Below are 144,179 nucleotides of genomic sequence, written 5' to 3' on the forward strand. Positions count from 1 at the left end.
CCTCCGAACTTGAGCCAATCTTTGGCTCGTTTAACGTATGACGCACTAGCTCGAGTCGAATATAAATTTAAGTATTAAATAATAAACGAATTGTGCTTAAGTTGAGCACGAGCTTGAAAAAAGGAATCATGAACCGAGCTTGAGCTTTAAAAAAAGAGCTCGAGCTTGAGCTCTCGTAAGTTTAAACGAATCGAGCTTGAGCTTAGTCAAGCTTGGGCTTGGCTCGTTCATAGTTCACACTCCCAAGGTTGATGTCATAAAATAAGTTGCTGTTTTTGTTAAATGTTTAATGTGTATTTTAAGTCACCTACATAGACATTTACGCAGCGTTGTAAAAATCGCTAGCCAGTTGGCGAGGTGGATTAACGATTAATCGGGATTAATCAATGATTATTGGCGCATAGTTACATCACTGCGTTTAGGGATTAGGGGTGTGTGGTTAAACTGGGGCCACTGTGCTGAACTCAAACTCGAAATTTCTTGAAAATCTTAATTGAAGAGAAGACTAGAGTCCTAGACTAGACTGGTACGTGATGGGCCGGTCTTTAGGGTTGGGTTGGTCTTGGGCTAAGCAAGGACTGTGTATGAATTTTCGATGATAAGATGTTTCATACAATCCCAATATAAAGCAAACATTGTTTGAGTGTTCCATTTTGTAATGCAAAACTGAACTTCAACTCTAGGGGTCTGTATTGTTGACATGAAAACATAACACAAACCTAACATGTAATTCAGTAATTCATGTCTTCGGGTCAGTTTTCATTTGTACCTACAAACACATTCAGCTAAAGGTGCAAGTCCATAAAAGTAATAAATAGATGTGCATCACACGTAGAGATGGGAGAGAAACGCGACGAAACAAAGATGAAAACTAGGGGTCGGGGGCTTGGGGCGGTGTTAGGCTCGTTTTTTGAGTCCTAAACGAGCCCACTATGTATGGCCTAAATTGACAATAAAAAATGTGCTGAGAATTTACCTGTACGTAAAAGCTATTTTGCAAAGGTTAAGTCTTAAATTAATGTATATACAATCATTTGAAATTATTATATGTTTAAATTAATGTGTATACAATCATTTGAAATTATTATATGTCATTATATATTGGGAATTAAAATAGATACTAATGTGTGATAAGGCTGTTTATTTACGAAGTTCCCTTCATTCCAACGGAGAATCATCTGTAAACCATGTTCTTGCATGTTCATGACATATGTTATTTGTGTCAATGTGTGCGTACCAACTTTATTTTATACAATACATTGTTTATTACGGTATCAAAAACTATTGTGTGGATGTGTAGGGGTGATAATTTTCGACGAATACATCAAACAAGACACGAAAATAATTAGGTATTGGGTTGTCATATCTAATTCGTTTAATAAAGGGGTCGTGTTTTGATTGACCTTTTAATTAATATAGTCAAACGAGTTGACCCACTAACCCATTTAGGCCCCTTTAACCCATTTTTTGTGACAAGTCAATCGATTAATTTGTTTACAACTTAATTCGTATAAGTCATATCATAAACATGTTTAGATAAATAAGTTAAATTAATCATTTGTGTTCACGCTACGCGATAAAAAGTGTGTACTTCCTTGGTGATCTCCAATACATATCAATACTTATCATACACATCCTTCACATCTTCTAAACTACGCACATGAACTTTATGTGTTGAAACTCACCTTACATATAAATAAACTTCATATTTTGTCCTACACATATGAAGAACATCATAGTAAACCAGACATGAGCAAAAATCTTTCAATCAATTCATAAGACCTACTAAACATCACATAAATTTTAAAGCATAAGCAAGAAGATAATACACTAGAAAATTATATAAAAGAAAATTTATGATCTTTTCCTGTTATCTCGCTCATCTCTCTTTAATTTAAAAAGAAGAATTTGATAATTTATCTTGTTAATATAACTTATGCATGTGGATGTGATGTGTATATTACATAATCTATACATTTGTAGATCAACTAAATAAATAAATTTAAAAAGACATTTCAACAATATTATATATATATTAAAAACCACTTTTTCACATACTCACTAAATCAACTATTCATCAACTTTGAATATTAACCACATGTTTCTAACTTTTTTTTTTATTTTGCTTCATTTGGTGAATATGAACCACACATTTCTAACTTTGTTTTCTTATTTTGCTAGGTATGTATAGTTTTTTTTGTGCTTTAGAGAGGTTTAATATATAAGCTTGCGTGTGATATTTGTTCCATATATTAAACATGTTGCTAAATACATTATCACAAAGTTTGTACTTTAACATGTAACTCTTCAAAGATCTCTAAGCTTTTCAAAATTTATAAAAAATATAAAATTTTATTACTTTTGATAGTCACTAGATGTGTTTTGTGTCAAAACTTTTATAAATAGTCTATCGTTAATGATATCAAACGACTATAATTGTGTACTTTTGTTATATATTCAAATTATGTGTCATGAACTATAAGACAACGCGTATGTCCACCATTAGACTATGTGTAGTGGAGGGGCTACAAATGGGGGCGAATTATGACACGTGGCGCCCAGTCAGCAAAAGGGGCGAATTTTTTTTTTGGGTGTAATGGTGTATTGGCTACAAATTGGGCCCACAGTATTTTTTTTTATTATTTTCTTTTTATAATTAAACTAATCAAATAAAATTTTTTTTTCAAATAACTAAATAAAAATGCATTAAAATTTAAAAAAAATACAAAAAAAATACATAACTAAAAATATAAAAAAAAACATATAGCTCGGTTGGCGTCATGTTTAGGTTCTGGTCGGGAAATTGAAACGGATAGCTCGGTTGGTTTAGGTCATCGGGTTCCATTGTAAGTTCACGTTCGATTGGTTTTGCGAACCATGGTGTTGACCGAAAGGACGGAATGGGTGGTTCGGTTGGTTCGGATTGTTTCTAGGATTCATTTTGCATATACATATATACACACACACACACAACATATATACATATACATATACATATATATATATCACACACAGCATACATACATATACAACATATATATACAATAGTAATATAATAATAATATATAATATAATAATAATAACCTTCATCTCCTCAAGGCGATAATTAAAACCCGCCCCCGTCCCAAATCGCCCAGATATCGCCCGGGGGGCGGTGTTCACGCCCAAATTCGCCCCTTTTCGCCCCTAACTCACGCCCACTACAGATAGCCTTAGTTAACTCACTAGCATGCCCGCACGCCGCAACGCGCGGGTAAAAAAACTTGTTAGTATCATGATTGTTTTTATTTATACATTATTATACATATTAAAAGTATAAATCGTTGATAAAAGACATAAAGTTTGATTTATTATTTATGTTATCGGAGTAATTTATTATTCTATAAAATTATCAGCCTAAAATATAAAATGGTAAAAGAGTGTTTACAGGAATAAAGTGGTAAAGATGGAATAAAGGGAAATTGTTTCCACTGCAGCGCTCAGTTTTGTTTTTCATTAAGATTTTAATATTTTAATACTTTTTATTTCAAAATGATTTACAGAAGAAATTATTATTCTTCTGATAAAGTTTCAAAAATGATTATAATTTCTCTTTTTTAAAATAATTTTTTTGTTTCATTTATTTGAGCTCGTGTATAACTAACATCCACTTTTTTTAATTTTTTTTTTGTGTTTATTCTATCAAAATTATTGTTACAAAATTTCTCATAGTAAGTTATTAAACAAGTTGAGATAACACAAAATGCATTATATACAATTTCTTAACTTTCTCTTATTTTATTTGAACGACGAAAGCCCCAGTATAACCAAAGCCCGTGCTTTGTAATCTCATCATCTTTTAGATAAAATCTAGAGTTTTCTTCGCCTGGAATCAAACTTAAGACATCCGGAACAGAAACCTAGCATAAGTGAGTAAACCCTTTTCCAGTTTCCACTTCTGATCAATTAGACTCGCCATCATTGGGTCTTAACTTTCTCTTATTACAATGGATTTTAGAGGTTGCTTTTACCCTAGTGAATGAATGATATCATTCCATGTTACCTTTATGATTTAATTTTTTTAAAAATTATTAAGTCAAGAGTGAAAATGTAAAATAGATACAATATTCTATTCACATTATATATGTTACAAACGAGCTTCGATGAAGAGTTTTTTTCTCTTTCTAAACTTCAATTTAACCTATTATCGATGAGCAATATACTTTTTAATATAATTAATTTTCACTAAGATTTTTTAATAACTTTTTTTCTTAATCTTTTAAAGTTATCTAAATATACAGTTATCTTTAATTTTATTTCTCAACATTCTTATATAAGTTTAACTGAAAATGAAGATGCATTCAATATTAAGTATTTTTTTGGTATTATATGCGACTTTCACGTGCTTTGATATGTGATAGAGTAATTCTCCTAAGGTTTTTATGTTTTTAAAACAATTAATGTGATATATTATTCTTCATAATTTTCCACTCTAATTATATTTATAAAATTATGTTTACAAATTCAACCACTCCAAGAGGGTAGTAATAACAAATAAAATCTATTTAAGGGAAAATTACTTTATTCTTTTACATATAAATCATTTGCTTTAGTAAGAGAATATGTTATATCGAGATATAAAGATTTGCCTTTTGTTGCCTTTATTGGAAGAATTTATTCGGTGTCGTAAATCATTATGCCCTGCTAATATGCATGGAATGGAACTAGTCTCACGTTATTTAAAAGGTAAAAAAAAAAATAAGTATCGTCAGACGACTTATTATCGACTGATATTGTCCATCAATAATTAGTATTAGATTATCTGCCCGGTAATCTCTCGTTAGCTACAAAATGGCCTAAATTCCAAGTGAATGTCGTGCCACGTTTTTCCCGTATAGTTTCACTGACTAAACATGTCTTTAAAGGATTTTTAATTTTTTTTTTAACCCAAGACTTTACTTCATAGAAACATCCAAACGATTTACAATGAAGTGGCAAGTAAGCGGGCAACAAGCTGCGACGCAACCCCGTTTTGGATAGCAAAAATTGAAAGTGCAAAATTTGTAGGTTTTATCTGGTTAGTTCAAAGCCAATTACTTAGTTCGGTCAAAACTATACGTAAACAATGATATCAAATATTTTGTTATATTTATACTTTTTTCATTACCTACCGTTTGACATAACTTACACAAGAGTCACCATTTCAAATGGATAGAGTTAGTTTAAGGAGTCAAAACTGTAAATAAATTTTAACGTAAGATGTTTATCTGTCTAAAAATTTTATTTTAAGCTGAAAGTGCTATGTGAAATAAACAACAAGGTTTAAAAAAGCAATTTACTCGTTACAATAATAATAGAATTAATATATCAGTTTTGGTCCTTTGCTTTTACTTAAGTACGACGTGACCTTAATTAATTTATATGGTACAATAGTGGACCTTTGACATTAAAGGAATTCATGTGCTATTTATTCTACTTATGTTACAACTGAACCGTTATTAAAATAAGTTGACGGTTTATCACACCTATATGAATTTAGTGTACTTGTAAGTCGTTTTCGTTTATAGAACTAAACGAACTTTAATCATGAGCTTTGTTGTTTAAAAATCTAAAATAAAAAACAATTTGTTCAATAAACGATTAGTAAATAAGAGGGGAATGATCATGAGAAATTCACTGATATCAAAAAACATCTTCGTTCAATACATTGTTACATACATTATTTAGTACAAGACATTAGGTTTTCTTCGGAATGTTTGATACTTGAAAATTCCAACTACTGAAAGTTTCGTTTAAGAGTAAAAGTCCGGCTCGGGATACATATCATATATATCATAAATGAAGAAAAAATTTCTTATTGATTTATCTAGTATCGGAAATGTTTTATTGATTTATTTAGTATACACACCCAAATACTTCATTTCAAAAATAAAAGATATTGAGTTCAAGTCCCAGAGAAATATATGAGTTTCCGGTTGAGTAAATGATAGGCATAGCCCTCCTGAAGACCCGATTCATGTACCAGATCCATACCCACTCCAAGAGTCAAGTCAAGTGGGACATGGTTGGGTCAGTTTCATTCAGTCAAATACCACCTGATCGTAGGCTCCATGTTTGCTACATACAGTCAACTTTAATTCCCAGTCAATTTTTAATTCCATGTCATATTTATTTGACAGTTTCAAAGCAGTTTGTATTTTCCCTAAATTGTAGCTACGTGGGTGGTTGTATTCCCCTTTGTCTCGTATGTAATGCAAACTTGATGAATGAGAAAGGCAGTTGATGATTTTCATTAAAAATTATCTCTTTGTTTAGAGATTGTTATTTCCATTGCTATCAAATAAATAGCAATGTCTGCGGTTGATGGCTTGGGCCAAAGCATGTCTGCGGTTGAGTATAGGGCCATTCTTAAGTACCGTTTGATGGTCCCAATGTACCCCGAAGACGAAACATGTCCGATCTGCCGTAAGGCCTGCCTGGATAAATTCGGAGAGCATGCGGTCCATTGCAAGGAGATGCCTGGGTTCAAATACCGACATGATTGGGTGCGGGACGTTCTTTGGGACATCTTAAGGCGAGCTGGGATATCAGCTAAAAAGGAAGCCCCCGTAAACTTCCTTACAGACCCCACGGAAGGGAGATCCACTCTACGACCGGCAGATTTGCTCGTCTTTGGTTGGGCCGGGGGAAAACACGCTTGTGTTGACCTCACAGGGGTATCTCCCTTAGCTGGTTTGAGGGATAATGGGTTTGTAGCTGGGCAAGCAATAAAAAGGGCTGAAACGAAGAAGGTGGAGAAACATGCTAAAGCCTGCGAAGAGAACCAACATGTTTTTGTCCCTCTGGCTTTTGATACATTTGGCTCCTTGGCACCGGAAGCTATCCGTTTTCTAACCAGGGTCCAACAGGTTGTGCATAGCAATGTGTCGACTCCAAAGGGGCAGGGGTATGTCTTTAGCAGGTTAGGGTTTGCAATTCAGAAATGGGTGGCGGCGCAGCTTGTTGCCCGCCTACCTGCTATATTGATGTAATATCTATGTTTCATCAGTAGGAACACAAATGCACCTATAAAATAAAAACATTTATACTTGTTTAAAAAACTTGTTATACAAAAAAAAAAAATTGCTATCCTAGTTTTTGTTTAGGTCGGGACTGATGTGAGAGCTTCCTTTGGCCCTTTGAGGACGTGCCAGCCTGACACCCATACGGTCCCATACTACAGAAATAGAGATAACCAAATGAGTTAGTGATCTATCAGTTATTCAAATCACCGTAGTTCGTTAGTTATCCATCCAAATCACCATTTAAAGAAAAAATTGAAATGGTTATTATTTGGATGGTAGCATGGTACTCTTTACAACTAAAGTGTGATATGTGGTTGAACAAAAATCCAAAAAATTAATTTCTTCCAAATTTCACTTCTGCAACAAAATTAAAATTTAATGTCACCATCAATTATCACAATTATTGCTCAAGTATGCACCGTTTGGTGGAATTCGTACACGTATATTAATTCTTAATTTTAGAAGAAATATTGTTTATATTTTGATAATGACAGAGTTACTACTACTATAGAAATTGAGTTGCATTTGTGGATTGAAATTGTAAATCAAAACCGGGTTGAAACACTGCTACATAAAAATTTTACTTTTCAAGACCAACAAGTCATATTTTATTTATTTATTTAGCGTGTTGCTAAACGTGATCCTTTAAACTATTTTTACTGATTACTAATTTTTCATTTAAATTACTGTTTATATAATAATAACAAAAAACACTAAAAAAATATAACTCAATAGTTTTTGTTTGATATTTTGAAAAAACAATGAAAAGAAAAGAAATTGTTAAGTAGCTAATTTGTCAATAAAAAATTAAAGTTTAGAAAGAAGTACGTACGTTAATAATAACTCAAAAGTCAAAAGGTTTATAATATATAACTCAGATCATATTTTCCTTTTAACATAAAAATAGTAGTTTTCAATATTTTTTTCTTAGTATTATGTTATCGTCGAAAATATTATTGTTTTGCATGCAGATATATTAAGAGTCAAAAACAGGTTTGACAGGTACAGACTCAATTGGTCAAACATAAAAACATTATCCTCTTTATCCAAATATATACAATAAAACACTTGGATTTTTGTTTTGTATAAATTTCCTTTTTGAGTAACTTTTATGATCACTTAATTTTAATCCACTGCTAACCATCATATAATAATATGATGCTGATAACTTCAAATAACATTATAGAAGTAGGGTACCAAAAAGACCCAGATACCCTTGAGTAACACCCGCGGGTTAATCAGAAGTCCCTCATAGGGCACCCGCGGGACATACAAATCATCCGCATAACCATGGGCGGAAGAAACACTTCCATAGGGCATGCGGAAGCATCCTGGCTCCTTCAGAAGTTGTCCGCAGGACAGAAAGACCGTCCGCACAAACAACTATGAGGTAATGCCCCGGGACAGCTGTCAGTGTGTAGTAACTAAAAGATTTACCAAGATGCTCTCTTAAGTAATACGTGATGTATCAACCAATTATTGAAGGACACCGGAGGGTGGTTACGGGAAGACCCCCCACCTCATCCTTCCCGTAACGAGCTCACGGTGTTCTGTTTTGAAGGATTCACGTCATTGGACTTTAGGAATTATGTTCATATCGTATTGGCAGTTAACCGTATTCTACCATATAGACTCATCAGATCTAAGACCCATTAGTAAATAGTAGATCCGTGTTTCTTCATACATGTTTTTATTCATGAATGATATATTTTTTTACTCACTTATTTTGTTCAAGTGTGTACAATTTAAAGCATTTTTGGTGAAAAGGTTAAAATAATGAAAGATTGGTCAAAGCTTAAAGTCTAAAACTGTTGGTTAGTACTTCACTCTAGTAACAGCCTGGCAAGCATCCAAAGAACCAACCCCACCCGATACAAGTTATAAGTACACCTCATTAATAATTGGGTCCGCTAATAAGTTAAGTCTTAACAAAACTGATTATTTTTTGTATGAACATTTTATATTTTAAATTCCTAATTAATTTATAAGCCTTATGATGGTGATTTCCGACAAATTATGAAACACATGGGAATAATTAGGTTTTACATTGTCATATCTAACCGGTTTAATAAATAGATTGTGCACGAATTAACAACTTGACTACTATCTACCAACCCATCAACCCATTTGACTTGTTCAAACAAACGGCTCATGTTCGATAATACAATATTAAGTGTGTGCGGAGTAGGGTATATGCAATATGTGACATTATTTATGATGAAAGTCATATTGCATCAATCTTTCATCCGACACGAGTGACACCTCTGCTTATAGCACCACAATACATAGCGTTAGTCAACGACATATGTCATATTGCATTAGTCATTCATGGACAAAAAATCGTGTCTCTGTACACATATGGATATACAAGGCCCCGCCCTCTCCTAATATAACATGTATGATCTTTAACGTAAGTGAAAATATTTCTTCTATTGTAAGAATATCAATAGAAGACTTGCATGATTAATAGTAAATAAATAGAGTTTTATTTAAAGCATATGTCTCTATATCTTATTATCGAAATTCTAATCAAGAGATACTCGATCCAAATATGATATTGGAAAACATGTTTTATTACAAATAATCATTTATGATAAGTTTAAAGTGTAGTTTTATTTTCAATTCGACAAGGGGTTTAAATCAAGGGTGTTTACCGTCCGATTTTTTCCAATTTAACGAAAATCAATTAACCACTAACAAGAGATGTAGGAAACGACTAAACAAAATGCCTTGGTTGGGCGGGCTAATTGGACGAACTGATTTTATAGATTTAACAATTTAATGATTATTTACGTATATACAAACTACACGTTCTGCCCAACTTGCTTCAGTTTAAACGGTTCGGTATATTTTCCAAACACCTAAATTCAAATTCAAGCTTTTAAAAAAAATAAAAAGAAAAAAGAAGAAGCTTAAAAAAGCATAATGGTTGGTTTTAATTGCATATATATTTTTTAAGCATCTTCTTTGCTTTACAATTTATGGGTTCCTTTATTTCCACTCTCAACCCCCCAAACTTTACCTCTAGTGTTTCTCAACCTCATATAATTATTATTATTATTATTATTATTATCACTCAACTACTATATTCATCATGATCTTTCTTTCAGCTGTAAACTCTTGCTTCAATTCTCAATTTCTGTAAGTTTCCATCTTTCTATCATTATTATTAATAATAATTAATAACATTTTAGTTTCTTTAATCAGAAAGTTTATAGGTTTTCAAGAATCAAGCTTTAGTTATTTTCAAGAATTCTGGCTAGTGGGTTGTATTAAGAAAGTATATTAAGAAAATAAACCATTGCAATTTTCTATTTTTTTTGTAAAATTGTAAGAATTCTATTTTATTTATTTATTTATTCATTATTATTATTTTTTGGTTGTAAAATTTTAAGTTTTTTTTTGCTAGCATTGTTATTAACAGAATGTATTTATAAAAATATTTCATTTATATTATTGAGTTTCCTTAGTTATCTTATAAGAAATTGGAGGTTAAATTCCGTTATTTTGCTCAATGATTTAGCCCTGTTCTTGATTTTCTTGAAATTTAATAAAAAGCCTCTTGCTTTATCCTCTTTTTTGCAGGAATTATTTGGGATTTTCAAGAATTCTGTACTTGTTCTCAAGTAGGTTGTATTAAGAAATTGGATTTTTGCAAAATTTCAAGATATTGATTTCATGTAAAATTCAAGAAATTTGTTTGTTTTTTTTTTTTGTAAAATTTCAAGAAATTGGGATTTTATAAAAAAATCAAGATTTTGGGTTTTTTCTAAAATTTTATGAAATTTGGTTTCTTTATAAAGAAGAAATTGGGCTTTTATAAATTTTCAAGATTTTGGAATTTTTGTAAAATTTCATCAAATTTGGTTTCTTTTATAAAATTTTAAGAAATTGGAGGTTAAATTTCTTGAAGCTTTTAATGATTTAGCCCTGTTCTTGATTTTCTTGAAGTTTTATATATATATTAAAAAAAGCTCCTTGCTTTAATCTCTAATTTATAAACCCATGGGACTTTGTCATGGAAAACCCAGTCAAACCCTCGAAAGTCAACTCGAAAACACCGATTTCCCGTCCGAAACCGAACAGACAACACATAGTTCAACTGGGAAATCATCAAACTTCCCGTATTACAGCCCGAGCCCGTTTCACAACAGCTCTGCATTCAAGAACTCACCTGCAAACTCTAGTGTTAGTTCAACGCCTTTACGCATATTTAAACGTTCGTTCGCACCACCATCGCCTGCAAAACATATTAGATCTTTGCTTGCTAGAAGACTCGGGTCCGTTAAGCCTAATGAAGCTTCAATCCCTGAAGGGAGTGAGTTTGTGGTTGGATTGGATAAGAATTTTGGGTATTCTAAACAGTTATTAACTTATTATGAGCTCGGTGAAGAAGTCGGCCGGGGGCATTTTGGGTATACTTGTGTTGCAAAGGGGAAGAAAGGGAGTATGAAGGGTCAAGATGTTGCGGTTAAAGTCATCCCCAAATCAAAGGTTTGATTTTATCTGTTTTTTTGCTAATAAACATTATATGGGCTGTGTACTTGTGTTTGGCATTATGTTTTGAAATTCGTACCTGTTTAGGTTGACTTGATAGTTGAGATTAGGCCTCTAAATGAACCGAACGTTTAGTAAACTGTTCGTGAACCGTCCGGCGGGAAGTTCATTAATTTATCAAACGAACATACATGAACATTTTTTTGTTAAAATAGTTAAACGAACGAATATGAACACATGTCTTATTCGTTCCGTTATCTTCGTGGGCATTCGTTTAGTTCATTCATTTATGTCAGTTTGTTTATTTTTATTTATGGTTGTTAGTTTATGTTTGTTTAAGCTCGTTCAATTGCATATTCATTTAAAATCTTTAGGACCATTAAAGTCTAGTCTAGTTTTATGATTGTCATTACAGTTTATTCCAGTTTTAATAAATTTTTATGCCCGACACATTTATTTTCTTGTTTACTTTTATTTGGCATTCGCTCAGTTATGTTCTTCATCTATGTTTGTTTGTTTACTCTCATGAACCGTTTGGTTATACTATTAACGAACGAATACTCATTTTCTTAACGAACGATCACGAACAAGATTAATTGTTCATGTTTGATCATATTCAATTACAGTTAAAAGAACTAACATGAACATGTTCCGTCCTTGTTCGTTCAATTTGTTTACATGCTTACTGCTTAGTTGAAATAAAGACTTAAACTTGTATTACATTAAACTTAATTAAATCCACTAAAACAATAAACCCTTTGCAGTCTATGTTTTTTTTCTTTTTCTAATAACATTCTTGGTTTTGTTAAGATGACAACAGTAATTGCCATTGAAGACGCACGGAGAGAAGTGAAAATATTAAGGGCTTTAACAGGTCATGACAATCTAGTTCAATTTTATGATGTTTTCGAGGATCAAGATAATGTTTATATAGTTATGGAGTAAGTATAGACCCTTCATAAATTATTACTATTGGAGGCTATTTTAGACCTTCCACATTACATGTTTTACTTTTGTAGGTTATGTAAAGGTGGTGAACTATTAGACCGGATACTTGCAAGGTACGCTGTTAATCATATAGAATGTCAACCATGGTCAACCTTTTCAGTCAGTTTGTAAATACTTGTTTTTTTTAGGGGTGGTAAATACTCTGAAGAAGATGCTAAGGCCATTATGGTTCAAATTTTAAGAGTCACCGCGTATTGTCATCTTCAAGGGGTGGCCCATCGTGATCTCAAGCCAGAGGTAAATAGTTATGTATATATATATATAGGTATTTTTGACCATTATAAATCCCAAATTATTTGCTAATTATTTTGATATGTTGTTCCAGAACTTTTTGTTTATATCGAAGGATGAGCATTCGCTTCTTAAAGCCATTGACTTTGGACTCTCTGACTATGTAAAGCCAGGTCAAAGTCTTACATACTTGAATCTTGCCTTCATTATTATATCTAACCGACTGTAGTTATCTTTGACCATGTTTGACCGATCGTTAACTTTGCGTAGATGAAAGATTGAATGATATTGTTGGAAGTGCATACTATGTAGCTCCCGAGGTTCTACATAGATCATATGGAACCGAAGCTGACATGTGGAGTATCGGTGTTATTGCTTATATTCTTTTATGTGGAAGTCGGCCGTTTTGGGCCCGCACAGAGTCCGGAATCTTCAGGGCCGTGTTGAAGGCGGATCCGAGTTTTGATGAAGCCCCATGGCCTTCTTTGTCAACCGAGGCGGTTGACTTTGTCAAAAGGTTGTTGAACAAAGACTACCGAAAAAGACTAACCGCTTCACAAGCTCTAAGTAAGTTTCAATGCCTTTAAAGGAATCTTGTGAAACCGAATCAATGCTATCAGCCTACTTGTCAAATGTCTAAAACACTCTTTTTATAAAATAAAGGAATCTTGTGAAACCAAATCATAGTGATCAACCTACTCGACAAATGACCGAAATAACCTTTTCTATAGGATAAAGGCATCTTATGAAACCAAATCGTGAATGTCTGAAATACCCTTTTTACAGAACAAAAGAATCTTGTGAAAGCAGGTTGATACCTAGTTTCCGAATGTCCAAAATACACTTTTTCATAGAACGAAAGAATCCCGTGAAAGCAAATTGATGCTATCAACCTACTTGCCAAATGTCTAAAATACCCTTTTTTATAGAATAAAAGAATCTTGAGAAACCGAAATGTCTAAAAGTACCCCTTTTTAAAGTTTAGAAGAATCTTGTGAAACCAAATCGATGCGCTCAACCTACTTGCAAAATGTCTGAAATACCCTTCGATATAGAGTAAAAGAATCTTGTCGAACCAAAATAATTTTCGCGCCTAAATGTCTATAGTACCCTTTAGCACATGTATACCTAGTATTATACTAATGTTTTTACGTTTTCTTGATTAGGTCATCCATGGCTGGCCAATTATCATGATGTGAGAATACCTTTGGATATGATAATTTACAAGACTGTTAAAGCATATATATATTCATCTCCATTAAGAAAAGCCGCTTTAGGGGTATACACACCTTTTAATTAAAATGTTTGGACTCCTTGACTTTCCGGGTCAACCCAAATATTAATATTAAGTCAACTTATAGTTAAACTTATTATCCTACTTGGCAGGCTGTTGCAAAGACTTTGACAGTTACAGATCTAGGTTATCTTCGTGACCAATTCGCGTCATTAGGGCCGAATAAAAACGGATTCATATTCATGCAAAATTTCAAATCGGTACGTCCTTTTTTTTCTAAAAATTTGTGTCACGAATGATAATTTGTTTTCTTGTTAAAAATCTGCAGGCTTTATTGAAGAATTGTACCGAGGCAGTGAAGGATTCACGCGTGCTCGAATTTGTCCATATGGTTATTTACTAAAATACCCTTTTAGTGGTCAAGGTTAATAAGTAACTGAAATAAAGGAAGCTTTATGTGAACATTTTTATTTTATCTGTAGGTGAGTTCTCTTCAATATAAAAAAATGGATTTTGAGGAATTTGGATCAGCAGCCATTAACATTCATCAGTTAGAAGCAATGGAAAATTGGGAGCAAGTTGCGCGTCGTGCGTATGAGCTCTTTGAGAAAGATGGAAATCGCCCTATCATGATTGAAGAACTTGCCTCGGTATGTATCTAACTAGGGATGTAAGCGAGTTGAGTCCGAGCTTGTTTAGACTCAAACTCAGCTCATTTAATTTACAAGAGCTTGATCTCGGTTTGTCAGTAGTTTTTCAAGCTCGAGCTCGGCTCGTTTATATATTGCTTAATTATTTTAATAATAATTTAATATATAATAATTATTATTATAAATATATATTAATAAATAATATATAAACAATAGGCTTGTTCAGGCTCGTTTAAGCTTGGGCTTGTTTATCAAACAAGATTATTTTTAGGCTTGGGCTCGTTTAAGCTTGGCTCAATACAAACTTTTCCCAAAACACTTTTTTCTAGTTACAAATTTTAAAATAATTAAAAGAAATCAATTTGCCTTGTCCAAAACTATGAAACCGCCACTGTTTTTGCACATATCGTTCTTGGATATTACATATCAAATTTATTTTGTTTTTTTTTTCCCTGTAAATGTAGGAACTTGGGCTTAGCCCGTCGATACCGGTTCATGTGGTTCTTCAAGACTGGATTAGACACGCAGATGGGAAGCTCAGTTTCCTAGGGTTCGTTCGGCTTCTGCATGGAGCCTCGTCACGCGCATTCCAAAAAGCTTGAAAGATATATATAAAAAAAGATAATAAAATTATCACTACACCATCTGAACACAGGCTTGTACATAATGTAGGCCTCAGCTTGTTTAGTTTGCTAATTCACAAATTTGTGGTTTTTTTTGGTTATTTTCCGGTTAAGTTTCTTTTGAAGTTATGTAACTTAAACACATTTTATGTTATCTTAATAATGGTCTAAACAACTTGGTTGAGTGAAATTGTGTCTTTTTGAATACAACGAAATTCAGGGATAAACGACGAAAGTGTATGATGAACAGTGCTTTCTGGCGATGCACAATATTAGCAACGTGACGAACAGTTGTTTTTTTTACGTGAACACGCAATGGACAAATGTTTTCGATGAACTGTAAACGTCAACACTACGTATAACAATACTAGGAACATATTGTGAACATAAGCGCGACAATGAATAGGGTTTGTACTAGGAGCGTTAGCTCGGACACTTTGTCACAATATACAAGTAACGGGCTACAATTTAACTGAATTTTCAATCTATAGGATTAGGATCCGATGATAAGTACATTTAATGGAAAAAAAACTTTTTTTAAACGACTAACGAGTAAAGCCTGGCTACCCAGGCTAAACCAATGCAAAAGGCGACCTCATACGCCTGTGGCCGTAGACAACGTTGGATAACTCAAGCACACCATCTCCTGTTCTGGAGAAAACCAGTCGCTTAAAAGCCTACTGCGGTGAATCCCATTTGTGATAGGATTCAAACTTGAGACCTTACGACATCCAGCTTGAATCTTAACTTCCACTTCATTACCAGCTAAGCTAAAACTCATTTGTATTTAATGGAAAAACCAAATTATCTATTTTAATTGGTGACTTAATAATGACTCTGATTTTTTATAAAATGAATGACTCGCAATTAACTTATGTTCTCCTTTTAATAAAAAGAAAACATTTATAACTTTTTTCACAACTTTATTATTATAAAAATCACACCATAAAATAGATAAAAGTGTTATTACATATGTGTAATGAACAATTACATATACGTAATATGAACATGTTGAATTCTTTTCTCGACCGTGAGATCCGACTCTTAAATAGCTTAAATTTTACAAAGAAAGATCACACGAGTTTCAGTATCCGATGCAAAATTCTTAAGAAGCTTATAGCTTGAAATCGGTGAAAGTGTTAATAGCAAGATGCTGTTTGAAGCATAATAAAGATTAAAGATGTTGGTGGGTGTAATGTCACGTAAAGAGACTAGAGTGATTGAAGCATATTATATGTTTGGTGTCGTAAGAAATCCAATTATGGTTAATAATAATAATAATAATAATAATAATAATATATGCTATTGTTTATGGACATACTTTTATTCCTATTCACATTATCCCATTAATAAATAATATTGCTAGGTGCGAAGCATACTAGGATCACATATTCGACACGCATATTATATGCTTGGTACACTCGTGTCCTATCTTACATCAAATGTAAAATAAATCCCAAAACATCGTATTTATTTATACCCTCGTCTATTTATGCTAAACATATATCTTGCAAAACGAGTTAACTTATTATAAGACACTAAATCATCTTTAATATTATTACTATACTAAAGAAACGTACCAAAATAGACATACTAATACAATTTCACTTAGCCCCCTCAACTTTCTCGATGACCTATTTCAAGATTAACTTTCACATTTTATTTCTATCAAAATATTATAAATTGATTTGAAAACAAAATAAAAGAAAGTTATAAACAAATAAAGCTACTTCTTTAACTGATATCGGCTTTAACTAAATGTACCCCTCTCCCTTGCTAACCATAGCCCCCCCCCCCCCCCCCGGAACTTTCATTTCCCCTTAACATTTGTAATTGACATATTAATCCCTCTTATTTTATTTTATAATTCCCTCAAATATCAAATAAAAAACTATTAAGTTTTTATTTTTGTTTTACAGTTTTTTTTATATTTTTGTTATTGATTTTATTATTTTATTTCTTTAAGATCTTATTAAAAGTTTGTTTATTTTTTTGCATGTATTAAAACGTTTTGTATGCTTTCCCTAGCTAGTTTTTTTAATTTATTTTTTATTTTTTTTATAAAATGTATTCAAAACAATTTGATTTTATTGTTAGGTTTAGATACATGAGATTAATGTTACCTTAGAAAAGAGCCAAATTTGTTTATCAAGTTGTATGTTATTTAACCCTTTTATTTATAAAAAAATAATATGATTTTTTATAAAATAATGTAAACTATCTCTTAATTTAAAAAAAAAACGCGCTCCAAAAAATTTAAACAAGTATTGAAAAAAAAACATTTTTTAAAACAAGAAAACAACGTTTTTTAGATAAGAAAAAAAGCGTTTTTCTAAGTAAGAAAAATGTTTTTGTTTTTTTAAAGGCTTTTAAATATACATAAAAAGATAATTAGAAAAAAAAATATTAAATAAAAATAGAAAAAAATGCTTTTATAAAAATAAAAATGATAATAAAAGATAACAAAATGACAAAAGTAACAACAAAAATGTTTAAATCGTATTAATGTAAAACTTGAGGGGGGGTATGTTTAGTTAAAATGGACGGGTATGACCCTTTGTTAACGGTCAATGAGTCGTACAATGATTACTAAAATCTAGTATTCCAATAATTATAGATTTAATAAAGATGTAAAAATAATCAGTAAAATTTTATGTTATAATAAAAATGTAGAATAGCATATGAAGCTACAAATTGGTCGATTCGAAAACTTGGAATAAATAGTTGATTAAAAGTAGGTACATAACAAAAAATCTTCTTAATATACCAATGGTGAATACCAACGTAAACTTGCAATAACACTTATAACGACATCACTTACGTTATAACTTCTTAGAGTATCTATAAATAATCTAGCTTGGTGTGTGCTCAAATTCATTCCATTGAGTGGTTATTCAGGAGTCTTACATAATAATATTCTCTCTTTAGAGTAAAACCGACACATATTTCCCCGTAGATTAAAATCTTTGTCGTCGATAATGGATGTTGGATCAACCCGACCACTACTCAAGTACGAGTGCTTGCTTTTTGGTACGTTTATAAAAATCTTTATGTTTATTTGTATCGTTTTCTGCAGTTTGTGACCTTCCCAACGACCATAATTTCTACTTATAACGTATTAAATTGTGATAGTTTTTTTTTATGTAGTTTGACTTCTTAAGTTGTTGTGACTCATTTTTGTTCGTCTTTCTTAGATATGGACGATACGCTATACCCCATGAGTGTGGGTCTTAATTATGCTTGCCGCAAGAACATTGAAGGTACTCGAGTGAGACCACATTTATTCTATTAATATACCTGACACATCATCCAAATACCACTATCCTGGTAGTATGGTCGTCATATGAGGGCCAAATCAGATAATACGTATGACCATTTTTGGTCAATGATATGGTGCATATGGTGTGACAGTCTATGACGTGTAGACTTGTTTTGATATCATACGAGTATACAACTCGTATGATATGATAGGCATATTAGTAAACACTTTTTAAGGTGGCTTTTGTACATCATCACACTTTTGATATTCCCTAAAGAAAATTGTAAAACGTTTAATTTTTGCCAAATATTTTTTAAAAAGTATAAAAAAAAGTTGTTGTCAGTCTATGTCACTCTCCCTAAAACACTAAAATTACAAAGAAACTGTGATTTTGTGTAGCTTCAAATTTATCTTTTGATCCATGTGATAAATAAATCTAGTTGTAACTTATAATAAGTTACATAACACACTACCTTTTTTGATCCAGAATTCATGTTGACACACTTGAACATAGAAGAATCTCAAGTCCCTGATATGTGCTTGGACTTGTACCGAGAACACGGGACAACAATGGCTGGTCTAAAGGTATATACATTAACATGTTAATTTAATAATTGATGTGTTGGAGAAAAATAAATCTTTGGCTTATCTTTGTATTAAAAATACGCCGCCTTTTAATTCGATGTCTAATGATTGGTGTAATTTCTCATTATAATCGTTTGTTGTTGTTTTGGCCTCTAGTGGCTTGCTTGATAAGCCGTTTTAAGGAAAGTTGTTCGGAAAAAGTTATTATATAATCGACGAATGAGGCTGGTTTTTGTCACTATTGTACATCAATATATATCATCTCTAATGTGAATTCATGGTTTGTTTGTTACAGGCTCTTGGTTATAAGTTTGATAATGATGCATTTCATGCTTTAGTTCATGGAACCTTACCTTACCATGCTCTCAAACCTGATTTGGTGCTAAGAAACCTTTTGTTGTGTATGCCGCAACGAAAATTTGTATGTCAAATAAGCTACAAAGACGTTTAATTGTGTACTATGTCGGTTTCAGATATTCACGAACGCAGATAAAGCACATGCCGCTCGAGTCTTGAGCAGGTTGGGCTTGGAAGACTGTTTTGAAGGTGTTATATGTTTTGAGACGCTTAATGTTCATCCGGTAAAAGGACTCGAAAATAGTAATGTTGGTGGTGTGAACAAATGTAGCGTTGAATCTTATACAAGAATCATATGCAAGCCCGTCCTTGAATCGTTTCAAGCGGCTATGGTCATTGCTAATATGGATCCGAAGAAAACAGTAATTTCAGATCTTATAAGCTAAATTACAATGCTATATATTTTTTTTGATAATATTACATAATACGTGTCAATCATGCTGGGTTGACGGGTTGAATTTTCATTTTTCAACTCATATTCTTATTTTTATATTTCTTGATAATGAATAATATTCATCATTTGTTTCCCCTCAGATCTTCTTTGACGACAGCGTTAGAAACATTGCTACCGCAAAGACAGCCGGATTTCATACTGTCATTGTATGTTCTCAAATACTTATCTTACAAAACATTAAAAGTATCACACACGAAAAAATGTAACACCAAACCTTGAAAAATGCCGCAAATTCTTTGTCTTGAAACCTTTAAGGGGTGGTGCATTGGTAAGCACCGTCATTGTAAGTTCTCAAATATTTTTCTTACTAAACATTAAAAGTGTCGAATATATGCCAACAATCATTTTTTCTTGAAACCTTTAAGGGGTACCGGTGCAGTGGTAAGCACATGATTCCCCTCTAGTAGAGGTCACAGACTTACAGTCTTGCTTCCACTAGTTTCCTACCATAAACTTTTGAAAGTCACATGCTAGTCACGTCATTTACCTATCACAAGCTATGATTTACCTAATCCTATACTTGTATACAGGTGGGAAGGTCGGGTCTTGTACCGGGAGCGGATCATGCTTTAAGCAGTATCCATAATATTAGAGAAGCATTGTCTGAATTATGGGAGGATGAGGGTGAACACTTGGAACAAGTTTTTTTCCAGTCTGCGGTGGAAACCGTTGTCAATGCATAGGATACGATGTATTTAACAAGCCTGCGGTGCTCGTGGGATGGCATAGGGTGTCCTGGCTGACGTTTGTGGAGTCCGCATTGCGGATGGTTTAAATACATATGTATTAATCACATTTCATATGTGATACAAATGATATATGTAAGAATAAAGTTTGATAATATAGGTTCAAGCAAGTTTAAATATCTCAATCATTTCTGATTAGTAGATTGCTCTTTTTATGTGAATTGAGGATGGAGTTTGTTCTCCATAGGATGGTCTTTTTATGGTTTGGAAAACTGGTTCCGGCGATTCGGCCCATGGTTTTCGGCTTAAAACTGACCGTGTAAAACCAGGGGTGCAAACAAGCCGAGCTACTCAAGCTCGGATCGATAAAAAACTCGAAACGAGTCGAGTTTTTTTCGAGTTCGATCCCAAGCCTCAAATAAAGCTCGTTTAGTTATTGAGCTCGAGCCTTGTATGGGAAGCTTGTTGAGGCTCGTCGAGCCTTAACGAGCCTTGTATGTTTTTAAGTTTTACCTCTTTTAGACTTCTATGTAGGGATGACCTCGGGATGGTATCGGTACCGATCCCGAATATTTTGATCCCGAAAATTCGAAATATTTGGTACCGGTACCGAAATATTCAGTTCGGTACCGGTACGGTACCGGTATTTCGTGCAAAATTCAAAAATACCGGTACCGTATCGATACCGAAAACTAAAAACCTGGTACCGATTCGGTATGCTCATCCCTACTTCTATGTATTGGTTTTACATTACCTAGTCGGGCTCAAGCCTTGCCTTATTTAAGGTACTACACGAGCTCGAGCCAAGATTAGGCTCGTTTATAAATTAATTAATAGATTATAAACGGGATCAAGCCCAAGCTTGAGAAACAACTGACGAACGAGCCGAGCCAGATTGGGCTCGAGCTCGGGCTCAAGATCGAAATTAAACAAGCCAAATCAGCTCAGGTCGTTTATTTTAACTAGCTAACATGTTGAGCTTAAGCTCGGCTCGTATAAAGCTTGAGCCAGATAATTTTATATTCAAAAAATTAGCTTTTTTTTTAAAAAAAAATTACGCCTGTTAGTATATTGTAAAAACAAAATAAAATATATTTAGTCATTTTACTTGAAAATTTCTTTATTTGACTTTGTATACGAGTCAATTTCGAGAAAGTTGATAGCTTTTTGAACAGCCTTACTTGAGCGCAACTTTCAACTGTTCGGGCGTTTGACCCGTTGGTCTTTTATCATTTTTTTTATTGACCCGATTGACCTGACCTATCTATAACTAAACAGGTCAAAACTCGAAACACACCTGTCTGTATTCCGTCTCAAACTGACGAAGCTCGGTTCTTTTTCTCAAAATCTGCTGCTCAATATCCTTGAGTTTATGAGTCGAGTCCTCATATGTAGTGGCACAAATAGCCTCGATCGTATAAGATACTGTTTTAAAAAAGTTATCACCTGCAATAAAACAAAAGTTCATATTCTGCATAAAATTAAAATCCCTAAAAAAATAAAAAATAAAATAAAAATGAAAAGATTCTAACCGTAAACCGCAAATATGTGAGTGCCTGACCTCAGTTCCGAGACCTCACACGGTTGAAGACCTTCTAACCGCTTAAAGAAAGCAGCTTCGGGGTCTTTAGCCATAGCTAACTGTAAAATTAACTAAAATACATTAATAACCGAAAATGATTTTTTTTAAAGTGGAAAGCTTTTAAGTTGTTGGTAAATGCTTACGGCTTTGACAGTTGAATCCATTCTGTATACTTGAAAATGCAAGAAATACATCCCGGCTGATGTCACCTTACCTGTCTTCCTGCACGAGATGATGTCATAAATTAGAAATTTGAACTTTCATAGTGCCATTTGTAATCTAGAACATTCACGAAAAGAAAACCCAAAAACAACTAAAAACGTGCTTCGTTAGCTGCCACGTCATAAGAACATCATTCTTCAAGAACAAGAAAATCCCACCAAAAATGCATGGCACTTCATCACCATCTTTCACATTTATTTTTAATTACCGATCTTTTTATTTTAGTTATATATAAACAAATATTTAAATATTTTAAATATTTTTAGTCAGGGAAACTTTAAAATTCGCAAAAACATTCAAATTTTACAAAATTAAAACTTAGTTAATATTATAGATTATAAAATTTAATATTGACAAACTTTTAAATTTATAATATTTAAAATTTATAAGTTTATAAATACAATTATTCATTATTCATTTATAACTATATATGATATTATTTTGATAAAAAAAAGCAAAATAGAATAAAATGAATTACCTGTAATGCGAGACTATAACCGCCACCATTATCTTGCTCAAAATAAAGTAGTTTAAATTTGCTTTGTGCGGTTGAAGTGACTCTAATAACAATTCCTGACTTAGCTTGTTCATCACTTATTGTAACACTAAAGAAATGTGCACATTGTTTCTCAACCTGCAAATTTAGTTATAAATTATTTTTTTATTTCAAATAACAAATTTACTAAAATAAAGATTTTGTAGCACGTAAATATAAAAAAAAATGCACCTTTCCAGTAACTGATGATCCTATCGGAAGGGGTCTAACGGTGACGGTTCCGTTTAATGCTTCTTCGAGAACATTGGCGGAAATAGTCGTCTTAATAGGAACTCCAAGCTTGCTTAAAAATATTAAAATAAAAATGAGGAAATAATGTAATTAATAAAAAAATGTTTTTTTATTAATAATTACCTGAATAGTGCTGCAAACATTGTGTTCACGGTTCCGAGGTTTGATAAGTCGATTTCCATGTCCACGCCTTCCGCGTCAATAGCCTAATTCGATTGATAAAAATGCTTGGATATAAAAATAAAAATTTTAAAAGAAATCGAAATTGCATGTTCGTGTTCGTTTGTTCAACTTCAACCAGATAAACGATCAACATGAACATAAATGAACGAATGAGACGTGTTCATGTTCGTTTATTAAATAAACGAACTTCCCGCCAAAAGATTCACAAACAGTTCACTAAACGTTCGGTTCGTTTACAGGCCTAATAATCATTAAAAAGAAAACGAGTACCTCAAACCCTGAACTGTCATATTGTCTTCTTTTTTCTGGATCGGACAATATGCTGTAAGAATATGCAACCTCTTTAAATAGTTCCGAGGCTTCGGGATTACTAGCATTTTTGTCAGGGTGATACCTGCGTATGAACGATATCTGATATATAAGAGACCGATAACACAAATAATAACCAATTTTAAAGGTTTAACAATTTAGTCGGTTTTTATCATTTATTTTAATTAAAGATTAAAATGTTAGCTACTTCAACCATTTTTTGTATTGTTTTAAGACTATGATATAAACTTTCTCTTATTGACATTTTATATAAACATTTTTTTGGAACGTATCTAGCACTTTTTTCGCTTCTGCTCTGCATTAATATTAACAAATTTAAATAAACTTTTATCATAGAAGGTTATTATTTCTTCAAGAACACATAGCAGAATACATTTAAACAACTTATTTGCTTATTAAGTACTTTAAAAGCAGACAAGAATATTCAATTGTTTGCTTATCTGTGTCCAATGAGCATAGTCTGTTTATGGAAACAGTTTACTTCAAACTCATTATTCTTGGTGAATTCAAAATTACAAGTCTGCCCTTAGGGTGATATAACTTGTTTTTAAAAAGCTGATTATCTGCTTATGCTTAAGTATAAGTGGTAAAAATAAGCAAAAATTATAAACACCTCATAAACCTAACATATAAGAGTTCCAAATTAAACCGAAGAATTCCCTAAAAAAATAAAAACTTTGCAAATTGACAATAATAAATCAATGAATATGAACAATAAGCCAGTAGCATAATGTCAAGTAGAACTTCATCAAGTTGCAAGTGCGGATATCGCTTATCGCACGTCACAAACAATCCAGGATCAAATTTATTAACAATAAATGCAGCCATACACAAAGAACTAAAATTCCAAAAGCTAAACAAAATTGAAACATTCCCAAAAAAAATTGTAAACTTTGCAAATTGAGAATAATAAACTAATGCATATGAGCAATAACCTAATGACAAGCATAAATTCATCAAATTTCCAAGTGTTGGTATCAGTAAGGGGTGTAAACGAGCCGAGCCGAGCTTCAACTTAAGAGAGCTCGACCTCGGCTCGATTCGACTTACGAGAGCTCAAGCTCGGCTTGTTTCGAGCGCTCTTTGTAAAGCTCAGCTCGTGAATCGTTTTTTCACAAGCTCAGCTCGTTTACTATTTATTAATTGATTTATATACGTTTTATTTTTTATTTTTTACATATTTTGAGAAAAACCTTAGAACGAGCCTAAGCTCGGTTCGAGCTCGGCCATGTGAAATTAATATATAGAAGGCCAAAAGAGGTAAAACTTAATAATACACAAGGCTCGTTAAGGCTCAACAAGGCTAAGCAAGCTTTCTATACAAGGCTCAAGCTCAGGCTCGATAACTAAACAAGCTTTATTCGAGGCCCAGGCTCGGCTCGAGCTTTTTATCGAGCTGATCTCAAGTAGCTCGCTAATCCCAATTCACAACTCACACAAGATCAAATCCATCATCAAGAAACAAACTCAAACACAAAGTAAACCTAAAACCAATACAAATTGTGAATCATAAATCAACAAAAACAATTAACAACCTATAACCAGCAAAAAAAGAAGCAAGAGACAAACTTTAGCACAAATTAAAACCTAAAAAACAGCACTTGACAGAAACAATTAATTATCTAAAAACCAACAAAAGTGGAGCAAGAAAGAAACTAATTAATTTATATACGTTTCTATTTTTTTTTTTTTTGATATTTTGAGAAAAACCATAAACGAGCCTATGCTCGGCTCGAGCTCGTGTAGTTCCTTAAACGAGCAAGTGTAAAACTCTTACATAGAAGTCCAAAATAGGTAAAACTTAAAAATACAGCCTCAACGAGCTTCCCATACAAGGCCAGGCTCAGGCTCAGGCTCGATAACTAAACGAGCTTTATTTGAGGCGATCTTAAATAGCTCGCGAGCGCCTCGGGTCATTTGTCAAATTAATTATCAAGAAACAAACTCATACACAAATTAAACAACTTTCTTAAAACCTAAAAACAATTACAACTCACAACCCACCCAAATAAAAATCAAATTTAGTATCAAGAACCAAACTTTAACACAAACTAACACCTAAAACCAATCAATAACAATTAAAAACCTAAAAACCAGCAATTAATAACCCAAAAATTAACAAAGAGATACCAACTTGAGAGCAAGTTTCCTGTAAGCAGACTTAATCCCCTGATCAGAACAGTCTTTCGAAACACTCAGGGTGTGTTTGGGATTCCTTATTTTAGTTGAAAAGGACTTATGAATTTATAATAAGGAGTTTCTAAAAAAGTGTTTGAATTAATAAAAGTCAATAAGTTGTTTTTTAAAAAGTGTTTATTTAACTTATTGATGGAAAATGACCAAAAAGGACACTTTTATATAAGTGAATAAGTTGTTTTTAAAAAGTGTTTGGGTAGAATGAAAGGGTGGAATGGGTATTTTAAACATATAAGGAGATAAGTTACTATATTCCAACTTATTCAAAACCCATTTTTTAGCCTATGAATAAGGAGAAAGGAAAAAGGCCTTAATGATTCCCAAACACTATATAAACATAAAAATAACTTATTTATCCTATATAAGTTATAAGGAGAGAAAAATAAGGAATCCCAAACACACCCTCAGAACCTAATTACGGTATTACCCCCAACAACTTTCTTAAAAACTCCGCAAACTAATAACCATAAACAAGCTTTATTTGAGGCTCATCTCGAGCTCGAAAAAGCTCGTCTTTTTTCGACGATCCGATCTCAACGGGTCATTTAGGTATCACTAATCACAACTCTCAACCCACCCGAAATCAAATTCAGAATCAAGAACAAACTTTAACACAAATTAACACCTAAAAAAAATTAATGACCTAATAATTCCCAACAAATTCATGAAAACTTTGCAAATTGAGAGTAATAAATCAATGTATGCAATAAATAACCTAACTGCAACCAGAATCTAATCGAATTACAAGTCTTGATATCCCTAACTACAACCCACCCGAAAGCAAATTCAGTGTCAAGAAACAAACTTACACCTAAAAACACTTAATAACCATTATAACCAAAATCCCAACAAAAAGAAACAAGAAAGCAACTAACTTTAGAGCAAGTTTTCTGTAAGCAGATTTAATAACCTCACAACAACAACCAAATTATAATTCTTGGTATCACTAATCACAACTCTCAAGAAATCAAATTCAGTATCAAGAACCAAACTTTAACACAAACTAACACCTAAAAACAATCAAAAACAATTAATAACCTAAAAAACAGCAATTAATAAACTAAAAATAACACCCAAAATCAAATTCAGTATCAAGAACCAAACTTTTAACACATAAAAACAATCAAAAACAAAACCTAAAAAACAATCAATTGATAACTAAAAAATTAACAAAAAGATACTAACTTGAGAGCAAGTTTCCTGTAAGCAGATTTAAACTCCTGATCAGAACAATCTTTCAAAACACTTAAAACCAAATTACGAAATTACACCCCCCCCCCCCCTCTCCCGCCCCAACAACTTTCTTAAAACCTACGCAAACTAATAACCATAAACAAGCTTTATTTGAGACTCGGGCTCAGCTGGAGCTTGAAGAAGCTCGTTTTTTTTCAAACTTGTTATCGATTCGATCTCAACGGGTCGTTTAGGTATCACTAATCACGTCCATGGCTTTATAGCCTAGTGGCATCTTGGTGGTGGGATAAGGCTTAGGGACCATAAGGTCCTGGGTTCAAATCTTACAAGGGGGTTTTTCCAAGATTTATTGGGTTTCCTCCTAAATTGGTGGTTAGGCATCATTGCCTAGTAGAGATGGATATGATCGCGTGGTTCTGCTGGTGACACGATGATACTCCAGTGGTCCGTGAGTGATCCTAATTTGCCGTTCAAAAAAAAAAAAAAAAAAAAGGTATCACTAATCACAACTCTCAACCCACCCGAAATCAAATTCAGCATCAAGAACCAAACTTTAACACAAATTAACACCCAAACACAATCAATAACAATTAATAACTTAAAAAACAGCAATCAATAAACTAAAAATTAACACCCGAAATCAAATTCAGTGTCAAGAAACAAACTTTTAACACAAATTAACACCAAAAAACATCAATAACAATAAATAACTTCCAAAACAGCATTTAATAAACTAAAAATTAGCAAATAGATACTAACTTATAGCAAGTTTCCTGTAAGCAGATTTAATAACCTCACAACAACAAGAATTTTAATAACCTCACAACAAGAAAAAGAATTTTACCAAATTATAATTCTTGATATTACTAATCACAACTCTCAAGAAATCAAATTGAGTATCAAGAAACAAACTTTAACACAGAGTAGCACCTAAAAACAATTAATAACCAAAAACCCAACATAAAAAAAAAAAAAAAAAGACTAACTTGAGAGCAAGTTTCCTGTAAGCAGATTTAATCTCTTGATCAGAAGAATCTTTAGAAACACTCAAAACCTCATAAGGGTCTCTTCGATTAGCAATCACAGGCACTGTTGCTGTTGTTGAAGAAGAAGATGTACCTCCTTCAGTTTTTGACCCACCCATCTCAAATCTCAAACCCTAAAACCCAAATGGACACAATTGGCTGTCAATTTTCAAGAATTGAAAACAGGGGTAAAATAAAAGAGGGGTGGATCAGAGGGTAGATTTGAAGAATTGATGATTTGGGTATTTTGAATTGGTAAAGAATCTTGTTGCTTTCACTGTGGATATGGATTTTGTTGTTTTCACCAATGAGGGTGTTTTGGGTTTCTTATTTTGTTTACTTGTAACTTTTTATTAAGTTAATAAGTTATAAAAATGTAACTTATTAAACTTTTCCTCACACAGTGTAAGCAATCCCAAATACCTTATTACTTTTTAAAAAGTTTATAAGTTATAAGTTGATGAAAATATGCAATCCCAAACACCCCATAATTTGGTTTTGATGAAGAATGTTAGCTAAATTACAAAAGCCCGCCGCAAAAAATTGGATAGCTTGTCATATGGGCTAACTAAATAAATAATTTTATTTTAAATGTTTTATAGCATTAAAACAAAAAGAAAATAATAATTATAAAAAAAAATTATTAATTATTATTATTATAATTTTAATGTCATGTTATTAAAAAGTTGCTCACACACAAGTTGGCACCAGGGCTATTATGTGTTGGTAAAACTCATGCATTGTTTCCATAAGTTGGCAGGAATTCGGTTGGTATTGGTTGCGTTTTTTAAGGTACCAAAATTAAACCCAGAATAATTCCTTAAACTAACGTGTTTATAACAAATTAAAAAACGACTAAAAGAATGGACGTTGCGGTGGCGATTCGACATAAATTTAGTAGGTATTGATTAGGTTCATTACGATACGGGCAGGAAAAAATAACAAAATCAATTTGTAGTATGTTTAAAATAACTTTGACGTATGTTTGATTTGTTGATTTATTTTATTATTTACCTAAGATACAGTTGTTATTTAAAATTTATAAACTTTAAATACGAACATAAAAAGTGATTTAGAGTTATTTAGCAATAAAAAGGTAATCTACTCAAATAAGAAAATAACTGGACAAAGCAAAATATAAAATGAAGAAAAACTGTTTTTCGCAAGAATCCTACCAATGAAGAACACTTGAAACGAATTCCTTTACTATCGATCCTTTTCGAAAGGCATGGCAAAAATCAAAATACAAATCCTATATGTGGCCTAACTTTCTTCAGACATATGTGTTAGGTATTAAACAGAGTCGGTACGCAGCAGAAACACCAACACACACGCACAAACGAAAGCAATAAATAAGAGACACGAGATTTTACGTGGTTCGGTCAAGGCGACCTACGTCCGCGGGCTGCAACTAGGGTATTTTTATTAAGCGCGGTACAAAAGATTACAATACATGACAATGGTATATATAGAGAACAATTAGGTTAAATGGCTTAGGGACCAAGAAAACTCCAAACGGGCCATCCTCCATAATTAAACGGGCCGCCCCCTTTATCTTCTAATTGTCAACCATCGAACCCAGGCCAAAGGCCTTCACTAATCCTAACAATCTCCCACTTGAAGGCCTTGCGATAAACTCTAGCTCGCCATTCAAGTACAAAGCAACCCAGTCATCAGTAATATCAGTAATCTTTATTAACAAGTCTTCCAAGCTTCCAGTTCCCATAAACAAGCTGAGACTTACCACCTAGTTGCAGCACCCCCTTCAACATCAAGTACCTGAAGGGCCAGTTGAAGCTCCGCCGAGCCCCAACTCATCAGCCGAAACTGATCTGTCCTCTATCTCAACTGATACGCATGATCCACCATATCCAGAGATAACCCGAGAACCACTACCACTCTCCTCTTTTAGCAAGAGTTCCCCAGGAGAGATTTTATCAATCGGAATAACGGTATTCAAAACCCAACGTTGTTTTGTAACTGCTCCCGGAACACAACCCGTGCTCCCACTGTCACCAAACCCCTGACCTGTTTTAGACCTCCGACCCCGCTCAGCTTGAATCACCTTGGCACCAGGCCCTACTCTTGCAAATTGAACCTTATTTTGCCCCTTCGACTCAGCGAACCCGACTTTGTTTTGAGGGACGGTCATACTTCCCTCAGTAGGCACATGCACCATGTATAATGACTTCCACGAGCAATAACCATATTACCTTTAGTTACCTTCCATTTACCTCCACCAAACTTTACTTCCATGCCTAGTTCGTCCAGTTGACTAACAGAGATAAGCCTCTCTTCAACGATGGAATAACCCTAACATTCTTCAAGTTCCAAACGGTTCCCAATGGAGTTACCAAATTAACATCCCCCATGCCTGTAACATTAAGAACATCACCATTAGCAATACGTACCTTCCCAAAGTTACCAACTTTTAGATTCACCATCGTCTCCCCGCTGTGCGTAGCGTGAAACGAAGAACCGGAATCCATGACCCAAGAGTCCACCATGCTATCCACACTACAAAATAATGCCTCGTCATCACTGACGTCGTCATTAACCTGTTCAGCAGTGTTCACCTCAGCAGCCTTTCCCTGTAATTTGTTTGGACAATCACTCTTAACATGTCCAACTTCATTACACCTCCAACACTTCACATTCTTCCGGGTTCTAGACGAACTCCTCCCCCGAATCCCACTGCTTCTGTTATTTTCCCTTCCCCTGCCAGCATAAAACATACCAGAAGATGATCCTCCACTCGTGCTTTTCTGGCGAACGTCTTCACCCAACACAATGTGTCGGACCCCCTCAAATGTCAAACCATCGGCCCCCGTGGAACTAGTAATGGCCGTTACAGTCCCATACCAACTCTCAGGCAAAGAAGATAACAATATAATAGCTTGAGTCTAATTATCCAACTTCATGCCCACAGAAGCTAACCTTGACATGATCGAGTTGAAATCGTTAATATGACTCGTGACTGAACTTCCCTCGTGCATCCTTGTCATAAACAATTCTCTCATCAAGAACACCTTATTGGTTGCAGACGGTTTTTCATACATATTTGACAGAGCTGCCATCATACCACGAGCCATGGTTTCTTTCATAATATTAAATGCAACGCTCCTCGTCAAAGCCAATGTAATTTTACCTCTAGCCTTCTTGTTCTTTGAGTTCCAAATTACTTCTTCGGCTTTATCCATTCTATCCGGCTTTTCTTCCAATACCATATCCAAATCATGTTCCACAAGTAACGCATCTATTTGCATCTTCCACCATGCAAAATCAGTCCCGTCAAACTTTTCGATTCGAACCTTCCCGTCTTCAGACATCGCAAACGAGAAAACAGAGAAAAAACCAATAAACAAAACTCTAACCCAAAACCTTTCTTGCACCCCGAAACTTCTGTCAACAAATAACCAACCCACACAATCAAAACAAACCCGGATAACAAACCGAATCTTGGCAACCAACCCGAGTCAAACAATCTCAAAAAACAAGCAAACGCTAATCAGACCTGTGATATTCGACAATTTCGGGTCTCGTTTGTATTCGTTTTTGTATTCGTTTATCATGTAAACCGACCCATTTTGTAAACCAAAGCTTATGATATAATCAAAATGATGGATTTTATGTTACAATATTGTTTTACACTTGTTGGGTCTTGAAAACATTCTTTTTGGTCCTTAAAACTCCTTAAAATGACTTAAACCAAACTTTGTGGACTATTATTGCCATTTACCAAAGACTTGTTTGACCATTTCAACCATCACATGCATCTTTACCCTATTTGTATGAACCATACTCTTATCATTATAAAAGCAAGGCTCCATACACCATTTTGGTTGTTCATCTTCTCCAAATCTCTCTCAAATCCAAGTATTCATCTTCAACATTTTGTTATTTTGATTTCTTAAGGTCAACTAACTATAGTCTTTCATTTTAACTTGTTCATCTAATATTACTAACACTTGAATATGGTGGTACAACATATATATAATACACACCCCTTGTTTCCTTTATTTGTTACTTCACCGACTCCGGTTGGTTAAGTTTCGAATGTCATAAGGCAAGGCTTCATGGAGGACTTCGTGTTCTTGATATATATTTACACACACATAACTTATTATTATATCACTTATGACTAACTTCTAACCCTTTTTAGTTTGTTCATCTTATTTACAAGTTCCATGGTGTGGGTTTGTATAAGACTAACCTCGGTTTAACCGAAACTAGTCCAAACCGGAAACCGAACTTTTGTTTACTAGTTTTGTTAAAATAGTTGTTTAAACATGTTTATTGCTAGATTTGAGTTTCAAAAATCATTTTTACAAGTTCTTTGATATTAAGCATATGGAATCCATCTATGAACTCGTTGGGAGATGGAAACCGAACTAAACCGAAACTTTTGCTTAAAAGACTTGTAGTTAACTTTTTAGTTGTAAAATTTAAGTTTTCTTCATTTATAAACCAATATACAAGTTCTATGATATTTGGGCATGTAGAAACCATCTATGAACTATTTGTGAGATGGAGACCGAACCAAACCGAACTATACCGACTTTTACTCGCTTAAGACACACAAGTGTGTTTTTAGCTATCAAGACTTGTATATTTATTTAAAAATAGTTTACAAACTGATTTTAATTATTTTCTTAAGTACTTGGAATTGTTGGATCCAACTTGATCTCATCACATAGTTTGGACCGACAAAACCGAACACTCGCTTAACGTGCGTTGTTAGTTCTAAACAATAGATCTACATACTTGGTTAAGTGTTAGTATATTTTAATGAGTTATCTCATAACAATTAATATGTTGGAAAGTTGACTTTGGGTTTGACCATTTGTCAAGACCCGAATCGACAACCCGAACACTCGTTAAAAACCCATTTTAGTATCTTTGTCCTAAAGGAACTTGCATTTTAGCATTTTTCCCACCTTATTACTTAACATTGGTTAAGTAGATATTAAGGTTAGATAATTTAACCGGGTTTCGAGAAAACTTACATTTTTAAAGGATTGTTATTATAAATTCTTAAATAGTTACATTTTAAACCTTGAACTTTAATTGTTTACTTTTTGCAACAATTATTTTATTTAAAGATCTTCAAGACAACCATTCTAAATCCAAGATTTTATTGTCATTTAGGCCTTGCTCGTTAAACTTCATCCATCCGGTTATTCATCTTTTACCGATCAAGTTTTATACTTGAACGTGAGTAACTTCATACCCCGTTTTCTATCTTTTGTTTTGGGGTGACATTTCATACTTATTCAAATCAAATGCTTTATACTTGAGTCTTAAACCACAAACGTTGTTGTATACTTTACTTGAATAATTGCTCGATTTGGTGTTCTATGCTTATATGCCTATGTGTTTATCGCTTTCGGTTGGTGGAATCTATAAATCCTAGACTACTTGGCATCCCCTTGTAGCAAGGTGTCGTTAACGTAATGCAATTAACGATATTCTATTAAATCCTAGACTACTTGGCAATCCCTTGTAGCTAGGTGGCGCTAACGTAATTCTATTAGCGATTGTCAATTTATCCAAGTTTATAGCTATTATTTATGGTTTTGTATAATAGTTTTGTGGCTTTTCATACTATATATCTATTGTTCAAACTTATGAATTGCTCACCAACCTTTGTGTTGACAACTTTATTTTATGAAATGTTACAGGTTTGCATCTAGGCTGATTATGGAGTTCGGTGAAGAAAATGACACAAATACCGTTAGGATATTAGCAAAAATGAACAATATTTGATTTGCTATATTTTGCTATATTTTGTTGTATTTGACTTATGAATATTTGGTTATGTTACATTTTCGATGTTGTGAAATGAAATAAGTTTGTTTAATATTGTCGCTTTAAATAGTGTCATGCGCTTATGGGCAATCGTTACACCTCGGCATGTTCCGCCGCCTTTGGTCGGGGTGTGAAAAGACCAAGAAACGATTAAACCTGATTTCTCCTGATTAGTAGTTGAAATAGAGGCTATAGACAACGGTTTCCGGTGAACGACCTTCGATTCTAGTCCGGCAACAAGAAGCAGCCGGCAATGCTTCTTCTTTGTTTAACAGTCACAATATAATGCAGAATAGCGGCACACCAAAGAGTTTCCTTTTTAAAACAAAGTCAAACCTAATTGCAATAAAGGACGAACAACTTTCTTTTCTTTTGGTGCAAGTCACGACAAAACAAAAGAACAAAAAAAGGGAATTTTTACCACCTCCTTTGACCAGCAATTTAATTAACCAAAAGGAACCTCTCCTTGATGTTCGAGCCACACCAAACCCAAAAAAAAACTTCCAAGGGTTTTACGAATAAGACTTACAAACCGGAAATAATTCTTCCGTCTCAGTGCATCGTGTGTTCAACAAACCTTCAGCTCTGATGCCACTTGTTAGGTATTAAACAGAGTCGATACACAGCGGAAACACCAACACACACGCACAAACGAAAGCAATAAATAAGAGACACGAGATTTTACGTGGTTCGGTCAAGGCGACCTACGTCCACGGGCTGCAACTAGGGTATTTTTATTAAGCGCGGTACAAAAGATTACAATACATGACAATGGTATATATAGAGAACAATTAGGTTAAATGGCTTAGGGACCAAGAAAACTCCAAACGGGCCATCCTCCATAATTTAAACGGGCCGCCCTCTTTATCTTCTAATTGTCAACCAACGAACACAGCCCAAAGGCCTTCACTAATCCTAACAATATGTTACTATAGTAATTTAGGTTTCCAATTATATATAGATAATGTTAATGTAGCTGTAAGAAAACTTTACGAGATGAGAGAGAGGAGGTATGCTTTGTTTGTCGTAAGGTATGTTTGGATTCAAATAGGGAACATGCAGTAATTTTAAAGAGCTCTCGAAGTTTGAGTACCAACACGATTTTGTTGTTATGGGTGATCTTTTTGACATATGTAGGCGCAACATAACTTCTGTTAAAAAATATGCAATTGTGGCTATGAACAAACACGATAAAGCTATTTTCATGGTAGATCATGTTGTGTTAAGGACTACTTCATGCTAGGGGTGTTTAAAGTCGGATATCTGGACTTTCGAATATCCGAACTTCAGATATCCAGACCTTTCGGAGAGTGATTTTCACAATCCGAATCTGAATTCGAAATTTCAGATATCCAAAATTTCGAATATACGGTCGGATGGTGAACCGGATAACCGAAAAGTCCGAAAAAAATAATAGTTATAAAAAACTTTAAATAAGAACTTTTAAAAATATTTTGGATATCCGAAATATCTGAAAATTTGTCCGAAATGTCCAAAAGTTTATCCGAAGTATGCAAAATATCCAAAAATTATCCAAAATTTATAAATAATACTTATTATTGAATAATTAAAAAATATTCTGGATAGTTCGGATTTCGGATATCCGAACTATCTGAAAATTTCAAAATCACTATTTGAATCCAAAAATTCGGATATCCGATATTTCGGATAATTCGTATTCGGATACAAATCTGGATTCTTTGTACTTAAGATTGTAGAGCTACTTAATCGATTCCAGCAGGTCATGGAAAGTAATGTTATGACTCCGTCGTCTATGAAACTAGGTTGGCCCTTATGGCACAACCGACAACATGAAGACGCGAAACACGTTGAATTTTGAACCTAATATTGATTAGTCGCAATTGATTCATAAATGAACTAGGCTGTGTTTAGGTGAGCTTTTAAAAACTGCTTATTTGATTTTGAAAAGTAAAAGTTGGTTGACAAGCTTCAGGAAAAGCTTGTAATTGAAGCTTTTCATAATTGTTTTTGCTTCTCAAAAAGCAAATAAACAAATAAGCAGTTTTAAAAAGCTCAGCCAAACACCCCCTACGTAACGTTATGTAAATTACTAAATTCATTATGGTTGTTTATAGTTTCAAATCCAAAACTTTTGATTTAAAAGGATAACATGGTGTTTATCTTGAAGTAAAGAACTAAGGAGCTGTCTGGAAAGTGCTAAATCATTAAGATGTCTGAATGATTAAGGGGCTCTGAGCCAGTAAGTGTGAAAATTCAAAAGCATCGGAGTTTTACTTGAATATCTAACTAGACTATTCGAATTTGAAATAGATTTATAATCATGGAAGTCGGTCGAATTCTTAGTTAAGATAAAGTATCCGACCACTTACAAGCTTTCTAAGAGATTATAGGAGAGAAATACAACAATGAAACCATACCCAGTAGGATCAATGGATCGTGGATGTATGCAAACCGTACTTTTACCCCAAAGGATCACGGAGAACCCCAACTAGAGGGGAGCAAACATCGGTTCGTTTATGTTTTTAAACATAACTGCAACGGTAATCGATAATCGGTTTTTGGAAAACCTATAATCGAAACCGGTTTGGTTATTTCGGTTAGTATATCGGTTTTTTGTCGGTTTGGTTTCGGTTAATAGATTGTTTATAAACCAAAACTAACCTTGGCTAAAAATTTAAGCTTAGCATAATGACGAAACCAACTCTTTTGCTTAGTAATACATGAAATAGATGCATATAAATACATGAAATATAGTTATAAAACCTGACATGTACATGAAACGAATGTATCAAAATCATAAATATATGAAAATAGAGGTATAAAAGCTAGAAATATATGAAAAATGAACTATTCGATTTGGTATCGGTTGATTTACGGACTACGGCACACACAAAAAAAATAAAACTTTAACCAATTTTCGCGGTTTTCTGTTAATCGATTTATGGGAATTCGGTTTTCTATCAATCGAATTTTTTTTCAGTTTTCGGTTAAATTCAGCTTGATGTAAATACTAAAAGTGTGTACCACAACGTTACTCTTTAAAGGTTCACATGCATTACTTAGCTTATGAATGATAGTAAGTTGATAAGAAATTAAGGATGACTGTTATGCTAACAACTTTTTGTATAATGAATGATCATTGTGACACATTAATCTTATATCATACATTACATATATTAAGGTTAAAGAAACAAGATTAATCATAGTAACATTAAGATTTGCGTGAAAGTTTCATGTTACATCATGTGTAGTAATCACACCATTCCTACATACCAAGAAAAAGCACTTGTTTTGTACTTTTATCAGTTCATACAAATTTAATTACAAATGCATGGATTTTTAAGATACCGATTTCATTGAACAATTATAGAATATTGGTTATTTTTTAGCATTTTTTCGTCAATATTACCTCCTACTTTAAGCTAAACAAAAGAAAAAAAATTAACATTAACCAACATTCATATATGTTTTGTTAAGAACACTGAATTTTTATTTTGAAATAATATTTTATAAAAAAAATTCATTCACAAAACTGTAACATAGTGAAAGTTTGTTGACTAAACTGGATAATCTCTTGGGAGTACTTAAACAAAACACTTTGAGAAATTTAGCTATTGTTAAACCCTTAAAATTATCAACATGATCAAGCTATTTATTATATCATATAATCTAATGTTTATGTAACATATTGACATGTTATTATTATATTATATGTTATAAATATACTTCTTCAGAAATGATGAGTTTGTCCAAAGTGTCCATAGTATTTTTGATTGTGGCATGCTTGGAGAGGTCAACTTTGAGATATGATTTCTCAATGAAATCTATACTTATTTTATTTTAATAGATAAAGGCAGAGCCGGCTCAAAAGAAGGTCAGGGAGGTCGAATGCTCCATGCCCATTTTCTTAAGAGACCCATAACTATTAAAAAATAATAATATGTACTTTATATATAATATTGTTTTGAAACATAAGTCTACAAAATGACTTTTGATGCAATTGCTATAATGTCGGTCTATAGAATCAAAGATCATGAGTTCAAATTGATGGGTTTTTTGTATGAAAAAGAAAAATTCCTTTGTGTTTTATATTGGCTATTATGGTAACTTATTATTATTATTATCATTTGCTTTGATTTTAATTTTGATTTGTTTTGGGTTTTAAAAATTCAATCAAATTAGTAAAATTGTTGAATTATTTATCACATAAATTAAAAAGTTATGATTTCAAAGCCCTTTAATATGATCATTCCGAGCCCCGAAATTTTAATGTATTCTCGGAGACGGCCCTGGATAAAGATTGTAAAGACCTATAGTTTTTTATGCCATTAAAAATTGTATGAGAATATGACGTTTTAACCTGATCTATTTCATTGAGTTGTGTTGCATCTCAATGATAGAGATTTTATTGTTAGTTTCATACCGATGTTCAATTACAATGAGATGTGTTGTAACAACTTGTTTCTTTAGTTTGGGCAACCGACTTAAGAAATCAGACGTATAATTTCATACGGGTCAAACCCATAATTCTAGTTTTGTCTAGATCATCATTAGCCATTGACGGAACTAGAAGAAATTTCAAAGGCATCTTAAAAATATATTTTGGATCTAGAGTACCTAATACATAAAACGGCGAAGAAGAAAAAAAAATTATACTAATTTTAAGCTTCGATGACAAAGTTGAGGGGTAATCCGAGCTACGGTTAAAGAAACAAGATTAATCATGACAACAATAACATTTGTATGAAGCTTTCGTGTATATAGTTATAACACTATTCCTACAAGCCAAAAAAAAGGTACTTGTATTGTACTTTTATCAATTCTGTTAGCTAATTCATACTATAAAACATTTAATATTACCAATTAAAACTCTACAAACATTTCAAAATGCATGCCAAGGCTAATGCAAAACAATGGATCAATGAAGGCTACATCCATATAACCTCAACCATAACCATGTGTGTGGTCATGTCAATGATCGTGTTTGTTCTCGGCACATTTGTCGTTGATTATTACAAAACGATTGTAGTCCCACATGATTTGTATTTCCCTTCTGTCACCGCAGTCACGTTGTGTCATAAATGTTCAACATCTTCACCTTCTTCTTTACCAAATCACCTGAATGTAGAATTTACTGATTCGACCGGTATTGTGGATATCTGGCACGCAATGAGTGACGCCGAGCTCATGGAAAAGGCCACGAGGGTCCCGCGATTTGTAGAGGATCAAAGTAAAGTAGTCTTCATGTTTTTGACAAGGGGTAGTTTGCCCTTGGGTCCATTTTGGGAAAGGTTCTTTAAAGGGCATGAAGGTTTTTTCTCAATTTATATTCATACATCTCTAGATTTTAACTATGAACCTCCAAATTCGTCGGCGTTTTATAAACGAAGAATTCCAAGCAAGGTTTGATGCGCAAAAAAATTTATTTAATAGTATTAGTTTCTTTTCTAAATTAGTTAATAGAATACACTCATAAAAAATATGTTTGTTGTAAGCAAAAGGGTCGTAAATTAGTCGCTAAAAGACAGTTTTGCCTGATATTTTCAGTTGGAAAATTCTCCGTCGTTGATATGTTTTGCAACAACTATTGTGACTGATTTAGTGATTGACAATATCGTCGTTAAATATGCGTTCAATTTTGAAGCTGAACCTTTTATGATCGATTTTTAAACTAGTACAATTACATAGTTATCTACTTTTTTATATATAAACTTTACAACTATTTAATTCAATTTTTAGGTATTTGTTATTACATATTTTTTGAATGATTTACAACCATTTTATTTATTTTTATTAATTTATTTTACCTTTTTACCTGTTTCTTTACATAGTTTGCTCCTGTGTTTATAACTTTTCAAGAAAATTGTTAACTATTGTTATTATACTTTATATCAACTTTTCTCACATATTGTGATGGATTTTTATACATTTTTAACTTGTTTTTTTAAAAATTCACAACAAACTTAAATCAGTTGTAAATTAGTTGCTTATTCATTCCTTAACTTTACAACCAATAATGATAAGTTGTATATAGATCCTTAACTTCGTGACCAATTTTAGATTGCTAATATATAATGACCGCGGTCAATGTAATGTTTTTCGTGTTTTCTACAGCATGTTCAATGGGGTAAATCAACCATGATTGATGCCGAGAGACGACTTCTAGCAAACGCGCTACTCGACTTCTCCAATCAAAGATTCATACTACCATCAGAAACATGTATTCCTTTGTTCAATTTCACAACCATCTATAACTACCTGATCAATGCCAACCAAAGTTTCCTTAGTTTGTTTGACGATCCAACTAAGATCGGTCGTGGGAGATACAACAAGCGAATGGGTCCCACAATAACGTTGGAAGATTGGCGGAAAGGCTCACAATGGTTTGAAATCAACAAAGAACTCGCGGTTGAAATAATATCTGATAACTTATATTATAATTTATTTCAGAACCATTGTTTTCCACCTTGTTATATGGATGAACATTACTTACCTACACTGGTAAATAAGGTTCGTCCAGATTTGACTACAAATAGGACTGTCACATGGACTGACTGGTCTAGTCACAGGTCCCATCCAGAGATCTTCAGAAAAGTAAATATTACAGAAACGTTTCTAAACAGAGTTAGATATGAGTCTAATTGTACATATAATGGTGGTAATAGCTTGATTTGCTTTTTTTTTGCTAGGAAGTTTCACCCGAGTTGTTTAGAGCCATTGTTGAAGATAGGTCCGAGGTTGTTCGGGTTTAGCCCATAAAGTTAATTTGTATATTATGTTGCAACAAGTTCTTATATGCACATATATTTATTTATAAAATCATTTTCCAATTTGGAGTAATATTTATTTGTTTATTTGGTTATTTTTGCGCATATTTTCGTCGATATTACCTCCTACTTTAAGCTAAACAAAATAAAAAATAATAATTAACAAACATTAACCAACATTCATATATGTTTTGTTAAGATTACTACTTTCTTTTTTGAAATAATATTTATAAAAATAAATTCATAAAATTGTAACATAGTGAAAGTTTGTTGACTAAACTGGAAAATCTCTTGGGAGTAACTTAAACAAAACACTTGAGAAATTTAGCTATTGTTAAACCCTTAAAATTATCAACATGATCAAGCTACTTCCATGACTGAAGTAGAGAATATATATATATATATATATATATATATATATATATATATATATATTATTTATTATAACATTGTTTCGGTTAAAAATTAACAAAGTAACTTTTGATCAAATTAGTACGTGAGGTAGAGTGCTTGAACGAAAAAAGAGTGAACACAATGATTTGATTATGAGGGAAAAAGCCCTTGATTGTGAGAATCTCCGGCACAAAAAACCCCCGGACGGTGAAAACTATCACCGTCAATTTTATTAATAACAAAAAGGTGGTTACAAGTGGTGGAGTTGATAAACGATCGTGTGCTAAGTGATACAATGAGTGCTAGTAGCTAAACTAGTGTAGTGTGTGTTCTTAATCGATCTTAATCAGCTCATTTAAATAAGCAAAGAGTACAACAGAATTTCCGAATAATCCGGAAACCCTAGACTAAGTCTCCCATGATCCGTTGCTGCCCACGTTCAAGTTGACGAAGTTCAAATATTATCCGTTTCAAGCCCACGTTCTTATAAGCACATTAATCACGTGGTCTTATCTGCAAAACAAACATAAATAATATAGGACAATTGAATTAGTCAAATATCATCCTCAGAATACTTGCACCGGCAGGATGAGTTGAAATCCTCCAATCATGATCAATCCCGAGGATAGAAAATTCTGCACCCAACAATTGCCCCCAATTTTTACAGTTAGTGGGTGACAGCTGTAAAAATTTTAAATTTCAAAAATAATAATATCTTCTGCTACTTACTAGGACGTGCACGCGGATTGAGGAAACCCTATAACCGTCTTTCTGGCTTATAATTAACCCTCAATCACATTTTTAATTCATTATACTCTTCTTCTTCGCTTCGTTATCCAGGTCAGTCTCTCTCTCTTGTTTTCTTAATTTTCTGAAACTTTTCTTCTAATTCGAATAATAATGAGGAGAAGAAACCCTCGATCGCCAAACCCTTATTCATTTGTACCTTCTGGAGATTTCATCGATCAGGGACATATCCCCGAACTGATGAAAATCAGTGTCTTTTCAAAGATCTTGACATTAGTTTTCTAAAAGACTCCGGCCTGTTACCCGCTGAGGCCGTCATTAGACCTTTCGACCCCAAAGTCAAAGCTGACTTTTCATCCAAAACCTGGGTTTTCTTCTTCTATTACCCCTTTTCAATCGGCCTTTCGTATCCATTCTCTCCGCTCATTAAGGAGTTCTTCGATATTACCGGGTTCTCTTACTCCCAAGTCATGCCAATGGTGTGGAGAGTCTTAGCTACAGTAGATCGCTTGAATAGAACCCATGAACTGTCCATAGGTATACATGAGATAGCCGCCACTTACAACCTTCGTACACATGGATCTCACCGTTACTACCTTCAGTCTAAAACTAGCCGTCACTACATGGTCCCCAAAGTGTCTGGTAACGACCATGATTGGAAGAAGAAATTCTTCTTTGTGCGTCGGGACTCAATTCCTGATGGAGTAGATTTGCCGGTTAAATGGGTTCACAAGGGTAGGAAATCCTTAGGATAGAATTTCTTTTTCCAAACATTTTGTATTAATACGCCTTCTTTTTTGCAGTTGTGTTTCAAGATTTGGTGAGATACAGGAAAGACACAAATCGAAGGCTAGGCGTTGTTCAAAATTCCGGCACAAGACAGGGAATTTCGGTTTGAAGAGGAAATAGGGGAAACTAGCACGACTGCCGCGAAATCTGCTGAAAGTACGTCTTCTGGTAAGTATTTTGGGTATTTATGAGTTTCTCAGGATTTTGCCTTCTTGAAAGTAACTTGAGAAATTATTGTACAGAGATGTCAAAACCAAAATCTTCCTTCAGCTTGATCGACTTGGATGACTTTATTGAAGATAAGACCATGGTGAAGCAAGAGCACTCCAAGACTCCTTCCACAAAGCCAAGGATTCCTACTACTCGCCAAAAGAGCGCCGCTCAAAAGAAAAGGAAAGCCAGCACCTCAGCCGAGACCGAACCCTTTACTGGTATGACTACTGCTGAAATTGGGGAGAAACTGCAAGCTCTTGCCAATCCTCTTAGAACAGTAAGTTTCTTTGTATATCCTGAAAATAATATCCTGCAAAAAAGTTTATGTTAACCTGAGGATAACAGAGAATTGAGAATTACCAACAAAGGCTCCAAGATGATGCTGAATTGGCTCTGAAGGAAGCTGAAGGCAAGATTGCAGCACTCCAACATGCGGTAGACACGGGAATCAAGCTTCACAAAAAGAAGGAAAAAGAGATTGTGGATCTTAAAGCTTCTTTTGAGTTGGAGATGGCCGAGCTCATTGATGATGCCAAGAATTCTGCAGTCACAAGCATCCTGAAGTCAATGCTCAAGATGTCAGAGGAGGTAAAGGCGAAGGGTTATGTGATGGATTCTTGGAATTCCGCTGCTTGGGCAAAAAGGCTAAACACGCTGAGGGGTGAGAAGGTGGAAGAAGCTGAGGTTCCAAGTACTTCAGAGGCGACGAAGGAGACGGGTTCTAACGAGGCGGCGGATGCGGAGAAGAAGGAGGGCGATTAGGTTGAAGGTGATAAGGTTTAGGCCTGGTTTTTAGGTTGTTTTGATGTGTTTCCAGTGGTTGTTTTGAACAATTTTTATTTTGGTTGTGTAAGGATAATATAACATGCTTAGAACCATAGTTTGGGTGGAGGGATCATGGTTCAGGACGAAGCCCAAACTAACTTTAATTTCCTGTTTTTGAACAATATGATGGTTCGGGTGGATGGGCTCTGTTTTGAGTGAAACCCGAATCATCTTTTCCTGCATTATGATATTAGTGTATAACAACCTTTTATGACTTATATTGGTACTCTTTCCCTGTTTCTGTTCTTAGAGAAAAATTTAAGTTTGTTAGAAATGAAATTCTTTAGTAATAGCTTAAGTTTTAGTCAATAAACCAATATCAAGTCATAAAATTCATCATATAAATAAGACAAGTAATATAGAATATTCATAAACAGGAAGTCATACCAGAATCACATAGAGACTAACTCTGATAATGTATAGACTACTTCAACCTTATTTTCCAGAATGTTTCTTTAATTCTAGGGATACACAGATAGGCCTGCAATATCAACATTATCCTGAAAATAATTTCAGAAATTTTGGCGACAAGGCCTCAATAAACTGGCGACAAGGCCTAAACAAACTGGCGACAAGGCCATTAGAAGAGGTGAAAACTCCTTAAACCTTAGGAATAAACTGGCGACAAGACCCTTAGAAGAGGTGAAACCCCTTAAACCTTAGGAATAAACTGGCGACAAGGCCCTTAAAGATGGTACGTCTACCATTAACTTTAGATTCAAACCAATAGCTGAGGATAACGAGGTAACAAGTCACTATATTTCATGTGTTGGCCCCTCATCTCGAACTACGGCTAAATAAACATGCGCTACAGGCGATCTTAAGAAGAAGTGAAAACCCCTTAAACCTTAGAAGGCATTGAATAATACCTTATCTGGCGACAGGGCCCAAAGAAACTGGCGGCAAGGCCCAAATTAACTTCATTCCATGTGAGAATACCTCACATCTTCAGGCTACAAAACAGTCAACTCTAAGTGAGGGGTGGGTGTTAGCCTTGCTAACACCCCTCCGATGCTTAAGTCAGTATCTTGATTGAAGAATAATAATATTGAAAATGAATAAAAATATAAATTCGAATACATACCTTAGCTGCTTAATACAACAGTTATTCTCGGGATAGAAGTCTTACATAATATATTTTTTGAGGTGTATAGCATTCCAAGCCCTTGGTAGCAAGTCACCTTCCAGAGTAGACAATCTATATGCCCCATTTCCTGCTTCTGAGTCAATCAAGTAAGGACCTTCCCACCTTGGTGCAATCTTTCAATCTATAGGATTTGTACGTAGTATTCTGAAAAGCCTTTCGGAGAATCAAATCCCCTTCTTGAAATCTTCGAACTCTGATATTCTTGTTGTAGGACATTGATATCTTCTGCTGAAAAGACGCCATTCTGATCTTTGCTAAATCCTTGAGTTCTTCTACTGCATCCAGATCTTCAAGTAGACTTTGAGTATTATCTTCGGGATTTTGATGACTGACTCTAGCTGTAGGGATAACCATCTCCGTAGGGATGACTGCTTCAGCCCCAAATACTAACGAGAAAGGATTCTGACCAGTAGCATTCTTTGAAGTGGTCCTATCTGTCCAAAGAACAAAAGGTAGTTCCTCGGCCCACTTTCCTTTCTTAGGCCCCAACTGTTTCTTTAGGTTATTGATGATAATTTTGTTGCTTGATTCGGCCTGTCCATTAGCCTGAGGATGGACAGGTGTTGACGTGATCATCTTGATTCCCCAACTGGCACATAAGTTAGTTGTTCTCTTGCCGATGAATTGTGAGCCATTGTCACATATTATCTCTGCCGGGATCCCAAATCTTGTTAGGATATTACGCTAGATGAATGAGATAACTTCTTTCTCTCTGACCTTGTAACATCCTAAAATTTATAATGTTAAATAAAGAAAGTTACGTTTAGTGATTTCGCGTTATTAATTAATTAATGTCGAGTAAAGAACGGATCATGGACTTAGATTAATTAAGATGGGTTAAATGAGAATGGGCCTTAGGTCCATGGGCTTTAAGGGATATAAATATCCCCTAAACCAACCTAAAACCCTAAACCCTCATTTCATTTCCATCATAATCTCTACACACTCAAAAACACACACATACACTACACCATATTCGGCCGAGAGAGAGAGAGAGAGAGACATCCGAGACCAAGAATCAAGCCGACCATTATTAGATCTTCAATATACGAGATAACCAAGCAAACCGCGACCACACCGAACGTATAAAAGGTATGTTCTTGACCTTTAAAGTTTACGTAGTATTGAACGTTTTTACCTTAAAGGTCCAAGCTTTATAGTATATACGGGATATATATACGAACGAAAACGGTTAGGGAACGTAGGGGGTGATGTCGAACCATAACAAGGGTATTAAAATCGCCAAAATGCTTTATGAAAACCAAACCCGTAGCTGACCTGAACAACTTCGCCTGCAAAAGCTTAACTTCGCCTTCAAAGCTTAACTTCTCCTGCGGCCAAGTTCGCCTAACTGGTAACTTCGCCTAAGGCCAAGTTCGCCTAATTGATAACTTCGCCTAAGGCCAAGTTCGCCTAATTGATAACTTCGCCTAATTGATAACTTCGCCTACGGCCAAGTTCGCCTAACTGATAACTTCGCCTAAGGCCAAGTTCGCCTAACTGATAACTTCGCCTAAAGCTAAGTTCGCTTAAGGTTTAACTTCGCCTAAAGTTAAGTTCGCTTAAGGTTTAACTTCGCTTAAAGTCAAGTTCGTTTAGAAAATAAATTAAAAATCTAATGAAAAATGTGTTAAGACAGTTAATGTGTCAAGTTCACTTAAAGTCAGCTCGACCCCAGCCAGGGGCTCTGCCCCTTGGACCCTGCTAGGGGCTGCCGCCCCTAGACCCCGCTGCCAGGGGCGCTGCCCCCGGACCCCCGTTCGTTGTGGGTAGTAGTTAAGACTAGAAAGATGATATGAGTAGTGATAGTTAATTGATACGTATACTTGTTATACAGTCAGCCGTGCACAAACTGAAGAAAGGGATTACGATTAACGGTGAACGTAACCGTGTTCAGGTGAGTTTCTAGCCCCAATTATGTGTTATGTTTTCGGGGCTGTGTGCATACTCGATATGTTTGTTAATACGCTTATCCTAAGAGATAAGTGTATGCCTTATGTGAATGATGTGATATGTATGAATGATGGCTTGACGGTACGTGAACGATCTTCGGATATTGCACGTACTGTCAGGTTGTAACGCTAAGTATAAGGTAAGTATGATATGTATGCTTATGTGTATGAATGTGATAAAGTTAATAAAAGAAGGAAAGGATGGTTGTATGGTTACGAAGAGGGTACCGGGCCCTAATAATACTCGAGGTATGATGTATGGTTGTATGGAAACGAAGAGGGAATCGAACCCTACTAATATTCGAGAACTAGGGAACCGAACCCTACTAATATTCGAGGAAAGAGGGTACCGAGCCCTAATAATACTCGAGGAAGGAGGGTACCGAGCCCTAATAATACTCGAGGAATGTAGGGCGTAATGCTCTTTATAACGTAAGATATGAAAGTAAGTTAATACAAAAGAAAGTATGAAGGTATGAAAGTATGAATGAAAGAATATAAGTTTATATGTATTGTATAGTGTATGATTAACTAGAACTCACTCAGCGTAGCTGACTTTTAGTATGCACGCAGGTGAGTAGGATGAGGCAGCTCGCTTGAGGAGACACGTGGCACTGAATAAGAGGCTGGCATCGGAAGACTCAAGACGTTTAAGTTTAATGTTTCGTTTATTTTGAAAGACAAAATGATGTTTTAAGACAAGACGTGTTTTGTTATGAAATGTTTTATGAAAGCTTTTATATTCCGCGAATGTTTTAATTAACTCTGATATTTAGAACTGCGTTTATGAGTAAATCCAACACGAAAGTAGGGCTACCGGTAACGGGGCCTTACAGACTTGAACAAAGGCTTCCGCTTAAATCCACTTTGGGAAATAATCTGTCATAGCCAGCATAAAGACTTTTCCTCCTGGAGCTCTTGGTAGTTTTCCCACAATATCCATTCCCCACTTCATGAAAGGCCAAGGGGATATAAAAGGATACAATGGTTCCGCTGGCTGGTGCAAAATGTTGCTATGTCTCTGGCATGCATCACATTTCTGAGAATAATTCATAGCATCCCTCTTAATCGTCAGCCAAAAGTATCCTGTCATCGGGATTTTGGAGAATAGTGCTCTGCCCCCAGTGTGATTCCCACAATCTCTTTCATGGATATCCTGAAGAACTTCTTGAGCCTCTGCTTTCTCTAAACACCTAAGATATGGTCCTGCAAGAGATTTTCTGTATAATATATCATTCATTATAGTATATGGGATTACCTTTGTGCGAAAAGCTCTTGGGTTTTCATCCTTGGGGGATAACTCCATTATTAATATATCTCCTGATCGGGATAATCCAAGAATTTTCATCATCCTCAGGATTTTTGACTCTCATATCTTCATCATCTTTTGATATTTCATTGACGCCTTGCTCATCTATTGTTGGGCAGGATATGTATGATAGGAATCTTGACACCTTCCGGTATCCTGAAGGATGAAGATAAATATGCTAGGGAATTTGCCTCAACATTCTCTTCTCTAGGTACCTGTGAAATATCAAACATTTCGAAACACTTTGCTAGTTTTTTGACTAGCTCTAGATATTTCATTAGTTTTTCTCCTCTAACAGTATACGAACCATTAAAATGATTAGTTAATAATAATGAATCAACATGTACTTGAATAAACCTGATTTTCATGTCGATTGCTAGTTGTAATCCTGCTATCAAAGCTTCATATTCTGCCTCATTATTTGTGGCTTGAAATCCGCAGGATATGGATTGAGGTATAATGTCCCCCTGTGGCGATTTCAGCAGGATCCCGAGACCTGTTCCTCTAACATTTGAAGCACCATAAGTGTATAGAGTCCACTTATCTTTGGTTTCTTCAAGTTGTTAGACTTCCAAGTCTGCTTTTTCTTTAAGTTCACTGGTGAAATCAGCCACAAAGTTTGCTAATGCTTGGGATTTGATGGCAGTCCTAGGTTCATATGTTATATCATATGCACTCAGCTTCACAGCCCATTTTTCCATTCTACCTGGCATTTCTGGTTTTCTCAAAACAGACTTAATAGGGTAATTAGTTTTAACACATATAGGGTGAGTTTCAAAATAGTGTCTAAGTTTGGTAGATGACATAATAAGTGCTAAAATTAATTTTTCAAGATAAGAATACCTGGTTTCAGCATCCAAAAGACTTTTACTTACATAATAGATGGGATGTTGTTGTCTTTCGAGATCCTTAGCCAAAACTGCACTTACAGCATTATTTGATACAGCTAGATATAGAGATAGGGATTCACCTTCCTCGGGTTTTACCAGTAGAGGAGCAGAAGAAAGATAAGCTTTTAAGGATGCTAAAGCTTCCTCATGCTTAATGGTCCACTCGAACTTCTTGTTCTTCCTCAGGATATCATAAAATTCTTTACACTTTTATGAGGATTTGGATATGAATCTGTTGAGCGCCGCTATCCTGCCAGTTAGCCTTTGAACATCCTTGACTGATGCTGGGGATTTCAGATTCAGGATAGCTTGTATCTGCTCCGGACTCGCCTCTATCCCCCTTTTGGTGACCATGTATCCCAAGAATTTGCCAGGCTTTACTCCGAAATGGCATTTTGAGGGATTCAGCTTCATGTTGTATTTGTCGAAGATATCAAATGCCGTCTTGAAATCTTGGAGGTGATCCTCAGCTTTCTTGGACTTCACCACCATATTATCAATATAGACCTCCATCGTGTCACCCAGTTGCTCTATGAACATCATGTTAACTAACATCTGATAGGTCGCACCTGCATTTCTAAGTCCAAAGGGCATAGCAATATAAAACATGTGGGAGTCATGAAGGCCGTATCTTCTTGATCCGAGGGCTCCATCTGAATTTGCTGAAATCCTGAGGATGCGTCCGTAAATGTCAGCATCTCGTGGCCGGCTGTAGCGTCTACCATCGAATCGATGTGTGGTAGAGGGAATGGATCTTTAGAACAAGCCTTATTCAAGTCTCTGAAATCTACACAAACTCTCCATTTGCCATTCTTTTTCTGTACAACCACCACATTTTCTAACCATCGGGGATATTGAACTTCCCTAATCGTATTTGCCTTCAAGAGTCTTTCTACTTCCTCTTGAATGAATATGTTTCTTTCAGGTGCAAACTTTCTTCCCTTTTGATGGATTGGCCTGAAAGAATTATCAATTCCAAGTTTATATGTTATAATATCTTTGGAAATACTTGTCATATCTTCATGTTTCCATGCAAATGTTGACAGCCTTGACTTGAGGAAATCAAGCAAATTCGACTCAATATCTTCAGGAATGCTCGTTCCTATCAGCACTTTGACTTCAGGATCCTCGGAATAAAGAGGTACTTCTTTAATTTCTTGTTTCCTGGCCTCCATTACGTCTCGTGCCGGCTTCTGTAATTACTACGCCTGCTAGGATTTTGCGGTACACTTCATAGAAGAGGTGTAGCAATTCTTTGCGTCTTGTTGATCACTGATGATTTTGATAACTCCCCACGGACTTGGGAGTTTCACACATTGGTGATAAGTGGAGGGTAGTGCTCTCATGTCATGTATCCAGGGCCTGCCTAATATAATATTGCAACAAGACAAACAGTCAATAACACAAAATTTTTGCATTTTATTTACCCCTTCGACATATACTGGGAGCTTGATCTCCCCAATATTGTTCTTAGTTTCTCCACTGAATCCAACCAATACTGAGGAACTGGGGACGATCTCATCTTCAGGAATATTCATCTTTTTCAGTACGTCTAGTTGAATAATGTTGACAGAGCTTCCGCCATCTAAGAGGATCATGTGCACATAATGGTTAGCCACATATAAAGTTATTACCAAACTATCATGGTGAGGATCCTGAACATCGACTCTATCGCTTTCATCGAAGGATATGGTCATCTCTTGAGTGAAAAAGGATGTCTTTGTTGGTCTGTAAACCGTCTCTAACTTTCTTTGGTCAACAATTCTTTTTGCAGCAGAATAAGAGGTTTCACAGATGTCAGATCCTCCGGATATGAACATGATTGTTTTTGCATCCGTTGGTGGAGGATTCGACTTTTCAGGAACTTTTTCAGGATTTTTCTCTCTTCCCTTCTTCCTGCAAGCAGCTCTTTCAAGTGGCCCTTGCTGAGAAGATAGCTGATCTCCCTTCTGAGTGCAATGCAATCATCAGTCAAGTGCCCAAAGTCTTCATGGAAGGCACACCATTTTGATTTGTCTTTCCAGGCTCCTTGTTTTTTCATTTTCTTTGGCCACCTAGCTTTCTCACCTAAATTCTGCATGGCACACATTAATCCACCAATATCAACAGAAAAACAATATTCAGAAACCTTAGGATATTCTTCATCATATTCATCATCTACTACATTAATCCTGGGGTTATCAGGCTTATAGTAAGGTTTTGATCGATATGATTTTCTCGGGGATTCGGCTTTCCTGTTCGTCTGATCATACTTCAGGATATCGATATTTTAAAGTTTTTCTTGTCGTCTTCTAGCCTGATAAACCTTAGAGCTCTGCTTCTTGCTTCATCTAATGACCTGCATGGAGTCATAACAAGATCATCATAGAAAGAGGAGTCTTTTTCTAACCCCAACTTAAGAGCTTCCAATGCTGAAGCTGGGTTTAGATTTGGAATCTCTAGCGACTCCTTACTAAACCTGGTAATAAAATCTCTCAAGGATTCCCCAGGATTTTAGGTAACCCTATAAAGATCACCTGTCATTTTATCAAAAGTTCTACTGCAAGAAAACTGGTTATTAAACATGTTAACTAAATGAGAAAAAGAAGTGATAGTGTTAGGAGGGATACTCAGTAGCCATTTCATGGGCTGCTCCAGTCAAGGTAGACCAAAACCTTTTGCAAAGACATGCTTTCTTGATTTCCATAGGGATTGGATTGATCTCCATACGCTCTCAATATTGTGCGATGTGTTCCTCATGATCCGTTGAACCATCATATAGTTTCATATTTGGGGTTTGAAACCATTTTGGGATCTGTACGTCACCAATTGATGGCACGAATCGGGATATTCTGTGGCTATCAGTGGGAACTTCAGCTATGGGACGGATTACACCAGGAACATTTGATATCATGTCCTTAAGCTTCTGTAATTCTCGGGCTAAACTTGAACTTATGCCTGCATCCTGCAAAAATCCTTGATTAGCATTAAATGGAATTGTGTTGAAAGAGTTACCCTGTTTAATATTCTGAGGAACAGTCTGGGCGTTGTAGCTCGTATTCCCAAACATAGTATTTCCAAGAGTAGTAAACGGAGCGGTCGAAGCGTTAGCCTGCATCGGGATAAAGTCTCCCTAGTGCGCATCAGAGGATCATGTGAGCTGTTGAGCCTGAGCAAATCCCGAGGACGCCGCCTGCTGATAAGGACCTGAAGATCCCGCCTGATGGGACAATCCTGAGGATCCAGACTTTTGCGATAATCCTGAGGATATTGCTTGCTGATAAAGACCTAAGGACCCCGTCTAATGGAACAATCCTGAGGATCCGGACTATTGAAACAATCCTGAGGGTCCTCCCAATTGCGACAATCCTGAGGATCCTGCATGTTAAAGAGGCCCAGCAGAGGATGCATACAAGTATCTTTGGGATCCAGAGAAGTGCAATCCCGCAGACCCTGAATGCTGGAAAGATGAGGATCCAAAGTTGTGCGCCATGGTTGGCTCCGGGCGCACCAATCCTGAAGATCCTGGAGGAGTGAAATCCAGAGATCTCGGGACTAGTGGTGTGAATTATTCCGCCGGATTCTTGGCTTTCTTGAAATCCACCTGTTCCTTCACGAGCATATGGTTAGTCTTGTTCTGGTGATCCATCTGTTCCAGTAACCGTCTGTACAGAGACAGAAGGTCGTTGTTGGACACCACGACGGGATCCTGGGGAGATGGCCTCGATCCCGAGAACACGGGAGTAGCATGTTTCTTCTTAACATTGTCAGGTTTCTTCGAAATACCACCAGCAGGAGGAGGAGGCATAGGCGGCTTCGCGGATGAATCTAAAGCTGCGGTAGAAGAGGAAACAATCTTTGGTTGGGAAGACGTGTTGTGGATATTGAAAGTAGGATTTACTTTGAGAGTGAATAATGATCAAAGCACCGTTTGCCCCACGGTGGGCGCCACATTGTTTCGGTCAAAAATTAACAAAGTAACTTTTGATCAAATTAGTACGTGTGGTAGAGTGCTTGAACAAAAAAAGAGTGAACACAATGATTTGATTACAAGGGAAAAAGCCCTTGATTGTGAGAATCTCCGGCACAAAAAACCCCGGACGGTGAAAACTATCACCGTCAATTATATTAATAACAAAAAGGTGGTTACAAGTGGTGGAGCTGATAAACGATCGTGTGCTAAGTGATACAATGAGTGCTAGTAGCTAAACAAGTGTAGTGTGTGTTCTTAATCGATCTTAATCAGCTCATTTAAATAAGCAAAGAGTACAACAGAAATTCCGAATAATCCGGAAACCCTAGACTAAGTCTCCCATGATCCGTTGCTGCCCACGTTCAAGTTGACGAAGTTCAAATATTATCCGTTGCAAGCCCACGTTCTTATAAGCACATTAATCAAGTGGTCTTATCTGCAAAACAAACATAAATAATATAGGACAATTGAATTAGTCAAATATCATCCTCAGAATACTTGCACCGGCAGGATGAGTTGAAATCCTCCAATCATGATCAATCCCGAGGATAGAAAAATCTGCACCCAACAATCATATAACCTAATGTTTATGTAATGTATTTCATATTGACATGTTATTATATTATATGTTATAAGTTATAATTATACTTCTTCAGAAATGATGAGTTTGTTCTAAGTGTCCATAGTATTTTTGATTGTGGCATGCTTGGGGAGGTTAACTCTGAGATATGATTTCTCAATGGGTCCTACTAGGTGAACCCCACACTTCCCTATATGCCCCGTATAAGGCTATACGGGGGTTATACGGGTGCCCAATACGCGTTGTATAGTGTTATATGGGGCATATATGAGGACCTATACGCCCCGTATAGCCCTATACGGGATACATTGATAGGTGTTTTAGTAAAATGGATGGTGTCTCTAGAAAAGGGGTTTCTCAATGCAGCCGAATTTTTATACTTATTTTATTTCAATAGATAAAGGCAGAGCCGGCCCAAAAGAAGGTCAGGGGGTCGAATGCTCAATGCCATTTTCTCAAGAGACCCGCAATTATTGAAAAATAATAATATATACTTATAAGTCTACAAAATGACTTTTTGTTGCTATTGTTATAGCGTCGGTCGATAAAATCAAAGATCATGGTTCAAATTGATGGGTTTTTTTTATGAAAAAGAAAAATTCCTTTGTGTTTTATATTGGCTATTATGGTAACTTATTATTATTATTATTATTATTATTATTATTATTATTATTATTATTATTATTATCATTTGCTTTGATTTTGATTTTGATTTTGATTTTGATTTGTATTAGGTTTTGAAAATGCAACCAAATTAGTAAAATTGTTAAATTATTTATCACATAAATTAAAAAATTATGATTTTAAAGCCCTTTAATATGATCATTTCGAGCCCCGAAATTTTAAAGTATTCTCGGAGACGACCCTGGATAAAGATCGTAAAGACCTATAATTTTTTATGCCATTAAAAATTGTATGAGAATGTGCTGTTTTAACCTGATTTATTTCATTGAGTTATGTTGCATCTCAATGATAGAGATTTTATTGCTAGTTTTAGACCAATGTTCAATTACATAGAGATGTATGGTAAGGCTATGTGTAGTGAAGGGACTACAAAATGGGACGACTTGCGTCATGTGACACACGGTCAGCAAGTTTTAGGAATGTAATGGTGTTGTAGTCCCATATATATGTGTGTATATATATCACACACACACAATTATAATAATAATAGACCCATATATATGTATATATGTATATCACAATCACACACACAATTATAATAATAAAACAAAAGTGAAGAAGGGCTACAAGAATTCATCCCCCCATATTTCGCCCCTTTGTCGCTTTGGGGTGGGGGGTGTACACTCCATTTATCGCCTACTTTCAGGCATGTTATCGCTCCTGTACACTGAGCCTAACAACTTGTTTCTTTAGTTTGGGCAACCGTCTTAAGAAATCAGACGTATATTTTCATACGGGTCAAACCTATAAATTCTAGTTTTGTCTAGATCATCGTCAGCCATTGACGGATCTAGAACAAATTTCAAAGGCATCTTAAAAATATATTTTTTGGATATAGGATAGTAGGATACCCAATGCATAAAACGGCGAAGAAGAAAAATATTACTCTAATTTTAAACTTCAATGGCAAAGTTGAGGGGTAGTCCGAACTATCCCTAAGCACCAAGTAGATCCGTCGCTGTCGTCAACATTGAAAAAATCATTGCTAATTCACCTATGTGGATAATTAGCTTATATGATTTGTAAGCAATGTATACAATCCAAGAAAAACTTATGAACAGACTATAGTAAACACCCGAAGTTGACTAGTGTTTCTGGGCATACCAAAGTTGAAAGTTGCCTCGGACCCTCGGTGTAAACGACCATGTTATCCAGTTCTAATCTATAAATGGGTTGTAGGATTACAATGGTACATCCAACTCATTACAAAGTACGTCTAAAACCACTTATGATTTAATGAACACATCCATACCCTCGTTCTAATATATACATGTCTTATCATGGATTTTCATAAAATTCACACAATAAAATTTTAGTGTAGCATCAACTCATATATATTTAACATATTTGAGACGAAAAATATTCATATAATCAATGATTATTGTAACACATTAATTAATCTTACGCTACACATTACATAATCTACGGTTAAAGAAACACGATTAATCATGACAACACATTAATTAATCTTATGCTACACATTACATAATCTACGGTTAAAGAAACACGATTAATCATGACAACATTTACATTTGTGTGAAGCTTTCGTGTTATATAGTTATCACACTATTCCTACAAGCCAAAAAAAGTACTTGCATTGTACTTTTATCAATTTTGTTAGTTAATTTATACTATAAAACATTTAATATTACCAATTAAAACTCTACAAACATTTCAAAATGCATTACAAGACTAATGCAAAACAATGGATCAATGAAGGCTACATCCATATAACCTCAACCATAACCATGTGTGTAGTCATGTCAATGACTGTGTTTGTTCTCGGCACGTTTGTCGTTGATCATTACAAAATGATTGTAGTCCCACATGATTTGTATTTCCCTTCTGTTACCGCAGTCACATTGTGTCATAAATGTTCAACATCTTCACCTTCTACACCAACTCACCTAACTGTGGAATTTACTGATTCGATCGGTATTGTGGACATCTGGCATGCGATGAGTGACAACGAGCTTATGGAAAAAGCCACGAGGGTCCCGCGGTTCGTAGAGGGTCAAAGTAAAATAGCCTTTATGTTCTTGACTAGGGGTAGTTTGCCCTTGGGCCCATTTTGGGAAAGGTTCTTTAAAGGGCATGAAGGTCTTTTCTCAATTTATATTCATACATCTCCGGATTTTAATTATGAACCTCCAAATTCGTCAGTGTTTTATAAACGAAGAATTCCAAGCAAGGTTTGATGCACAAAAAATTTTATTTGATAGTATTAGTTTCTTTTTTAAATTAGTTAATAGAATACACTCATAAAAAATATGTTTGTTGTAAGCAAAAGGGTCATAAATTAGTCGCTAAAAGATAGTTGTGCTTAAAATATTTTTCGTTGAAAAATTATCCATCATTGATATGTTTTGCAATAACTATTGTGACTGATTTAGCGATTGACAATATCGTCGTTAAATTTGCGTTCAATTTTGAAGTTGAACCTTTTATGATCGATTTTTTAAACTAGTATAAGTATATATTTATCTACTTTTTTTTTCTACAAACTTTACAACTATTTAATTCAATTTTGAGGTATTTGTTATTATAAATTTATGAAAGATTTACAACCATTTTATTTATTTTTATTAATTTCTTTTACTTCTTTACCGGTTTTTTTTACATAGTTTGCTCCTGTTTTTATAACTTTTCAAGAAAATTGTTAACCATTGTTATTATACTTTATATTAACTTTTTTCACATATTTTGATGGATTTTTATACATTTTACCATTTTTTTTAAATAAATTCACAACAAACTTTACAACCAATAATGATAAGTTGTATATAGATCCTTAACTTTGTGACCGAATTTAGATTGCTAATATATAATGACCGCGGTCAATGTAATGTTTTCCGCGTTTTCTACAGCATGTTCAATGGGGTAAATCAACCATGATCGATGCCGAGAGACGACTTCTAGCAAACGCGCTACTCGACTTCTCCAATCAAAGATTCATACTTCTATCGGAAACATGTATTCCTTTGTTCAATTTCACAACCATCTACAACTACCTTATCCATGCCAACCAAAGTTTCCTTAGTTTGTTTGACGATCCAACTAAGATCGGTCGTGGGAGATACAACAAGCGAATGGGTCCAACAATAAAATTGCAGGATTGGCGTAAAGGCTCACAATGGCTTGAAATCAACAGAGAACTTGCGGTTGAAATAATATATGATAAGTTATATTATAATGTATTTCAGAACCATTGTTTGCTACCATGTTATATGGACGAACATTACTTACCTACACTGGTAAATAAAGTTCGTCTGGATTTGACTACAAACAGGACCATAACATGGACTGATTGGTCTGGTCACAAGTCGCACCCGGAGACCTTCAGGAAAATAAATATTACAGAAACGTTTCTAAACAGAGTTAGATACGAGTCCAATTGTACTTATAATGGTGGTAATAGCTCGATTTGCTTTTTATTTGCTAGGAAGTTTCATCCGAGTTGTTTAGAGCCATTGTTGATGATAGGTCCGAGGTTGTTCGGGTTTAGCCCATAAAGTTAATTTGTATATTATGTTGCAACAAGTTATTATATGCACATATATTTATTTATAAAATCATTTTCCAATTTGGAGTAATATTTATATATTTCATTACTCTAGATGCTTCCCATAAAATATATATGATACAAATATATTTTAACATGTGAGGGTAAGGTACCAAACACACCATACAAGTAACAAGCCAAAAGAAAGAACCCGTGGAAAGAGTATCGTCTGCGAAGACGCCACAAGCCCACCGCGGAATATACACTCATAATAATAAGAAGTAATAAAAGAAAGCGGAAGTACCACTATAGGCAAGACACACGGTGAGGTACTACTGCTCAATAGCCTGGCAACTGTATGGACGCACGATGGACCAATGAGAATGAGTCAATACGGTACTTGCACAGAAAGAAAGAATATCACTGGCCAGACTGTCTAACCAATCAAGAAAGACCATGAGAATAGAAGCTTCCATTGAGTGGGACAGCTGGCTTTACCCTTCCCCCCTTCGGCTATAAATACAGGATGAGTTTTAACGGTAAAAAGATTCCATTCGACACTCTCTAAACTCTCTAAATATATTCCGATCACCTACCATACAAATTCTCACGCCGGAGGGTAGGGCTGTGCAACGGTTCAGAACCGCGAGAACCGAACCGGAACCGAAAGTGAGTGAAAAATAGAACCGGAACCGGAACCTATTTTAGTAAACCGGTTCGGTTTCAGAACCGCTAAAGCCGGTTCTCGCTAATCGGTTCTGGCTAGAACCGGTTCGATCATTTATTTATCAAATGAGTTATGCAAATTTTGCAAATTGTAAAATAAGTTTATACAATTGTATGTCTTCTTTCACGGTAAAATTAATTTAGATTACAACATGAACATCCGTTATGTTTTTTATTAAAACCTATGTGTTGAAGTTAAATAAATCATTAGCAACGATAGATTAATGGAAGATCATATCATTTTATATTAAATTACCTTGATAGCTTAAATCAAAATTGATCATGGTTGCTGGTTGCTAGTTCTTGAACGTAAAGAAAGAAGATTTGAATTAAAAAATGATTGAATGGATGTCAGTTAATAAGTTACTCTATAAAAAATGGGGATTGGTAAATTTATTTAAAACTTTTTGAATATTCCGGTTCTTCGGTTCCAAGTCTAGAACCCGCCGGTTTTACCCGGAACCGAACCGGGAACCGTTTAATGCAAATTCTGAGAACCGAACCAATACACACATTAGCGGTTTTGAGGCACCGGTTCGGTTCCGGTTCCTCGGTTCTGACGGTTCCGAACTGTTTTTTGCTCACCCCTACCGGAGGGTGGTTACGAGAAGAACCCCATATTCCCCTTCTTGTAACGAGCTCACGGTGCTTCGTTTTGCAGGTGGATCATCTGTTGGAACTCATCATTATCCGTAATCTTATTAGTAATAGATGTTAGACTGAACCTATATATGCCAGTTTACATATAAATCTATCCTTGGGTAAAATATTAGGTTTAACCATATCGAGTTAGACTTAGTGTTTATTCATTGGCGTCATCCATTGGACTCGAACCCACGACCACTTATATTTTCCATAACCAATGTATATTTTTCTTTATAATATACCATTTTATGCATTGTTTTTTGTAAAATCATATTTTTTAAATGATCTTAATATTATCCTTGTTTATAACTTAGGCTGTTTACAGTTTGATCAACACGAAAAGGGTTATGCGGGTTAAAACATACAAAAGTGAAATGTGACTTATAAATGCCGTTCTAAGTGGAAACATACTAGTTTCGATATGACTCCGGTAGTCATGATCATTTATGGTATTTACTAAACTTCAAAAATAAATATCACACGTCGCTCTTTCTACTCCTTTCACAAAACAAACCCCAACAAAGGACTGGTATTGTGTGAGAAAGCAATGACAAGATGTTCAGAAGTAACATTTTGTTCGCAACCTTGTTTTAGTTGTGATTTCGTTTTAATGTAGTTATCATCCTAATTTTTAGATTGAATGTATTGTTAAAAAAGACGGTCAAGAAGTATACAGTTCGGTTGAGTTTCTAATATCATAACAACATTGTTTATCATCGCCTAGGCATTTCTTACGTTGAGTATATGATTTAGGATAGGTTTAATAGTTGTGAGTCTATGGGTTCACGACCAAAGTTAAGAAACATGTTTTTTTAAATGAATAAAAGTTGGAATTGTTATGTTTAAACAAAAAGCTTAAATAAAACTTTAATGATGAATTAATGTTCATCCATGGATCAATGTTGAAGAAATAAAACATATAAATCCATTGAATTAATGGTTTTAAAAGTTAAAAATGTTAGAGAGGGAAAACTCATCTCCTAAACAGGAAAAGTTTAGAATATTAAATACAAAGATTTTATTGTAACCTTTAGGTAAGATGTTAGATGTCTTGCAATTAACATAAAAACTTTTTTTAACGACCAATTAATCCTCTAAATGAGCTGTTGGCTAAATTTAGTGTATTAGGATACACTCAGTTTTTTGATCAGGGAAAAACCCTCACATAAGGCCAACGCCCGTAAACACTCGCCTGGATGCACGACAGTGCGATGAAATAAAACCCATTTAACTCAAGGATCCAAAACAACTTAGATGATTTCATATTAACAAAACAACTTAAATTGCATTTTATTATATAAAACTAAAAAGTAATTATTACATCAAAACAGAAGGCAACCAAATAACAACATGTTCTAGTATTTTGAGATATGGCAATAACATATTAGAATTTCACAATGTAGTATTGATAAATTAAAAAGAAAACACAATAGCCTATTTATATTTATAGAAAATAATTAAAATGCTGATACATGATATGCACACATCATGTAAAATTTGTTGCATTTAATATGGAATACGTTATAAATTAAGATGCAATCTAATCATTTAATTTTTTTCACCAAAACCTTTCAACTATTCTCTTGTACCATTTACTAAGTGAAATAAATATATATCCATTTTCAAATATTCTCTTGTATTATTTACTAAGTGAAGTAAATATATATCCAGTTTCATTTATACCATATCAAACATTACTTAGGATAAAAATAAAAACTTCATTTGAGTTGAAAAAACTCTAAAAACTCATCTAACCAAATACAATACACTTTTTAGTAAACTTACAATTTTAAATATATTTATAATAGACCTATTACAGTGAAACCGTATACGTATCTGATTTACATATAAATAAGTTCTAATAGTAAGATTCACAAAAAAAAATATGCAAATAGTCGAGTTATTTCGTTATAACATTTTGAAATTAAGTAGGCAAATGGACCATCTCTCGTTTTTGATTCCAGATTTTTGCTAATTACATATTTATCTCAACTATTCGCTTAACCGCAACAAACATGATACCTAAAACAAACAAACCTTATATTTTTCCTATAAACGTGTGTTAGCGACATATCTAGTGAAACAGACGCCCAAAACCACAACTTGTATATAACACCCTAGCACCAACATGATCTGAGCGTTTTCCAAGTGTTTTGAATGACATCGTAATTGTAGAAACAAAAAGGAGCTACAATAATTTTTTAATTAATTTACCTGTCCGTCAATTTCAAACAAATCACGCCTTTTACATGAAAGTGCTACGTACTTTTTCAAAGGCCAGTTTTCACCAACGTGACAGTGATTTTTTTCACTTTTTTTTTCTAGTATTAACTTTTTATATAAAAATAAAAATAATAATAAATTTAAAAAAAATTAGTATTATAATAATAAATGTAGAATTGACGTTTTTTTCTTTTATGGAAATAAGAACGTTATCATTAAAAATAAAAAAATAAAAAAATTACACTTTTTAAATAAATCATCATCACCTACATAAAACCCCTGTCTTCTTCATCCACCATTTTCAAGCTCCGCAAATTAATCAAGATTCAATTTTTAATAACCCAACAATGAAAACCAATCAAACCCATCAATCTTATCACTCTTTAAGCTCTTCAATCCACCATCAAATCTCATATCTTTCATCTTATTCTTCGCTTTCGGCTTATGTTCCGGCATCATCCTCACTTCCCAATTCAAATACATTTCACTCAATTTCCAATTCCCCCAATTTTTCTTCTCCGGTGACCACTCCGGCAACATCTCCGGCGCCGCCGTATCCGGCGGAGGAAATCCGGCGGCACCGTCGCCTCAAACCCCGCCTCTATCGCGGGTCAAAGTCGGATTGAAAAGTTACTTGACGCCGCCGGAGATAATACACGATATGACGGACGAGGAGCTAATTTGGAGAGCGTCGATGGTGGCGAAGGTTCGGGAGCATCCGTTCGAGAGAACGCCGAAGGTGGCGTTTATGTTTTTGGTGAGAGGTCCGGTGGTGTTGGCGCCGTTGTGGGAGGGGTTTTTAAAAGGGTATAATCGTCTTTTCACAATTTATGTTCACGGGTCGAATCGGTCGTGGAATGTGACCGAGCCGGAGGGTTCGGTGTTTCACGGGCGGAGGGTTCCGAGTAAGGGTGTGGAATGGGGGAAAGTTAATATGATTGAGGCGGAGCGTCGATTGTTAGCGAACGCGTTGTTGGATTACTCGAACCAACGGTTTGTGCTTCTGTCTGAAGCGTGTATTCCGCTGTTTAACTTTTCGATGGTTTACTCGTACCTTATTAACTCGAAATATAACTTTGTGGAGTCGTATGACCTAGCGGGCCCCGTTGGGCGTGACCGTTATAGTAAGAAAATGGCGCCTGTTGTGGATATTAAGGAATGGCGTAAAGGGTCACAATGGTTTGAGATGGATCGTGACCTAGCTGTTGAGGTGATAGCGGATAAGAAGTATTTCTCCGTTTTCCATGACTTTTGTGACGGAAAATGTTTCGCTGACGAGTATTACTTACCAACATTTGTCACTAAGATATTCGGTGGAACAAATGCTAATAGGACTCTGACTTTTGTTGACTGGAAGATACCTGGAGCCCACCCGACTCAATACACGAGCAATGATGTGACCAAAAAGTTTTTATTAAAGTTAAGGGATAATAGAAGTTGCGAGTATAATGGGAAGAAAAACCAAATATGTTATTTGTTTGCAAGGAAATTTGCCCCTCGTGCTTTGGATAGATTGTTAAAAATTGCACCAAAGCTTATGCAATTCAACTTATAGCTTTTTTTTTAATATTTATTATTTATAATTTACAATATTACAATTTCGTCTAGGTTTGTGCATCGACTGTTGTACCCTGCGTTGTAATGTTTGTACCTTACTTTTTCATGGTTTTGGTTTTATCAGATGTTGCTAGTCTCTTTTCGGTATATCTACAATTAACTTTTCCTTCTTCAAATAGATACGTTCCTTTCTAATGATACGTGTCCTGAAAATCTAACCTTTATTGTTCTTTCTTTTGACAATTTTAAATCGGATTTCAATTTCAGTAGCCTGGAGTTCAGAGAGAGAGTGGTCGGCCAATTGTTTAACCCTACACCTTTTGCTTCAGAAACGAACATCAAACGTAGTTAGTTGCATTTTCATTTTATAAATTAACATAAATGAAAACAAGTTTCAAATTATTGTATCGATATATACTACGTAAATGTAATTCACTGATTAATTTGCGAATTTCGGATTATTAGGTCCCTATCACGATATAATTAGTTGCACTTTTGTGTCTAGGCACCCTTTAAATGTAGTTAGATATGGGAAGTGACTTGAATACTTGTGTGTCACATAACTTGAACTCTTTTGTGGTATTCAATACTTGTGTGTCACATAACTTGAACTCTTTTGTGGTATTCACAAGCAACTGTCGCCTAATACATGATTACTTTACGCAAGTAATCTTTGAACGGCGACATATGGACGTCTGCTGAAGAACTCTTCCCGAAAGTTGAACACAAGACTTCCTGATTTAACGTGAGTTTTCTTTCTTTTTAATGTGTTATTCAAATGGACTCTTGGTTTATAGAGTTTATGTAGTGCATTTAAATATCGTATTGAATCCACAGGTGCAATGGTAGCCACCAACTTAAGACAACCATGAGTCTATCCGATATCCAATTGTCTGGAAGTTGATATTTGTCCTGTTTTTTGTTGTTTAGGTTACGAAGACGAAGAAACAGTGGCGAAGCTTGAACTGAGGCATCGGGGGGACAAACTCAAAATGTATACAAAATTTCACAAACAATGGGAGGGGGGCTCAAATTTTCGGCCGAAAAAGGCTAAACTTACACTACATATAAAAATTTTCGGCTGAAAACGGGTAAATTTACGCTACTGCGCAAAAAAAACATGGAAACCGTGGCCACCCCGGGCCTCAATGAAACTTCGCCAGTGCGAAGAAAGCAACTAAAACGGGTACATGCCAAAAATCTCGAGAGGATAACGAAAGCTTGAAGAAGATGAATGTAAAACAAACACCCTTTGAACTGCATATCAACAACAAAGATTCTACATAATATAAAATATTACAAGTCACAATATTACAAGGCAGAAAATTGATGTACTTATCTTTATTTAGCCCTTTATATAACAAAAATGCGCATAGTTTAAAGTATGGATGAGCTTGGGACAGTATCTGTATCCATACCCGTATTTATACCTGATTGTATCCGTATCAAAAATCAATAAATACATGTACCAATACTCGTACCAAAATTTCCAAAAATCTCGAGAGGATAACGAAAGCTTGAAGAAGATGAATGTAAAACAAACACCCTTTGAACTGTATATCAACAACAAAGATTCTACATAATATAAAATATTACAAGTCACAATATTACATGGTGAAGGCAGAAAATTGATGTACTTATCTTTATTTAGCCCTTTATACAACAAAAATGAGTATAGTTTAAAGTAGGGATGAGCTTGGGACAGTACATGTATTCATACCTGTACTTGTACCCGATTGTATCCGTACCAAAAATCAATAAAAACATGTACTAATACTCGTACCAAAATTTCCGATATGGTACGGGTATTTCGATACGGTACCCGTTTTTGTACCACTTTGCTTTTTTATTTTCAAATCTTCGACGATTTTAAAACCGGTACTAGTACGAGTAACAAACAACCTGAATTAGTCCAAGTACCAAACTGGTCGCCGATTTAATGATAAAATAATATTAGGATTCTGTTAGTCGTAGACCGTTAGGAACGAACACATTATAAGTTGGGACCGTCAGCGGCCAATTCGTTAGTTGGGATCGGCAACGACAAAAAAGCGATAGTCAGAATTAATAGAAACCAATACATCAAAAAAAACACATACACACATTGACAAGCATAAAGATACAATGATAAATAGAGTCATAAAGATGAACATAAGACACAATGATAAACAAAAAGACACAATTACGTAATTTTTTATATTTTATAAATAAAGTCATACTCGTATTAAAGAAAAACATTTGTTAATATGGTGATTTTTTTTAAAAAATGTCGTACGACGAAGTTATAAACATTTCAAAATGATGGGGAAATTGACATGTGCTTAGCATGTGACTAGAGATGAAATATGTGTTTTTTCTTTGGAAAATAAGTTTTTATTGGTCCCAACTATCGTCTTTTGGTCACTGCCGATCCTTACTAACGAACTGGCTGCTGACGGTCCCAACTTTTAATGTATTTGTTCCTAATGGTCCGCGACTAACAGAATTCTAACCTCGTTAGTTTCAGGTCGCCGGAAAAACATTTTTGGCCGGAATCCACACATTTTTCCCGAAAACTCAATAATTTTGTCCCAAACATCATGGTAACTTTGTATCGTAGCTTTATAAACCTTTTTCTAGTAAAAGCCCCAGTATTAAGGTCACCGGAACCCTAGAGCCATCGTTGGAATAAGTTGATGGTGCTTAAGTGATGGTGGTTGGTTGGCGGTGAGTCAATTGGTGGTGGTGGCGATGTTCAGGTGTTGTTTTCGGCAAAAAAAATTGACTTTCCCGGCCAAAAACGTTTTTCCGGCGATCTGAAACTAACGGCGTTAGGATTCTGTTAGCCGCGGACCGTTAGGAACAAATACATTAAAAGTTGGGACCATTAGTGACCAATTCGTTAGTTGGGACCGACAATGACCAAAAGTCAATAGTTGGGACTAATAAAAACCAATTTCCCTTTTTCTTTTATGTCATTTCTCTTTTGGTCTCTACTTATAACATGACAATCAACTATGACTTCTTATACTTCTTAATCTTATTAATAATTGTAAAATAACTCAGCCCATAATAACCAGGCTTCACAATTCTTCAACTTAAATTAAATTGAAAAGGAAATAATAATTAGATAATAACCAAAGTTCATATATGTCTTTAAATTTCTAAAAGTTTTAACACTTATAAAAGTATTTCTTAAGATTGAGACAACAATAATAAAAAGTTGAATTGACTATAGAAGAATAACTTTAGTAGGATGCTATCAAATGCCATTTGGTATGGAGGTAATTTAGGAGTGGAGTTATAAAGTGTGAGTTATTGAAAAAAATCCCTTTTAAATGATTGGTTAAATTTCACTCTGTCTTTACAAAGGGTTATGAGTTTAAATGTTTTTTTGGTTGTCAAGAAGTTGTATTTCAGGAATAAAGTTTCAGTGTTTGTGAGTTGCTATTAAAAAGATCATTTTTCTTTATATGGGCCAAATTTCACTTTGAATTAAAACAAAATCCTCAATAATTAAAAAGATCGTGAATATATATTAATTTATGAGGAAAATCTAATCTAACTATCTATATAATTGCCTACCATAAAATCATATGTGTCGCGCTCGTATTGTTCCCCTCATTCTCTAGGGCCATCAGATTGCTTGATTTTTAAATGGAGGCTTCTCATGCATTTGACCCGAAATCACGGGTATGGGTCTTACCAAACCCAGATAGTTTTTAAATAGGTTATAACATCTCATTTATTTGTGAAACCCTTTCATAATCATACAATAATTTATGCTGGTCATGGGTCTCACCAAACCCGGATATCCCTTAAACGGGTTATAACATCTCATTTATTTGTGAAATGACCTCTTAATCATCAAAGAATAATTTCCACGAGTTATGGGTCTTACCAAACCCCAAATAGCCCTCAAATTGGTTATAAGATCTTATTTATTGGTAAACAATTTCATCATCAAATCCTAATTTAATTTATCTCCTTTACATGCTCTCAGTTGTTGGTCTATCATCTCCATCGCCGGTTAACTTTCGATACTATCCACTATCGTCAACTACATCAATGTCCCTTTTTTTATTAGACAAATATTGGTGTTCATGTTTGTTCATTTAAAAAAATTAACATGCTCATGTTCGTTTATGTTTGTTCGTTAAAAATCCAAAAAACCTACACGTCTCAATTGAAAATACTCAAACGCTAAAAAATATAATACGAATTAATATATATGTATTAAATTAAAACAAACTACGTTATAAAAAAAATAAATGATCATAAAATAGCAAAACGATTAAAAACAAAAACTTAAATAAATTCTCGTAACACGGGAGGATCAAACTAGTATATATATATATATATATATATATATATATATATATATATATATATATATATATGAAAAACTTCAAGCATTTTAAGAATTTAATTAATTCTTATTTAACCCTTGTTTCTACATATTTGGATTAAAGTAGAGCAAAGTGTCAAAATCGTCCTAAGGTTTGACCAAGTATGCGTTTTTCATCCAAAAAGTTTATATTTTGTAATGGCGACCGAATCGTTAACTCTGTTAGTTTAAGATGTTAAATAAGGGGTATATTTGTGTTTAAATCCATTTATCTCTAATCAATTTATAAATCACTTTTTATATATCTCTATTATTATTACTACATTAATTTATTTCCCATATCCTTTTAATTCATTATTCAAAATTTATCAAACACGTCTTGCTTGCGGTGCGCACATATAATGTATGGGAACCCTCGGGTGAGCTAAAGTGAAATTGCACTAATTTTAATGTCATTTTACTAATCTCGTGAAAATAACGTTAAACTTGGCGGAATGTTAATCATCCATCATGTGGTGGCGTTGATAGCCGAAAGACAAGAGTGCATGCACCAATCGCCCGATGCCCCGTTGGTTGAGTGTTATATGCCTTATGTCCAAGGCTAGATGCAAAACTACTATCGAGCCGGGGTTTTCATCGGAAGCAGCCTCTCTATTCCTACAGGGCAGGGATAAGGTTGTCTACATCTTATCCTCCTCATACCCTACCATAGCTTTGCTATTGGTGGGATTTACTGAATACGATGATGATGATGATTCAAATTTCATGAAACCAAAACTAATTCAAGCCATTTAACAAAGATGCCAACTTCCCTTTCACACCATCATTGAACCACCACATAACTTCCCTTTCAGGTGGTGCCGTGGCCGGTATGGGTTTCTCGATGGTGTGTTGTGGTGGTGGTTGCCGGTTGCAGATGGGATCTCGGATAGTGTGATGGTAGTGAATTTAACTTGTTTTAACTTAAAAGGTTCATGGTGGATGAAGATGATGATTGTATTATTTATGCATATAACAAGGTTAAAATAATAAATAAACTAAAAAGACATATATAACCCTCCTCTTAACGTTAAAATATAACGAAGTTAACTATTTTGACGTAATTGGCAAGAAATGAGAAATCTCGATAGTCCAGTTACAAAAAAGCCTTTTTAAACGAAGATTACATAATTGACCAAAATTCAAGAATGATTTTTACACTTTAAATTTCTAAGGCTAAAAAAATTGATCTATCAAACATCTGTACCAGGCCCATGGCAGCAGCCCATTACTTCACCCAATTATATATGCTTACTCTAGATGTGCACAAATCGGGTTTTTAAAATACCCGGTTTGGATATGACCGCGTATTGGAAAATCAGGTATTAGCAATACCTAAGTCGAATTCAGGTCCGGGTATTGTCTCTAAAAACCATACTCATGCATCGGATTCGGGTTGGCTATTCTAAAACCGGGAATTTAAATACCCTATTTCCGGGTATTGAATTTTTTTTTTCTATTTTCGGGCTTTGTTCAGGTATTTTTAGGGTATAGATTGGATTTTTTAAGAGATTGCATTTTAGGGGTATTTTTCAAGTATTTTTCAGGTATTTTTTGGGTAATTTCGGGTATATATCGAGTGAAAACCCTGGTTTCGGGTATTAGAAAAACCAGTTCCAGGTTTGGAACCGGATCCGGTTTTCGGATATTATTGGGTACAAATCGGGTCCGGTTCCGGGTACGGGTTTTGGTACTAAAATTATACCCTATCTGTATCCTAAGGATAGAGTCAGATACGAGTATTAAAAACCCAGTTCCAAGTTCGGGTTGTTTTCTGCACCTATAGCTTACTCACTTACTGGCCTTGTGTCCATGTTGCGGTTGATGAAACAAACATATATTAATGGTCTAGTGGATATAACTTCTTTTAACACGAACACCACCCTTAAAAATCTATTTTCAAAATCTATGGCCCATTTTATGACTTTATGTGACTAAAACTCGCATAGACTAGGATAAACAACAAATGTCACTAGGCTAATAAAGATATCGGCAATAATAGATATACATTTATTTTTTACTTAAATTACGATTCTTAACCATACTTTAGATATATTTACGAAATAGATAACAAGATACATAAATATGTGTTTTTATGGTCAAGTTATTCTACAAAGAGGGAAAAAGATAAGATGAATGAGAAGGATTTGTGACAACACAAAAAAACCCATATAAAAAAAAGTTAATAAAAAAATCATAAATCAAAATTTAATAAAAAACGAAAAAAGTAAAAACACAAAAATGGTTCAATCGTCTTCTTTGCTTTCAATATATATATATATATATATATATATATATATATATATATATAAGGTAAGGATCCTAAGAGAACCCTTTGCAAATTGATAACTTTGAGAACCATTTTGGACCACTAAAAACACATTTAAAAAAAATATTTAAAAAATCATAAAACAAAAAATAATAAAAATTTTAAAAAAGTAAAAAAAAACCAAAATTCTTATATTTCATTCCGGTTTCATTAAAAAAAACAAAAAAAACGTCGTATTATACACATATGTATAATTTTATATAATCTTTAGTTACGTTATATACACATATATACAGTATCATTTATCTTAAATTATACACACGTGTACAAAAAAAACATGTAAATGTACACATATGTATATATTATACATATGTGTATATAATTTAGCTAAACCAAGTTTTTTTTAAACCGAGATGATAAAATAAAAATTTTGGTTTTTTTACTTTTTTGTTTTTTTTATTTTATGATTTTTTTTATTTTTGGGTTTTTGTGATCCAAAATGGTTCTCAATTTCAAAAATGTTCTCTCATAATCCTGATCTTATATATATATAGGATCAGGATCATAAGATAAATTTTTTGAAATTGAGATAAATGATATGTATAATTTAAGATGTTTTTTGTGGTACATTTACATGTTTTTTTTACAGATGTGTATAATTTAAGATAAATGATATTGTACATATGTGTATATCACGTAGGGCTGTCCAAACTGCTCTCCGTTCGCCGCTCGTTCATCGTTCGCTCGAATTTTGCTCGAAAAATGCTCGTTCGATTTCGGCTCGGTTTGCAAGTGAGTCGTTCGGCTCGATTCGGTTTAAAAGCAATCCAAGCACGAGCAAAGCCTCGCTCGGTTTGGTTCGGTTCGTTTTGCTCGAATTCATTTTTATATATTAGTTTTATATATAAACTTTATGTATATATATAAAAGTATACTATTTTTTAAAGTTTTTAAAATTTCCCAATTTTGTGTTGAATTCAAAGTTCAAATTTAAACCATAGCCACTCGTTTTATATATATGTTTTATTGTTAACTATGAGTTTTATACATTTTAAAGGTGAAAGTTTAGACGATTTAGAGTTAAAGTCTTGAATTAATGATATTTTGAAGTTTTAGAAATTTAAAATTGGAAACTTTGTATGAAATCAAGCAAAACCAAACCGAACCAAGCCGCTCGGTTTCAAAACCAAACCAAGTTCAAGTATAAAGATTTCACTCGTTTCTTTAAATTTAATACGCTCGGTTCGACTCGCTTTCAAACCAAACCAAGTATGAGCATGCCCGCGTTCGGTTCGTGAACATCCCTAATATTATGTAACTAAAGATTATATAAAATTATACATATGTGTATAATACGACGTTTTTTTTGTTTTTTTTGTTTTTTTATTTTTTTAATGAAACCGGAATGAAATATAAGAATTTTGGTTTTTTTACTTTTTTTAAATTTTTATTATTTTTTGTTTTATGATTTTTTTTAAATGTGTTTTTAGTGGTTCAAAATGGTTCTCAAAGTTCTCAATTTGCAAAGGGTTCTCTTAGGAACCTTACCCTATATATATATATATATATATATACTAGTTTGATCCTCCCGTGTTACGGAAGTTTATTTAAAGCTTTGTTTTTAACTGTTTTGCTATTTTATGATGATTACTTTATTTTTTAACGTAGTTATGTTTTTAATTTAATAGATATATATTAGTTTGTTATTGAATTTTTTAACGTTTGGGTTTTATCAGTTGTGAAGTTTAGGTTTTTCAGATTTTTAACGAACAAACATAAACGAACACGAACATGTTGATTTTTTTAAATGTACAAACATGAACACAAATATTTGTCTAATGAAAAAGAGGCGGTGATGTAGTTGACAATGGTGGGTAGTATTGGAAGTTAACAGACGATGGAGATGATAGAACATCAACGAAGAACATGTAAAGCAAATAAATTAAATTAGGGTTTGATAATGAAAGTGTTTATCAATTAATGAGATCTTATAACCCATCTAAGGGCTATTATAGTTTTGTAAGACTATAAATAAGGGGTTATTTCACAAATAAATAAGATGTTATAACTCGTTTAAGGGTTATCCGGGTTTGGTGAGACTCATGACCCGTGTAAATTATTGTTTGCTTATGTAATAGATTTACAAATAAATGAGATGTTATAACCCATTTAAAGACTATCTGGATTTGGTGAGACCCATATCTACGAATTCGGGTCAAGTGAATGAGAAATCTCCATTTATAAATCAAGCAATCTGGTGGCTCTAGAGAATGGAGGGAACAACCTGAGAGCGACACATAGTATTTTATGGTAGGCAATTATATAGATAGTTAAATATAATAAGGGAAAAAGATCATTGTCTTTTTGTTTATCATTGTGTTTTGTGATTATTTTCGTGATTAATTGTGTTTTTTTTCCTTCACATTATGTCTTTTTTTCTTGATCTTGTGCTATATTACTCAACATCGTGTTATATTTTGTTCGACATTTTGTTATATTTTGCGATCTATTGTGTTTTTTAGTTAAAATTGTGTTTTTTGTTTATTTTCGTCATTGTGTCTTTTTTCTCGTGGACTAGGTATCTTTTATATATTTTTACATAAAATTTTATATTCCATTGGCACAATGTAAGTAGTACTTTCCGGATATATAGAAGTGAGACAATATGTCAATATCCTAATGTTTCAACGGTTTAATTTCTTGGTGCATCTTCGTGATATAGCCGTTTACATTGAGCCAAGCTTAGCGCAATAATGTTTTCAAATAGACTAGTTATCTTTTGTATATTTTAACATTTAATTTTATATTTAGTTCACGTAATAACGTGTGGAATACTTTTCAGATATTTAGAAGTGTGACAATATGTCTATATCCTAACGTTTCAATCGTTTAATTTATTGATTCGTCTTTGTGATATGGCTACCGTTTCTATTGAGTCAAGCTTAACACAATAATATTTTCAATTAGACTAGGTATCTTTTGTATATTTTCACATAAAATTTTATATTTTTCTCACATATGTATGGAATACTTTTCATATATTCAGAAGTACGAAAATATATCAATATCCTAATGTTTCAACGTTCCGTTTACTTTGAGTCAAGCTTAACGCGTTATTGCATCTTTTGTATTTTTTCACATAAAATTTTATATTCCGTTCACATAATGTATGGATTACTTTGTGGGTACTTAAAAGTGAGACAATATATCAATATTCTAACGTTATAATCGTTTAATTTCTTCTTTGTGATATGACAATTGTTTACTTTGAGTCAAGCTTAGCACATGCAATAATGTTTCAAAGTAGACTATGTATCTTTTGTAGTTTTTCACATAAAATTTTCTATTTTGTTCACATAACTTGTGGAACTTTACGGATATTTAGAAGTGAGACAATATGTCAATATTCTAACGTTTTAACCATTTAATTTTGTATGCGTCTTCATGATATGGCAACAGTTTGCTTTGAGTCAAGCTTAGCACAATAATATTTGGAATTAGACTAGGTAACGTTGGTATATTTTCACATAATTTTTTTTATTTTACTCACATAGTGTATGGAATACTTTTCGCATATTTAGAAGTACGACAATATATCAATATCCTAACGTTTCAACCATGTAATTCCTTGATGTGTCTTTCTGATATGGTAGCCGTTTACTTTGAGTCAAGCTTAGCACATTTAATAATGTTTTCAAGTAGACTATGCATCTTTTGTATTTTTTTACATAAAATTTTATATTTCGTTCACATAACGTATGGATTACTTTGTGGATATTTAAAAGTGAGACAATATATCAATATTCTAACGTTATAACTGTTTAATTTCTTGATGCGTCTTTGTAATATGGCAACCGTTTACTTTGAGTCAAGCTTAGCACATGCAATAATGTTTCCAAGTACATTTCGTTCACATAACGTATGGATTACTTTGTGGATATTTAAAAGTGAGACAATATATCAATATTCTAACATTATAACCGTCTAATTTCTTGATGCGTCTTTGTGATATGGAAACCGTTTACTTTGAGTCAAGCTTAGCACATGCAATAATGTTTCCAAGTAGACTATGTGTCTTTTGTATTTTTCCACATAAAGTTTTCTATTTTGTTTACCTAACGTGTGGAATACTTTACGGATATTTAGAACTGAGACAATATATCAATATTCTAACGTTTTAACCATTTAATTTTTTGATGTGTCTTCATGATATGGCAAAAGTTTGCTTTGAGTCAAGCTTAGCACAATAATATTTTGAATTAGACTAGGTAACGTTGGTACATTTTCACATAAAATTTTTTATTTTACTCATATAGCGTATGGAATATTTTTCGCATATTTAGAAGTGCGACAATATATCAATATCCTAACGTTTAAACCATTTAATTTCTTGATGTCTCTTTGTGATATGGCAACCGTTTTTTTAGTCAAGCGTAGCACATTCAATAATGTTTTCAACTAGACTATGCATCTTTTATACTTTTTCACATAAACTTTTATATTTCATTCACATAGTGTATGGATTACTTTGTGGATATTTAAAAGTGAGACAATATATCAATATTCTAACAATATAAAACGTTTAATTTATTGATGGGTCTTCATGATATGACAACCGTTTACTTTAAGTCAAGCTTAGCACAATGATGTTTTCCGTGAACTTTCAACCACATGTTAGGAAACCTTTGACGGAGAAACACTGTTTTCAAATAGACTAGTCTACCGACTAATAATAGACAAATTGACATCTCTAATAGCAAACCTAAATAGTTTATTTGTGACAACCACCACCTCACTTTCTTAAAATTGATGTTTTCTCAACCAGACCCGAAATCGAACTAGCCGTCTTACTGTTGAACTGGTAGGAGCGATCGATCGGATATAGAAACCGGCGGATAACATCATAACTTTTATATACATATATATATATATGATGAGTGTCAATACAGAACTGTTAAATTATTTAACAACTTAAAGGAACCCTTGAAAACTAACGTTTTTTATAAATTTTTTTGTATGTTAATGTTCTTTGAGAGTAGTTTTATCATTTTTTTATATCTATATTTACGATTATAATTTTAAAAATTAGTTTTTATACATATCTATGTTTTGTTTTACACCTATGTAAATTTGTTACTACATAAATTTTACATATATGTAAACTTGTGATTAATATATGTAATCAAAATTTTTTATATGAAATATGATAAAACTACTTTTAAATAATGTTAATATATAAAAAAATTAAAAAAAATGTTTGTTTGTTAAGGGTTCCTAAGAGTTCTTAATTTTTTTAGAGTTCTTAAATGATATCAACCCTATATATATATATAGAGAGAGAGAGAGAGAGAGAGATAGATTAAAAAGAAAACTCCAAAAAAGTGGGGAATACCATTCCCAACCCTTAAATCATTCCCCACATTCTTATGGTACACCCTCAATCACCTACATCACATCATATTTGTAAGAGAAAAAAATCTCTTAAAAAAATAATAATTAAAAAATTTATAAAACCAAAAAAACGAAAAAAATAAAAAAAACCAAAATGTTTATCTAGCATTCCTCGTTCCAAAAAAATTAATAAAAAAATCTCGGTTTAGCCTTCGAGTTTAGTTTAACATTTAGAGATAAGTTTTTTTTTGTGGTGGGGCGGGGGGGGGGGGGTAGGTTTTCCGAGTTGTGGGTTAGGTTTTTTTAGACGGGGGCTTTTCTTGTACACGTGATGGTGGAAAGCCATCCGGAAACAAAATGTATAGATATATTTTTGAAGGCTAAACCGAGATTTTTTTTTTGGAATGAGGGATGCTAGATAAACATTTTGGTGTTTTTTACTTTTTTTATTTTTTCGTTTTATAATTTTTTTAAATTATTTTTTTGATTATCTTTTGGAGGGGTTTTTTTCCGTGTGATATTGGCATACCCAAACATCTATTTTGACACCCCCAATATGCTCCATATTGCCCAATATGGAGCATATTATGCCCCAAATCAGACACAAAAGTACATACACACATAGGCTAATATGCCTCATGTTGATCAATATGACCCATATTAGTGTCTAAATAGAAAAATGGGGTATCTCAATAGATAGAGCCTTTTTTTTCCATTGCATAAATGATGTGGTGTAAGTGATTGAGGATGTGCCAAAAGGATGAGGAAATAATCTTAAGGTTGAGAAGAGTGTTCCCTAGTTTAGATTTATTCAAGTGCAATTACCAACCGGTATATCCCCTTTTTACAAATACGAGGGGCTCCTGGTACGATTTCTGGCAGACTTATATTTGGTGAAGAGTGAAAAATAATACCTAGAAACCCATTATAAACTAAACTAGGTAACTAGCCCTGCGCGTTACGTGGGGCAACTACGATGTCTGATCAAACTCGGTTTTGAAAGCCCTTCTTTTACATTGGCTGCATGATGTGTAGAACCATGCTCTCTTGAATTATGTTATTGACATAAAATCTGTTATTGAATGTATAGTAGGTTGTTAATTGTAACTTATTGGTCGGGTGGGAACTTCTTAGTTGTATAACTTCTTCAAAGAAACGAAAATAAATAAATTAAATTAAAAAGTATAAAAAATATCTCTTGTAACAAAATAATTAAGTTGGTTAGTTAAAATGGTTAGTTATCCAACTTCTTTTTTATCGTTGCGTGGTCAAGGATGGAGTGGTCTCTTTAAAATTGTGCTGGAAATCACAGCCTACATATGGTGTTGTGGTTATGGAGTTGATGGAATTACTTGAAAGATTGTACTATGTAAGACTTAATGGAAATGAAGACACTTGGGTTTGGGAAGGTGATGAAGCGGACTGCTTTACGGTTGCTTCTATGAAAAAGTTGTTATACAAGACGGTTTCCCCTCCTAAAGACCTATTTTGAATTGGAATAGATGGGTTCCTATGAAGGTTAATATGGTAGTGTGGCGGGCTTTACTCAATCGCCTGCCAACGAGCGATAATTAACTTGATAAAAAGGAATGCTATTGTGGGGCCGAATGTTTGCATATGTTGTTTAATGTCGGATGAGTCTGTTGGCAATTTATTAACTTGTTGTTATGTTACATCGGTGGTGTGGAGTAGCATCAGTTCTTGGTGCAATATTCCGCCGTTAGACGTGTCCTCGATTCAATAAACTTGTAGCCATGCCCTATAGGTACTGAAGAAGGAGAATAAGAGGCAAATGGTGTGGTCAATTATAATGGTGGCTTGTTGGTGTATTAGGAAAGCTCGGAACAAGGCGACTTTTGAAAATGAGCCCATTAGGATAAATGACATTCTCAGCAACATCAGAGCGCTAAGTTATTTATGGATAAAAAAATAGGTCGAAAAATGCGGATTTGGATTGGTCTAGGTGGAAATGTTTGGCTTTATAATTGTTTATGTTTTGCATTGTTTCCGTCCCTTGCTAGCTTCTCGTTAGGAGGGGATTGGCTTTGGTAATAGAAAGTTACAGTTCAAAAGAAAATGTTAATACCTTTTTTTGTCAAACCTATAAAAATATGATAAGAATACTTATTCAAATAAAGGAAAATAATTAAACTAAACAAAAAATATAAATAAAGATAAACCATAAACAAAGGATATGGATGACTAAATGGTACCTGGAATTAATTCGGTACCCATTTTTTGTGGTTTTGGGAATGCTTCGGTACTAATATTTTACGTATTTTTTTTACTGGCCTTGGTATCATACCAAGCATTCTCAGTACCGGTACTTAATTTTTGATGATTTTCAGCATCAATATTTTTGATACCGATAACAAGCCACCCTAGTAAGGGGTTATTCGTAAAAAAATAATTTAAAAAGAAGAAAGAAAATCATATTGGAATGAGTGTAATATAGGACCTACACCACATGGGAAAAAAATAGCAACTTACTTTATTGCATAAAAAGTTATTAATGGCAGACAAATTTATAAGAAACTTCAAAATAGTAGGGTAAAAAGCTTAGTCACTTGAGAGAACACGAAAGCAACATTCTCAACTTGTAAGCAAATACAATATCTTTGAACTTGTTTAAATATCTATATATATAACAAGCATGTTGCATCTTGCTCTACTAAATTAAGCACAAACTTCACTTTTTCCCTATCCTAGCATAATGGATGCATATTATAATTATGACGAACACCCAACTGCAGCAAAAGTTATGATGCCATGGGTGGGCTTGTATACTGCTGCAGCATCTTTGATATGCATACTTGCAATGGCAGCTGATACCATTCAAGCACTGTGGCAATGGAAGCTATGGTTTCCAAATAGATTTTTCACACTTAATGCTGCTACAATCACACTTATTGCAATAGCAATGAAACTACCGGTGGATCTAAGCACTGAACTTATGTATTGGTTCGCATTACTGAAACTCGTCCCATACCCAACCGTTCGTCATCCCTAGCTATGTTACTTGTCACTGGGTCTAAAACACGTGTCGGCTACTCTTTAGTTTAGACAATTGGCAACTATTTTTCCAGAGTGTGATGTATCTTTATTCTCTTGTAAAGTTGAAAAGAGTGGAGACAAATTCATAGGTGGATGTCAAAAAACATTGATTTAAACTTTTTGTGTGTCAAAAATCTAAAGGGCTTGACAAGTTTATAAGATGGTCATAGAGACTATAAATATGCTTCCCACAAAAGAAACATGATAAAGTGGACACTGAAATCACATACATATACATGCATGTCCTTTAGTTGGTTGAGGTAAAGTGATAACATAGTGTGGGCATACATCATTTTTGGTCACAAAGTGCTTGGTGATGTGTCAAGTATCTGGACAACATTAATGGATTGGTCTAAATTTGTGATAATGGTGAAAACTGAATATATAATAATATCTTGATCAAGATTATAATCTTGAAGCCTCTCTATGGGTCGTTACATGCTGTCAAGTCAGTCAGCCACTACAAAGTACAAACTTCAGCAAACAAAATGTCAAATAAAATTTAAAACAAATTATACGGATGGTTCATGTGAGATGCATATTCAACGATTTTGATAATCTTTTCTTGAGATTTGTTTCCCATTGTTTGTCAAACAAGAACACGTTTGATATGCATCACTAACATTTGTGGCAGTGACGGCACGGCTCGTTACCATAACTTGTCTCAACACGAAGTTGTATAGGATTTAAGTTAACTGAGTTTCGGCTATAAACATGTAACACGCTAATGGAAATGGAACGATTAAAATGTTTCTAAATGAATTCAACTCGTCTAAGATCTGCTTAACAAATCTATGTAGAATCATATTTTTATGAGCAATTAAATTTATTTAAATTAAATTCTCTCATCTAACTAGCAAACATAGTTTAAGGATGTTATGGATTGTACTTGATTACTATCTTGTTAGCTAGGCAATGTATAGTGGGCGACGAATATATATGAGCGATTTTTGCTTGGCACACTCCCCCCCCCGGGTGACAAACGGGGCGATGGTGTGTGTGTGTGTGGGTATTGGGCTACAATACCACTACACGTCTACACCCTAAAAATAAAAACTTACCTTTTGTTGTCTGAGCGCCACATGTTGCAATCCGTTCCAATTTGTAACCCCTCTACTACACATAGCCTTATGACTTTATTATGTATTAACTGAGACACGTGTGTCAATAAGCTTGTTAAACATGTAATGCATGTTTAAATTTAATCATGCTAAACATGTTATGTCGCTTATTCCTGTTATTGAAACTCATTATATTATATTTTGACGAATTTCTATCTATGAAATGTGTCGGGTTACATCTTGTTTGTGTTAGTGTTTAAGTAAACAATACCCTTAGTTAAAAATCTGCAAAAGTTAACACGATCGCGATAGATATTATATATGACATAATACATACATTACATCTTATAAAGTTATACCCTAACTAATCTTAACCATAGCCCTATGGACCATCTTTTTACAAGTTACATAACATCTTAACAAAAAGAGATACCAAATCATCTCTAACAACCTCCAAATTTTCTATCTATACCTTCTATCTACACGTTACTCCAATCGCTAAGACGGTCAAAGGCTTTTCCACGTTGTTATCTCTTTGTCGTCGTAAAGTTTCCTGATTCCTGCATAAAACCCATCTACTTCGTTGCCTACTTCTCTATGGTCTTTTCGGTCAATCGTAACTTGCCTCCATCTTGACCCCAAATTGTACTGCCTGAACTCCAATATGACCGAGTCTGTTTCCAAGAAAATGACAATATTTACAAAAAGAGATGCGTGTAATAAGCGGGTACGGGTTTAAGTTGGCCTGTTTATTTTAAAAAAGAATTTAGAATGCATTTTTATGTAGCAACTTAAAACTGTTGGGACTTTTATTTCAAACCTAAGCGGGTACGGGTTTAAGTAAATGTTTTATACATATCCTTGTGAGTATTCATTAAAAAAAAAGAAGAGAAAAAGCTAAATGGATCGGGTTCATGTTAACCCATTTAATTTTGAAAAAAATAATAATTTGGATGTGTGTTTTTTTGGTATTTTATTCCAAACTTTAGATGTTAAAAGAGAAAACGACATCAAGTAACGTATTGTTTCATACAATATATTATGTTATAACTATTTTACTTAGTAGTTATATTCAAAAGAACAAAAAAACGAGCTAAACGGGTTGTGTTCGTGTCAACCTGTTTATATCCGTGCTTGTGTTCAACCCGTCAACCCAAAAACATGACCCGACCCGTTTAACACCCCTATGTGAGAAACTAATGTTTGGATGATAGAATTCTTATCTATTTAGGTGACCTAAAACTTACCAAAAAGATATAACTTAGAGGTTAATATGTTTACAAAGTCAAATGAAACTGGTCAACTTTCAAAGACACTTGTTCTACCTTTCTTGTTTTACCCAAGATTCAGGCCAACAAGAACCCATTATTTTAATAAACTATTTATCATAACCAAATAACAAATTATGCTTATTATCTAAAATCACAAAAAGTGAATAAAAATATTTCAAGAAAATTGTGGAACTAAAACTACTTACCACTATGATGACATTGGCAATAAAGTTTGTTTCCATCACATGATTCCAAGTGGCCAACAACACCAAACCACCAACCTGAAATAAATCAGGAAAGTACTAACAGTTAAGCCCAAGGTACAACCATCTGATGCATAATAAATAGTTAAATACACATTAATGTATATATCATCAACAGTTAAAAAAAAAGAAAAAGACCCACCATAGGGAAACTCTTTAGATTTCCTCCATTGAATCTCAAAGTGGTCTCCTGGTTGTAAATCAGTCAAACAATCAGACACATGAAGATCATATGGTAATGTATTCACTGCTGGTGATCTTAGCCTTTCCCATTTAATACTTTCCTCAGTTGTTGGCCTCCCCAATGATGCATACCTATACCAATTCCCAAAATCAATAAATTTTATTAAAAATCAAGAAACTTTTTATTTTTATTTTATTTTTTTGCATAAAATTGGAGTTGAATTTTGCAAAGATAATTGGGAAAGAAGAAATTTTGAATCTTTTTTGCAAAATATAACTGGGAATGAAGAAAAGTTTTAATCTTTTGGCAAAATATTACTGGGAATGAAGAAAAGTTTAAATCTTTTTCAAAAACATTACTGGGAATGAAGAAAAGTTTAATATTTTTTGAAAAATTACTGGGAATGAAGAAAAGTTTAAATATTTTTCAAAAAAATTACTGGGAATGAATAGAGTTTAATTTTTTTTCAAAAAAAAAAATACTTTGATTGAGGACAAGTTCAGATATTTTTCAAAAAAGCACTGGGAATAAATAAAAGTTAATTTTTTTTTTAAATTACTGGGAATGAAGAAATTTTAGATTGCAAAATATAACTGGGAATGAAGAAATATTGAATCTTTTTTCCAAAATATAGTTGGAAATGAAGAAAACTAAAAAAATTCTGCAAAATATAACTGGGAATGAGCAAAACTTTTAATATTTTTGTTGCAAAAGATAACTGGGAATGAGCAAAAGTTTAAACATTTTTGCAAAATATAACTGGGAATGAACAAAATTTGAACATTTTTTTACCTGGCCTTGAAGCTGTCTGTGTGAGAATCATAGCTAACTTTTGCATCATAACAAGACAGTAAAAACCCAATATTTCCATTCTGCATGTGAAACATCATATGAGTATTAGATCATAGAACATGTTGATTTTATCTGGTCAACCTCTTAAGTTTTGAATTAAAAAATGGATATCAGTTTAGTAACTTTTAAGAAGAAAATGTGAACTGGGACAAAGTTTGCTATAACTTACATAATTACAACAAAAATTTCATCAAAATTTACCACAAGATTTAGCTCAATTTTTTATTTTAAAATCATTATATTTTGACTTTAAAAAGTCAAAATATCTCAAAATTATGGGAAATTACCTCTCTATTATAAACTTGAGCAGGAAATGAAAACTCTCCACTTTCAAGAGAAAGATACCAAGACATGACTGAATCAACAGGCAAACAAATACTGGTTTTGTCCAAAATCACATTTTCCTTCCACCAAGTGAAAAGACCAAAATACCCTTTCCCATCTGAAGCATCCATTAAAGTTTCCTTCTTTTTATTATCAATGCACTTCTTCCATTCTTGAAACATAACACCACCCATCAAGAACTTACCCCATTTCTGCTTCAAATGTCTTTCCCACAAATGATCTTGAGTGCACATGACCCTAAAAGACCTGCATACCCCTGACATGCTGGCCAGCCCAGCAGGTGAAAGCTTCTCAAGAATGCACTCCAGGGGCAAATCTGGCAAATCCAACAAGCAAAGATTATTATTTTTGGTTAAAGCTTCAATCTTTGTAGTGATGACATCATTCTTGGATGGTTGAAGATCACATAAAGTGAGGGAGATGATGCTTGTTGTTAACATGTTATTATTAAAGAAAGATTGGAATGAGAGAGAACCCATGTCAGGATAATAATATGGGAGTGTGTTGAATAAAGAAAACTTGGAGAGAATTATGAAAGAGAAACAGGAAAGCAGAAAGAAAAGCATTTTAAGTTTTAGTTAAGAGAGAGAAAGAGAGAGAGTTAATGTTAATGAAGTTATGTTGTGTGATATATAGTTGAGACATTTATATACAATTATACATACACTCAGTGTCACACGGCAGAAGACAGATCATCAGTTTTCATACAACATAACAAGAAAGTGACACGTCATATTTATTTATTTAATAAAAAAACAAAAAAACTTAAATATGTTTTTTTTGTTTTAGCACTTGAGAGTCTCACGTGTATTCTTATAATTTCAGGATTTTGTTTAAGGTCGACTATTTTATCGCAGTAAAACGTACCTCCTGATGTGTGGGAATCGAATGGTATCCGTAAACCCTCGCCTCCTGTCGGGTTGGAGCCTGGGATTAAATTTAATTATCTGTTTTTTAATGACAGAGAATCTCACGTGTAAACCTACCATTTAATTCAGGTTTATGTCCAAGGTTGGCTTCTCGACCGCCGTGAGAACGCACCCCTTGATACGCGGGAACCAGATAAAATCCGTAAACCCTCGCCCCTTGTCGGATTCGAACATGTGGTTATAGCCCTAATTAGTCCCTTCATCCTGGTGGCATTCGAGCTGGCCCATGTGAAAATCAAATCTATGACTCCACTTTAAAAAGACAGACCTTTTACCAGTAGACCAACTTCTCAGGATAAAATATTTAAAATATGTAAAAGGGATAACACATAATAAGTGTTGATTGATATGGTTTAAAAACTAAATTATGAATTTATGATATAATGTGCCATGATTGAAATACAAAAAGATTGTTAAGTGAAAGTTCAAAAATTACTATTTTTTTTTGTTAGGATAAAAGTGAAATGTATTTTTTTCAGATAAATAAAAGTTATGAAAGAGATGAGAAAGATACTTAAGATTTGATGGTATCTGAAATGAATTGATGTGACAGAAGCGAAAAATGACATGCGATGTACAATTTGTTTTCCGAGATGCAGTTGGGTTGGTGATTTTGGTTGTGAAGATGGTGAAAGCATATAGAGATAGCATAAAAGACGTTAGATTTAGATATAGTGGCATCGAGGGCGACAATGATGATAGAGAGGATTTGAAGCATGTTTATATGATTGTATAAGGGACTTTAGAACCTGTAAACAATTTTTACAAAAAGACATCTATGAAAAAAAAAATTAGGAAGTCAATAGACTCCTTATGCTCTTATATCATACTTTTTACTGAGATATTACGTTACACTTTCATCGGTCATAAAAGGTTACGTATTGCAATACAATATAAAGAAAAAAAAAGTTTAGATAGAAAATACCAAAAGGTTGTTATTATTAGCTACCATATTTGGTGTGACTAATTCTTAAAAGGTATTTAAAATAATAGAAGCTATGTTAAAAAACAAATATCATATCTAAGTTAATACCAACGTGGGAGAATTTGACTACTAGAAGCTTATACAAATTATAAAGGACAAAATAAGATAGTGGAGGGAGTTGGTTGGTAATCACAAGGTTAATAGTGATTACAACAAAGTATCGATTTCTTTCTCTGTCTTAATAGTAGATTAAGACACATAATTAAGGGTTAAAACTTGAGGTGTTTAGCGTGTGAGTTGGGTGACAATCACTTCGTTTATGTTAAAGCCAACTTTTATATTTGAGTTAAATCGGCTTAAGTTGAATGAACACAGGACCATCCTTAAGAAATTATGGTACCGAAGTGTAAAAAGCTCAGTTGATTTGTGCGGTGAACAAAGGTTAGGTTGGTTTTTCACTATGAAAATGGCTAATCTTATTGAATAATCAATCAGGTGATAGATAACATAGCCTTACAAATATAACCAATTATCGTTGGCTGGAGTGGCCTCCTTTTATCCAAAGGTCCTTGCTTTTACCCTTGACTTATCCCTTTTCCCTCCAGACCTCCTGTCCAACGACCTCTCAGCCTTAACCTTGTCGAGGATCTTGGGCTTTCTTTGGGCCGGCTCCGGTGGCTTGGGCCTTTAATGGGCTGCAAACCCAGGTAATCTCATCACGAAGCAAGTAAAAAAAAATAATCTTTTTTTTTTATATTTGAGTTTGTTCCTCTTATGAATTAAAACTTAAAACTTTTGTTTTCATAGATATAATAATAAAATATTAAATTTATATATATAATTAAATTTTTTTAATAATTACGGGCCTTTTGAGAGACAAGGTCATGGGCAATCGCCCGCCTTGCCCCTTATTCAGGCCGACCACATGTGAAGACATTATATATTTGAAAGATATAGCCTTTATATTTGTTGTTCTTATAACAGGACCAGTCGAATCACAAACCATCTATATAACCAATCTAGTTAAGTATTTTTAAATCGTTATCATGTAGATCGCTCGGCTATTGGTCAAGTGATTGAAAATGTGCTCAGGAATAGTGGTTAGAATGGATTTTATTTGTTTCAAAATCTTATTTATTGATTCATGCTCTACGTTATACTTTTATTTTAGACAACATTTTATTAATATTAGAAATTAGAAATTTTATATATAATAAGTTTATTAATGGGTAACCGGTCTAATATAGAAATTATAAACATTAATTTTATTTGTAAAAAAAAATAATCAACACTTCTGTAAGAGGTACTGATAAAATTCTTCATTTCAAAACTTTGAACCTATAACCACTTTATGGAGGAAACCTTTAACAAAAACCTCCATAATCAACTACCAAAGTCATGATGGCATATAGAAACATTAAATATACGGGTAGTGTAAAATTGAATTTTTAATATAAAACAAATGAAAAGAATTTGGTTTTTGGCTTACCCACCAATTTTGGTGAATGTTTGCTTGTCTTACTTAGGATACTTGGACTACAAATATAATCTTAGTTAATATCAATGAAAGTGACAATATTTTCTTGACATATTGATTGCTAAGTTCAGATAATTTAAAAGGAGATGGTTTTCTTAAATATACATATATTTTTTTTCAAATAAGATTACTTACAGCCATAAGTTAATGGTTGTAGCACAGCCATAAATTTCGACCCATATTAATATGTGACAATCTTTGCATAAGCATTTATGACGATAACAACCAACTTATTAAACTACATATTTATGACAATGAATAATTCATTTAATATAAATTGACAAACTATAAACTTCTGAGTTTTTTCCTAAAAAGTGTTGGTAGGAAAAGTATTTATCAATTTGGTGTTGATTTAAAACTATTTACCAAAAGAGTGTTTTTAGTTAATTTTTTGTTTCTCACTCTTAATCTTATTGGATAACTTGTATTTTAATAAAGAACACCATTAAACCTTTTTTAATTACTCAACCAAATGTAAATGTTACATAAATAATAAAAAATAGGATTGGTAAAATAAATCAGATGTTATATATTTGGTTAATCAAAATGTGTCCATAATAATATTTATGGATTTGAACAAAAAATACAAACTTCACTCTCAAACTATGTAAAAATCTAAGCATAATATAAATGAATTCCTACCGAACCGTAAAAAAATGAGAAACTTTTTTTCTTTTTCAAAAAGTTCACTAGTGTTTTAACGGAAAATGATTAAGAAAATTTTGTATACATTTTCTTTCGGTAATTTTATTTTAATCAAGATGTGATGTTCAAATCATTTTCCACACATAAATAAATAAATAAATATATAATTCAAGTTAATTTATAAAAATATAGAATTAAACAAAATGAACCGGCGTAACACAATTATGTTAGTTGAAAATATGTTGTAGCGCAATCACATATTAATTCATGTAAGTATGAAAATGGCACCGCGTCACTTTTTTCTTCATTTCGTATTGTGTGTGAAAAAGATATAAACAACGCATCTTGATATTTATAAAAAAAAAGGCATACCAAAAGAAAATGTATGTAAAAAAAAGTTTATTCATTGAATCAGTGGACGTTTTTGAAAAAAAATCATTTTTTTATGTTTTGCTAGGAAATCTGTTTGCCTAATTATTTTTGTCTTATTTTTCCATTAAAATTTTTACATAGCTTGAGAGTGAAGTTTGTATTTTTTGTTCAAATCCATAAATATTATTATGGACACATTTTGATTAACCAAATATATAACAACATCTGATTTATTTTACCCATCCATTTTTTATTATTTATGTAACATTCACATTTGGTTGAGAGTAATAAAAAAAAGGTTTAATGGTGTTAATTATTAAAATACAAGTTATCCAATAAGATTAGGAGGGAGAAACAAAAAATTATCTAAGAACACTCTTTTTGGTAAATAGTTTTGAATCAACACCAAATTAGTAAATATTTTTTCCACCAACACTCTTTCGGGAAAAAACTCATAAACTTCTTGCTGTACAAAAAAACAATAATAAATAAATAAACTTCTTGCGCATGTAGTTGAGAGTTTTCATATATTTTTTACTTACAAATCAAAAAACATTTGTTAAATAAACGCTCTTTTGATTTGATAAAAACGTCATGATGGTAAAAGTTGAACCGTTAAACCATTTTGAAATATAAAATCTATCTTATATAAACATAAATTAATAAACTTTATACTTAGTTGTTAAGTGTTCTTTGATCAAAATACGTTTTGTAATAACATTGAATCATTGTTGTGTGGTTATTTCTTTTGAAAAATATCCATCATTTAATATAACAAACAATAACTATGTATATTATGGGTGGAAGTGATTGAAAGGGTCCAAGTGATTGACTGATTGTGTGTGTATAAATTATTAACAACGTTGTTAAGTTTTTAAACATGTCTAATTAATGAATGATTAGTGGTCATGATGAATTAATGGGATATTGATTAATGGAATAGTGTTTAAATAAACACTTGAGTTTAAAAGAAAGAAGCATTGAGTTCAAGTCTCATAAACAATAATGATTAAAAGAAATTTGTCATTAAAAAAAATTAAGTGACCATAACAACCAGTCTGTTCGTAAAAACATTTATCTATACGAGAAGTGTAAAGTTGAAATTTTAAAATAAAACAAAGAAAAAAAAATATATTTTTTTAATTACCCATTAAAATCGGTGAAAGTTCGCTTGTTTGGCTTAAGATACATGGATTACAAATATAACCTTATTTAATATCGATGAAAGTGACAATATTTTTCTTGAAATTGTGATGGCTAAGCTTTCAGGAATTTTAAAAGGAAATTTGCTTACTTAAATTTCATATCAATATTTATCAATATTGGCTGGATAACTCGTCGCTAAGTTTGGCTAAGAAAGAAATACTAGGCGTTATTATATTCGTTGTGCGGTGTACTAGTTTCAAAATGATACGTGGTTTTCTTGAAGAATCACCTAAATAAAGATAGAGATGTTGCTCGATGATAGTATTTATTTATGTTTTATTGATACTCGAGTAGAAAGAATAAGTGCAAAATTTCTCATTCAGAGTGGTTATAAATTCATCATTTAGTCATTAATTTTAATTTTATTGCCCGTCTAACGTCTTACTAGTCGAAATTTGTTAATGGAATACAACTGTTCAAAAAAACAACAGTAAGTTGGATTGGATTGTATTTTGTAGTACAATACTTCTTTAGACTATGCATAATGAATGTGTTTCATTAGTATAATTCGTATTTTCGTTAAAATATAGAGTTAATAGCCATTTTCGTCCCTGTGTTTTGCTACTTTCGCCACTTCAGTCCAAAGTTTGAAAATTTGTCAATTTAGTCTTTATAGTTTTAAACATTAGCCAATTACGTCCTCTCGTCTAACGGCATCCAACTATGCCGTTAGTTTAAGGGGTATTTTTGTCTTTCTCCTGTTTATGTTTAGTTAATGGTCAGTTTCGTCCCTGTGGTTTGATACTTTTGCTACTTCAGTCCAAAGTTTGAAAAATTTTCAATTTTATGTTTAATTTATTCGGTTTTTTTTTTTTTTTTTTTTTTTTGCTACTTCAGTCCATGATGGAATTCATTGGTAAAATCAGGGTAATTCCCTAAAACTGAACTACACCGAAAAACTAAAATCGTTTCTGTGATTAATGCATAATAGTTAGGGTTTGGAGATTAACATATCGTAGCAAACATCTGGGTCGAAATTAGAATCAGGAGGTCGAATATCCCGCATTTCCATGTTTGCTTAAGAAATCGATGCACTAAATCGCATGTGTGTTCTTCAAATCGTGGTATTGTTATCGACAGAGTAAACGTAAACTTGTTTTGGTCGATGCTCGATGGTTTTGGGCTTGGATTATGCTCTTAAGGGCTATAGACAAAAAAAAATTGAATAAATTAAACATAAAATTGAAAAATTTTAAAAATTTTGACTAAGGTAGCAAAAGTATCAAACCACAGGGACAAAACTGACCATTAACTAAACATAAACAGGAGAAAGACAAAAATACCCCTTAAACTAACGGCATAGTTGGATGCCGTTAGACGAGAGGACGTAATTGGCTAATGTTTAAAACTATAAGGACTAAATTGACAAAATTTCAAACTTTGGACTGAAGTGGCTAAAGTAGCAAACCATAGGGACGAAAATGGACATTAACTCTAAAATATATTATTATTAAAAAGTGATAGATGTATTTAATAAATAAAAAGAGTTAAGTCACCATACATTTGAGATCTAAATATGACCGCTCATCATTTAGTCATTTATTGCAAGAAAGAGAAGTACACAAAAGTCACACAAGCCAACTTAAATCATTAAATGCTTTTATGTATGTCGGTTTTGATATGATTATTTGAATTTACGTTATTTTCATTTTACAAGTATTATATACTCAATATACTTCAATAACTTGGATATAATGAGAATATATATGGAGATCGTACGTATTATGAGAGATCCAAGTTATTGAAGTATATAGAAATATAGAATAGATAAAACCTGTAAAATAAAAATAACACGAATTTAAATAATCATCTCAAAACAGAGACATGCATAAAAACATTTAAGATGGTTTGTGTGACTTTTGTGTGATTTCTCTTCTTGTAATAAATGACTATATGAGGGGTCAGATTTAGATCTCGAATGTATGGTGACTTATTTCATATGTAGTCAGTTGAAGGTTATGTATGAGTTTATTGGTGCTAGTCTTTTTCATAACTATTAATTTGTTTTTTTTTTATTATTATTATCTACTTTTGATTTGCAAATTGCATGATCTTTGAGATTACCGCAATAAAATTTCATTCAAAGGAAAAATTCTTCGTAGTGAGTGAGAAAAATAATTATTTAACGTGTCAATAGTTGTTGAACAAGTTATACTTATAGGTAGATATTTTGTCCTTTTATGCCTATTCTAAATACGTGACACGCCTATAAATGCAAGAGTTGACACTTGGCAGTCGCCTTGTTTAGGTTCCATTCCTAAATCGCATAAAATCATAAGTATTCGCATGTAATCGCAACGCCTAAATTGAGTTATATTCGTCTTCGTCATCGTCATCGTCATCACTCAATAAACAGCCTCCACTCCTATTTTCTTATTTTCTATGTTTAGTTAAAATTTGCAATGGTTGGTTCTAACTTAGCTTATAGGTGTGTTCAAATGTTTAGTGATTCTTAGATGATCATGAAACATTTTAAAAATGTTAGGTGAGTTAGGTCATTTGGTGACCACATAGGCATATAGTGCTTGATGAGCTAAGTGGATAATTTAGGGAGTGCCAAAGCAACTAAATAAGTTGGTTGCTTTATTAATACATAAAGTCATAAACTAATATCACTTTTGTGAATTAGCCACTTATATTACATAGGATTATTGAAAATGTTAATTTAATGAGTCTAAAGTTGTATAAAATCAACTTATGATATCTAAGGTGGGTCTTTTTAATGGCTAATATGAAAAAGAAAAATATGGTGAAATTTAACCCAATGAACTACGCACTATAGTTAAAATTCTAACCAAAAAAACGATATTTACTAAAAAAAAAATTAAAAATATCTTAGTTAAATTTTTTTCATGAATTCTGGCTTTCTCCCCAAGCACAAACTCATCAAACATTTCCTTTAAGAACACTAAATCACAATACATAGTTAGAAGAAACTTTATCCATTAATTTTAAATAAACAAAATACTTATGATAATTTAATACATTTAAAAAAAGTGTTTTGTCATTGTTATGACTTATGAATCATGCATATGCTATACCCAAAGGCCAAAATAGCATGTTGTTTTGACGGTTACTCATAAAATTGTAATGTTAATGGCCATGGGCTACAGGCAAAACTCAAACATCTATATAGATTATAGAACTTAATATAACAACTAAAGATCCAAGTAAAGTATAAAAGTTACACAACCAAAAATTTTATGGTCCGTTTTTATTTTATTTTCAACAGGTTTCAAGTATAACCGTATTCTAAACCGTGTTGTCTAGTTTGAAAATTTCTAAACGCTCAGACATGTTTTTTTTAGCTACGTTTCGGTATATTTTTTTATTCAAAATCATTTCGTTGCAACGCAAAACAATATAATGTATAGGTTTTAAAAACAATATATATTTAGAGAGAAAATATTTGGGAAATTTGTTTGGTTATACGTGTGTGTGGTGGTATAAAATTAATAAGATTTGTTTTGTTGGAGACTTTAACACGTGTAGATGTACTACCATTTTTATACATAGAAAGATAAGATGTGTTTTTGGTTTGTCTTCTACACTAAATTAAAATTTATTGATACACCTGTAAAAAAAACAGGTGACCGAATTGGTAGGTAAACGAGATAAGACATGTGCATGTATTTGTTAAATAAACATATGAAAAGTACGTGATTAATGTAGTAGAAGAGTTCAAAACGAAAATTTCTTATAACTGTTTGAAACGTATTTTATTTTATTTTTATATAAATAACTAGTTTAAAATTCATATGATCAAACTCAAATTGAGATCAAACTCAAATTGAGAACTGAGTTTTTTTCTTACTAACATGACATTAAAATAATTAAATAAACTCGGTTTAATAAATGTGGTGTATTCATATTTACATGTTAACATGCTTAATTAAATATGTCGACTCACTAATTTATTTATCCAATTTCTTTACAACCTATCAATCTGATTATGTATATATAAGCGAATTAAACAATTAAACCGCTTTTAAGCTTTTGTATGTTTGGGTTAAGTGATGTAAAGTTTGTTTGGGTATATATAAGTGGATTAAACAATTAAACCTAGCATGTTTGGGTAACATGATTTTAAGCATGTGTATGCGAATGAAAAAGATGGGTTATGTTTGGGTTAAACAATTAAACCCACGATCTTGACATTGTTAGGGCATATGCATGGGAAAACAACCACACATAGTCGTGATCAAACACTAAAAATGAATGAACATGAGGATTTCACATTAAGTTTTAAAAAGTTGGATCTCCACAAGTGTCGGTGCACAAACCTGTTTGGGTAGGAATCAGTTTCGGGTGTAGTCGGATATTTGATTGGGTTTTCCGGATTATTTTCGGGTATGGTTGAGTCGGGTTTTGACCCCCGGTTTTGGTTCGGGTGGTCAGGGTCGGTTCTGGTTCTGGGTACAAGGGAAGAAATCCAATACCATGTCATATCTACGGGTAGAGTACATGCCAGAATCAGTTCCGGGTCAGGTACTTGGGGCGGGTATGGAACCGGGTATTCTGTGCACCTCTATCCACAACTCACAAGTCCACAGCCCAGCCGGCCCACACTAAATTACTTAAGGCCCATCACGAATATATTATAAATGATCCAATAATACATACTAATTTTTTCAAGGATCCTTGTTGACAAGGCTAGTTCTATTATTTCCAAAACATAAAAAGATAATGTCAAAGTCATCTAGGAAACGTTACATGGATGAAACATATATTTAGGTTGACGTTTTAAAATGTATCATGTTGTGTTTATGTTAGTTGTTACCAACATTAACTAACTACAACAACTTAGAGGAATTTGTTAGTAAACAAACTTTACATCACTTAACTCAAAATATCTAGAAGTATATAAATTTTAATGATTTCTTGTTTCTAAGAGTTTTTGCAATATAAAAAACAAAAGTTCGAAAATGGTTATCTATATACTCGCTAAGCATACAAACGTATCGTGGTCAGGTTCATTGGGCTTACCAACTAACTCCCTAATATCATTTGTTATCATTTATTTGTTAACTGATAAATATTAAATATTAATTTAAAAAGACGAAAATGACTAAATAAATACATAAATTGTTTTAAACACTACTGTACAACGGATTAACAATGTATTGATAACAGTGCCTATTAATAATTAAATATGTTTTTCATCAATTACCCGTGTAATATACAGATTTCAAGCGCGCACGCATATGTGTATTGATATATTAAACAGACACAAGCAACCATCTAATTCCTAATCAATAGAGATAATACTAATAACTCAATCATAACATTAACCATCATAGTCTCAAAGGTATTTATGTATAATATTACACTCTAAACCCTAAACACTAAATGGTGTAAAGTTGTAAAACAAAACAAGCCAAGCTCATTTAGGCTCGAGATCGACTCGTGGTGAGTAGTTTTTCAAAGCTCAAACTTGAATTCAGCTCCTTTCGAGCTCTAAGTTTAAAGCTTGAGATCGGCTCAAGCTCAACTCGTTTATTATTTATCAATTATTTTAGGTCCCAAAGCTTCGTTTTTAGCAGGATTGGCTTTGCTGTTCAAAAGGGGGTTGCGGCGCAGCTTGTTGCCCGTTTGCCTGCCACTTTATTGTAATCGTTTTATAGTAAATTATATAAAATAAATTCGAATTATTTTACTAAAATTTATACCTATTTTTTGTATATATTCTAATTATAACTTTTATATATGACATAATCCTTATTATTTACTTGTTTTTATCATAACTTTATATATAGTAAGCACGATTATAAAAAAAGTACAATAATATATTAAATAAATAATAGATAGTCTAGGCTCTCGAGCTCGACAAGTGTGTCTCGGGCTCGTTTATTAAACAAACTTCTTTTTAGATCGCCGTGATTAAAGTTTTTAACAAGCCAGTCTCATGTAGCTCACGAACTGTTTAGAGCCCTATATTTAATCCATAATCCCAGACCCTACAAAAGAAAAGGATTGTACAACTACATTTTAGAAGTTTGCTGAAGCAACAAATGAAATGATAATGCACAAGTTAAAGACCACCTTTTAGACGTTATGTCACGACAAAAGGTTTGTTAATTTAAAGACAGAATTACAAATTTTGTCCTTTAAAAAAAGCCAAAAACCGGTTCGTGTCCTTTTCTAAGTTTCCTTACAGGCGGTGTACTTTAAACTTTTTTTTTCTACACGTTATGTCCTTTACGCTAACTGGGTTAGAAAAACTCAGTTAAATGCCCTCACGTGAGGCGCATGTGAGGGCATTTTTGTCTTTTCACCTGTACCTGCAACTCCTTCTTCTTCTTCATTTTGCAGATCTTAAGCTTCTGTTTCACCTGTACCATATCCATCTTTTCACCTGTACCATACTAAACCCACCACTAAACCTTATCATATCCATCTTCTTCATCTTCATTAGCCTCATCCTTCTAACCCTAGCCAACGGGAATGATGTAGAGGTACTGTTTCACTAAACCTGTACCTGCAACTCCTTCATTTTGCAGATCTTGAAAATTCATTACAGTAACTTTCCCAAACCTCCATTACACCTTTAAAATAATATTACTTAATCCACATTTAATAAACCCCATAACCAAAATCACTCATCACTATTCATCGCTCCGACGTTCATAGCCACGGCTTCATCGCCTCCGACGATATCCACTGCCGTAAAGCATCGCTCCGACGATCTCCGCTGCCATAAACCATGCCGTAAACCATCTCTCTGACGATCTCCGCTGCCGTATAACCAGTCCATTCACCATCTTCCTTTCTCTTTTGCATTCCTCCATCTTCGATTTGACCGAAAGACAGTGAATGGGTTTCGATAGGGTTCCGATTTGGCCAAAATAAGAAGAATGGACTTCGATTAGGCTTTTTATTTGGCCGGAATACCGTGAATGGACTTCTATTAGGGTTTCGATTGGTCGTGACTGCCTTCCTCTGATAAAATTAAAGTGACGAGAGTAATGGGGGTATGATTTGCGATAACTGAATGGGGTTGAGATAATCCATTTCAAGGTGAGCTGGGATTTTGAAATTGGGGTTGAGATAATCAGTAACAAATATGGTGGGTGGTGGTGATTGAGAAGAAAGAATGGTTTTCCGGCAGTGGTTCGTGATGGAAGATGGCAGCAGCGGCTGTAGTGGCAGATGCCCCATGACCTTTGATGTGTTGTTGGTATAAGGCAGGTGATGTTACCGGAGTACAACTTTTCGGTGGGGTTAAACTCGGTTCCAATCTTGATGTTGTCGGATATGGTATTCTGGCTTGGATTTTCCGGTGACAGGTGGTTATGATGGGATTGTTGGTTTGAAGTGATGTTGATGTTTGGTGGCCGGAAATGGATGCCGGAGCTCCGACGAGTTTTCCGGCGGGATGTTTCTGCCCTTGTGATGAAGAAGTTGCAGGGTAGGCAAAAAGACAAAACTACCCTCACATGCTTATCACGTGATGGGATTTAACAGAGTTTTTCTAACCCAGTTAGCGTAAAGGACATAACTTGTAGGAAAAAAAAGTTTAAAGTACACCGCCTGCAAGGAAACTTAGAAAAGGACACGAACCGTAATTTGGCTTTTTTAAAGGACAAAATTTGTAATTCTGTCTAATTTAAAAGAATAATAACAATAACAAATTGATGTTTAAATGATGTTTCTTTATATGTGTGATTTTTAATTCAAAAAAAGTATTACTAAAATATGAAAAGTTCGATCGTTGAGTGACAAATGAGAAATTTGTGGAAAGTTACAATCCCCACCGCGGAATAGTGCACTTACATGGCTTAATCGACTTTGTTTTTCAACTTGAAGGCCAAGAGCTAACTACCGAGACTTTGTATCCGTACAGAAACTTCGTGACATGGTTCATGCAACTTCAAGTGGCTTTTCAACAAACGTCACCTAACATGTGAAATACCTACAATGTCACCTAAACCCAAATGTTTGTGAAACTTCTTTGGTTGAGATTTTTCATACTCGACTTATAAAAGAACATGGTTGCATCATCTCTAGTTATCCTGTCGGTAAAGCGTTGGCTCCAAACTTTTCCAGGGATAATGACCCGGTAGAACAACCATGTTAGCTGTAAGGGAACTTCACTCTCGTGCCATAAATCACAAGAGTCTTGAATAAGCGGGCACCACACCTCGTACCGTGTGTTGATGTTTATTATGATTCCACTTTGGTCTTAAATGAATATACTAAAGTAACTAACATTGTAATGGAAAACAAAAGAGTCATGATATGTAGTAGCTACAAAGCTACGTATTTTTCATATTCTCATCCACTTTCTTATGTTATTATCTCTTATTTAAGTTTAATCACTAGAGTAACTTACAAGCTGTTTTAGGTCAAATCTCATCGAAACCGGTAGGAAACTTGTCGAATCGTCTGAATCACTACAAGGCGTTATTGTTGTCCAAAATTAAAACACTATTAGGTTTCTCCTTTTCAAACGACCACATGTCCAAATCTTAAGCCACTAGGGGTTAACATAAAGGCGTATTTGATTTTCTAAACATGCATACAAATATATCCATTACATATAAGCTTGGTTTTAATAAGCACGCATTGCACCTTGATTTGGGACCCTGTCGTCTCAGTACGCCTCACGCTTTTACACATATGAAATAAGTAGACCTCACGGAGTTACTTTTCTTTTGGGACGACTTTCTTGTGTGTTAGACAGACCATCACGCTTTCTAAATTTGGAGAACCTAATTGCCCTATTCTGGTCAGATCATGTTGTCTTAACTGGACCCACACTGACTTTAGAGCTTCGTTTCGTTCCTCTGGAAAACCATACCACCGACCGCCTCTTGACAACCATTGTACCGCCACAATAGCAGAATTCTTTAGCATAACACACGGTTGGATAGAAACCCAGGTGGGTCGGGATTCAAATTGGCAACCTGTCTAACTCAAATTCTTTATTGCCATAATCCAAAAAAAAATGACATAAATTAGAATCAAACTTAGGTCGAACCTAAACCTTCTACCATTACGCCGTAATTGAGATTCACGAGATTACTAAAAGAGATGAAAGTGACCCTGACCCACTCCTTTAAACCAGCTAAAGACCAATTCAATTTGTGTAGTCTAGTGACATCACCATTATTATTACATTATAATTCTAAGACCCAATTACAAATTTTGTCCTTTAAAAAAAGCCAAATTACGGTTCGTGTCCTTTCCTTGCAGGCGGTGTCCTTTAAACTTTTTTTTTCTACACGTTATGTCCTTTACGCTAACTGGGTTAGAAAAACTCAGTTAAATGCCCTCACGTGAGACGCATGTGAGGGCATTTTTGTCTTTTTGCCTACCCTTCTTCTTCTTCTTCTTCTGTATCTATTAACACACAGATCCGGTAACAATTACGGTATTCCCATGACCTCCACTCTTTATCCCCATCTCTTTCTCTCATCTCTCTCTCTCCTAGCCACCATGACCTCCACCTGCCACCGTTACTAACACCACCACCATCAGGGCAGCCACAAAACCGGTGTATACTAACATGGTTTGGGCATCACGAGGTTGCTTGTTTGCGACGACAGTAGAGGGTACAAGCCTTCTCGTTTCCGGCGACCAAAAGAAGCTCCCTTTGTAGCGATTGGTGGTGATTGAAGCATTAGACGATGATTAGAAGTCCAATCGGACTAGTGACCAAATGAATAAAGGGACGGTAAGTGTACCAAGACCTCGATTAGTGTTCCGCCGGAAACCCTTATTTTAGATCTTAACGGCGATGTGGTTGTTGTCCGTCGGAAACCCTAATTTCATACCTAATAAGCTATTTAGAACACTAATTTTAGATATTAAGTGCGATGGTGTTATTATGGTTGTTTGGTGGTATGGTGTGCAAGTGGCTGCTTCGATTATGTTGAATTGTTGTTGTAGGTTAATTAGGTTTTGTGGTTTTGTGGCTGCCCTGATGTTGGATCTGGAAGAGATGGGGATGAGAGAAAGAGAGATGAGAGAAAGAGATGGGGATAAAGAGTGGAATCTGGGTTTGTGTCTTCTCCGGAGATGGGTTTGTGTCTTCTCCGGCGAGTTTGACCGGAATCTGGGTTTATGGGTTCTCCGGCGGTGGCTGGTGGCGGAGCTATGGTGGCGGTGGTGATCCCTTGGCGAGTTTGACCGGAATCTGGGTTTATTTAGAGGTGTTCATATCTGAAGAAGAAGAAGAAGAAGAAGGGTAGGCAAAAAGACAAAAATGCCCTCACATGCGTCTCACGTGAGGGCATTTAACTGAGTTTTTCTAACCCAGTTAGCGTAAAGGACATAACGTGTAGAAAAAAAAAGTTTAAAGGACACCGCCTGCAAGGAAACTTAGAAAAGGACACGAACCGGTTTTTGGCTTTTTTTAAAGGACAAAATTTGTAATTCTGTCTAATTCTAATAATAATAATTCCGATTCAAACCACCTACAACCACCACGGGCAACGCCACCTCCTCCCGCAGTCGGAGCCGTAAATCGGCGATGGCTGCATCCGCCGGTGCTAAAACAATAATAACATCCTCCTCCTCAGCCTCATCCTCCTTCGATATGTCCACCGGATTTCCACCAAAGCCGGTTCTCAAACCAGATCAACTCCGATACTGTGCTCAAGCTCTCAAGTTCTTCAAGGATAAACAGTCCGATCAGTATTCGGCTATTGAGAACGAGTTCTCCATTTTACAGGTATTATGCTACCTAATTAGGTTTTACGTGTTCGAATTCGTCTATTCGGTATTGTTTAGGTCAATTATGCTGCATAATGTTGTGTTTCTGTGCTCTAATTAGGTTTTACAGGTTTATATATGTGTAATTGATATTGTTTAAGTAAGTTATGCAGCGTAATATTGTGTTTATGAGGCTCAGTTAGGTTTTACAGGTTTAGATTTGCGTAATTGATATTGTTTTAGTTAATTATGAAGTGTAATATTGTGTTTATGTGCTCTATTTAGGTTTTACATGTTCAAGTTTGTGTAATCGGTGTTGTTTTAGTCAGTTATGCAGCGTAATGCTGTGTTTTTGTGCTCTATTTAGGTTTTACAGGTTTTGATTTGTGTAATCGGTGTTGTTTAGGTCAATTATGCCGCGTAATATTGTGTTTCTGTGCCGTAGTTAGGTTTTACGGGTTTATACTTGTGTATTCGATATTGTTTTAGTTAATTATGCAGCGTAATATTGTGTTTCTGTGGCTTAATTAGCTTTTACATGTTCAAATTTGTGTCATTGATGTTGTTTAATTCAGTTATGGAGTGTAATGTTGTGTGATATAAATTAGGTCAGAAGTGATATTAAGTAATTACTGTAAATGCAAGGAAGATGAAGATATTATGTCATATGCTTTGACTTTAAGCATAGCTATATTATCTTAAATTTCCTAATTGATTTGAACTTAGAACCTAACTTTAATATGCATCAAGTTCTCTGTGAATAATGCATCTGGAGAAGTAATTTTGCCATTTAACAAATTATCCCATGGCTTCCTTTCTGAAAGGAGATGATCTGTAGTTTCTCTAGTAATCAATATTAGTGTTGTAGAACTCCCTAGGCATTAGTAGGTCGGTGGGGTCCCGATTAAGGATAATCGGATTGGAACTTTCAGTTACATGTAAAATTTTGAAGTAGACAGGTTTAACTAGGGATGAGACTATCGTACCGAATCTACCGATACTTGTTACAGAATGCTCATCTTTATATCCTGTCGTTACCGGTACCGATACCGAATTTCTTTAAAAGTGGGTACTACTGAATACTAGACCGAATCTATCGGTACGGTACGGGTATCTGGTACCAAATGCTCATCCCTAGTTTTAACCATCCCTTGACCTATTTAGGACCAAAGTCACCGGAATTGGCCGGAATTGGGGCCAATTAGGCCCGTATAGTTTCACCGATTGCCGATTTTTGCCGCCGATTAGCCAAAATAAAATCGTCAGGGCTCTGATTAGTGACTAGTTGTTGATTAATAGTGATTTTTGCAACACTTATCAGCATTCATTAGTAGTAGAATTATAATTAGATATGAATTTACAAGGATGACAATTATAACTGAAATGTAATCGTGGTTTCTTAATATACTTGCAGGATCTTAGAATGAGAGCATCAGAAGTTAATAGCAGTTGTTCAGTGGCTAAACTACATGTTAACTGTAGAAAAAACCGCTACTCAGATGTCGTACCATGTATGTTTGTTAAATTCTTTTTCTCGTTATTCACCTACAGCTGAAGCCTGATATTATTATGTAATATGTTGAGTAAACTAGTAAAGAATTGAAATTGAGCTTTTCTTTTTTACAGTTGATGCAAACAGGGTTGTTATTGATCCATGCAAAGATCACAGACCATCAGCAATGGGATACATCAATGCTAGTTATATCACAGCAGAGGTCAATGCTTTCTCTTTTTAATAATTATCAAGTTTATATCTTTGAGTGTTATAAATTTTGTACTAATTAGAAGTTAAAAAGAAACCGCATTTTAGAATTTTGAGCTTTACGAACGGTTTCATCTGTGATTATAGGCTTCTCCATCTGAAAATGTTTCTCGATTCATAGCCACGCAAGGCCCACTTCCTGAAACCTTTGAGGATTTCTGGGAAATGGTACTTCAAAATCATTGTCCAGTACTTGTGATGCTCACTAAGCTAGTTGACCACAACAGGGTATTGAATTCTACTATTATTTGCTTGTGTACATCTGCATTTCTTATATATATGGTGTCTTTATTTTCTATATGCTCCTCTACCTAACTCTAGTTTCTAATTCATATCCAGTTCCAGAAATGTGGAGACTATTTTCAAGCGGAAAATGGTCCAAGATTGTTTGGTAATATATGTACGGTTACTAAAAAAATAACCACCACCGATAGCTCACTGGTTTTGCGTCACATGGAGGTGAATCGTGATGAGGTGAGCCAATCATATAAAAACAATCTGTCTCTTTGATACAAAGTGGCAAATTGCGTAAAAGCCAACTTTAATCTAATTTCTATTTTGGGATTTTCACTGGGTAACTTTTATCATGTTGACATTTTGAAAGTTTGGCCTTTCTTATGACTTTATGAGGGCAAGTAAAATGGATCACAGACCAAACTTCGTTACCATTTCAGGGAAAGCATGATCCTTTTATGCATTTTTACGCCAATAAAGTTATTTGAGATTAAATTAAATTTTTTTTATACTGGGATATGCAGTGCAATTACTTGTCACTAAACATTATAATTAGAAAAAAGTTTTTATTTTGGCACTGACTACTGTAAATTCTGTGTGTATTCAGTCAGAGACTCCACCTCTACCTGTTTTGCATATTCAGTATCCTGAATGGCCCGATCACGGAGTCCCATATGACACGTTGGCGGTTCGAGATATTTTTAGAAGATTATGTCATATTCCGTCTTCAAAAGGTCCAATTGTGGTTCATTGCAGGTTAATCTTTTTTTTTTTTTTGGCAATTATAGTTGCATTAAAGATTTATTGTTGTATCTGATAATTTTTTTTATGGTATACAGTGCAGGAATTGGTAGAACGGGAACATATTGTGCAATTCACAACACGATCCAAAGAATTTTAGTTGGTGACATGTCAGCATTGGATCTTGTTAACACCATAAGCACTTTCAGGTCTCAGAGGATGGGGATGGTCCAAACATTGGTATGTCCTGTTTTACAACTCTCGTGTTAGATCGGATCAAATTTAGTCAAATTATGTCAGGTTGGGTTGACCGCAAAACATTTCTTGAATCCTTTCGTTGATATATAACTACTTTATAGCCACTGTGTTACATGAGCAGCCAGAATAATAACTTCCATTTGGATATATATAACTACATATATGCCGATCCATTTCTAACTGAGTGACAACTGATAAGTGTCTGATCTTGTCAAATGATGAAATAATTATTGTTCTGTGTTAACCTAAAGATTATAGCATTAAATATGATTATGAAAATAGTGTTGTTACTGTAATGATTTAAATCTTCCAAAAAGGTGATTTAGAAGGTTGTATGCATCAATAAAAGTTGTAATTTCTCGGATTTATTTCGGAAGATATAGGATTTTATAATCTTTTGGTTTAAAGACTTTAAACTCGTATTGTATTAGTTATCTTAATGCTCATTTTTAATGTTTCAGGATCAGTATATATTCTGTTATGAAGCTATTATTGATGAACTCGAAGACCTTATTTCAGATTCCAACATTCAGAAGAGCGTAAAATGGTTAGTTCATCTAAAACATTAATTGATGGTTGAAATTGTCATTTTACACGAAATATTAATAAATTAACATTTTTAATGCAGATTGGTGACGACTCGATTTATTTCAAGTTAATGCTCATGATGAACCGAAACCCTTTTATCATTGTTCCATTTCTAACCAGTTTCGGGTTAACTGCAACGATCGGTAACATGGATTGGTTTTAGTGCAAGGCAAGGCATTCTTTGTTGTCCAGTGAAATGACATGTTTAACCCTCTTCTCTTATGGTCTAATTGATGTGTTTAGTAGTGTGATTAGTGATAATAGCAACTTCATTTTGATTGTTCTTGGTGTTTTCTGCTGATCAAAAACCATTTTTAAAATTTTCCTTTTTATGTTACTACTTTACGAGATAAGTTATATAAAAAAGACGTGGATTTTGATGTTAGATATTTAAATGTTTAAGCCATTGTCTAAGTTGAATCTACTGTTTTATATTATAGTATCGATTAAAAAAGCGAGAAATTGTTTTCGTGAAAGCCTGGTGAAACTAATGTACCGCAAACCAAAATATAATCTCGTTGGAATAGAAATTAAATGCAATATAGAGAAAAATGTAGCTAAGTAGTGGGAGGTCATTATGATGTGGTCATACTCTTGCAGCCGGACAGTTCTTCCATGGTTGCTTTGAGTGATTCTTGCATTGCATCCCTCAGCCTGCAACGTTGTGACTTATGCATGCCTCTGTATTCCCATGAACAGCCTGCAATTTTGCCTCCGGTTTTTCTTTTTAAGGCGGTATTCTTAGAACATTAACTTTTGTGTAATAATCCAAATCATTACAAACAACAAGAACATAATGTTCAGACTGAATCCAAACATACAAAAATACACAATAAGTTAGCTTATAATAATTAAATCATATAAAAATAATTGCATATCATATTATCATTCATGGATCAGCATCAATGGCATTTTCTTTTGGATATACTGTATAGTGGCTTTCACTACAGGCTGAGAACAACACTTTTCCAACTAATATTTGTATGCTTTAACCATATTATACATTATTATCTATAAACCTAACTTATATTAATCATAAACAAAGACTGTTAGTGGCAGCTTCTTTTAAGCATGATTTTTATATCAAATAATTTTAAGTTGATTTGCTGTATATTCTCACTTTCCACTAATGATGTTTTTGTTCATATTTTCAATAGATTGGTAATTAATCATTTATTTCAATTAAATATGTTTTGTTTTATATTAAACACAAAGCAAAAGATAGATGTATATATGCTTTAATCTTGAATTAAATGTTTATTAATATTAAAAATCTATCTACTAAACAAAAATGATTTCAAGACAAGTAAATCTGCAAGGCCACCGAACGATACAATATGACTGAAATTACGTATAAGTTAGTTATTAGTAATTTAATGTATCCGAAGTCGATTCTCACGTAAGTTACTATCTTTAACTTATTTTAATATATCATATTTTATTACTAAAATCAAGGGAGTAAATTAAAAAAAAACGCTAAAAAGAGTTTTGGGCTCAAATAATTGTAATACGTGACACGACCAGTCAACCAGTTATTTATTTATTTATTACTTTTAGCTAAAAATAAAAAATAAACATTGCTACAACTTGGTTTAAAAGTCCATAAAATTAATTTAAAATGACATACTTTACATATTTAAACAAAAGGTGAAGGTGACCAATCCCTTTAAAAAAACCATATATAGTTGGGACTTGGGACATCACAAAATCACAAATTTAAGGTTTCCAACAATTACAACCAAAACCAACACCAAATCCTTGAATATGTCCACTGAAGTTCCATCGTATCCGTCTCTCAAACCCGATCAACTTGGCTACTGCATCCAAGCTCTCGAGTTTTTCAAGGCCAAACGGGCTGATCAACCACTTATCGCAAAAGAGTTCAAATATTTTAAGGTTGTTCTGTTGTTACATGATATTTACAGATATAATAGTTACATAAATGAAGTGTAATGAATAATGATGCACCTTAATTTTCTTACAGGATCATCCTCATGGTTCTGATGTTGAATCAGAAGTTAATGGTGGTTGCTTGGTGGCTAAACTAGATGTCAACTATGCAAAAAACCGCCATGAAAATGTTTTAGCATGTATGCTTGTCAAATTCTTTTTTTGTTTTTCGACTGTAGCGCACTAACGTTATTATTACTACTACTATTATTATTATTTGAAATAAATTAAAATTGATCACTATTCTTGTTTCAGTTGATGGAAGCAGGGTTGTTATTGATCCATGCAATGATCCATCATCAATGGGATACATCAATGCTAGTTTTGTCACATCAGAGGTCAATGTTTTTCTCTTATATCCATTTTTTTATAGCTATAATTTGAATGCAAAGTTATAGTTTTCAAGTTCGAATAAATCGATTTGATGACCACTCTAGACAAAATATATCTTGAACTTTTAGATATTTAAGCTTAATGAATAGTGAAGTTAAAGGGACTCAAAACTGTCATTATTATATCCGAACTTTAGTTATTTAAGCTTAATGAAGAGTTTGATGTATTATTATAGGTTAATCCGTCCGAAAGTGTTTCACGGTTCATTGCAGCTCAAGGCCCGCTTCCTGATACCTTTCACGATTTTTGGGAAATGATACTCCAAAATCATTGTCCAGCAATTGTTATGCTCACTAAGCTAGTTGAAGATAATGGGGTATTGCATTCTATATATATTCCAACACATTTCATAATTATACAACATTTCTATACTTTTTAGCCATGGATGTGCCACGGGGTCACCTAATTCTAGTTTTAAATTTATATCCAGGAGTTAAAATGTGACGAGTATTATCAAGCAGAGGACGGTCCAAGATTGTTTGGAAATATACGCACCGTTACAAGAAATATTCCTTCAACTGACAGCTTATTAGTGTTGTGTGAAATGCTAGTGACTCGTGAAGAGGTACGTGCTAAATCCGCACAAATTAAATTATTTATATTTGTTCTATGTGTTCGGGTAAAAATTTAAGTTTTCTGTAATGATAATCATTATATACATAAAAAAACAGTAAAATAATCTGATATTTTTTAATAATATTTTGGGTGAGAGGTTTGATTTTTAATAATAGATCATTAAATTTATACATATATTATTATTTTTTTTGAGTTTTTTACGATTGAAAAAATGGATTGTTTATTTTTTTTTCTCGCAAAAAATTGTACTCAGTCGGAGGATCCACCTCTACCCGTTTGGCATATCCGATATCTTGAATGGCCCGATCGTGGAGTTCCATCCAACACATCGGCGGTTCGAGAGATTTTCAAAAGAATATGGAATATTCCATCATCAAAGGGGCCAATTGTGGTGCATTGCAGGTTGATCTTGTTTTCCACATTTATCTTTTCAATAAAGACATTCTAAAATGTATCTAACAAAGTTTTATATGTTATATGCAGTGCAGGAGTTGGTAGAACAGGAACATATTGTGGAGTTCATAACACAATTCAAAGAATTTTAGTCGGTGACCTGTCAGCATTGGATCTTGAAAAAACCATAAGAGGTTTCAGGTTTCAGAGGATGGGGATGGTCAAAAATTTGGTATGTTACTATGACCTGTTTTGTGGTACTCGTATATAAAGATTAACGTATTAGATATGATTATAAAAACAATATTATCGCGGTAATGGTTTAAATCGTTTTATTACGATTTAGAAGTGCCAGATTCATATATAGTGGTTGTTCTTTTGTAACAAGTTTTAGTGTTCTTATTAATATCAATCTTAGTCTTGTATTAATAATTGTAATCTTCATGATTATTGTTTCAGGATCAATATGTCTTCTGTCATGATGCAATTATTGATATACTGGATGACCTTATCTCAGATTCTGCAAGGTAAATTCCCTTAATTATAGTTTACAAATAGTTTTCTTTATATATTATAATTGTAACATTATATATAAAATTTAGATGTTTATAAAATGTAATAAGCAAATAAGTTGTTTAAATAAGCAATCTCAACACCCGTAAAATGCATTATGGACGATTTTTTTCTTTTAAGCTAGTATTGTTGATTTAAGTAATAAAACATATAGATAACTCAACATTTATAATGCAGCTTGCCAGATTGGTGATGGCTAAGCTAATGCTGATGATTTATCATTGTTTCATTTTAAAGTAACTTGTGGTGATTGTAATTATGATTGTAATTGGTGCATGCATGCTCCATCATGAATAATATTAATGTTGTTGAATTGTGTTTTGGATATTTCTTTTATGAAAACAACTCTACAATCAACATGGCTAACTAAACAAAAACATATCAGAGAATTTTCACCGACGACAAATTATGTTGTTAAATCATCGGTAGTTCATAGTGAAAATTCTGTTTATGGGACAGGATGATGTTTAGTGTTGGAACAGGAACAGCGACTTCTGTTATTGAGCTTATCGAGATATCTTTGTCCGATCACAAATGGCGAGAGATTGATGATAGTTTCGATACTAGGCGGACGAGTCTTCGTTCGAGTGATATTAGTGGTAGTGTTTGTGTTAATAGTGTAATGTGTAGGTTGCTTCTATGGAGCTTTGAGATTTTGGCGTTTGATTTGAGAACCGACGCGTTTTCGGTTGTTAAGGTTCCACTGGATGACTTGCATTATGACCTTAGTAAAAGGTATGGCGGAAACGATTTGTATTTCATACAAGTTAATGGTTGTGTAGGAGTTGTTTGTTCGCATCGTATGGTGAAAGTTAATGAAATGCATATATGGATATTAAAAGACTTTGAAAATCATGTTTGGGTGAAAGAAACCATTACGATCCCTGAGTCTTGGGACGCATCGGATTGCCCAATGCCGTTAGATTGCACAAATACGGGCGAGTTTATATTTTCCGTGAGGAAGTTGTCTCAGAACGTGATCAGTGTACCCATCTACAACATGAAGAGTCGGTGTTTTAGATCGGTACAATTCACTCTAGACCATCCATTGTTGCGTTCACAACACGTGCATTTCTATCAAATCAAATGTCACGTTGAAAGCCTCATGCCTTTATAGATGCATTATGATCTCACTACAAGGTATAACTGGAACGATTCGGATAATCAATGGATGTGTAGGAGTTGTTTGTCTTGATCGTGTTATGGAAACCAACGAAATGGATATCTGGATATAGAAAGATAACGAAAATCATGTTCGTGTGAAAGAAACTGTTATATTCCGTGAGACTTTGGATCAGCAATATAATACAAAGTGCCAAGTGTTTGGTAAATTTTTAATTTACAACAAAGAACTTATTTGATCTTAGATCATGTTATTTGTTTGTATGACAAACTAGAGCTATATATTTGCATAATATTATTAGTGGAGATAGATAAATTAAAAAGTGCAGGTTGGAATAGGCGGCAACTGTTGGAATAGTCGACTTGTTTCGATCGCAGGGTTAGGCTCATAATCTTTGAAGGGTACTATTGTCATTATGTCTAAGAATTATACCAAAGTCTGTTTTTAGTCAACTTTTTTTTTCCTTTTATTAGTCTTTTGTTTGGATCAACCTGGTATTTGAAATCTTGTTGATAAGTTGATAGACATGAAATAAGACATTGGAACAGATATAAATAGTTGGGCTCAGACATGCGCAAACTGGTTACTGCCTTACTGGTTAATTTAATAACTGGTTAATAGTCAACGGTCAACTAATTGGTTAGATCGGTTAATCGGGTCAGGTACGACCTATATTCAAGCACAAAAACCCTAACCTGTATAATCGAACCGGTTGACCGGTAAATAACTAGGAATAAAAACGTTTTAAATAAAATAATTTAAAAACCTACATCCGGTGTCTTTTCTCAGCCAATCAAATCATTTTTCTATTTCTTATTTTAAAAACTAACTAAATAATGGTTCTTATGTTAGTAAAATCACAATGTGTTTTTTTAATTGAAAAGTGAGAATCCGGATCTTTGGAGATTTAATTGAAAAGTTGGTATGAATAAAAAAAAATCAAAGTTTTATCATAAAGTTACTGAAATTAGTTGGTGGGGGAAGACCGGACCCACTTAGAAATTAGTTGGACGGTTTGAAACTTGAAAATGTGACACATAACATGAGTAAATTAATTAGTTGCACATGAACATCCATCATCAACATCTTACATAATCATTTGTAACTTACAATATGAATCTTAGATTTATTTTATGTTTGAATTTGTTCACTGAAATGGAAGCCCTTAGAAATTTGTTCATGGATTTGTATGCACGCCTCCTTCGGTTTCTAAACTTGTTTAAAGCTAGCTTAAAAGAACATGATCATTTTGATATCCCAACTGAAATCGTAACCGACGAGATCATCTAAAGACCCCCAGTCAAATCCATACTACAACTCAGATCCGTCTCTAAACCATGGCTCTCGCGTATCTCCCATCCCTCATTCATTAACCTCCAGCTCACTCGTGCCACCACCGCCCTTTTCATTCCTATCGTCAATAGAAAGACAGGCGAACTCCATATGTTCTCCGCAAATTATCAAGGTGGATCACTCACTCATCTCATGACACTTGAAAGGGCTAGAATTCATGACCACCCAATCCCTTATGATGCGGTAATTGGGTCTGAACACTTGAACGGGTTAGTGTTTTTTACTATCAAGAATTATTGTTTCAATTACCACGAAGCTATCATTGTTAACCCTAGCACACGTAAGATTTTTAAAATTCTTTATGGAGCTTCTATAGAGGATCATATCAAGTATTTCTTTGGGTTTGATGAGTCCACTAATCAACACAAGATTTTGAGAATGTGCGGTGTGAGGTCAACTCCCACAATTGATATTATGGTTTTGTCTAGGTCAAATTATCCATGGAGAAAGATTGATTCTAGTTTTGGTATTGGTTTGAATCTTTGGTATTATGACATCAAAAGTAGTGTTTGTGTTAAAAGTGTAATATATATGATGCTTCGAATGACCGTTGAAATATTGGCATTTGACTTGAGAACCGAGACGTTTTCAATTCTTAAGATTCCTCTAGATGACATGGTAACTACAAGGAATAATTATTGGAAAAAATCGTATCTCATAAAAATCAATGGATGCGTAGGCGTTGTTTGTTTTGAGAGTGTGGTGGAAACCAATGAAATGTATATCTAGATATTAAAAGACTATGACCATCATGCTTGGGTGAAAGAAACCGTTGTATTCCCCGAGTCTTGGAAGACACTAGGTTGTCCTGTCCCATCAGATACTGTTTCAGTAGACAATATTATCTTTTCTGTGACAGATTCTACGAATGTGAGTAATGCACTTATCTACAACATGAAGAGTGGATGTCTTAAGTCGGTTTCATTCGCTCTAGACCATTTGCCACTAAGTTTATTAGACTCGGTAGACTTAGGCATCTATAATATGAGATGTTATCTTGAAAGCATTGTGCCTTTATTAGTGACTTAACGGGAGAAATCAAAGTGTTTGGTACTTTGTTTTAGTGAATAAAAAAGCACTTATTTGGTAATACTATTATTTGTTTGTATTTTGAATCATTCGTATGACAACTAGAGCTTTATCTTTGTATATCCATTATACACAAGTCTATTATTTTTCAGTCAATGTTTTAAATTTAATTTCCAGTCTTCGAGTGTTTTGTTTGGATCAAATGGGTATTTTAAACTTGGGTTGTTAGTTTGTTTGTTACTATCAAGAAGTACCATATATATAACAACATTCTACTGTGCAATATATTTCAAGAAATCTAATGTGCATAAACACAATGACAGATTGTACATGTTTGAATACAATTTCGTGACAACAACTACTACCAAGTTTGGATCCACTCACATTCACTAGCTTTCAACAACCATTGTAGCCTATGCGTGGTACGTATCATGGTGGAGATGAGATTTGGTTTATGAAAGCACCATATGTAACAATTGTCATAAGTAAAACTACAATGCAATTTAAATAGAAAACATCCTACTCTATATGTGCTTTATTAAGAAATGCATCTAGTTGATCTTCACGATGTTGAAATATCAGGATTTTAATATATAAAAAGAGTTAAATGCATTTTAAGCAATTAGAAAAAGAAAACAAACTCAAAGAAGTAACAATCCCGACCTAGAAAGTGCTGAATAAAGAAAGCCATATCTTCTTCTGTAGCCATGCAACCATAAAGCATGTGTTTACCCGAGGGACAAACCGGAATAGCGGGGCTTTCAAAATCGTCATTGCCTCTGTCTTCATCTTCAAAATGTGTGCTTAGATGTTCAGCTTCGATGTACCTGACGACTCAAATATCAGCAAGCTCACAGCCCTCTGCCTGGCCCGTAAGCGTTGTATGACCCGAAGCAGTCAAGAAGTTCTTTGTTATCCACTGATTTCAACTTTCAGTTAGTTAATAAAAACATTTTTATTAACATTTAACACAAACCAAACTACATCCGGATAATGGGTAAACGATCAACAAGCTGCGCCGCTATCACCTTTTGAATCGCAAAGCCTATTCTACTAAATATCAATCCTTGGTTCTTCGGGCTCTGCGAGTCACTGTGGACCACCTTCTGCACCTGCTTCAAAAAGCGAACCGCCTCGGGAGCTAAATAATGAAATTAAACAAATAATGTAAACTAATAATATGCATGTCCTTTTTCATCTTGTCCGGCGTGTGTGTTCCTAATAACAACCATTGGTGGCCATACAATCTCTCTATCTTTAGCATTCAACCCCATCCACTCACCATTCGACTTACCAACTTGATTAACCGTAGCACCCTTTCTTCTTCCAAAACAATAGCCAGATTGTGCAACTTAACTCGCAACCCTTTTGTTTTAGCGTGAGTCAAAAGAGACTGCAGGCTTTATACTAGAAAACAGCCCCAGCCCCCTGGCCTTCGCCTTCTGACACACACAGGGCAAAGCCACTCCCTCATCGGCTCATTGACCTGGTCAAAGTGTCCAAAGACTTGAAAAAATGCGCGTAGTACTCCTTGTGACTTGTAGGTAAATATTTGGATATTTAGGTCGTCATATCCCGTTAGATTCTTTTTCAATGGATGCACCAAGCTACAACAGATGTTTTAGATTAGTTACATTCAGTCTAGATCGACCATATGTTAATGTGTTAACCAAGCTTGTACTTGTATCAAATCAAATGTTATCTTGAAAGCATCATGCCTTTATCAGCAATACAAAGTGCCAAGTGATTGGTAAATTTTTAACTTACAACAAAGCACTAATTATTTGACCTTAGATAATGTTATTTGAGGGTTTAGTTGTGGGGTCATTGTCTTTTCTCAGCCAATCAAATCATTTTTCTATTTTTTATTTTAAAAACTAAATAGATAATGGTTGTCATGTTAGTAAAATCACTATGCGTTTTTTAATTGAAAAGTGAGAATCCGGATATTTGGAAACCTAATCGAAAAGTTAGTATGAATAAAAAAAGAAATCACAGTTTTATCATAAGTCACTGAAATTAGCTTGTTGGGGGAAGACGGGACCCACTTAGAAATTAGTTGGACGGTTTGAAACTTGAACATGTGACACATAACATGAGTAACTAATTAGTTGGGTATGACCATCCATCATCAACATCTTACATAACCATTTGTAACTTACAATATGAATCTTAGATTTATTTTATGTTTGAATTTGTTCACTGAAATGGAAGCCCTTAGAAATTTGTTCATGGTTTTGTATGCACGCCTCCTTTGGTTTCTAAACTTGTTTAAAACCAGCTTAATAGAACATGATCATTTTGATATCCCTACTGAAATCGTAACCGACGAGATCATCTCAAGACTCCCAGTCAAATCCATACTACAACTTAGATCCGTCTCTAAACCATGGCTCTCGCGTATCTCCCATCCCTCATTCATTAACCTCCAGCTCACTCATGCCACCACCGCCCTTTTCGTTCCTGGCGTTCGATAGTATCACAGGCGAACTCATATGTTCAACAGCCAATTATCAAGGTGGATCACTCACTCATCTCATGACACTTGTAAGGCCTAGTATTAATGACTACCCAATCTCTTATGATGTGGTCACAGGGTCTGAACACTTGAACGGGTTAGTGTTTTTGACTACCAAGAATTATTGTTTCAATTACCACGAAGCTATCATTGTTAACCCTAGCACACGTAAGATTTTTAAAACTTTTTATGGAGCTTCTGTAGAGGATCATATCAATTTTTTTTTGGGTTTGATGAGTCCACTAATCAACACAAGATTTTGAGAATGTGCGGTGTGGGGTCAACTCCCACAATTGAGATTATGGTTTTGTCTTATCCATGGAGAAAGATTGATTCTAGTTTTGGTATTAGTTTGAACTTTTGGTATCGTGACATCAAAAGAAGTGTTTGTGTTAATAGTGTAATATATATGATGCTTCGAGGGAACGTTGAAATATTGGCATTTGACTTGAGAACTGAGACGTTTTCTATTCTTAAGGTTCCTCTAGATGACATGGCAACTACAAGGAATAATTATAGGAAAAAATCTTCTCTCATAAAAATCAATGGATGCGTAGGCGTTGTTTGTTTTGATAGTGTGGTGGAAACCAATGAAATGTATATCTGGATATTAAAAGACTACGACCATCATGTTTGGGTGAAAGTAACCGTTGTATTCCCCGAGTCTTGGAAGGTACTAGGTTGTCCTATCCCGTCAGATTCTCTTTCAGCGGACACGATTATCTTTTCTGTGACAGATTCTACGAATGTGATTAAGGCACTTATCTACAACATGAAGAGTGGATGTTTTAAGTCAGTTTCATTTGCTCTAGACCATTTGCCACCAGGTATAACAAACTCGGTACACTTAGGCATCTATAATATTAGATGTTATCTTGAAAGCATTGTGCCTTTATTAGTGACTTAACTGGAGAAATCAAAGTGTTTGGTACTTTGTTTTAGTGAATAAAAAAGCACTTATTTGGTAATACTATTATTTGTTTGTATTTTGAATCATTCGTATGACAACTAGAGCTTTATCTTTGTATATCCATTATACACAAGTCTATTATTTTTCAGTCAATGTTTTAAATTTAATTTCCAGTCTTCGAGTGTTTTGTTTGGATCAAATGGGTATTTTAAACTTGGGTTGTTAGTTTGTTTTTTACTATCCTCTCAAGTACCATAAATATAACAACATTCTACTGTGCAATATATTTCAAGAAATCTAATGTGCATAAACACAATGACAGATTGTACATGTTTGAATACAACTTCTTGACAACAACTACTACCAAGTTTAGCAGACCGTTGGTGAACTGTCTTACACCACATATAAGAGGAGTGCCAAAGGGGAAGGGTGTCATTCTAATTGGCAAGCTTGAGGGCTTAGTTGTGTGACTATGGTCTCTCCTTAATCAATCAAACTATTTTATACTTTTTATAAAATAAATAATGGTAGTTTTGTTGGTAAAATCATTTCGCGTTTATTTTATTAATAAGTTACTAATAAGTTAGTATCGGGATTCAGGATCTTTGGAAATTTAATAAAAATGATTTTGGCTATGAATAAAATAAAATAAAAAATCGTATCTCATAAAAATCAATGGATACGTAGGCGTTGTTTGTTTGGATAGTGTGGTGGAAACTAATAAAATGTATATCTGGATATTAAAAGACCATGACCATCATGTTTGGGTGAAAGAAACTGTTGTATTCCCCGAGTCTTGGAAGGTACTAGGTTATCCTGTCGCGTCAGATTCTCTTTCAGCGGACAAGATTATATTTTCTGTGACAGATTCTACGAATGTGATTAATGCACTTATCTCAACATGAAGAGTGGAACTTGCACTACAAACACTATTTTAAATTTGAATTCATAACTTTAAATGTAGTTGAACTTGCACTACACCATAAATTAAATTTGTTAACAATGAATTATAATTAATGAAAAAATCACAAAATTATTATTATTACTTTTAAATCTTACCAGAATCTCGGTTTACATATTTAAGATATATACACATTTATATTAACACGGTTTGACAATTCAATTTTATTTTAATTATTGTTTTCGGTCTTATTTTACTCATAGTAATCCTTTCACATAAAGTTTATATAGGTTTCACAATTCATATTATATATTTATATATATTCAGTTTTAAATTTTGAATTTAAAATGAATCAATTTGAAACAACATTTCATGTTTAATCAATTAACAAAAAATATACATAATCTTACCTCCCTATATAAAATGTATGACAGAAGACTTTTTACACCAACATCGATCGATCTAAGAACTCAGCAGGGGCCAATTCAGTATTGAGCCAGGGGGAGCGTATGCACCCTCTCAAATTCGTATTTTTTCTATAAACTTATACTATATTAGGTTTAAAGACCCCAAGTGTCCATCCGTGTTTTATTTAGTGCCCCAAACTCAACTTTCAAGCCAACTTTTCAAACGCAAGTGTAGTTTTTCTTTCATAAAATAACAATTAAGCTTAGATTGTTTAATTGTCTAACCACTTCATCAATTAGTTATTAATATAGTGATATATTTTGTTAGTTTAATCGGACCGTTATAAAAATTAGACCAAAATATGATGGTATTCAGAGTATCATTTCTTTTTTATAATTCTACAGTATTTAACTTTAATTTTTTTATTTGTATATAAGAGCGCTTTATGCCGTAACAATTATGCAAAAGTTTTTATCAACTGTAATATGTATTTTGCTATTGTGTTCTGGGAAAATTTATTGCTTACATTTCTATACGTGGTCTATTTAATGTAAGTTCATTTGACTTGACCCATTTTGGTTTGACCCGTTTTAGTTTGATTTGGCCCGTTCTATGTTGACCGTTTTTTGAACCCACTGGCAAAATTTTCTGCATCCGCCACTAAGAAGCAAATCCATGGTTATTGTAAGTTTTATTTTTATTACTCATTGTTCCATTCATATGTATTGTTGTTAATATGCATGCATTTACATTTATTTCAATATACTTATTTGTATACAATCTTATTATTTCACAAACATCAGAATGGAGCCACAAAACATTTTGGTTAATGATTGTTTGTCTACTGTTAAATAGTGTTTTAAGTTTTATCACTTCTCAAAATTATTGATATCCTGCTTACCGGTAATCTAATGCATGTTCTTTTGCTAATCCCTTCGAATTTTGTAACATGCATCTATTAAAATTGTTTATGAGATCATCCATATTAACATGTTGTTGAATAAACATAAAACTCTCTACACAATCTGTTTATTACATGCAATGCATACTATCGTATTATCCTATTTTTCAATCAACAAACATGTGTAACCAATATTACATCAAAATCTTATATTTATTATTAATAATTATATTGTTTAATTCAAGATTTTACGTATACAATTATACGATAATGATAATTCCATAGATACGTTATTATTGTGCACTTTTTTTAGGATATAAGTGTCTAGTATTTGTATATGCATCAGGATTGTAAATTTTGTATTAAGATTGCTTGATCTTAATTTAAATATACTATGTTTTTAATTTGCCAGCCAAATTGAATATTACATAATGGTTTCTAATTAAATATTATTTGTTATGCCAGGTTGTGAATGAAATTGTCTTCTTTTGGTTGACAATTATCCAGCCCGTTATGCTGATGTACTACATGGTAAAGTTTTTGGATGATATGTTACTTTTGATGCAGCTTGTAAAGTTTTTTGATCATGGTTATGTTTAGAATGATTTGAAATTAGATGCATATATTTTAGTATTCTAAATACTTTTGGAACATTGTTTGGGTTTATGAAGTTGTATTAATGTTATGATGGTTACTAGGATATCTTAAGGGCATGTTAATGTATGTATAATTCTTTTAGCTTAATTTTCTGTCTCTAGAATTTGTTCATGGATCAATTTATTTGATTTCCCTACTGATCGTAACCGACGAGATGATCTAGAAACTCCCCGTCAATCCATACTACAACTCAGATCCGTCTCCAAACCATGGCTCTCGCGTATCTCCCTTTCCGCATTCATCAAACTCCAACTCACTCACACCACCACCAGTGGCGGACCCATGATTTTTTGTCAACGGGGTCCCAATTTTTTCGGTTTACAAAATTTTCGGGTCGGGTCGAGACAAGGAACATAATAAAACACGGAAATATGGTGTCATTGGAAACGAGTAAGTAGAGAGAATTTAGATTAGAAACTAGATATAACATAGACTTTTAACTTATTTTTATTTATACCCGAAAAACATAAACGTAAGATATATATATGGTCATACCTACATGACCAAAACATGAAAAACTAACACTGACACAAATAAATGATTAATTATAATATACATACACAAGATAAATAATAAAAAAATATGCAAAACTCATGTTGTCATTATATATGTTGTATGATGATTATGACTATATGAGAGAAACTAAAGAAAAAGACAAATATCCTAACTAAATAACTAATATTGAATAAGATATAAAACAAAAAAAAACAACAAAAACACAGTGTGGTGAGGCTTGAACCTGCAAACTCTCAAAGAAAAAACAAGGGATTTTCCACTAGACCAGTTCAATCATAATAGTATGGGTTCAAAGTTTTAATTTTTATGGGGTCCTTACAAAATTTAATATACCGCCTCTAAGTAATTTTCAAAAAACATTGGTGTCCCGGGACCCCGACCAGACCTATACGGGTTCGCCCCTGACCACCACAACCCTTTTCATTCATGCCGTCGATAGACACACCGGCGAACTCCTTATGTTTTTGGAATCAGGAAAAACTGTTAAGCATGAGAAAACATGTTCCGTGAATCTACATGTCTTCATTCCTTTTGCTTTTAATACATTTGAGTCTCTTGCCCTCGAAGCTATTGCATTTCTAAAAAGAGTTCAGCGGGACGTGCACAATAGCTTACCGACACCAAAAACTATAACATTGTTTTCATGAGTCGGATTAGTTTTGTCATTTAAAAGAGGATAACGGTGCAACTTGTTACTCGTTTACCTGTCTCTATGCTGTAGTTTAACTTTTTTTTTGAGTAATAATAATAATAATATTATTATTATTATTATTGTCGTCGTTGTTGTTGTCACTTTAAGGTACTTTCGTGAAGTTAGTGTCAGAAAGATGAATTCATCTTCTTCATCTTTTCCCCGTTGTTTCGTTTGTGGTGTAGCTTACACTATATATATATATATATACCATGCATCAAAATTCAAAACCCATCTGCCAAATGAATCCTAGGTACCAACCACCTCCCTCTATGTCATGGCCAGCGACCAGGAGCTTTGATGAGGAGGTCGATCCAATGGCTATTGATCATATGCATAGCTACAATAATATCATTAATCAAGCTATGTCATTATCCGGTCATTTCCCTGGCCATGGGAACTCGCTAATTAATACGATTAGTGGTTCAAATAACTCATATTATAACGTCGCATTGTCTAGGGAAGCTATGAGGCCACTCGTTGGTTCTCAAGCTTCTGGCGGTGGCTATCACGATTCTTTTGATCAACCACCGTCACTTAATGACGTACGTGGACCACAAGCATCACAAACCGGTTCATCGTTCACCGTAGATCAGATTTCTGGGATGGTGGATAGTGGCAGGGCCAGAGAGAAAATCTTCTTGAAGCAGAGGCGGAATATTGATGCCTACAACACTGTAGTCATGGGAGTACAGTCTTTTTTCCGAGGTGACTCGTATGAAATCGCCTTTGTAAAGAAGCGCAATCTGCAGAATCGGTGGGGCAACCATTGTAGTTAGCAGACCGGTGGTGAACTGAACATGAAAAGTAGATAGTCTCATGAAGACATCAGGTTGCAGGTTAAATTAATATGAAGAAGAATATGTTTGAAGTGATATGGCTTTAACAAAATTATTATATGACTCTCATGGTTGTTTATTTAATTATAATGATCAAAGACTTAAAATATCATATGAACTATGATAATTATTTGATAATGAACGTAATGAACGCGTCGTTCCTATCATAAATAGTGTTTTCCATTGGGTGTATATATAGACATTACATTAGGGAGTGATCGATCAACACCTTTAAACTAGCCATCGTGCTCTAAATCTCACCTTCCCCACTTAACCGTGAGACTCTCTCATTACACTCCAAATGGGAACTTGATCTAGAATCATATCTTCTTTCATCACTACATTAACCCTATCAAGCAACATGATTTTCTAGAATGATTACAAATGCTAAATCAAGCAATTTCAGAGATAAGTGAATATGAAGTGAACGGTTATTTCACAACTAAAATCAGTAAATCAAATTGTTATTGAATTAACTAAATCTTTGTTGTCTTAACCGAAAGATTACAAGATAGAAAAACAAAACTGATAAAAGAACTAGAAGGAGGATGAGAGGACAGATTCATAGAATATGGGATGAGAGTAGAAGCCAAACATTCTAACAATATTCATTCATACATTCGTTGTAATTCAACCTATCCTTTATATCCAACGGTAATTCCCGATCAAACCTTGATCTCTATTTAGTTGGGTCATTGAGATGGGCTGGATGGTTGGGCCTCGTGTGGGTCCAAGTTTGTTTCATAACAGAATAGAAGGGAATGGGAAGATCTAAAAGTTTAGATGGGATGACAAGTGTACCGAATTCTAGCTCAGGTTTAATGGTTAGCGTGGAAATTTACATCATGGGTAACAGTGTAACACCAATATCTTACAAAACAAAGCATGTGAGTTTTATTATTTTTTAACAACCAACAAAATCATTTACTAGTTGGATCATTCAAAAGGAGGTTAGCGGTGCAATTTGTTGCTTATTTACCTACCTCTTTATTGTAATTGGATCATTTTATTTTCTATAAGTTTAAAATATAATTTACTAATCACACCAACTAACGGAGACTAGTAAGATACTAGCCCCGAAAGATAACCACCAAAACGCCCATGTGTTCCATATACAACAATTAAGTTTAACACACGCACCACCCCCGTACAAACATAACAATTTTACAATTTACAAATTGAATACAAAATCACTCCATTTCTCTCAAGAAACATTAACTAGCTTAGATCTATTATGAACCCATAAGATGCTCATTGCTTTAACTTCTCCCATCACGCAATCCAAACGTGCCGGCCTCCTATCGAATGCAATCCTATTTCTCGTCTTTCAAATGCACCATATGATAGTTAAACATATATTGTGGAAACCCCAGTTAATTAACATATGAATCCTATTTTGTGCACTCGCTCATCTCATCACACTCGACCACTTTTCGTCTATATTGGTCACCAAAACCCAACATTTGAACGCCTTAGTATTTTTCACTGTTTCTTATGAGGCTATTGTTGTTAACCCTAGCACGCATAAGGTTTTTAAACTTCCCTATCGATACAAGCATACCAAGTACCTCTACGGGTTAAAAAGCCTTCCTTATAATCGATCCAAGCATATCAAGTACTTCTTCGGGTTTGATGACTCCACAAATCAACACAAGCTTTTTTTCATGATGCTTAGTGTTGGAATAACTTCCACGATTGGGCTTATCGAGAGTCTTTGTCGGATCACAAATGGAGAAAGAATGATGCTAGTTTCGACGATGGTCACAAGAATCTTTCTTCGGGCGACATTAGTAGTAGTGTTTGTGTTAATAGTGGAATGCATTGGTTGCTTCCATGGACCTTTGAAATTTTGGCGTTTGACTTGAGAACTAACACACTCCCCGTCAAATCCATACTCAGATGGGTTAACGACTTGATTTAACGGGGCTAATAAATTCGGGTTTAATTGCAAGTGAATAGAAACCATAGAGATGAATTTGCAAGTTTGAAACTATTGGACTAAAACCGCACATTTGAACAAACTATAAGGACGAAACCACAGCTCACTAAAATAAGTATTATAATAAAGATATAGTGAAAAGACATGCCTACCCCTGTGTTAACGATTAAATTTAACGGGGTTAGTGATTTGGATGTAATTGGCAAAAACTGGGAAACATGGATGATCTATATGCGAAAAATAAACTTTTTGGACTAAATTCGCATTATTTGACAAACTAAAAGGACTAAAATGACACTTTTACTTTAAAAGAAAATAAAATCCAAAGTTTATCATAAAGTCACTTAATTAGCTTGTTGGGGGAAGACGGAACCCACTTTGAAATTAGTTGGACGGTTTGAAACTTGAAACTGTCACACATGACATGACAAATGAGTTGCATATGAACATCCATCATCAACATCTTTCATAACCAATTGTAATTTACAATATGAATTTTAGATTTATTTTCTGTTTGAATTTGTTCACTGTGGAAGCCCTTAGAAATTTATTCATGGATTTGTATGCACGCCTCCTTCGGTTTCTAAACTTGTTTAAAACCAGCTTAAAAGAACATGATCATTTTGATATCCCTACTGAAATCGTAACCGACGAGATCATTTCAAGACTCCCAGTCAAATCCATACTATAACTTAGATCCGTCTCTAAACCATGGCTCTCGCGTATCTCCCATCCCTCATTCATTAACCTCCAGCTCACTCATGCCACCACCGCCCCTTCCGTTCCTGTCTTTGATAGAAAAATAGGCGAACTCCATATGTTCTCCGCCAATTATCAAGGTGGATCAGTCACTCGTCTAATGACACTTGTAAGGGCTAGAATTCATGACCACCCAATCTCTTATGATGTGGTCACAGGGTCTGAACACTTGAACGGGTTAGTGTTTTTGACTACCAAGAATTATTGTTTCAATTACCACGAAGCTATCATTGTTAACCCTAGCACACGTAAGATTTTTAAAACTTTTTATGGAGCTTCTGTAGAGGATCATATCAAGTTTTTCTTTGGGCTTGATGAGTCCACTAATCAACACAAGATTTTGGGAATGTGCGGTGTCGGGTCAACTCCCACAATTGAGATTATGGTTGTGTCTAGGTCAAACGATCCATGGAGAAAGATAGATTCTAGTTTTGGTATTGGTTTGAATCTTTGGTATCGTGACATCGAAAACAGTGTTTGTGTTAATAGTGTAATATATATGATGCTTCGAAGGAACGTTGAAATTTTGGCATTTGACTTGAGAACTGAGACGTTTTCTATTCTTAAGGTTCCTCTAGATGACATGGCAACTACAAGGAATAATTATAGGAAAAAATCGTATCTCATAAAAATCAATGGATGCGTAGGAGTTGTTTGTGTTGATAGTGTGGTGGAAACCAATGAAATATATATCTGGATATTAAAAGACTACGAGCATCATGCTTGGGTGAAAAAAACCGTTGTATTCCCCGAGTCTTGGAAGGCACTAGGTTGTCCTGTCCCATCAGATACTGTTTCACTGGACAAGATTATCTTTTCAGTTTCAGATTCTACGAATGTGATTAGTACACTTATCTACAACATGAAGAGTGGATGTTTTAAGTAGGTTTCATTCGCTCTAGACCATTTGCCACTAAGTTTATTCTACTCGGTAGACTTAGGCATCTATAATATGAGATGTTATCTTGAAAGCATTGTGCCTTTATTAGTGACTTAACTGGTACTTTGTTTTAGTGAATAAAAAAAAGCACTTATTTGGTAATACTATTATTTGTTTGTATATTGAATCATTCGTATGACAACTAGAGCTTTATCTTTGTATATCCATCATACACAAGTCTATTATTTTTCAGTCAATTTTTTAAATTTCATTTCCAGTCTTGAGTGTTTTGTTTGGATCAAATGGGTATTTTAAATCTTGGGTTGATAGTTTGTTTGTTACTATATAACAACATTCTACTGTGCATGTTTCAATGTGTATAAACACAAATGTTTGAATACAACTTCTTGACAACAACTACTACCAAGTTTAGATCCAAAATTGGTACAAATAAACTGAATTGGTATGAGATGGTTATCAAATTCGCTAAATTGGTACGGATACTAACTAGAATATATAATTAAGAATAGGTTGCATCCGCTTTTTAGACAAAATATGAAAGTTCTCAATAAAACCTCAATACACTCCAGATGGTTACAAAATACCGAAATGACAATACCCGTACTTGTACTTCCGTAAATACTGAATACAAAATTATAAATTCTTGATATCGATACCGAAACGATTTAACCGCCAAATTAGTATGGGTACAGTCATTCGAAAAAATAAATAATAATAATAATAATAAAAGCATGATTAATGGGCAAAATTAAGAGCACATTTTACAACTCATAAAGCATCTTTGCAAACATAAAATACAACAAAACAATTTAGTTTCAAAGATACTTACAATAATAGTCCTTCAACTTTAATCAATATTTTGTAAACTTATTATATAGTTACAAATTTACCATTTCTTCTAAACCAATCACCCCCACGATTTTTTAATAGACGTAACCTTTTCATACGTTAATATTTTTTATAAAAAAATATACCATAAAAACGAGCATTTTATTTTTATTAATTTGAGTATGGTATTTTTGTACTTTTTATTTTAAAATGTTAAGATATTACGTGATTACAAGTAATGACCAACAATAGATCGGATCAGGTGAGCTAGGGTAATAATAATAACAATACCTGGTTTGGTACTTTGGTGGGTGAAGACTGACCCGGTTTGAAATTAGGTGGACTGTTGAACACTATCCATATGGTACGTAATCTTCGTCGATTGTAGTTTATTTATATTCTGTTTGTTTGAATCGTTGTTAGTTTGTTAATCTAATTATTAATTATAATTACTACACTGAAATGAGGTAGATAGATGGAAGCCCTTAGAAATTTGTTCATACTCCTCTTTCCGTGTGTAAACTTGAAACCCCCAAAAAAACAGCAACAACTAGACGATGATGGATTTGATTTCCCTACCGAAATAATCACCGATGAGATCGTCTCCCCGTAAAGTCTATTCTCCGATTCCGATCCGTCTCCAAACAGTGGCTCTCGCGCATATCCGATCCCTCATTCATTAACCTCCAGCTCGCTCACGCCACCACCGCACTGATTATTTCCGCCGTAGACAGACACACCCGCAAACTCCTTATGTTCTCCGCCGATTCTCAAGGCGGATCACTCACTCATCTCACGACACTTGCAAGGGTTGCTATTCCTTATGATGCTAACATTTGAACGGGTTAGTATTGTTGACTTTCCAGGATCCTTTCAGTTATCATGAAGCTATCGTTGTTAACCCATATCTTATAAAAATCAATGGATGCATAGGAGTTGTTTGTTCTCATCGTGTGATGAAAACCAATGAAATGTATATCTGGATATTAAAAGACTATGAACATCATGTTTGGGTGAAAGAAACCGTTATATTCCCCGAGTCTTGGAAGGTACTAGGTTGTCCTATCCCATTTGATTCTGTTTTAGCAGACGAGATTATCTCTTCCGTTACAGATTCTAGGAATGTGATTAGTGCTCTTATCTACAACATGAGGAGTGGATGTTTTAAGTCGGTATCATTCACTCTTGGCCGTCCGTTACCGGACTTTAAAGACACAAAAGACTTACATGTCTATCAAATCAAATGTAATCTTGAAAGCATCATGCCTTTATTAACGACTTAACTGGAGATATCAAAGTGTTTAATATTCTGTTTTAGTGAATAAGAAAGCACTTATTTGGTAATTTGGTAATCTTGTTATTTATTTGTATTTTGAATCATTGGTATGACAAACTAGTTATTATACCAAAGTCTATTATTACTAAGTGATTTTTTTTTTCATTTCCACTCTTGATTGTTTTGTTTGGATCAAATGGGTATTTGGAAATCTTGGGTTGTTAGTTAGTTTGTTACTATCCTCTCAAGAAGTACCATATACATAACAACATTCTAATATGTCTGAAGAAATCTGATGTGCATAAACACAATAACAGATTGTACATGTTTGAATACAACTTCTTGACAACAACTACTACCAAGTTTAGATCCACTCACCTTCACTTGCTTTTAACAACCATTGTAGCCTATGCGTGGTACATAACATGGTGGAGATGAGATTCGGTTCATGAAGGCACCAAACGGGACAATTTTCTCTGCTTATTTCTCAAAAGAAAACAATGCAAGTTAAATAGAAAGCATCCTACTGTATATACACCTTATTAACAAATCATGTAATAATGGGATGAAGGGGAACTACTACTAAAAGTTTAAAATGCGTCTCCTCGATCTTCACGATGTTGAATTCGTCTTTGATTCACTGCAAGGTCTCACGGTTGGGCCTGTTCTGTATCCGGGTTTTGGGCTTGGGTAGCATAAGTTCTCTAGAGAAGCATGTTGTCTCAATCCTTCATTATTCATCAACTGCATTATTGTTTCAAGAACCGCCTTCTCAGTACCGAGACGATTAACAACATCTACAAATTGCTTATGCATCCGCGGTGTCCAAATGAGACGAGTGCGTTTGGAGAATGAGCGATTAGTTGCTAGTGATTTTGCATCACTAACCTGATCTGATTTGAACAATGAATCGGTTTGAGATGCTTGTGGTCTACGTACGTCGTTAAGCGATGGTGCTTGACCAAAAACATAATCCTCCTGATAGCCACCATAGGCAGAAGTAGTTTGAGAACTAATTAGTGGCCTCACAGCTCCCCTTGACAGTAGTAGTTGTGTATAGTCATATGAGTTGTTATTTAACCCGCTAATAAGCGAGGAGTTCCCGTGGCCAGGGTAGTGAGCGGACAACGACATTGCTTGATTATTAATGTAGCTACTATGATCAATAGCCATCGGATCGACTTCTTGATTAAAGCTCGTGATCGCGGGCCGTGACATAGAGGGAGGCCGTTTGTAGGAATTATTATTCATTGTGCAGATAGTTTGTTTTGAATTTTGAAATTATACTCAGATAGATGTATATATATATATATATATATACTGCAACCTACACGAAGCAACGCTGCAAAGAAGTAGAAGATGTTATGCTAATGCAGCAAAAGCAACCTCAACCCCATTTAATGGTTTTCTTTCATATTTTCTTCAATGGCAACCGACCCACATGGTTTAGTGACAAAAATTCAAAGTAATAATAATAATATAATAAATAATAATACCAATATAGTTTCACCCTCACAATAATATTTTAGTTTTACCCTCACATCCTGAAAATCGTAAATTCTTGGTACCGGTACTAAAATATTCGGTTAGGTACTGGTATGGGACCGGGATTCAAGGTAAAAATTCGGGAAATACCTACCGAAACTCAAAACTTTGGTACCGCTTCGGTACCGACGGTTTAAAATCGGTACCGATTTCGATACCGGTACCAACCAGTACCAATACCGATTTTGCTCATCTCTAGTCATCACCGTCCACCACCACCCACCGTCCACCACCCACTACCACCATCTACCACCCAACGTCTGCTATCACCACCGTCTACCACCATTGTCCACCACCGCCTTCTACCACCACCACCAACTACCACCGCCTTTTACCACCATCACTCTCACCATTCAGCACTACCATCACCCACTACCACCGTTCGCACACCACCACTAGTTTCTTCTAGCAATCTACAGACATTAAAAAACAAACAGTGTTTTTTTTTTGCAGACTACAGAGGTTTGGTTCACCCCTTCTTCTACAGATGTCTGCGTATGCGGTCCGCAAACTGCAAACATTTTACCTTTAAAAAAAACAGCGCCTCAATCTTTTATGTCGAAACATCGTGGGGTGGTGGGTGTGGTGGGGGGGGGGGGCAAAGGGCTTGGTGGTGGGACCTAGTCTTTACTTTACCGAGCAAATTATTTTCTAATTTTTTTATATTTAAAATTATTTAATAATAAATGTTTTGTTAGTAAATCATTATTCGTTTTTTATAAAAAATTAAGAATTTGTAAAAGTGTTAAGAGTTGGTTGTGTGGATCTTCAAGAATTATTTAAGTATAGGTATTACAGATCTTTGAAGATTATGTTAAGGAAAACCCATTTAATAAAAATGGTTTTTTTTTTTTTTTTTTTTTCGGTTAATGAACTTTGGGCTTGAATTAATGGGTAACTATGTGAAATCCAAAGAAAAGCATACTTGGGTGGAATGGTTGTCTAGTTCCCGGTTATGTTTTTGATTGGAATAGGTTGGTTCCGATGAAAGTCGGTTTCGTGTCGCGGAGGGCGTCATTGGGTAGGCTTCCGGCGCTCGGGGCTTTGGTTAAAAGGTGCATTATGGTTAGCTCAGTTCATTGTTCTATTTGCGGAGAGGCTGAGGAGTCGCTCGAACACGTGTTCGTATCATGTGGTCTTGCCCAAATTTTATGGAGAATAATATCTCAATGGTGTAATTAAGATGCCCAAAAAATTCCCAAAATGTCATATTATTAGAGATTTCATTTTTGTCACAATAAATAAAGATTTCGTAAATGTTCCATACAAACACGTCTTCGACAACGTGTTTGGCCTCAACACATCTTTCATGACATGTTTGCTTTCAAACACATCTTTCATGACTTGTTAGTTTTCAATGCGTCTTTCATGATATTTAAAGACAACACACAAGATACTCGTTATTCTAAAAGATATGAAAAGTAAAAGAAGTTGAGTTGAGTTTGGTAGTGAAAGGACCCACAATCAATAACAGTGTGACACCATGAGGTTAAGTAATTCGTTGCGTATCATCATTTCATCATCATCTTACGAAGCCAAAACCCATGAAATGGCCCACTTTGAAATCAATCACTAACTCATGCAATCTGAATCTCAATCTCTAACGCTTGCATGTAAAATTATCATGTTAGGAGCCTATTGGTTTAAATGTATGTGTAATGCTTTAAACTTGATTGGTTTATGTAGGGCTGGCAATTTATACACGAGACACACACGACACGTACACATGACTTTGGCAGGTAATAGGTAAGACCTTAACATGTTTCGTGTACTAAACAGGTAGTCACGAATTTACCTGTTAATTTTCGTGTCCAAACGGGTAAAATACATGTTTACATGTTAAGTACCTGGTTAGAGTTATATAATTAAATATACATATAATTATAAGCTATCATAAACACTAAATTTCTAAAACATTTTCATCCTCTGATTCTCAGTTGTCACCACTCACCACTCATGAACATTCCATCTCTGGCTTTTGTTTCACTAAACAGGTTGTCAAATATGTGTTTCTAAATAACTCTTATCGTGTATTATCGTGGTTTATCGTATATACCAGGTCGTAACAGGTTCGTGTTCGTGTTTGGGATACATGTACACGATAAGTTTTCGTGTCGTGTACATGTATACACATTTCGTGTCTTATCGTGTACGGGTATACACGATATGCGAGCTCTAAGTTTATGTTGTAATTTCATTATTGTATGTGCAACATGTTATTTATGTCTTAGGAAGTATTACAAATTAATGATTAATGAGTTCGATAGTTTTAATTTTAATAAACCACGATATGGAAGCCCTAAGAAGATGGTGTTCATACCTCCTACGATGTGGAAAATTGAAAACCCAAGAAGAAGAAGATCAACAACAATCAGACGACGATGAACGATTGCATTTCCCTAGTGAAATCACAGACGAGATCATCTCCAGACTCCCTGTCAAATCCATTCTCCGATTCAGATCCGTTTCGAAACCATGGGCTCTCGCGCATCTCCGATCCCTCATTCACCAAACTCCACCTCACTCACGCCACCACCTCACTCTTCATTCCCACCACCAATAGTCACACCGGCAAACTCTTCTTCCTCTCCGCCACCGGTTCATCACTCGCACTCACTCATCTCATGACACTCGGCAACATGCGTTATAACCATGTCAACAGAACCGAACATTTGAACGGGTTAATATTTATAACTACCGAGTGTGGTCACTGTTTGAATGACTATCAAGCTATCGTTGTTAACCCTAGTACGCGTAAGATATTTGAACTTCCTTACCGAAACCAGCTTTGCAAGTTCTTCTTTGGGTTTGACGAGTCGAGATACGAGCACAAGATTTTAAAGATGCTTGGCGTCGAATCCAGTAGCACAATTGAGGTTATGGTTTTATCTTTGTCGGATTACACATGGAGAAAGACTTATGTTAGTATTGATATTGGTCCGAATCGATATCCGGATGACATTACTAGTGTTTGTCTCAATAGTGTAGTGCATTGGTTGCTTCTACGGACGTTTGAACTTTTGGCATTCGACTTGAGAACAAACAAGGTTTCTGTTGTTAAGCTCCCTCTAGATGACATGCATTATAGCCTCATGTCAAACGATCAGTCCCTCATAAAAATCAATGGTTGTATAGGGGTTGTTTGTTCTCATCGTGTGGCGGAAACCAACGAAATAGATATCTGGATATTACAAGACTATGAAAATCGTGTTTGGGTGAAAGCAACCGTTATATTACCCTGGCCGTGTGGTGCAACACGTCCTTCTATCCCGTTTGATTCTCTTTCAATGGGTGAGATTATCTTTTCAGTGAGAAAGGGTGCGAATGTGATTAGTGTACCTGTCTACAACATGAAGACCGGACGTTTTAGATCTATTGAATTCACTGATCTAGACCATCTGTTCCAGTTTTTACCAAGCATTTGCTTCTATCAAATCAAATGCTATCTTGAAAGCATCATGCCTTTATTAGTGACTTAATTAACCGGAGATATATATCAAAGAGTTTGGTACTTTGTTTTAGTGAATAAGAAAGCACTTATTTGGTAATTTGGTAATCCTGTTATATATATATTTGTATTTTGAATCAATGGTATGATAAACTAGAGCTTTATCTTTGTATGATGACTATTAAACTAAAGTGTGGTTTTATAGTGAACTTTTTTGTGTCTATACTTGTGCCTTTTGTTGAGATCAACTGGGTACTTGAATTCTTGGGTTGGATTGGTATTAAACTAAAGGCTGTGTTTTAGTTTGAAAATGCAGAGAAAGATAGTTAACTAAACAATTTCAACTTCTTGTTAAGAGTAATGGTCATATGGTGAGTCAAAATTTGCATACATATATAGTTAACAATGTTCATATAGCTTCTTTTTCACAGATCATTTTGTGAGGATGGATTGCAAATAGAATTTGTGTGGGTTGGGTGAATCTTCTAGAATTATTTAAGTTGACCATAAAGTCAAAGATAGTCAAAGGGGTTAGGTAGTCAACTAGTCTTTGTATGTGCGGTAGAGGAGCACATTTTGGATTTTTTTGGGAAACCGAAGCGGTTTGGGCAAAGCCGGTTTGTTTTGAAACTGGTTTGGGTCAATGATTGCTTGTAACTATGCAGTACGCGAAAATAGGAAGGCCTGATCAATACCATTTGTCGAATGAAATAACGACTATGAATTCTTCATATCTTGCTACATTACTTAAAGAGCACAGATTTGGGCTAAAAATAAAGAAAAGAACTAAAACTTGGGTAATTATGTTGAAATTACAAAGAACTAACTCGCTTTTGGTCAAAGGAACGGTTTGAAAGGAACGCTAGTAGTGCTTTTTAGACGAACTGAAAACCGAGCATGTTAGTTCAGTTTGATGGGATGGATCGACCCGTTTTGAAATGAGCTGGACACTTTCTTTATAATTAAGTTGTAAGACACAAACAAGAAGTTCTAATAAATTTCAGAAAGAAATTTGTTAACTCTGTATATTAAGATTTTTAAACAAATTAGTAATCATGGCATCATGCATGATTAAATCTTGAAAATTCTGACGTGCTTGTATTCATAATTGTAATACTTCTTGATACATTGGAGACCTTATCTTTTATTCACTTATTTGATCCAAATCTGATCAAACAGTACCAAAACCCGATGAACATGATGGACACTATCTCGGATCAAAATTTGGCAACGAATTGACGTATCACGAGCAATCGTCTGCTCTGATACCAGTTGTAAATACGTTAATCGACGTTACGCGAGCCAAGATATAATCGCTAACATGATACATCGATACGATACACGAGATGTTACGTTAAACGAATGCTTTATTGATATGTTAAGGATAAATACATTATGGAGAGAATCCGACATGATAACGACATGAATACATTAAGCACAAATCTCTTCTAATTCGAACAGGAAACGCCTATTTATAGGCCCAATCCCCATTCGTTAACATCACTAACGAATGGGGTGTTCCCATAACGAATGGCTTCCCATTCGCTAAACATCATTAGCGAATGGGCAATACATTACCAAATGAGTCTAGTCTATAACGAATGGACCTCATTCACTATACAATCCATAGCGAATGAGTCATATTACATTATACATAAAGACTAGACTATCCCTAACTTATTCGATCGGCTACGAACACCAATTCGTGCACTAACATGTGTGCTAGGTTGTCGTGTCCAAGTAGATTCTATTTCAGCGAATAAGATTGTCTTTTCTATGACAGATTCTAGAAATGTGATTGATGTACCTATCTACAACATGAAGAGTATCAGTTATTGGGTTTAAAAGACACAGAAGACTTATGCTTCTGTCAACGAAAACGTTATCTTAAAAGCATCGTGGTTTTATACCAAGTTATTGGTTATGTAATTGAGTTTAAACATAAAAAATAAATATTTTTTTTTCATAAAAATGTATATAAAATAAATCGGGCATAACGAGACGTCGTGCCAGGGTCTGAATAGTCTCTCACCACTACTAGAAATTTGTTCTGATATGAACCCCTTGATGTCGCTATAGATCATCTATAGCGACGACTAATCGTTGACATAGAGATAAAGTGAAAATCTCAATGCAAGACAAAAACGCTATAGTGATGACTAATTGTCTTTATATGTATTTTTCTTTTTAATTTTCCTTTTCTTTTATTTGAGGAAAACTTTATATGATCCGTCCAACCCTATTTATTTATTTTTAAATTTTCATATACCTATACGGCTATACTATACTTATTGCTGCCGTATGGTTTCGACAAATTAATACGCAACTCCCCACTCCCCAGCTCTCAAACACAAGCCGATCTGCCGTAGCCACCGCCGTTCGTGCTTACTCCTCCGCTGCCACCGCCCTCTACCGTTTACTTGACGGTAACTAGTTTGTGCTTCTTCTGTTTTTTTTGGCTATAAACTAGTTGATATTTAGCACAAATTAAGTTTTAATTAGTGATAGTTTGGTTTTACGTACCTGACTTGATTATGTAATTTATTGTGTTTTGTGGTCGATTCTAGGTTAAATCTGTATGAATCTGGAAGCTTATTAGAAAATAAAATTAGGGTGCTTTAACATTGTTGATGACTGCAATGTTGAAGATTTGATATTTGAAGTTTAGGTTATGGCTATATAATGTTATGTTTCATGATCTATCACTATTCTTTTTTCACGTAAACTTAATTTGTATTGTATTTTCAGGTCCTCACGATCGATAAATCTAATGGGAAATTTGTGCTCACGCCACTTGATCAAAACCATAAAACAACAACAACTAGTAGACGATGATGGATTTGATATCCCCACCGAAATAATCACCGACGAGATCCTCTCGAGACTCCCCGTCAAATCCATACTCCGACTCAGATCCGTCTCCAAACCGTGGCTCTCTTGGATATCCGATCCCACGTTCACCAAGCTCCAGCTCACTCGTGCCTCCACCGCCCTCTTCATTCCCGCCTTCGGTATACGCACCCACAAACTCCATATGTTCTCCGCCAATGATGACGGTGGATCACTCACTCATCTCATGACACTCCACCCCAAAAGATCTGATCTTATGCAAATAGAGACGGAACATTTGAACGGGTTAGTATTGTTGACTCTCAAGTATACTCATTTGAATTACTATGAAGCTGTTGTTGTTAACCCTAGCACGCGTAAGATGCTTAAACTTGATTATGGAGCTTCTGGGACATTAGAGCATGCCAAGTTTTTCTTTGGGTTTGACGAGTCCGCTAATGAACACAAGATCTTGAGAGCGCGTGGTGATGTTGAGTCGACTACTACATTTGAGATTATGGGTTTATCAAGGTCGAATTACTCATGGAGAAAGATTGATGCTACTTTTGATATTGGTCAGTATATCTGGTTTCCTGACATCCGATTCGATCACAGTGTTTGTGTCAACAGTGTAATACACTTTATGCTTCGATCGACATCTGAGATTTTGGCATTTGACTTAAGAACCGAAACAATTTCTATTATTAAGGCTCCTCCATATGACAAAACCGAAAGGAATTTTTGGACCAGTCCGTATCTCATGAGAATCAATGGATGCAATATTGGAGTTGTTCGTTCTCCTCGTCTTGTGGTAACCAATATAATGCATATCTGGATATTAAAAGACTATGAACATCATGTTTGGGCGAAAGAAACCATTATATTTATATACCCCAACTTTTTGAAGGAATCAGGTCTTACTTTCCAGTTAGATTATGGTTCGACGGGCGAGATTATCTTTGCACCGACGAATTTTGGCAGTGTGATTACGGCACCTATCTACAACATGAAGAGCAGACGTTTTAAGACGGTATCATTCACTCTAGACCATCCGTTACCGGGTTTAAAAGACTTAAAAGGCTTACGCGTCTATCAAATCAAACGTTATCTTGAAAGCATCTTGCCTTTATTAGCGACTTAAATGGAGATATTCATGTGTTTTGTTTGGATCAACTGGGTATGCATTTTTATTTTGAAATTTTGGACAATTGTATGTAATATTGAGCTTTGTTGAAACCAATAAACCAAATTCACAAATCGATCACACAAAAACAAGTATAGTGTCAATGAAGCAAGAAAACCTTCAACTAAACTACTTGATAACTGTATATATGTAGTACAAGAATCATGTCTAAACAAATAGATCAACAGGTGCCTGACTCTAAAAACAAACGAGCATCAACTCCAGATATGTTACTCGCGAGCAAACAATAATGATGTAATTTCTCAAAGCTAGCTAGTGAGCAAAATTATAATATGAACATATCACATACATTATCAATTAACAAAATTTTCAAAACAATGTTCATAAAGCTTCTTTTTCACGTATCATTTGTGAGGATGGATTGCAAATAGAATTTGTGAAAGTATTAAGTGGGTTGGGTGGATCTTCTAGAATTATATAAGTTGACCTTAAAGTCAAAGATAGTCAAAGGGGGATAGATAGTCATTGTATGTGCGGTAGAGGAGCACATTTTGGATTTTTTTGGGACATCGAAACGGTTTGGGCAAAGCCGGTTTGTGTTGAAACCGGTTCGGGTCAATGTTTGCTTGTAACTACGCAGTACGCCAAAACAGGAAGGCTCAATCAATACCATTTGTCAAATGAAATAACGACTCTGAATTCTTCAAATCTTGCTACATTACTTAAGGAGCACACATTTGATTTGGCTAAAAATAAAGAAAATAATTAAAACATGGGTAATTATGTTGAATTACAAAGAACTAACTCGGTTTTTGGTCAAAGGAATGATTTGAAAGGAACGATAGTAGTGTTTTTTAGCCGAACCGAGCATACCAGTTCAGTTTGTTGGCAGTAGACCCGCAATGAATGAGCAGGCTGGACGGTTCTTGCAATTGGGCGGTTGAACCAGGGACATCGTATTGGACCGGGTTTGAGAAAAAAAAAACTTCTAAAATCCAATTATGAGACAAATAAAAGTTTGTTTAGTCGTTTAAAAAACAAAATTCAAATGATTTGTTGCACATCATAAGATGTCAAAATATACACACAATTATACACTTGCTTCTGATTTGATGTTTCAACAAGCAAAATTCACATCATGACTTGAGTAATGGAGGAAAATGAGTGGAATCCACCATAACGTGAGTTGAGAGATGAGGTTGAATGATGGAGACAAAGTGAAAAACTGAGTTGGCATTGACGTGGCACAAACATGACGAATGAGAGGAAATGATGGGAATGATCTATACATCTTAGCCTAAGTGTCGCATCACACACTTAACCCTTTTTACTCTGTATCTCCTAAAGAAAATGGTTTAACCTCATTTAACCATGGCCTTAATTTAATTTAAAAACAATTCTTAAATTATTATGTGTGAGTATGAAGGATTTAAAAGCTCATTAACACTTCAACCCATCTTGTCTTTAACGATTGGTGTCTCAATCGTTAACCTTTGCCAAATCAGCTTTGGCTCCATGTACGTTAAGGTATACCCTAGGGCCTTTGTTTATTGCAAGCTATCTCCCTTCGTTATTGAGTTCCTGCGATATGTGTTTTTCAGGTTCGGGGATCTTCTCGAGTTGTACAAGTGTACTTCTCTACTAAAGTCCTAAATAGAAGGCTAAAGCTTTTTATGCAATATTGTTGATTACTTTTGTTGTATATCATGATCACAAGATGTAAATATACACCCAATTATATACTTGGTTCTGAGTTGATGTTTCAACAAGACAAAAATCACATCATGTGTATTTTGTATGTTGCGTCTCATCACACTAGACCGAGCCGAAACACACTGGACCAAATCGACAACTCTTGCTTCAAAACCTGTTTCTAAACCGAATCGGTTTGGGTCAAACCGGTTTTAACCAGGCTCTAACCAAACCGGTTCGGTTTGAGAAAGGAACCGGTTTTGTACACCCCTTTTATATAATTATATATGTAAAATTTTCATTTTTTTTATTAGGATCGGTCTCAAACTTTCATGGGGATCGTCTCAAAATTCCGTATGGGTCGATGTCAAAATTTTACAGGGAATGTTCAGGAATTTTACATTATATTAACAGTGTCTGCCAATGCCTGCACATAACCGGTGTCAAAAACCATCAGCAATGATGAAACGTACAATAACTTATTATAAAAAAGAAAAAAGAAAAAAAAATTATTTAACCAACTAACTCGACCAAACTAAATTAAAACTCTCTCTCTCTCTCTCTATTATTGTACGTAATCATCTTCTTCTTCTCCTTCACCTTGTGATTTACTATCTGACTCTGTGATTGAATTTGTTCATGTTTTCAGGTCATCAACACTGAAATGGAAGTCCTAAGAAGATGGTGCTCACACCTCCTCCGTTGTTTCAAATTGCAAACCCAATCAGACGAAGAAAATCGATTATGTTTCCTAGTGAAATCATCGATAATATTCTGTCCAGACTCCCTGTCAAATCCATACTCAAACTCAGTTCCGTTTCCAAACCATGGCTCTCTCGGATATCCGATCCCTCATTCATTAACCTCCAGCTCACCCACGCCACCACCGCCTTTTTCATTCCGGCTATCGATAAACCCACCCGCAAACTCCTTATCTTCTCCACCAATGATCACGGTGGATCACTCACTCATCTTGGGACAATCGACGGTAATTACTCTTTGATCAATCAAACTGAACATGTGAATGGGTTAGTATTGTTGAATGTCAGGAATACTGATCAATATCATTGCTATGAAGCTATCGTTGTTAACCCTAGCACGCGTAGCATGATTAAAATTGGTAATTATGAAGCTTATGGAAACGATTATGACATGTTTTTCTTTGGGTTTGATGAGTCCACAAATGAACACAAGATCTTGAGAATGTGTGGTGCTATAAATGCTTCAACTCCGACACTTGAGATTATTGTTTTATCTAGCTCAAATTACTCATGGAGAAAGATTGACGACGCTACTTTTGATATTGGTCGGAAGAATTTATGGTTTATTAACATCGGAAGCAGTGTTTGTGTTAATAGTGTTATACATATTATGCTTCTAGGGACAGTTGAAATATTGGCATTTGACTTGAGAAACGACACGTTTTCTATTCATAACGTTCCTCTAGATGAGAGGCATTTTAACCTCAATGGGGGGTATATTAGGAACAATCCATACCTCATGAAAATCAATGGATGTATAGGAGTTGTTGATTTTGATCGTGTGCTGGAAGCCAACGAAATAAATATCTGGATACTACAAGACTATGAAAATCATGTTTGGGTGAAAGAAACCGTTATTTCCCCCGAGCCTTGGGGTGCTCTAGGTTGCCCTTTCCCGTTAGATGCTTTTTCAACCGACGAGATTATCTTTCCCATGAGAAATTCTAGGAACGTGATTAGTGCACTTATCTACAACATGAAGAGTAGATGCTTCAAATCGGTTAATTTCACTCTAGACCATCTGTTACTGCGTTCACAAAGCGTGTGCTTCAATCAAAGCAAATGTTATCTTGAAAGCATCGTGCCTTTATAGCCTGATTTGATAATCCAAATGTTATCTTGGAAGAACAATTAAGTTTCTTAGTACCCAACATTAGGAAAAAGAATTATGGTTCTCTATCTTTATTGTATTGTTCTCATCTCTACATTAGTTAATAGTTATTAGACTTTAATAATTATTTTGTATTGTACTATCTCTTAACGTATATCTTAAGAGGGGAGATTTATGAATTATGAAATGGACAACGATTAATACCAATTTAAATTCTGCTATCTGTTTTCATGTTTCATATTAAACCTCAGCACAAGCAGACACATATCATGTTTCTTTGAAGTTTAGGTTATACGGGTGCAAAATATATGTAACTTAAAAAGTAAGATGTCAATTTAAGAAACCAAAAGCTGACAGATTATTAGGCCAAGAGGCAAACTTTTAAGAAAATTATACATAGTAAACCCATAGATAACAGTAACAAAAAGGTATTACTATTAATTATCTAACATTATCGTGTTTGATAATTGCAAATATCCCCCCCCCCCCCCGGTAGTGACCCAACCCATGCACACCATTGTCCAATCAGGTTAAATGATGGTATTGAGGGGTGAAGGAAAAACTAAGGTGACTTTAACTAGTAAATGGTTCAGAGTGGTGAAGGAAAAACTAAGTATAACACATAACCTTATTGATTTCAATCATAGAGATCGGTTACAAACCACACCCGGTTATTAATATTAGAGGTGACAATATAGATGGATTGTGTTGGATTGGGTCTTGGTCAAAATGAGTTTGAGTCAGGATCTATATGGATCTTGATATGTTTAAAACAAGTTAAGTTAGGATGAGTTAAGTCAACCCATCTTAATCCATTCTAATCTCGAAGAATTCTTTTGATTCATCTTGATCAATTTTACTTTTAAAAATCTTGATCCATTTTACTTTAAAAATTTATCCATGTGAACAAAAAAAAAATCATGGGTTTATTTTGCCACCTCAATAGTAACTATTGACCGATTACAATGTAAACCTTCTATACGCAAAAACCAAAACCCAAACCCTAAATCATCCCTAACTAAATAAATATTCGTATTGTATATATTTTCATGTCCTCACGATCGATAAACATAATGGGAGAATTGTGTTTACGCCACTTGAAAACTCTAAAACAACAACTAGACGATGACGGATTTGATATCCCTACCGAAATAATAACCGATGAGATCGTCTCGAGACTCCCCGTCAAATCCATACTCAAAGTCAGATCCGTCTCCAAACCGTGGCTCTCTCGGATATCCGATCCTTCGTTCACCAAGCTCCAGCTCACTCGTGGCTCCACCGCCTTCTTCATTCCCGTCGTCGATAGACACACCCGCAAACTCCATATATTCTCCGCCAATGATCATGGTGGATCACTCACTCATCTCATGGAAATCCACCCCATAAAACTTGATCTTATGCTCGTAGAGATGAAACATGTGAACGGGTTAGTATTGTTGACTCATTTGAATGACTATGAAGCTATCGATGTCAACCCTAGCACGCGTAAGATGCTTAAACTTGATTATGGAACTTATGCAACATCAAAGCATGTCAAGTACTTCTTCGGGTTTGATGAGTCCACTAATGAACACAAGATTTTGAGAATGCGTGGTTTTGGGTCAACTCCTACAATTGAGATTATAGGTTTATCAAGGTCAAATTACTCATGGAGAAAGATTGATGCTAGTTTTGATATCAGTCCGAATAAATGGTCTCGTGACATCAGAGGCAATGCTAGAGGCAATGTTTGTGTTAACAGTGTAATACATATCTTGCTTCGAAGGACTGTTGAACTTTTGGCATTTGACTTGAGAACGGAAACGTTTTCTATTGTTAAGGTTCCTCCTCCATATGACAAACCTGAAACGAATTATAGGACCAGTCCGTATCTCGTGAGAATCAATGGATGCATTGGACTTGTTCCTTCTTATTGTCTGGTGAAAACCAAGGAAATGCATATTTGTATATTAAAAGACTATGAAAATCATGTTTGGGTGAAAGAAACGATTGTATTCCCGGAGTCTTGGAAGGGAGTTGTTCATCCTATCCAGGATTATGTTTCGATGGGCGAGATTATCTTTGCACCGAAGAATCTTTGCAATGGGATTAGGGCACCTATCTACAACATGAAGAGCAGAAGTTTTAAGTCGGTATCATTCACTCTAGACCATCCGGGATTAACAGACTTACGCGTCTATCAAATCAAATGTTATATTGAAAGCATCGTGCCTTTATTAGCGACTTAACTGGAGATATTCATGCACGCCAAGTGCTTGGTACTTTTTTTTAAGTGAATCAGAAAGCGTTTACTTGGTAATCCTATTATTTGTTTGTATTTTGAATCATTGGTATGATAGCTTTATTTTTGTATACCTATTATACCAAATTAAGTTTGTTATTTTTATTTTTTTGGTTGTTCAATAAACCAAATTCACAAATCAATCACACAAAAACAAGTATCCTTCAAGTGTCAATGAAGCAAGAAAACCTTCAACTAAACTACTAGATAATTGTATATATTTAGTACAAGAATCATGTCTAAACAAGTAGATCAATAGATAAAAAAAACACAATTACTTACAAACTAAGGTTATTATCTTGAGTTGGTGACGGTTACTTACCAACTGCACGAAAAGATAATTTCCGAGTCGACAGTGGCGAAACTTGGACTAAGACATTGAGGGGGCCGAATTCAAAATGTATAAATAATTTCACAAACGAAGGCGGACGGGCTCAAATTTTCGGCAAAAAACGGCTAAACTTACACAACGTATAAAAAATTTCGCCCGAAAACGGCTAAAATTTACACTACGTATAAAAATTTCGACCGAAAACGGCTAAATTTACACTACGCATAAAAAATTTCGCCCGAAAACGGCTAAATTTTACACTACGTATAAAAAATTTCGACCCAAAACGACTAAATTTACACTACGTATAAAAATTTTCAGACGAAAACGGGTAAATTTACACTGCTCCGTAAAAAAACAGGGGAGGCCGGGCCCTTGAGAACCTTCGCCACTGCGAGTCGAGATCAGCAAGAGCCCGAATCTAAAAACAAACGAGCATCAACTCCAAATATGTTACGTACTCGTGAGCAAACAATAATAAGAAAGAATGATGTAATTTCTCAAAGCAAGCTAGTGATATGCAAGTACTAAAATAGAAAACAATAGCTTGTTAAAAAACAATACACTAAATTTTTATATTAAGAAAAAACTTAACAATTTGCAAACAATTTTTTTTTACTTTCCGATTCTCACTTTAACATCCCACTTAAATAGCTAGTGTGCGGATTAACGTTAAAAAAGCCGAATACATTTTAAACATTAAGACGAAGAAGCTACGGACCCCGAGGCAGAAGTAATTAGATGCCTCGGCGCCCTCTTGAACCTCTTTTGGTTCCGCCTCTTCTCTTGCATCAATCTGTCTAGATAAAGTTTGTATTTTTGAAGATGTGTCGCGACGTCCTCTTGTCGCAATCCTTCAACATTTATCAATCGCAATACTGTTTCAGGATCCGCCTTCTCAATGCCGAGTCATGTAACAGCATCTACAAATCGCTTATGCAGCTGCTCCGGTGTCCAGATGAAATGATGATCAGATGCCAGTGGTTCTGCGTGATCACAAACCTGATCTTCAGTCAACGGTGAAGCAGTTTGAGATGCTTGTGGTCCACGTACGTCGTTAAGTGATGGCGGTTGACCAAACGAATCCTTATAGCCACCGCTGGAAGTGGTTTGAGAACACACGAGTGGCCGCACAGCGTCCCTAGACAAGGCACTAGCTTGATTAATATTATTGTAGCTATCATCAATAGCCATTGGATCAAAGCTCCTGGTCGCCGACCATGACAACGAGGGAGGTGGTTCGAAGGAACTCATTTTGCAGATGGGTTTGGTTTTGAATTTGGAAATTATAATCAGATGTGTGTATATATATATATATAGAGGTATTGGATCATTTCAGAAGTTCTTTTACATCGAGAAGTGCGAGAAGTGAAGGTGTAACTCCATTAATCCCTAATTTCACTCCATTTTTTATGTGTAGGTGTGTTGTGTAGGTGCATATGTATGTGTGTAGGTACGTATGTTTGTATATGTGTACGTATGTTTGTATATGTGTAGGTGCATAGGTTTGAATGTGGCTCGGTGCATTTATATATTTGTAGGTAGGTTTGAATGTGTAATTAAGACATAAATACAACCAACCTACATATATGTATGTAACTTCATAAGAAGTGGAGTGAAATTAAGGATTAATAGAGTTATACATTCACTTCTCGCACTTCTCGCTGTAATATCACTTCTCGCAAGATCCATCCCCTATATATATATATATTTATGATGTACACTGTACAATACTCTACACGAAGCAACGCTGCAAAGAAGAAGAAGCTGCCATGCACCAAAAGCATGGTTTAGTGACAAAATACAAAGTAATAGTACAGGGTAAAGTTAAAATACAAATTGAGATAAAAATGAAAAGTGTGAAAAGGATTTGTGATCACACAAAAAACTCTTTAAAAAATCAAAAATAAATAAAAAAAATCATAACTCAAAATATAAATAAAAAACGAAAAAAATTCTAAAAACTAAAATGTTTCCGCCATCATTCCCGCAAAATAAATGATGAAAAAATAAAAAATAATGACGAAGAGACACAATGCCGATATCAAAAACACAATGACAAAAATGAACAAAAGACACAATTATAACTAAAAAAGACACTATAGATCGCAAAATATAACACAATGCCGAACAAAATATAGCACAATGCCAAGTAATATAACACAATATAAAGAAAAAATGACACAATTAAAGGAAAAAGACACAATCAATGACGAAAACAAACATAAAACACAATGATAAATAAAAAGATACGACTTTTTTCACTTACCATTGTGTTTTTTTAGAACGAGAAAGACGGTGAAAACAATTTTTGTGTTTTTACTTTTTTCGTTTTTTTATTAAATTTTGAGTTATGACTTTTTATTAATTTTTTTTCGATTTTTTAGAGGCTTTTTTTTATATGACTATAAATTCTTCTCATTTTTCTCATTTTTATTCCCCTTTGTAGAAATATTGACCCATATTAGTAGTAGTAGTTAGGGGTGTCCAAAATATTAGAACCCGATTAACCTGACCTGACCCGAGCTCGAATAAACTAACTAGAGTCAGGTTAATAGGGTCAAAAAGTATTAATCGGGTTATCCAGGTTAACCCGAATTTTAAATAGTGTCGGGCTTCAGGTTTGGTTTTGGAAAAAAATTGGGTTTCGGAATAACCCGATAATTAATTAACTTAAGTAGCCGAACCTGTTGTGCAAGATATATGTTATGTACAAAACAGAAAATCGATTGACCCATTTTTGCTCCATCTGATTTTTTTATATATACTTTAGATACTTTAAAGTTCAATTGTCTAAATTGAATTTGCAATGAACTATATTTTTTAAGTTTGTTCTTGCAATATTTTCCTCCTTCATGGGATTATATCAATTCTGGTTTTTTTTTTTTTTTTTTTTATGCCTTTTGTTGGTCAAAATTCTAGAGCATCCTAAAATAGTAAAAAGATATTTCATTGACTTTTTGAGATGGAAACCATTCAATACTTTGAGTAGGTTGACTGGAAAATTATGTTATTTTTGTCAAATTCAATACAATAATTGTGATTTTTCAAATCAAGAATTGTAAAATATGTTTGGATACTATACTTCCCACTAGTTATAGCATAAAATTCAATTTAAAATGATAGAAGACTCGGCTAACCCGAATTTTAATAAAATCGGGTTAAATTATTTTTAAGAAAAAACAATTAACCCGAACCCAATCAGGTTTACCTGATTTATACCCCCTAGTAATAGTAATATAGTAGACTGATTATCATTATTAATATTATTTAACATTATTATTTATTATTTTTTTTGGGGGGTGGGGGGTGGGGGGTAGATTACAAAATTTAACTAACCACTTGGGGTGGTGGAAAAGTTTTCTTTTCAAAAGAGAGGTTATGGAAGGCCCTGTCACCGGTGCCTTACATTTGGTCGTTGGATTTACTCATAAACGTAGTTCTTAATATCATAGTTAATTAAAAATCCGCGGAACATTAAAACATTCATAAAACATTACATAATAAGTCATAACATGTCTTAAAACATTCATATTGTCTTTTAAAATCAAACATAACATAACAAGTTTTCGGATGCCAGACTCTTATTCTTCTGCCATGTGCCCCGCTCAAGCCAGCTGCTTCATTCTACTCACTTGCGTGCATACTAAAAGTCAGTTACGCTGAGTGAGTTCTAGTTAATCATACAACATACCATACATTCATTACTTTATAATTTTGCTCATACTTTATATCCTCTTACTTCATACATAGTATATATTCTTGCCTTCATACCTTATTCTAATTTCTACTTTACATTATTCTATTCTGCCTCGGATATTATTAGGGTCCGGTCCCGTTTCTGCCTTGAGTATTATTAGGGCTCAGTCCCTTTTCTGCCTCGAGGTTATAAAGGGCTCGGTCCCTTTTCTGCCTTGAGTATTATTAGGGCTCAGTCCCTTTTATGCCTTGGATATTATTAGGGTGTAGTCCCTTTTTCTACCTTTCTATCTCTTACCTTCATTCATAACATACATACATATCATTCATATCTCATACATAACATTATAACTTGACAGTACGTGCAATATCCGAAGATCGTTCACGTGCCAACAAACAATCATTCTTACCTTTCACATAATCACATAAAGCATACATTTATCACTTAGGATAGATGTATTAACAATCACATCGAGAATGCACACAACCCCGAAAACATAACAAGGAATGGGGCTAGAAACTCACCTGAATGCGGTTACGTTCACCGTTAATTGTTATTCCTTTCTTCAGTTAGGCGCGGCTAACTGTATAATAATTATTCGTATCAATTATCTATTACTAGCCATATCACGTTTCTATTCTAATTATAACCCTCAACGGACGGGGGTCCGGGGGCAGCGCCCCTGGCAGCGGGGTCTAGGGGCGGCAGCCCCTAGCAGGGTCCAAGGGGCAGAGCCCCTGGTTGGGGTCGAGCTGCCAGATCAGCTTGGAAAAATTGTATTTCCATTAACTGTCGTAACACATTTTCCATTAGGATTTTAAATCATTAACTAATTGCTAACTTAAAAGTTCAAGGGCTGATTTGTAATTAATTCATTCTTTTCTAGGTCCAAGGACCATTCTGTCATTCTGTTAAACTTCTAATTCGTTACTGGTTCATCGCGAATTGGACTATCCTAGCGAACTGGTTCCTATAACGAATTGAACCCTTAACGAACTGGACTCCTTAACGAATCAGTCCATAAAGCGAAACAGTCCAAGTAGCGAATTGAACTTTCTAATTTGTTATTTCTTTTAATGAACTAATCATAACGAATCAAGGGTAATTCGTCACCCTTTTCCCTTAACGAATCAGAGACGAATCATAGGCGAACTAGAGCTAGTTCGATGTGCTCCGTTATGCGAATTAACTAACGAATCACCTTCAATTCGTTAGTTCCCTATAGCGAACTAGGGCTAGGTCAGGGAATGTCAGAATATTCCCTGACATTCCTCATAACCTCGTACCACTTTCCGGCGCCGCCATCGCCGGAAAATCGCTAATCTCACCGGAAAAACGTATTTTCACCGTTTTTACACCGTTTTTCGTCAGGGAACTAGGCTTAAGTGTGTGTTTTGGTGGTGTATGGATTATGTGTAAAATGAGGAATTAAATGTTGATTATGGGTTTATATATTTATGGATCATGGGCTTAAGCCCATGGTCATGGGCTTAAGCCCATGGTCTTTCCATCTTTCTTTCCTAACCCAAGTCTATAACCCATATTCATTTACCCAACACTAGCCCAACTCGTAATCTATTTATCTAAACCGATAACTACCCACTAAAAAACAACGAAATTTATTTTATTATAATAACCAAAAGTAGGATGTTACAGGTTACCTGCCATAGAGTTTTAAAAATATAGGGGTGTGAGAGTTTAAAGCACCTTTTCAAGTATAATGTCGTGCCCTCGCAACCTCGCTTAAATATGGCGATAGGCCTAACAAGATGTCTCTTCTCCCTTGGTAACGACGGAGAGTCTGAAAAAGATATTTTCCCCATCCTATGTAAGTATGTAACGACAGGGAGTTTACAAAAGGTAAAAAAATTTCTCATCACCTATGCACACCGTAAAAATGTATTTATTTATTCATTTTGCAAGGCGTGGACTTTGTGTACTTTGTTTTATGTTATGTTAACGTTATTCCCTACTTCTGGAGACTTTTGCAACATGTATTTAATTGGTATATATCAAATCTACTTTGGATGCGTGTAATGTATGTGAAAAGGCCTAACTTATCTTGAAAACTAAAATAAAAACACCGGGTATGTGTGAAACCAGAAAATGTTCATTAGTCCACGCCAAATAAATAGACTTTTACGGTGTGGATAG

At 34.3% G+C, this 144,179-nt stretch overlaps 14 protein-coding genes and 1 pseudogene across 14 annotated transcripts; 13 read left to right on the forward strand and 2 right to left on the reverse strand.

Moving 5' to 3' along the window:
- Positions 1–10,912: 10,912 nt before the first annotated feature.
- Positions 10,913–15,321, forward strand: LOC143578706 (CDPK-related kinase 7-like). The gene is made up of 11 exons (XM_077062189.1): positions 10,913–11,537; positions 12,351–12,481; positions 12,560–12,601; positions 12,677–12,785; positions 12,874–12,952; positions 13,050–13,346; positions 13,946–14,058; positions 14,166–14,273; positions 14,342–14,404; positions 14,496–14,663; positions 15,128–15,321. Exons 1-11 carry the CDS (start codon positions 11,049–11,051, stop codon positions 15,263–15,265), a joined length of 1,737 nt encoding a protein of 578 aa, XP_076918304.1. The 5' UTR covers positions 10,913–11,048; the 3' UTR covers positions 15,266–15,321.
- Positions 15,322–18,175: 2,854 nt separating this feature from the next.
- LOC143578707 (uncharacterized protein C24B11.05-like) lies at positions 18,176–20,816 on the forward strand. The gene is made up of 7 exons (XM_077062190.1): positions 18,176–18,316; positions 18,481–18,546; positions 19,033–19,130; positions 19,426–19,551; positions 19,604–19,849; positions 20,022–20,087; positions 20,472–20,816. Exons 1-7 carry the CDS (start codon positions 18,265–18,267, stop codon positions 20,622–20,624), a joined length of 807 nt encoding a protein of 268 aa, XP_076918305.1. The 5' UTR covers positions 18,176–18,264; the 3' UTR covers positions 20,625–20,816.
- Positions 20,817–21,902: 1,086 nt separating this feature from the next.
- LOC143578723 (chaperone protein dnaJ 15-like) lies at positions 21,903–28,434 on the reverse strand. Its single transcript, XM_077062204.1, has 8 exons — positions 28,108–28,434; positions 23,672–23,795; positions 23,342–23,424; positions 23,159–23,270; positions 22,910–23,065; positions 22,353–22,466; positions 22,160–22,268; positions 21,903–22,073 (listed from the first exon to the last, which is right to left on the reverse strand). Exons 1-8 carry the CDS (start codon positions 28,263–28,265, stop codon positions 21,907–21,909), a joined length of 1,023 nt encoding a protein of 340 aa, XP_076918319.1. The 5' UTR covers positions 28,266–28,434; the 3' UTR covers positions 21,903–21,906.
- Positions 28,435–38,786: 10,352 nt separating this feature from the next.
- Positions 38,787–40,695, forward strand: LOC143578724 (glycosyltransferase BC10-like). The gene is made up of 2 exons (XM_077062206.1): positions 38,787–39,339; positions 40,051–40,695. Exons 1-2 carry the CDS (start codon positions 38,824–38,826, stop codon positions 40,693–40,695), a joined length of 1,161 nt encoding a protein of 386 aa, XP_076918321.1. The 5' UTR covers positions 38,787–38,823.
- Positions 40,696–55,950: 15,255 nt separating this feature from the next.
- On the forward strand, positions 55,951–57,696 carry LOC143578714 (glycosyltransferase BC10-like). The gene is made up of 2 exons (XM_077062198.1): positions 55,951–56,376; positions 57,052–57,696. Exons 1-2 carry the CDS (start codon positions 55,951–55,953, stop codon positions 57,694–57,696), a joined length of 1,071 nt encoding a protein of 356 aa, XP_076918313.1.
- A 4,147-nt stretch (positions 57,697–61,843) lies between these two features.
- LOC143578725 (glycosyltransferase BC10-like) lies at positions 61,844–62,949 on the forward strand. The gene has a single exon (XM_077062207.1). It carries the CDS (start codon positions 61,942–61,944, stop codon positions 62,833–62,835), a length of 894 nt encoding a protein of 297 aa, XP_076918322.1. The 5' UTR covers positions 61,844–61,941; the 3' UTR covers positions 62,836–62,949.
- A 16,323-nt stretch (positions 62,950–79,272) lies between these two features.
- LOC143578726 (F-box protein At2g41170-like) lies at positions 79,273–82,496 on the reverse strand. The gene is made up of 5 exons (XM_077062208.1): positions 81,836–82,496; positions 81,489–81,568; positions 80,655–80,827; positions 80,456–80,530; positions 79,273–79,652 (listed from the first exon to the last, which is right to left on the reverse strand). Exons 1-5 carry the CDS (start codon positions 82,457–82,459, stop codon positions 79,486–79,488), a joined length of 1,119 nt encoding a protein of 372 aa, XP_076918323.1. The 5' UTR covers positions 82,460–82,496; the 3' UTR covers positions 79,273–79,485.
- Positions 82,497–97,925: 15,429 nt separating this feature from the next.
- LOC143578708 (protein-tyrosine-phosphatase PTP1-like) lies at positions 97,926–102,133 on the forward strand. Its single transcript, XM_077062191.1, has 9 exons — positions 97,926–98,182; positions 99,578–99,674; positions 99,790–99,878; positions 100,013–100,153; positions 100,265–100,399; positions 100,767–100,915; positions 100,999–101,140; positions 101,620–101,705; positions 101,787–102,133. Coding segments are annotated over exons 1-9 (1,041 nt in total). The 5' UTR covers positions 97,926–97,981; the 3' UTR covers positions 101,788–102,133.
- Positions 102,134–103,510: 1,377 nt separating this feature from the next.
- LOC143578715 (protein-tyrosine-phosphatase PTP1-like) lies at positions 103,511–106,748 on the forward strand. Its single transcript, XM_077062199.1, has 9 exons — positions 103,511–103,642; positions 103,731–103,836; positions 103,952–104,034; positions 104,265–104,405; positions 104,520–104,654; positions 104,919–105,067; positions 105,149–105,290; positions 105,518–105,585; positions 106,091–106,748. The coding sequence occupies exons 1-9, from the start codon at positions 103,511–103,513 to the stop codon at positions 106,746–106,748; spliced, it is 1,614 nt and encodes a 537-aa protein (XP_076918314.1).
- Positions 106,749–111,270: 4,522 nt separating this feature from the next.
- Positions 111,271–112,756, forward strand: LOC143578716 (putative F-box protein At1g32420; annotated as a pseudogene).
- A 7,477-nt stretch (positions 112,757–120,233) lies between these two features.
- Positions 120,234–121,061, forward strand: LOC143578717 (F-box protein At1g30790-like). Its single transcript, XM_077062200.1, has one exon. It carries the CDS (start codon positions 120,234–120,236, stop codon positions 121,059–121,061), a length of 828 nt encoding a protein of 275 aa, XP_076918315.1.
- Positions 121,062–127,018: 5,957 nt separating this feature from the next.
- Positions 127,019–128,698, forward strand: LOC143578727 (putative F-box protein At1g47790). Its single transcript, XM_077062209.1, has one exon. It carries the CDS (start codon positions 127,107–127,109, stop codon positions 128,202–128,204), a length of 1,098 nt encoding a protein of 365 aa, XP_076918324.1. The 5' UTR covers positions 127,019–127,106; the 3' UTR covers positions 128,205–128,698.
- A 2,509-nt stretch (positions 128,699–131,207) lies between these two features.
- On the forward strand, positions 131,208–132,143 carry LOC143578718 (F-box protein At1g30790-like). Its single transcript, XM_077062201.1, has one exon. The coding sequence runs from the start codon at positions 131,208–131,210 to the stop codon at positions 132,141–132,143; it is 936 nt and encodes a 311-aa protein (XP_076918316.1).
- A 2,249-nt stretch (positions 132,144–134,392) lies between these two features.
- LOC143578728 (putative F-box protein At3g10240) lies at positions 134,393–136,155 on the forward strand. The gene has a single exon (XM_077062210.1). The coding sequence runs from the start codon at positions 134,520–134,522 to the stop codon at positions 135,690–135,692; it is 1,173 nt and encodes a 390-aa protein (XP_076918325.1). The 5' UTR covers positions 134,393–134,519; the 3' UTR covers positions 135,693–136,155.
- A 628-nt stretch (positions 136,156–136,783) lies between these two features.
- LOC143578719 (F-box protein DOR-like) lies at positions 136,784–137,941 on the forward strand. Its single transcript, XM_077062202.1, has one exon. The coding sequence runs from the start codon at positions 136,784–136,786 to the stop codon at positions 137,939–137,941; it is 1,158 nt and encodes a 385-aa protein (XP_076918317.1).
- The last annotated feature ends 6,238 nt before the right edge of the window (positions 137,942–144,179 follow it).

Source organism: Bidens hawaiensis, unplaced genomic scaffold, assembly GCF_021521415.1.
Source record: "Bidens hawaiensis isolate Kalapana, Puna unplaced genomic scaffold, B.hawaiensis_p1.1 tig00029326_1, whole genome shotgun sequence".
Taxonomy (NCBI): domain Eukaryota; kingdom Viridiplantae; phylum Streptophyta; class Magnoliopsida; order Asterales; family Asteraceae; genus Bidens; species Bidens hawaiensis.

Bases quoted from the DNA above. Each gene is read 5' to 3' on its own strand.
- LOC143578726 (XM_077062208.1), bottom strand. From the start codon at position 82,459: ATGCTTTTCTTTCTGCTTTCCTGTTTCTCTTTCATAATTCTCTCCAAG. The intron at 80,828-81,488 runs GTAAAAAAATGT...GAATTGGTATAG, and splicing joins ACAGACAGCTTCAAGGCCAG to GTATGCATCATTGGGGAGGC. The intron at 80,531-80,654 runs GTGGGTCTTTTT...GATTTATTTCAG, and splicing joins ATCTAAAGAGTTTCCCTATG to GTTGGTGGTTTGGTGTTGTT.
- LOC143578707 (XM_077062190.1), top strand. From the start codon at position 18,265: ATGGATGTTGGATCAACCCGACCACTACTCAAGTACGAGTGCTTGCTT. The intron at 19,131-19,425 runs GTATATACATTA...TGTTTGTTACAG, and splicing joins CAACAATGGCTGGTCTAAAG to GCTCTTGGTTATAAGTTTGA. The intron at 20,088-20,471 runs GTATGTTCTCAA...ACTTGTATACAG, and splicing joins CCGGATTTCATACTGTCATT to GTGGGAAGGTCGGGTCTTGT.
- LOC143578727 (XM_077062209.1), top strand. From the start codon at position 127,107: ATGAACGATTGCATTTCCCTAGTGAAATCACAGACGAGATCATCTCCA.
- LOC143578714 (XM_077062198.1), top strand. From the start codon at position 55,951: ATGACTGTGTTTGTTCTCGGCACGTTTGTCGTTGATCATTACAAAATG. The intron at 56,377-57,051 runs GTTTGATGCACA...CGTTTTCTACAG, and splicing joins AACGAAGAATTCCAAGCAAG to CATGTTCAATGGGGTAAATC.
- LOC143578724 (XM_077062206.1), top strand. From the start codon at position 38,824: ATGCATGCCAAGGCTAATGCAAAACAATGGATCAATGAAGGCTACATC. The intron at 39,340-40,050 runs GTTTGATGCGCA...TGTTTTCTACAG, and splicing joins AACGAAGAATTCCAAGCAAG to CATGTTCAATGGGGTAAATC.
- LOC143578719 (XM_077062202.1), top strand. From the start codon at position 136,784: ATGGGAGAATTGTGTTTACGCCACTTGAAAACTCTAAAACAACAACTA.
- LOC143578723 (XM_077062204.1), bottom strand. From the start codon at position 28,265: ATGGGTGGGTCAAAAACTGAAGGAGGTACATCTTCTTCTTCAACAACA. The intron at 22,269-22,352 runs GTAAGCATTTAC...TTAATTTTACAG, and splicing joins TGGATTCAACTGTCAAAGCC to TTAGCTATGGCTAAAGACCC. The intron at 22,074-22,159 runs GTTAGAATCTTT...GTTTTATTGCAG, and splicing joins TCACATATTTGCGGTTTACG to GTGATAACTTTTTTAAAACA.
- LOC143578708 (XM_077062191.1), top strand. From the start codon at position 97,982: ATGGCTGCATCCGCCGGTGCTAAAACAATAATAACATCCTCCTCCTCA. The intron at 100,154-100,264 runs GTATTGAATTCT...ATTCATATCCAG, and splicing joins AGCTAGTTGACCACAACAGG to TTCCAGAAATGTGGAGACTA. The intron at 101,141-101,619 runs GTATGTCCTGTT...TTAATGTTTCAG, and splicing joins TGGGGATGGTCCAAACATTG to GATCAGTATATATTCTGTTA.
- LOC143578728 (XM_077062210.1), top strand. From the start codon at position 134,520: ATGGTGCTCACACCTCCTCCGTTGTTTCAAATTGCAAACCCAATCAGA.
- LOC143578715 (XM_077062199.1), top strand. From the start codon at position 103,511: ATGTCCACTGAAGTTCCATCGTATCCGTCTCTCAAACCCGATCAACTT. The intron at 104,035-104,264 runs GTCAATGTTTTT...GTATTATTATAG, and splicing joins CTAGTTTTGTCACATCAGAG to GTTAATCCGTCCGAAAGTGT. The intron at 105,586-106,090 runs GTAAATTCCCTT...TTTATGGGACAG, and splicing joins CTTATCTCAGATTCTGCAAG to GATGATGTTTAGTGTTGGAA.
- LOC143578718 (XM_077062201.1), top strand. From the start codon at position 131,208: ATGTTCTCCGCCAATGATGACGGTGGATCACTCACTCATCTCATGACA.
- LOC143578725 (XM_077062207.1), top strand. From the start codon at position 61,942: ATGACGGACGAGGAGCTAATTTGGAGAGCGTCGATGGTGGCGAAGGTT.
- LOC143578706 (XM_077062189.1), top strand. From the start codon at position 11,049: ATGGGACTTTGTCATGGAAAACCCAGTCAAACCCTCGAAAGTCAACTC. The intron at 12,482-12,559 runs GTAAGTATAGAC...TTACTTTTGTAG, and splicing joins AATGTTTATATAGTTATGGA to GTTATGTAAAGGTGGTGAAC. The intron at 14,405-14,495 runs GTTATTTACTAA...TTTTATCTGTAG, and splicing joins TGCTCGAATTTGTCCATATG to GTGAGTTCTCTTCAATATAA.
- LOC143578717 (XM_077062200.1), top strand. From the start codon at position 120,234: ATGTTCTCCGCCAATTATCAAGGTGGATCAGTCACTCGTCTAATGACA.